At 32.1% G+C, this 144,179-nt stretch overlaps 2 protein-coding genes and 13 non-coding genes across 15 annotated transcripts; 13 read left to right on the top strand and 2 right to left on the bottom strand.

Moving 5' to 3' along the window:
* The first annotated feature begins 38,117 nt into the window (after positions 1–38,117).
* On the top strand, positions 38,118–38,227 carry LOC129973131 (U6atac minor spliceosomal RNA). Its single transcript, XR_008784962.1, has one exon. It is a non-coding gene; the product is annotated as a U6atac minor spliceosomal RNA (small nuclear RNA).
* A 1,409-nt stretch (positions 38,228–39,636) lies between these two features.
* On the top strand, positions 39,637–39,777 carry LOC129973115 (U4 spliceosomal RNA). Its single transcript, XR_008784948.1, has one exon. It is a non-coding gene; the product is annotated as a U4 spliceosomal RNA (small nuclear RNA).
* A 2,763-nt stretch (positions 39,778–42,540) lies between these two features.
* On the top strand, positions 42,541–42,681 carry LOC129973111 (U4 spliceosomal RNA). Its single transcript, XR_008784944.1, has one exon. It is a non-coding gene; the product is annotated as a U4 spliceosomal RNA (small nuclear RNA).
* A 2,763-nt stretch (positions 42,682–45,444) lies between these two features.
* LOC129973110 (U4 spliceosomal RNA) lies at positions 45,445–45,585 on the top strand. Its single transcript, XR_008784943.1, has one exon. It is a non-coding gene; the product is annotated as a U4 spliceosomal RNA (small nuclear RNA).
* A 2,763-nt stretch (positions 45,586–48,348) lies between these two features.
* Positions 48,349–48,489, top strand: LOC129973109 (U4 spliceosomal RNA). The gene has a single exon (XR_008784942.1). It is a non-coding gene; the product is annotated as a U4 spliceosomal RNA (small nuclear RNA).
* A 2,763-nt stretch (positions 48,490–51,252) lies between these two features.
* On the top strand, positions 51,253–51,393 carry LOC129973118 (U4 spliceosomal RNA). Its single transcript, XR_008784951.1, has one exon. It is a non-coding gene; the product is annotated as a U4 spliceosomal RNA (small nuclear RNA).
* Positions 51,394–54,156: 2,763 nt separating this feature from the next.
* On the top strand, positions 54,157–54,297 carry LOC129973117 (U4 spliceosomal RNA). Its single transcript, XR_008784950.1, has one exon. It is a non-coding gene; the product is annotated as a U4 spliceosomal RNA (small nuclear RNA).
* A 2,763-nt stretch (positions 54,298–57,060) lies between these two features.
* On the top strand, positions 57,061–57,201 carry LOC129973116 (U4 spliceosomal RNA). The gene has a single exon (XR_008784949.1). It is a non-coding gene; the product is annotated as a U4 spliceosomal RNA (small nuclear RNA).
* A 2,763-nt stretch (positions 57,202–59,964) lies between these two features.
* On the top strand, positions 59,965–60,105 carry LOC129973108 (U4 spliceosomal RNA). The gene has a single exon (XR_008784941.1). It is a non-coding gene; the product is annotated as a U4 spliceosomal RNA (small nuclear RNA).
* A 2,763-nt stretch (positions 60,106–62,868) lies between these two features.
* LOC129973107 (U4 spliceosomal RNA) lies at positions 62,869–63,009 on the top strand. The gene has a single exon (XR_008784940.1). It is a non-coding gene; the product is annotated as a U4 spliceosomal RNA (small nuclear RNA).
* Positions 63,010–65,772: 2,763 nt separating this feature from the next.
* On the top strand, positions 65,773–65,913 carry LOC129973106 (U4 spliceosomal RNA). The gene has a single exon (XR_008784939.1). It is a non-coding gene; the product is annotated as a U4 spliceosomal RNA (small nuclear RNA).
* Positions 65,914–68,676: 2,763 nt separating this feature from the next.
* On the top strand, positions 68,677–68,817 carry LOC129973105 (U4 spliceosomal RNA). The gene has a single exon (XR_008784938.1). It is a non-coding gene; the product is annotated as a U4 spliceosomal RNA (small nuclear RNA).
* Positions 68,818–71,580: 2,763 nt separating this feature from the next.
* LOC129973104 (U4 spliceosomal RNA) lies at positions 71,581–71,721 on the top strand. The gene has a single exon (XR_008784937.1). It is a non-coding gene; the product is annotated as a U4 spliceosomal RNA (small nuclear RNA).
* A 7,861-nt stretch (positions 71,722–79,582) lies between these two features.
* On the bottom strand, positions 79,583–92,957 carry LOC129973067 (peptidoglycan recognition protein 3-like). Its single transcript, XM_056087429.1, has 5 exons — positions 92,822–92,957; positions 89,891–89,973; positions 86,499–86,675; positions 85,147–85,352; positions 79,583–79,790 (listed from the first exon to the last, which is right to left on the bottom strand). The coding sequence occupies exons 2-5, from the start codon at positions 89,940–89,942 to the stop codon at positions 79,653–79,655; spliced, it is 573 nt and encodes a 190-aa protein (XP_055943404.1). The 5' UTR covers positions 89,943–89,973; positions 92,822–92,957; the 3' UTR covers positions 79,583–79,652.
* Positions 92,958–110,942: 17,985 nt separating this feature from the next.
* On the bottom strand, positions 110,943–129,080 carry LOC129971091 (peptidoglycan recognition protein-like). Its single transcript, XM_056084568.1, has 5 exons — positions 128,946–129,080; positions 121,525–121,598; positions 118,785–118,964; positions 114,686–114,891; positions 110,943–111,270 (listed from the first exon to the last, which is right to left on the bottom strand). The coding sequence occupies exons 2-5, from the start codon at positions 121,577–121,579 to the stop codon at positions 111,130–111,132; spliced, it is 582 nt and encodes a 193-aa protein (XP_055940543.1). The 5' UTR covers positions 121,580–121,598; positions 128,946–129,080; the 3' UTR covers positions 110,943–111,129.
* Between the last annotated feature and the right edge of the window lie 15,099 nt (positions 129,081–144,179).

The following is a 144,179-nucleotide window of genomic DNA, read 5'->3' as shown; positions in this document are numbered from 1 at the left end:
AAAGATCTCTATTCTTACTTTCGTAGAATGATTGATCTTTGAATTCTTCCTTTGGTTGAATTCGCGTTTCTATAGCAGATATTCTGCAAAATCTTTGGGTGTTACAGAAGGGAAAGAATATCCAAAGTATTCAGTCAAAGTGGTGGATGAATAAGAAATACAATAAGGAAAATCAAATCAATTCCAACTTCAGTGCCTGAAAACACTTTAAGAGAAGTGCTAATTTTTGACTTACTACAATAGATTTGGCAATTCATCTTCATATAAAGGATGATAAGAAGATACATAGATTGCTGTTTCCAAGCGCAATATACAGGTTCGTCCATTGGAAATTGATTCGAAGTTTTCCTGTCAATGGACATCTTTTAGAATTTAAGAGACTCTTGTGAAAGAGGAGGAAGCTTTAAGATGATACGCAGTGAAAATGGAAGCAATTTTGTTGGTACAGATTATTTGAAGGATTAGTTTGTTTAAAATGGGCTTGCAAATGAGATTTAAGAATTCAGTAGAAATTTAAGACTTCTTTCAACATATTTTTGGTGGAAGCGCTCAATTTAGATAATGAATAAATTTTTAGGAGAATTTCTAAACAACCCTCTCTTTATACTGAAAAGATGTTTATTATATTTGGAAGCCAACATCGATTTTCTATTTCTGGGTCATTTGTGTGATGTTTCGAACTATCCAAATTAGAAATAAATGTTAAATTTAAATTGCCAAAAAATAAATAAAATTGAATTAAAAGATTAAAATGAAAAATCCCGCCTGAAGACTTTATCAAAGGCCACCCTGTGGCAGGGATTTTCAAACCAGAGATTTTTACTGTGAAGGATCTGACTTTCGTCCAAGTGTTGACACCTCGAGAACTGAAAATACCAAGAAATTGAGGCTTTTGAAGACAAGAGTTAATATCAATAAAGAAACGAAATTAAAATTAGAAAATATTATTCCAAGCAATTATTGGAATAATAATTGCAAGCAAAATGTTATTTTAAAAATCAAATTCATGCAAAATCACAGGAAAATTGAATCAAACCATAAAACATCAATAAGATATAAAAGGAAAGAACATACCAGTTGAATATAAATATACATCAAAAGGTTTTTATTAAGAAAGTTAAACTTATTTTTGCAGATAATTATACTAATCTAAATTCAACTTTCACATGAATTATTTTATTCCACTGACACCGTCAGCATTTATACAAGAGAAACGGACGGTGAGTTTCCAGGATGTCTTTAAAGTACATAAATATCAACAAAAGTCGCAAGGTGACTTCAGAAAAAGACTTAGAAAATAATATTTAAGCATTTTAATCTAACGACCATAGAAAAGTGAGACGAAAAATTAAAATTGTATGATACTGTAGTAATTGGAAGTGATAATAAAAAGTGATTTGACTCTTAGAAAAGGATATCGAATTTATCCTCTGAGCGGTGCAATAAAGTTCTGGTCAAGAATTAGTATTTATACATATTAATCTAGCGACCGCAGGCAGATAAAACGAGACATTAAAATTGGATGATATTGTTATAACTGAAAGTGATACAATAAAAAGTTACCCAGATTATCTTTAGGAAAAGTTATCGAAATTATCCAAGGGAAGGATAGCTAACCAGAACAATAAAGCTGGAAACACCTCATAGAATATTTTCATGTGTACAAATTTGAGATAATATCGATCATATTGTTATGAGGAATGGCAATCAGATTGCTTTTGATAAAGACATTAAAACTCTGTACAGAGTGGGCAAAAAGTCTGTAAAAACTTTAAAAAATTATGAAACTTAGAAAATTAAGCAGAATAAAAGGCGGTTTGCAGGTTTAGCATCGATAAGTCACTGGATGTTTTTAAGGTAAGAAAAAAGTATATATTTCAAAAACAACCGATAGGTAGTGTTTTGTATATAAGTGAAGAAAAGACAGGCAAATAACAAAAGTAATGTTACAAATCATTATAGAATGCGTGTGCCACATTCAGACGATACTTTCACATTTAGATTCTGACACTAATGTTTTCATTTCGGTTGAAACGCTAGCTGAATGTGTCTGCCTTAGACTTGATCGTCCGGATATTACGCGATCCAGTTTCCTCGAATCGCTGAACAAGCCTTATGAGGCCTGCTACTGTTAAAGGCCCTTTTACAGTCTTCACATTTTTTTGAAGTCGAAATTTGCGCAGTGAAAGAGTCGCTGATACCTGGTTCATGTAAAACAGCTTCACCAACAAAACTTTATCTTCCCCACTCAGCATCCTCGTTCACTTGCATGACATGCAACGGGGAACTGGTTCTAGAGGAATTTAACGACTTATGGAGCACCCGCCTATCCGAAGCTATCTCCTTCTTTACATGATGAGATTTGGCGTCGAAGAAATGCCATGATCTGTTGACATCCTGGAGATGAAATGAGAACTTCGCCTGCTTACGTCACGACCTCCGTAATACAAGGCCTCACAACTCCCAACGCGTTCAGCCCGTGACGTCACGAGTTAGGATGAATTTTCAGGAAAATTCTAAAGGCAGCTGGTGTAAAAGAGTGCGGTTAGTCACGGTAGATGTTGGCGTAGCGAAGTGCGGGTAATGTGTTACTGGTTTTATTTAAAACTTTTCTGATCTTTTTTTCATATTAATTTTAATTTATTGTAATAAAGATGCCTAGTGCGTGCTGTGTTCCTAATTGTAAAAGTAATTACACGAAAAATAGCCCCAATATTTCAGTACTTTCGTTTCCAAGAAATGAAAACACTAGAAGAGCATGGATCTCTGCAATAAAGCGGGACAATTTCGTGCCAACTAAATATAGTAAGGTAAGTTTCATTCTTTTTTGTACAATTTTTAGTTAATTAATTCTCTTGAACTGTGAAACATTTAAAATTATGTATAACTTCCATTTCTGTCATTTTGTTTTCTCTACATTTAGTTGCTTATGCTTCCAATTACTTTGGTATTGTTTGCTTGAGCTAAATAAAAAATTTCTTTGTTTTATTGTTACTTCTCATAGTCTTTTTTTTAATTTGTTCTTAATATTTAAAATGTTTTGTTTCTGTATCTTTTTAATTATACTTCATATATATTTTTTTAAAATTTGACTTAAGCCTAATATTTGTTTCATATATGTAGGTCTGTGCTAAACATTTTCCAGAAAATCAGTTTTTAACTGTTAGAGAAGCATTTAATACCAGTACTTATTCAAGTACCAATGGAGTATAAAAGGTAAGTTTTTTTTAGAAATATGTAATAATTATCACCAAAATCTTACAAAGTACTTAAGTGATTTACTGTTATTATACTCTTATAAAAAAAGTTTAAAATCATCTAATGAATAATAAAACTTTATTATTTTTATCTTTATTATTTAAAACTTTATTATTTAGTTTTTTATTATATATATCATGACTATAAATTGTAGCAAATTAAATTTATATTTTGTTCTAAAATATTATGTAAAAAAGTTAGATATAGTTGTAAAACAATATGAATTGCATGCTCATATAGGTTTAGAAAATGGGGGTAAACTTTCTTTCTCGCAAGAACATATTTTAAATGCAGTGCTCTATAATTTTACAGTATTTAAAAAAATATGCGACGAATATGAGTCTGAATTCCTAAAACTTCACGATCAAAGAAAAATAGTTTCTTGCCTTACATATTCTATTCTAGAAGAAAATAAATTCTGTGATAGTGGAGCATGTGATGAAGGTCATCAGTTTAATTCCATTATCTGGAAAGTTTGGTGCTCCACAAATATATTTTTAAATAATTATGTTAAGAAAAAAAATGATAATTTAGCTAAAGCTTTAGTTCAGAAAAAAAACCTAGCTGTAAAGAGAGCAGAAAAAAGAAAGGAAAAAAAATTAAAAATTACTAACTTGAAAAAGAGGAGGGATGATAAAAATATTTAATATTAAATTTTCAAGCATAACAAGTAATATCAGTATAAATTGTTAATTGACTTTTATCACAATTGTTTCTTTTAATATTGTTATTAACTTTTATTTATAAATTTGTATTTTAACTTTATTTAATATTATAATTATTTTCATTTGTCTGTGTGAAATTTATAATAAAGTTAAGAAACAAAATGTATTTTGTTATTGTCTCTGAAAATAAAATGTTATGAATCAAATAGTGTGTGATTTTTTATTTGTGTTATCCTTTACTGTTACTTCAGATTAAGTATAAGTGCATTGAAATGTGAAATCAGATGTAATAAAAGCTAGTTTATTAAATTGTATGAATTACTAATATATTAAATGAAAACAATTCTTAATGTGAAAAAACAAGGTGTGAAAGTAATTCTTTTTTATCAACAGAATTAGTTGGTGTAAAATTTAAATCTGATATTAAATACATTAATGTTTTATTTGAAAGCTTTAAAATCATTAAGCTTTAAAAAGTCTTAATGATTAATTTAATTTCAAGCTTTAAAAAATATTTTCAAGGAAAAAATAAAACAATTTTTAACAGCTTTTAATAAAATAAAAAAAAACTATTAAAACAAGAAAACTAACAATACCTCAATGTATATATCTAAAAAATTCACATCTTCGAAAGTTTGAATGTTATTAAATGGTCACTACGCTATAGAGGACTTTTAAGATTTTCTATCATGCCGTTTCTTTTATTCACACGGGAAAAAATAAATCTTGAATTTTATGCAAGATTCATGTCTTAATATTAGGAATAGTAAGTTATTTTTAAGTGAATTTAAAATATACCTACACATCAAGGAAGAAAGCAGGATTCTGCTCACGGCAGGCAATCATCCTAATTGTGTGACGTCACAAACTAGTTGTGAGGCCTTGTATTACGGAGGTCGTGCTTACGTCCGGCGCTGATACTGGAGACTGGTAGCGGGAGAATGGGAGAGTTCTTTCGATCAATGCGGTGGCTGCATGTCTTTGGAGTAGGTGAGTGTGAGATTATCTGGATTTTCTAGGTTTTAGGAGTCCTGTGGTGGATAATCTATTGTTCTTGAAGGGCGAATTGGGAGCTTGCTTTTGGTTGGTGGGTGGGTGAGTTGGGACTTAGTCTAGAAGGGCATTGAGTAAGATGATTTCCCTCTCTTCTTTGGAACTTGTTTCTCTGAGTTGGGCAGCTGCTTTTAATAATCCAGGGAATTCTTCAATTATTTTCTTTATCTCTTTAAATGCTTCGGCGATTTCTTTCAACTTATTTGCTGTTGGATTTGGTATTTACGGATTTGGCTGCTTAGGTATTTGTTGTTGGATTTGGTGGGTTGTCGCTTGATTTGACTTGTTATCTGGGACTGCTCTGTTGTTTTTCAGGTGGGTTGAGAGTTGCATCAAGCACGAACCTTACTTTGGTGATTTTCTAACACATCAGCATAACTTCTTCTGGGTCTTGCGTTGGAGTTTGTCAATGTATAGGCGGGGCATCCTTTTCCAAGATTTCCTTACAGACTGGTTCCCCAAAATTCTCTTTCTTTTGACATTAGGTCATTGGATGATTGCCATTACATTTGATGCATCGCGGAATGCATCTGCAATTCCGCGTGACGTGAAAGAATCCTGAGCACCTATAACACATCGTTGCTTTTGCAAGCCTTCTGTAAGTTTCTATTCTGATCCTCATATATGACAGGTGGCTTAAGTTGTAAATATTCTGAACGTTTCCTATTTTCATGATTTCCTCCAGGAAAATAGGGTACATAGTCTGCGTTTTGAAGTTTTTAAGCTGTGAAACTTCTCCAATTTTATAGCCCAGTGATTTTCGCAGATTTCTTGTAGAATTAAACTGTAATCTTCTATAAGTTTCAGCTGTATTGGTGGTGCTTCTTTATTTTGTAGAGGGGGGGGGGTCTCTTTTTCTAAGAGTTGGAATTTGTTGGCTGTGGCGATTTCAATGTTTTTATGGAGTTTTTCCATTTGATTGTATGTTTTTTGTCTATTGGTTGGAAGGGCTGCTCTGTCTCCATCTCATCATGATTTTCGGTGTCTGACTGTTTTTCATTTTTGCGTCCCTCGTTCATCATAAGTTCTACCGATCTAAGGTACCAATCTGTTGAATTTCGGGAATTGCTTGTACTCAACACTTCTGCGTTAAAACGCTGGACTTGTTCAGTGTTGGTGTGATATATTGAGGATGCTGTCGAATTTCTACTTGAACGTCCGCTCTCGCTGCTACCGTCCTCTTCCATGGCTGCAGTCGGAATCTGTTTTTCTATCTCTTTCTCCTTATTTTTCTGCTCTACCATTTTCCTGGAATAATATTCAAACACTTCTTCTGGGGACCTGGTATTATTCCTTATGTAGTATAGTATGGGAAACGCATGATTTAATTGACTTCATATTGAAGTCACAGACAGACTCCCACTCGAGCGTCTGCTCTCTTTGCTACCGTCCTCTACCATGGCTGAAGACGGAATGCAAAAATGCCATGAAATACTAAAATGCGATGAGAACTGGTTCTAGATCATGAGTGTAAGCATTTATAATCGCCTGTCACATTTGATACATCCAACTAAGTCGTTCACGCCAGCGCCATCTTTAAGCAAGTGTTTTTTTTTTTTTAATTTTTTTCTTATTTTAAAAAAAAATCCAGTGACCTATCAATGCTAAACTTGCAAACTGTTTTTTATTTTGGTTAACTGTTTTTTGAAGTTTTATGAATTTTTAAAGTTTTTACAGATTTTTTTGCCCACCCTGTATTAAAATTCTGAATGAAATGATTGTAAAAAGAAAAAGAAATTTGGAAAAGAAACAACATAAACTTACTTCATTATTTATTTATTTATTTTTACAAATTTCCTTCATTTTTTTTCTTTTATTCTATTCATATTTTGAAAATAACATATTTTTTCCCTTTATTTGAATATCCGATTATGCATCCTCTTAGTATATAGAGTATTATTACTTAGTAGAAACAAGTGACGAGCGTTCTTGATGTCGAATTGAAGTCATCTTCAGTGTTCACAAAATGAAATCATTCATTTTAAGAATAGTAACATTTTTTAAATATGATGGTAATTATTACCTTTTTTATTAAAAATAAATGGAATAAAATATAGTTGCTTGTAATTTTTGTCTTCTGAAACTACATCATAAAGCTATTTTATTAAGTGGGGAACCGAATGAATGAAATGACATTTTGATACTCTCAACGGTGACCGTCATTATGATGTAATCTTTTAAGTTAATAGGTAATAAAAGTTATCTCCCGCTTTTTATACAATCGTAAAAGAAGAAATTGAAATTTTATGTTTGCGGGAAAAAGGCTACCAAACCGATGAAAGAGTATAAAGGAATTTTATACTTTTTTGTAACTAATGATTTCGATTAAAAGGGGGGAAATGTTACATTAAGAAATGACTTAAAATTATTAGCGTCTAAGTAAAAGTGTTATTTTGCGAAGAAAAGCCTCAAAATGTTTTGTTTATTTTGTTTAGATTAATTATATTGACATTCCCTTTTTATGCAACATGAGGGCTATTATGAAACTGAGCTTGCCATTTTAAATGGCGGCTAGAAGCAGAGGCGTACATATTTAAAATGTCACCAAGGGAAAATACTAAAATAGTGCACCCTCCCTCTTTTTTTTTACTTTGTCGTATACGTAGTTTACAGAAGGCATATTAATTGTCAAAAAATTCGAACTCGAGATTTTGAAGAATTTTCACGTTTTAGTCCTCATCGAGTTCAAAAACCACATAACGCGAAAAGCATAACTCAAACATGCTTTAAGCTAGATAGAAGAAATTTAGTATACGATATTTATACTAGTGTTTGACGGTTTTCAAACCCGGTTTTAAAAAACCGGTTTTTTAAAGTAAATTTGTCACATTCGAAAACCAGTTTTTAAATTAAGAAAACCGGTTTTAAGAATTCATATTATTATGTAAAAATTAATTTTGAACTTATTTGATTTACTATTCATTCTATGCAACGGGCAACAAACACATTTTATTTCAACGTTGCAAGTTGCGTTGGCCAGTGCTTGTGCACTGCATAGTTGCTCCTCGAATTCGTCAATTTATGTTTTCATGAACATCCCTTTTCACTTTTTTTTTCTAGGTGAAACAAAAGTTTGATAAAGTTCATTTCTTGCTTCTCGTCGGATGTTTTGTCAATCGGTATGAAGTCGGTGCTAATAGAAACGTCAGTAATTTGACTGGCTCGTTTCGAAGAACGTATGAAAGGAATTCCCCGTTTTCTGCTTCTTGATCACAGTATTGATACATATTTAATGATATCATATAAAATTTTCTTCGTACCACTCCTGAAAGCTTTTTTACACCACTTGAACTAGCCATATCAATACAAAATATTCAGTTAAAATAAAATGCTGTCAGAAATGACATAACACTCACATAAATGTGATCTAAAGCGAGAAGTCCAAGGTCAAATGTGCTCATCGTTCCGTGTCTCACCCCTTAATGAAATGGTATTGTCGAAATTTGGTCTCAGAATCTGATCCGTCTCGAGTCACGACAGGTTTGCTTAATATTGTGAAGGTGAAAACTGGAAACAAAAATATAAAGTTGTTATATTTGGTAAAAATAACGTAAGTATTAAGTATGTTTAATTTTTATGTTTATATTTTCTATTTTACATTTTAAAATTTAAATTTTATTATATAAATTTCTTCTATCAAAAATTAGTGTAAAATAAGAAGTTCTGGCTTCTGTTTATTGGAATTTTAAATAAAACACAGGATGTTTAAATATTCCATATTTTCTTCCGCAACGTTTTAACATAAATTATGTCTTTAGCAAGCATTTGAATTAGATTAAGAAGTGTTTTTTTTCTCCAAAATTCCTAGAAAATGTGTAGATTAGATTATTTTAAATTGCATTAATATTAATAGTTAAAATAATATAATTGTAAAATAAACTTCAAAAATATTTATTCAATAACTTTAATTTCATTTTTAGATAAGAATGATTAAGTCGGAACTTTGGGATAGTTTCAAAAAGCGCGGGAAAGGCAAGGCAATCTGAAATCATTGTAATAAAATGTTGAGCTGCAAAGGATCATCTACGAGCAATCTACATAATCATTTGAAAGCAGTTCATAAAATAATTGTCGGAAATAATATAATTGTTTAGTTTCTTGAGGGCCCTGAAGAAAAACACAAATCCAAAGACACTGAAAGCTGAATTTTCATTATTTGAACAAACGAATAAAAGAACAACAAAAAACTTAGATTTGTAATTTGATGCCAAACTCAGTAACTAGTGAACGAGTATTTTCAATTTCAAGCAATATTGTGTCCGAAATAAGAACGAGACTCAGCCACCGTTCAGTGGATATTTTATGTTTTTTAAAATCCTACTATCTTAGGAGAAATTAAAATTAGTGAAAATAATATAAATATTATTTGAAATTTTTGTTTGAGTTTTCGTTATTTTGTGTAAGTAATATGCATATGTAATCTTTAATTTTGTTTTTTATATTTTGACTTTGATACTGATTTCGTTTTTTGTTATTTTATATAAATTAAAATAAAATAAGAAAAATAGAACAGGGAAAAATATTTTATTTTGCCCTATTCATTTTTTTTTTGACAAAAATTCGAAAACCGGCTAAAACCGGTTTTTTTGGAAATATCGAATTCGAAAACCAGTTTTTCAAAAAGTCGGTTTTTGTATAAACCCTAATTTATACCAAATTTGTAGACTTTTGTCAAATATTGAGTAAAAACTGGCTGTTGGAATATAAGTTTAACACAATAACTACAAAACGAAGAGAGCTAAATAAATAAGATTCGGCACACAGATTTAACATCTGTAGTGTAGACATTTGTCAAAGTTTGTGATAAAACCAACAATAAGTTTGTTTACGCAATCACTACACACTAAAACTCACTCATCACACGAGCAAGTAGACTGTAACACTGAATTTTATTGACGGAGCATACACAATATAAATGAACAGGCGCGTCATCTATTGGCGACATCAGCAAAAGGAAGGCGGGGCGTTAACAAAGTTGATCTGCTGATCTGTACTTTCAGAAACCCGTAAACGCGATCATTCAAGAACGTACTGATTTAAACATATCAAATTTTATATGGAATTGTACAAGTGCGGATTTGTATCAAATTTTTTTTTCAATCAGTTGAGAAAAATATGTCTAATAGATAAATTGGATTTTTAGATACTATTAACGCATGCCAGGGATTAATCGCCAAATAATTCGTCAAAGATGATGCGATAGATTCTGTAAAAATAGTAAATTTACTCCAAAAGTTATTATTTCGTTATTATTATATGCCAGTGCCATGCAAGTCGCTTTCTGACATGACAAGTTTATGACAGAGTGTGCGAGAAAGCTTTGGGGAGACCACATCCGCTAGTTTTAAACTGCAATCTTAATATTCTTCCCTGCAGTGCCTTTGGGATAGTACAACTAAATTATATAACAAATTAGTTAAACTATCTTTAAGAATAAAATAGTATAGAAAGTATAAAGGCAACCGTTAACCAATATATTGATAAAATGTGTAAGGACATTCAAAATTATGTTTTAAAAAGTGATGATTGTATAAATGATTCTTTCAGAATGGGCCTCCAAGAATAGCAGAATAATTTCAAATTTTCATAGAAACAAGTGTTCAAATTTCTCATTTAAACCTCTTTTTTAAGTGGTTCAAAGAATTAATAAATCAAACATTTCTTGGACAGGTTTTGAAAATATTTTTAAATTTTTGAAACGATTTAAAATTTAAAAACACATTCTTATTATATATAATTATGGTGTCTCTCAGATGAAAGAGCCATCTGTGATGTACATTTAATAATTAATGTACATTACAGATAATATCTTAAAATAAAATAAATAATGTATAACGTACATTATCTTTATTAATTGCTCGGAAAACTGTTTGAATCTATTTTATCAAACTTTATTCAAATATGTTTTGAATGGTGACAATTTGCACGTCAAAGTGATATTTCGAAACTTGAATTAGTTTTAATTAATCAAAAATTAAGTGAAACTTCATTTGGCTTAATGATAATTTCTGAAAATATTATTATACAAAAACACATTGTCACCCCATTTTAAAATTCAAAAAAAAAAAATCATTTTTTCAATGACATTTATAATAGAGCAATTTTTTCCCAATTTTAGCAAATTTTTAAAAATATTTATAGATGTGATTTGAAACTATAATTTTCATTATTCACATTCAAATTAGGCACATTTCATTGTGAAATTAATATAATAAATATAGAAGTGAATTATCTGTGATTTTAAATTTATATATACAATTTGCATTTACAAATATTTTCAAAAGTGCTATAATTATATTAGCTTATTATGCTAAAGGTTTATTTTATACTAGCCGCCTTTGGTGACCAGCCGGTTCGCCAATCTTAATGTTCGTTTAAATTTTAATAATTAAATAGGTTGAACCGGAGTTTAACCCCCTTCTTCGCCAAGTTGCGATAACGCACCAAAGCTGGCAATCTTTATTATGCATTATAATTGAACATCTGCTTCTTTGCTTTTGAACATTTCGCAAGGCCGTTGTTTGCGATTTTTAAAAATTTCACCAAGCAGGGGATAAAACTCCGGTCGTACCATTAAATATTTTACGCAATTCCAACTTTAATAGATTCTTCAGCAAAATATTTTAAAACTTCACATTTTGATAGTCATATAATTCACTCATAATATTATAAAGGCCTTCAGTTATAGCGTGATATGTATCTCTCTAATTTTCTGTTACCCCTCGTAGAAATTATACTTTAAATTAAAGTGTAAATGATTAATCTGCAATTAATATAATAATATTTTTTACTGAAACAAAGCATTTTTTTAATAATATGATTACTGATAATAGAGTCACTGGGCGTTTAAACTTTATGGTCACTAAAGAATATCTTTCTTAATTTATGTAATATCTCCAGAATTTGTCAACAAAAATTTCTCAGATTCATCATGAACAGATCGATTCATTAACAATGTTTAATTTTAAATTCATCAAACACTAAGAAAATAAAATGAATCGTTTAAAATAATCGGTCGAAAACAGGTTTAAAAAAATTACTTAAAAAACGATGCACTTAAAACTATAAGCATATGCAAAAAATATATAACTAACATAAATACAATTTAATTACAAAAGCATGCAACTAACCTAAAAATAATTTAAATCGTCCGTTGGTTGTCATGCCAACAATCAGAACAATGCGCATGCGTGGATTTTCTTCGCCAGTTACGTTAACGCAAATGCGTAAATTTTTCTACGCCAGTTGGGGTAACGCTATGCAGATTAGACATTTTTAATTTCCTTTATTCTGTTTTATTTTAATTCAAAAGTACTTCAGAATGAATCTGAAAGATTGATTCATTAACAATGTTTAATTTTAAATGCATCAAACATTAAGAAAATAAACAGAACCGATTGAAATAATCCGCCGAAAAATTTTAACCCTAGCCTCATTATTGTTGGTAGAAAAAAAAACAGAAGCCTTTCTCGTTTGGCGGTGGGGAAAATGGAAGAATTTTTTGGCGGAAAAGTTGGCGGTGGGGAAAATGGAAGATTTTTTTGGCGGGAAAGTTAGTTTTTAATTAATAATTAAAATTCTAATTAAAATTTCAAAAAAAGGGACCCCAGGTGCACATTCCCGACCTCTAAGGTATACATGTACCAAATTTGATAGCTGTATGTCAAATGACCTGGCCTGTAGAGCGCCAACACACACACACACATTGAGCTTTATTATAAGTATAGATAAATAATGAAGTAGCATAAATCGCTATTCTGTTTTGCAATCTACCTATGCTTGTTTTGCCTGATTTTTTTTAAAAATCAGTATTAAATATTGGAAAAGATAATTGCTGAACTGCATTTCATAAATTATTTACAAATGAAAAACCGAGATTTAATGTCATGACACATTTTTATTGAGTTCTATAAACAGAAATGTATCAATTTAATCCCAAAAATTGAAAATCAAATAAAAGATATATTTGCTATAAACTGAAATTGAGAAAATATTTTTAATAAAACACAATAGATACATCTGAATTTAATTTTTTAAATGGCGCAATATTTGAAAAACTGAAGAATGAAGAAATAGAAAAAGAAATAATTAATGAGTGAGATCATTTATTATAAGAGTACAAAAAAATCGATTTCGATATTGTTCTGCGAGTTTTTTACTAAAATTGCATATCTGCATTAAATAACTCAAACGTTAGCACATTTTGTCTTGCTGTCGATTAGTTTTCACGACAGCGTAATAATTCAAAGATAAGATGAGGTAAACGAACTAAATTCGTATATTAGTCTTATTCCCAAAATATAAATATGTATCAAAATTTTAATTTAAACAGTCATAACAGTCATATATATATATATATATATATATATATATATATATATATATATATATATATATATATATATATATATATATATATATATATATATATATATATATATCTTTTGAGCATAATTTCAGGGGATTTTCGGGTCACGAGGAATCATTATTAGACAATGTCTGTATTTCCTCACAGAAAAAAATCCCTTTCTTTGAATCCCTGCCTGAGGGTGACCCTTGAAAAAGTCTTCAGGCCGGATTCTTTTTTTATATTTTTTATAATTTGTTTGGTTTAATTTTTATTTGATTTTTTGTTTTTCCTATTAACTTGATTCTAATACTTTTGCATATATATATATAATATATATATATATATATATATATACATACAGAGTGATAATCAATTATATCTATAAGCATCATATTATCACCTATGTCCATAAATTAAGGATAATTCAGAGTCACGCGGAAATTGAACTCTAAAATACATATATCATCCGTAAAATGACTACACACATCTTCAAAAATCATATGCAAATTGCAGGAAGCCACCAGATGACACCGATAATATATCACAATGACTAGAGTGTAAGAGAGTGGTCTATAATCAATACAGGCAAAGAAGTAAAATTGTTCGCAAACGCTTTATAACCTTTCAGTGCAATAATCGTATAGTTATGACACAAAGGACACATTTGGAGGATTTTTTAAGCGATAGAATTATCGGTCATTTGGAATGTGGGGGTACCCAGCAGGAAGTATCGAGGAACTTGGAGTTGCCCAGAGTGTCATCTCCAGGCTTTGACAACAATTCCAAGATGATGGTAATGTGAGTAGACGTTACAGCACAGGTCGCCCTCGAGTTACAACGCCGAATGATGACCGGTATTTGACAGTTACTACCAAAAGAAACAGACGGAGCACAGCATCAGACCTGTCTTGTCAGCTCCCTTCAGTCACTGGTACGACAGTTTCAAGGCAGACCGTGTACAGAAGCTTGGGGCAGATTATTCCATATGCTCGTAGGCCTGTCAGATGTGTTCCACTTACTGCAACTCCCTGTCGCCTGCGGTTAGCCTAGAGTAGAGAGCACGCATTGTGGGCACCGCAACAATGGACTTGTGTGATGTTTTCCGACGAGTTCAGGTTTAGCTTGCAGTCAGAATCTCGCCTGACTTTCATATGGAGAGCGCCAGGTACCCGTTATCACCAAGAGAACATCATTGAATGACACCGTTACGGTGGTGCAGGATTGCTTGTTTGGAGAGGAATTATTCAGGGTTCCAGAACTGACCAACATGTTCAAATTTTAACCATGACAGGCCAAATCTATGGGGACGTCATTCTGGAACAACATGTACGTTTGTTTATATGTACATATATCAAGGGCGCAGAATTCGTGTTTATGGATGACATTGTAAACGAATGCCTTCGATCGGAGGATATCACCCGTATGGACTGTCCAGCATTCTCATCGGACTGGAATCCAGTAGAGCATGTGTGGGACATGCTTGACCGAGGAGTTGCAGCCCGTCAAAAACCTCTTACATGTCTACTGGAACTTCGGAGAGCATTGCTTGATGAGTGGTGTAATATTCCCCAAGATCAGATCGATAATTTTATATTCAGATTGTCTAGGCGTTGTACGAACTGTATTGCATCGTCTGGGAGACATATTATGTAATTATGTATTCACCATCATACCAACCATGTAATATTAGTTTTTGCACATAGGTTTTTTTTTTCTCTCCAGCAAAAAAAAAAAATCTCAATTTTTATTAATGATATCAAACATATAGAATCTTTTTTACTCTTTACCTTTTGTTTAATAAATATGCATTACAAATAGGCACGTTTGTTTTGCTTCTGACTCTTTTTTTTCCCGAACTTGCATTATCCTTAATTTATGGATATGAGTGTAGATAAATTAAATATAAATTTTAAAAGAAATAAATTCTATAACTGGAAATAATCATAGACTTCAAATGTGTCTAAATGTTATCATTTTTAATTTTGAAAAATAACAATTATCATACAATTATTTTTGATACTCTATTTTCTACTGGGTTTATTTCTGTGATTATTAAAGCCTTTTTAGAGTGTGATTATAAATTATTTTGATTATAACCATGTTTCTACATTCCTTTAAGCGCTTATATGTTAGGTTTAAGCAAATGTGTACTGAGATATATTAAAGAGGATGCAACTGTTTTCGTTTATATGCATAAAATATCATTAATCCAATGAATAATAATAAATTTAATGTTCCATTTTACAAAAATAACTATCACCGTCATGTGAATGTGGTTCAATATTTAGCAATGATATCTTTTGAAATGGAATGAGAATTTTGCAAGTGATTTTTTGAAGGGGGTTATGGAGGGAATCGAATGAAAACGGTAGAAAGTACGATATATTCGTGTGGAGTGCTGACTAAAAGTGCTAACACTTAATTTGAACATTTCATAACATTTTCCTGCAAAACGAATTCGTCATAGGAAAAGATTATATTTCGAATTAGCCAAAGACGAAGTTATAAAAAAGACTTAAGAATTAAGGTGTTATTTTTTGACACTGTAATTGATACTGTTATTGTACAAATAGAAGAGAGATTTAAAAGTATACCAAATATTACACATCTTTAATTAGAAATCTGTTTTATACATGAAAAAACTTAATATTTTGAAAAATTATAATATAAATAATTTATATACCTTCTTTCTACACTTACCCTTTAAGCTTTATACATGATTTCAGTCTTAAACACTTAGAAACCACAAAGGCACCAGAAAAATTGAAATTTTAAGTGAGAGATTAAGAAATATTGAAGGTGTTTGCGTAGTTGTCATCAGGCTTTGTAACAAGACACAAAATATAAATTAGAGAAATGTTCCAAAAGCTTTGTAAAGTTTTATAACACAGATGTAGATGAAAACCTAATCCAGGAAATTTGTTTGCTACGGTATTTAATTTTGAATGAAAGAGATGTAAATAATGCACAAGATATATTGCAATGCATACTAAATAATAATTATAATGAGTTATTTCTAAATGTATTAACTGTTTTAAAACTTTTCTTTACGTTGCCAGTTACTACAGCAAGTGCTGAGTTCTCTTTCAGCAAATTAAAATTAATAAAAAATTATCTTCGGTCAAGGATGTGTTCAGAACGCTTAAATACACTTGCGGTATTAAGCATCGAAAAAGGAATTCCAAAAAATTGTAATTTTTTTGACGTAATTGATGTATTTGCAAAAAAAAAAAAAAAGAAAAGAAAAGAAAATCACGCACTAAATAAATATGAATTAATAATATATGTTCATAATTTTTTTTTTTTTTTTTTTTTTTTGCTTTACAAAAAAATCACAACCCCAAATGACTTCTTGCACCCAGGCCCCTTTGAAGAAAAAGTCGGCTGTGACCATAAGCCCTTTAATATACTTTGTCATAACCGGCTATAAATATATGGCGAGGAGTTATGTTATGAATTTGTAAACTTTTGTCACTATAATTTTTCAAATTCAAATCATTATAAAATTCCTCCATCAGATTTATGATTGTCACCGCTTGCTGATTTCCTGTATTTATGATTTCTGCAACAATTCTTTGTCAAATACATATTTCAAATTCTTTTTTATTTTTAGGATAAAAAATATATAATTCTTACGTTTATCTAAAAAAACATTACAGTTGTTGCTACCATAAATACACGTTCTGGATGTTCTGCATTTGATGCTTGTAATGAAATTTTGGGGCATTAAAACGCAGAATCAAAGATTAGGTGTGTAGTTTTGTCAAACTAAATAAACAGTTCATTATTTGTTTCATACTTCAGTAGCCACTTAGCCGATGCAGTTCCAAAGAACTGCATCGTTTCCCAGGGAACACCACGTGGTGGTGGGCTACTTTTGTTCCCTGCCCACGCACCCTCCATCGCTGCATCCGAAGACAGTTCTGATTAGGGAGTGCAATACCGGTATACCGGGATACCGAATACCGGTATTTTGAGCCATTTTACAATTTTGTAATACCGGTATTCACAAGTTTAAATACCGGTTTTTCCGTATTTACTAGAAATTTTTTAAATTGTCTCCACTATATGTTCAGGGATCGCCAACATAGCAAAATAGTATACGTTTTTGTTTTTATGTCTCCCTAACGGGCTAAATTAATTAGCTAATTAATGGCTTAATTCATTGCTTAAATCTAAATTAGAGAAACATGGATTATCCATGAAAGAAGATATTGTATCCATAACGACTAATGGAGCAACAGTTATGAAAAAATTTGGAAAGTTGATTGGTGCAAATCCATGGAATTCAATTAGGAGTAATAGATGTATTATACCAAAAAAATAAAGAACAGAAGAATCCAAATATTGTGGATATAGAAACTTTGGATTCCGACATTGGAGAGAGTAAGAGTGAGAATGATATTGACAATGAAGATAATGACAATGTAATTGTGGAAGTTGACATTGCTAATGAGGATGAAATATTAACCCATCAAGAATTGCTTCCTATAATTTATAAAGTTCGAAAAATTGTTAAGAAATTTAAACTTTCCCCTACAAAAATGCCATATTACAAAAATATATACTAACTGAAAATAAAACAGAATATTTGTTAATAATAGATTCTAAGACACGTTGGAAAAGTTTACTCCTAATGATGGAACGGTTTTTGAAACTGAGAAATCCAATCCAAAAAGCAATAATCGACTTAAACCTGCAAATTAATTTTTCAGACAGTAAATTCGACTTAATATCCAGAACTACATCAGCTCTACTTCCAATAAAACTGACTATAGAGGCATTATGTCGCAGAGATTTTAATTTATTAACAGCTAATGCAACAATAAATTTCATGTTGCAGTCACTGAAAGAACAGCACACATCACTATCTGAAGAATTATATATTACATTGAAAAATCGCACAGAAGAAAGGCATACCGAAATAGAAAATGTCTTATGGTTTTACATAATTATAATGATTTTAATAATGAAAATGAAAAAGAAGAAAAGAAAATAATCAATTCAAATCTGATTAAGTTTATAGTAAATTTTCTTACAATTTTTTACCCACAAACCTATCCACATTCATGAGAATTCGGTTCAGTTATCGAAGATTATGATGACACTAATGCCGATAGTGAAAAGGAATTGTCCCTTGAACAAATATTGGAATTAGCGATAAATAAAAAAAAAATTCAACGAACCAAAATCAAATACAGAAATCAGCTATATCCAAAGCCATCCGACGAGAAATTGATTTATTTGAAGATGAGGGATTTAGAGGTAAATACTTGGAAAAAGTATATCGCGTATTGCTAACAGTATCACCAACTAGTGTAGATGCCGAAACAGCGTTTTCGACAGATGGTAATTTTTACACAAAATTATTTTTCAGCTTTAATGACAGTACAATTGATGCATCATGTTTTTTAAGATCACATTTCAAAAATTTGTAATAGTACCACAGACTGAATAGTGATATTTACACTTTTTTTGTGATTTAAATAAATAAGTTGTTCCTTTACTTTTTTGTGATTCTTTATATACTGTTATAATTTATAAGTTCCATATTATTTTTTGTGATATTTACACTCTCTTATAAAATTGGCAAATAAAACAAAGAAACACCTTGTTTTCTTTCTTTTTCTAAAATTTCTAATACCGGTATTAAAACCGGTATCCCGGTATTAAGATCTAAAAAATACCGAATACCGGTATTGAAATTTTGATCCGGTATTGCAATCCCTAGTTCTGATCTAAAAACTGCATCGGGCAGCCGACGACAGTTTTGATGTTAAACTGCGTCCTTCTGCGACCGGTATCTCACGGGAATATCCAAGGCTAAGCAGAACCGGTAGATCGCAAAGGATTCTACAACTGGCACTCCGACAGGAGCCATCCGTGCAGGCAAACCCAGAGCAGATCACAGCTTGTAGACCGTATAGGATTCTACAACAGGGATATCTGACTGGATTGCAGATGGAGCCAGTTTCGCTGGAAGTTCTAATGCCTGGCAAATCCTAAATACCGTGTAGGAGTGAACCACTGGGACGGATTCTACTCTAGTCGCAGGTGGATCAGATGATGTATCGACATCTTGATCCAAATCGGAATCGAAAAACAGATCTCCGATTGAGGGTAAGTGAGGGAACATGTAATATGTCAACAGTTCCCAGATCGTCCATAGGACGATCCATACAACGAGGCCGTAGCCTCATTGAAATGTTCACAAAACGCACCAAACATAGCTCAGCAAAAAAAAGTCACACAACGATCAGTTGCAAAAAGAGAAATGATTCTTAACAGAGAAGCAGAAGGTGGATCCATTGTTTCATTTACTATATTGTTTGAATTTTGAGAGTTTGTTTTATATTAAACAGTAATATTTCTGCTAACAACAATAATAAGAGTGGTTGTTGAAATCGTCTGCATCCAGTAACAACTGAAATATAACCAATGATTACTATTAAGTTAACAATGGAATAAATCTAATAATCAAGCATAGAATACTATAGGGGGGGGGCAAAGAGGGAAGTTAATATTTAATTAAATTATGTGGATTTTAATTTATATATTTTTTCGAATATTATCTAGATTTTTCATGAGGGATTTAAAACGAATATTATCGAGCGAGACTGAAATTGGCTAAAATTTGTAAAAAATGTGTTTTGAAAAATTGAGAACAAATTTCTTTTTTCCTTAATATATTAAGAAATAAGTCTCTTCCTTGTGCTGTATTTGAAGTAAATTGCCATCTAATATTAGTGTAGTAATTAGTTAAAAAAAGAAAGTTGAAGATAAAAGAAAAGTGAAAGAAAAAAAGAAAAAAAAAACGCAAAAATATGCTGAAAGATAAAATTTACGTGAAACTAATGCAGAAAAAAACATTAATTCAAGAAGTACCAATTTTCAAAATCCCTTAAATGAGCATTTAGTGCTTCGTTGAATAATAAAGAAAACCGAATATGCATTTTGAACGCTCATTTGTCAACCAAATGAAGCTAAAAATTCCAAACCAAACTATTTTAATGATAAGATCAATTATTAGATTAAGTCGCTGTTACTACGTTTACACGCTTGTGAACGAGCAGATTGACAGACGCTCAATCCAAATTTAAATACTTTAGATGTTAAATCGCCGGCATGCTGGCCTAGAGGTAGCGCATCTTTCCCGTGATCTCGGCGTCTCCCGGGCTCGAGTACGATTGTTTTTCCCGTTGTGTTCTATTTGTGAGATGTGTGAAAGAGCCCTCCTGTAAAAAGGGGTTGTGCAAGCGAGTGTGTGAGTGTCATCTTCACATGAGCTGGAAGTCAGACTTCTGCCCTCGGGTGTTTAGGGGTCTTTACTCTCAGAAACTACTGGACCCCTCTTTCCGTTATAACGCGGGCACGACATCATCTGATGTTAAATCTGTACATCAAATATTACTCATTTAGCGTTCTTCGTTTTGTTCTATCGTGTTAAATTACTTTCGAACCACCGAAATGATAAATTTCCTCTGAAAGCACTTCGTTCAAAATTTGATAGAAATTTAAAAATCTGAAGTAGAAACGATATACAAAATTTCATCCATCGAGCTGAAAACGCTTTTGAATAATTGTATTCACTCATAGGCGTGATTTTATTTCAAAAAATAAGTTTCTGAGATTCTGGGAAATCTAAAACCTGCTGATTCGTCAAAATATGGAGTTCGATTTTGTAAAAAATTATTATAAGTGCAAACTATAAAACTATACTTAAACTATTATGTATAAACTATATTTTTTAACTATTTCAAGTCCTGGCTAGGCACACCGTCAACCCATTCTTATTTGATTGAATGTTGACGAGTTTTCAGAAATTTGGCACGATTTTCTCATGTTTTGCAAGTAACTGGACGTTAATCTTCAGTCTCACCGAACCTTTAATTACTGTGTCTTACTATAAAAAGTATCCAGATACTGAATTGAAGTTTCAAGTGGCACAAATAATGCTCAAAACCTAGAAAGTGAAATGCAATCATTCATTTTGTTAAAATTTAATAATATGAAATGTATTAAATATAATTAGTATTTTGTAGCTTTTTTTCATTTTCTGTTAAACTGATCTTTAATTAGGAATCTGTTTTATACATGAAAAAAACTTAATACTTTGAAAAATTATGATATAAATAATTTATATACCTTCTTCCGACACTTATCCTTTAAGCTTTATACATGATTTCAGTTTTAAACCCTTAGAAACCACAAAGACGCCAGAAAAATTGAAATTTATTCTAAGTGAGAGATTAAGAACTATCGAAGGTGTTTGCGTAGTTGTCGTCAGGCTTTTTCACAAGACACAAAATATGAATTAGAGAAATGTTCCAAATCCTTTGTATAGTTTTATAACATTTCTACACAGATGTAGATGAAAACCTAATCCAATAAATTTGTTTGCTACGGGATTTAATTTTGAATGAAAGAGATGTAAATAATACACAAGACATATTACAGTACATACTATATAATAATTGTAATGAGTTATTTCTAAATGTATTAATTGCTTTAAAACTGTTCTTTACGTTGCTAGTTACTATAGCAAGTGCTGAGCGCTCTTTCAGGAAATTAAAATTTATAAAGATTTATCTTCGGTCAAGTATGTGTTCAGAAGACTTATATACACTTGCGATATTAAGCATCAAAAAAGAAATTGAATAAAAAAATGTAATTTTTCTGAAGTAATTAATGTATTAGTAAAAACAAAATCACGCATTAAATATACATGCATTAATAATATATGTTCGAGTTTATATATATATATATTGGCTTCACAAAAAATTAGGGACCCAAACGGCTTTTTGCACCCGGGCCCCTTCGTAGAGAAGGCCGGCTCTGGATGCGACTGTAAATAACAATGTTAAGAGGCGTTTTTTGAAGTGACAACTGTAACATTTCCAGCATTTCATATTTAACATTTCTTCGTGTCGAGGATGAAAGCTTGAGAGATTAATGGGCGCATTAAGTTTATTTGCATGTATAAATAAATAATCTTTAAAAGAAAAAGTGGTGTATTTTATTAGTCCCACTTTTGACAAATAAAAAGAGAATTTGAATAAGTCATAATTTTTCTTCCATATGAAGTAGAAGTTTCTGTATCACACCAGGTTCTTTAATTTTTCTAATGATGTTTTTAATTCAGTTTTATGCTTAATAATAGAGAAAGAAATTAAAGTCAAGATATTGTTTTCAATATTTCCAGCTCCACTTGTTCAAGAAATAGTAATAAGTTAATTATTTTTGAAATAAACAAATATAAATAGGTTAATTCTTTAACTTCTTGAAATAAATCGATTTTCTACATTTTTTCAAGTTGTCAATAATATTTTCTTTGTATATAATCTGTAGTAATTTTTACTAATGTAATAGCATTACAATTGCAATCTATCTGCAATTTGTTTGTAATAATATTGACTACGGAATCACCATAGAAACTTTAAAGTTCTGTTTTGTATACGGTATATAAACATCCTTGCCTTTTCTGTTAATTTCTTGTGCTACTTGAAATACACTTTAGTTCATGCATGATACTTAGTCCAGCCAAATTATCAACAAAAATGGCAAAATATGGGTAAAAGCGTAACAACATACTTGTTGACTCAGTTATTGCGATACAATTCATAGTTTGTCTCTCAGTACACAGATATTTTATTAGATAAGGATGTCATAAAAAGTGGTGGGAGTTTTAATACTGGGTTTTCGTTCTTGCATAAAAAGCTATTAAATTGAGAAGGAAAATTTTTGAAAAAACTTGCAGGTTATGCATGAGTTATGGAAATTAGTGATAGCTTTATTGCATCAGGATTATATTTTTAAAAAAAAAGAGTTAATTTGGAAAAATATTTTTTACTTCGTTTTTTCATCTGAGCGAAATTTTTGGAATTTCACTTGGGGATGTATTACTTAGAGGATAGTAACTGATAAAATGTTCAGGCCAAAATCAGCATTATTATATTAAAAATGAAGCAGATTTCTTCTTTAAAAATTGTCAAGGTCTTTGGAAAGTTCCTGTATTTACTTTTCTATCAGCCAGAAGTCGCGAATCAAGAAAGAAAAAATATTCTAAAAATGATATTTATCGACATCAAATTTCTAAAGAGTCTCTAATAAATAACATAGTTATAGTGGTATTCCATTTTTTGTTGGAGTTAATGACGACTGTACAACATCCAACTTAGCGGTTCTATTACTAGACAAAGATGTATTTATAACGAGATCTGACGCACCACAAACCATAGAAAGTAGACTAGCTTTGCTTTCCCCATGTTCTCGTGACAGCAGTCTTGTTCCCATTTGTGGTGAGGAAAATTTTTCTAGTATTACGATATATTTTCCTTCGTAAAATAGCAAAGATACGTTGTTGCTCGAGAACACATGCACTGGTCCAATCTTTCCTGTGAAGTGTTGGTAAATATTTCGACATCAAAGACCATCCAGCTAAGAGATGACGGACTCGGTATGGTCCACCTTCAAAGAAAAAGAGATCTATCGAATAGTTATATATTTTTTTAACTTATATGCTCAGATTTTACAGCATCATTCATAGAAGTTACACTATGCATAATCCGTTGGTCTGAATTTTTGATATGTCTGTTTAACTTAAGTAAATGATATCGAATGTTCAACAGATTCTTTAAAATTGAAATATGCACGTAATTTTATGTTTCTAAAAACAAAATGAAATATTATTTTTAAATTATTATGCATATTATCACATGAAAATGATGCACTTCTTAATGTGATGACACATAATTTTGAGTGTCTGTATGCTTACAATATTGCCACTGGGGCTTTGAAAATTCAATATTTACAACAAAGGCTCATCGTGTTATGAGCTAGAATTAATGAATATTTCTTGGAAAATGTTGTCTTTTTCTACCTCATAAGGTTCTTGGATGCCGTGTCTTATTTTTCTTTATCATTGTCTCTCTTTTTCTTCAGTATGCATGTTCAATTTTTTCGTCATCGTCAGGAGATACTGTGACGAAAACAGAATTGTCAGCATATATTGAAGACTACATTTCTTTTCACTCGTTCTCAAATATTTTTTTATCTCGTAATATTTAATTTTGAATTTAAATCCACACTTCTAAAAACGGCGATATTTTAATATTGTCGGTAATCTGGATGTCACTTATAAGAGATTTACTAAATATAATATACTCTAAATATATGGAGTATGTAAAAAATCGAGGAAATTTCGTCACAGAAAGTTTCAATTTTGTTAGGTTAGAAACAAATTTCAATTTCAGTAAATTTGAACAACCGAATTCCAAATCGCCCGGTAGCATAATGAAGCCCTACTAATGTATGATTTGCAAAGCAGTCAGAGATTCACTGTCTCATTACTTGCATCTGCAACCATTCTGGTCACTGAACAGTTTGATAGACATGACGGAGGAATTTTATTTAAACCAGAATATTTACAGAACTTTTAACCGGAATAAGTATTTACAGAATTTGCAATAATATAAACCAAAAAAATTATTATAAAATGTAATATCTTATTATAATTTTTTTTACTTTATAACAGCATGGAAAATATATCTGTAATAATAATAAATAGAACGATACTTTGAATTTTTACAAAAATCCTTAATTTAGTATTTATTGCACTTGTCATCATAGCATGATAGATAAGAATGCAGATAAAATACTTAAAATAACTTGGTTGATAGTTACAAAGAAAGAAAATGACCATGAAGAAACTGTAGTGTTGTTTTTCTTTGGCCATTAATTCTATTGATTGTATAGCACTTGATGCTCAAAGCTCTGTGGCAAGAAGACATCTCTGGTTTCACTGATAAATTTAAAGTAGGAAGACATCTCTGTTCGCACAGATAATTTTGTAGTAGGAAGACATCTCTGCTCACACTGATTAATTTGTAGCAGGAAGGGACCACTGTTTTCTCTGATAAAGCTATAGTAGGCAGATATATCTGTTTCGATTGATAAATTTAATTAGCCCTGGAGAAGACATTTTTACCCTGGAGAAGACATTGTTGGAGACTGTTTTCAGCCAATTTTGTTTGAAGCTTGGTGCTGATTCCTTCATGCACATGAGACTGTAATGTTGCACACCGCAGAGTTCCAAAACAGTCACAGCAATAAATAAATGCTCTGTTAATGTAGAGTGTGGAAATAAAACCTTTTTTCTGGCTACGCTTTTGTTAATTTTGTTTAATTTTTCTACCAATGTTCATTTCAAAGCATTGCATCGGAAAATATTTTTAAAAAACACCTATTACTCTACCAACAAAATAGTCTTTAAGTGTGACAAAGATAGCTATGAAAATCCACCAGAAATTTCTTGATTTTTATCACATTATTTTCTTATAATCTGAGATAAAGAAATCAAGTCGATTTCATTGCCGATAACCATCAATGCTTATCATAAAAAAAAGTAATATTTTCGCATCATAATGTTTGCATGTATCAGTTGTCATAGATAACAAAAGTTAAAACGGTCTATCAAAAGTGACTGTAAATGGCCTTTATTTATTTAATGCAATTTTTATCGGGAAAAAAATTCCTGCCATTTTCAAACTATTTACCTGGTTTTTATTTCTTAACTATAACTTGTTTCTAATACTTAGCTTTTATTTTAATGGTTGTTTTGTTATAAACTATAAAAATTTTATGACTTTGATATTATTTTTAATCGGAATTCATCACAGATATTGTTTAGTTATTAGCTTATGTTTGGTAGTACTTATTTTACGCTTTTTTTTATATTTATACATTTGAGAAAAAATTAGATTTTGAGATAGATGAAAAAATAGCAATATTGGTAGTACTTATTTTACGCTAATTTTATATTTATACATTTGAGAAAAAATTAGATTTTGAAATAGATGAAAAAATAGCAATATTTTAACTATGTCTGTAGCACACCACTGAAGTTTGTCAAAAATCTGATGTTTATTTTAGCATATTTAGGGCTTCATTTACCGTGTGAAAATAAGTGTGCTCTCGTGCATAGTCTACTCTTCATAGTTACAAAAATTAGATAATTTTCCTATTTTAGTTTGACAAAACAATTGGTTTTTTCTTGAGCATATTAAAATCACCTTTGTTTAAATTTTGAGAAATGTTAACACTTTAGGGTAAAACTAGATGTGGAAATATAAAGAATGGACTCTAGTCTTTAGATAATAAATTCGAGACCCAAAGGTACTAATTACTCGTCAAATTTTTTGAAAATTACTTTCGAATAAGCTTAAATTAATGGTCAATGCCACTGTATCTATCACAAAATATCTCTCATATAATGTAAAAGTGAAATGGCGATATTGTACATGTTTTTCTGCACTTCATAGAATTTCATTCATCTCAAATCAAAACTTTTCCACGAATGCAACTGAAGGCCCCGACCGGTGGCCAATGAACTGCAATAAATCTCTACAACTTTGGATGTACGACCGTCTGGATTTGGATCTATGATCACTAGCTAATGTAGCCAATGACTCTCATAAAATCTAGCCACCAGATAAACAATCTAAAATCAAGAAAATATATCTTAGGGATAATGATCAATGGGAATGTAGAATTAACAATGCAATGGTATTGACTTTTCTTTGTCCTTAATATGCCTGAATGCATCCTTGACATCAGAATTTCTACTTGGGGGTCTTTTTTATTACTACCAGTAGTTGTCATTATATAAATAGAATCTATCTGTACTCACTTTGTAGGAATATTTATTTCAAATTTCCATCTGTGGTAAATTGTTATGTGATGCCCATCGAGGTTAGAGTTTCAAATTATCTATGAGGGCTCATGAATTGAATTTGTGACCATCATATGATCCATCTAGACATTTTACTATAAGAAAGGAGTAAAAAAATGATAAATGAATAATAAAAAAAATGTCCTTGATCGTCTAATCAAGGAGAGAGATTTTCAATAGCAACATTTAATAGCTAGCTCATCTTGCAGAGTTGAGAACTGAGAGCTGTAGAAAATTGTGGGTTGATAAAGGCTACAAATTCCATACCGGACTGCTAAAAAAAAAACTTAGAGGTGAGTGGTCTGAGATTTAAATGACCAGGAATAAAGTTTCTTATTTAGTGAGTATAACATTCTTTTTCTTTTACAATAGAGTTATTAATTGAAAGACTATTTAGATGTTCCTACATTCCATTCTTGCCAAAGAATTTTATCACCATCGTTCACTTTCAAGCTATGAAGAAAAATGTATTTAACTATCAAGGATTGATTAACAATTTTTCCCATCATTTACAACTTATAGCGAAAGAATCCCCTGAGTGTCCCATAAAAGAGGCGACAACAGAAACGATCGTAAGATTTCGTCTGTTAGGAAATCTCTGCCGATATTCCCCACCCTTCTTAAGCATACAAGCCATTGAATGGCCGGATCTGCATGGATAGTTGCATAGATATAATGTTAAGTTAGAAAATAGTCATCACTTGTCCAAATTCCGAGCACTTCTGGACAATGCAATCCTATCGGCTAAGACTGACTAAGGCAGAGGCATATGGTTGTCCCGGGCCCCACATTAGACGGGCCACCAAATCGAATAGAAAGTTTATTTTCTTCTTTAATAAACGTTCTTCATTACTGAAGTAGTGAAGCAGAGGGCGGGCCCCCAAAGAAGTTTTTGGCCCGGACCCCAATTAGGCTATGTCAGGTCCTGCCCATCGTTGGAAATGTGGCCAATACGGCTAAACCCCATCGTTATGCCCCTCATACGTGTGATGTGCCCAGAAGAAATTAACAAATGTTACTGAGAAAAAAAGTTTGCAATATCTTGGTTCTTCTGGATGTACGACGATGGTCAATGACACTATCGCAAATGAGAAGTCACCTCATGCGATTCAGTGCATGACATACTTGTTATGGAGTCCATTTGGCGTATTTCACAGTCCCCATACCATGATGGGGGAAATCACGACCACTTAGATTTTACCTACTTCCAAACGAAAGACGAGTAAGGTAAAGGCAAGTAAGGTTCAATTTATGGTTAAGTTGCATTATCAACAGAGTATCTCAATTCATCAGACCTAGAATTTTTGTAGTAAAAATTATACTTTTTTCTCCTGTACATGCGGACTGGTACAAATATTATAATAATAAAAACTAATTATTTTCTTCTTCCTTTGAATCAAATCTATGAGAAGTATTAATTACCTTGACAATAATTCCTTTCCACAGTCCGATTGCATCTTGTGGTTCACATACATAACGATAAAAATAAACCATATTCTGGAAATTTAAAGTGTCAAGAAAAATACACGAACTAACGAAAAATATTCCAAATAGTAATTCTCGTAATTTTGATTGTTTGAATACTTCTACAGTCAGTATCAAAAATATTAAGTGCCGAAACTTTCAGTTTTAAAATGTTATGGTTAACCAAGTTCGTGGCTATTTCATTTGCACTGTGATTTATAAAAATGAATGGAAATGATCAATTCTCAATACTAAAAATGGGGGGTTTCTGAATTATCCCTGAAAATTATATCACTATTAAATTATATCACCAAGGACAAACTAAAAGAATGTTTTAAAAGATAAGCATTTAAATAATTCGTGACATATATAAGTTCTCAAAATTTTGTATGATAATATATCATTTAAAAGAATGTTTGACACTATTCAAAATGAAGTACAAAACCTTTAATTGCTTGGCGAATTTAAAGAAACTTATGAAAATATTTGTTATATAATTTGCTTTTGAAATGTCTGCTCTCCTAATTTTTAGTATTTAAGTTAAATAATGAAATCCAAACTGATAATTACGAATTTTTTAATTATGTATCTAAACAAGAAAGTAGATAAAATGCTCTATGAATCACGCTTTTGCCTCCATATTAAAAAAGACATGTATAAAATGTTTTTTTTTTCAAGTATTAATAATGGAAATGTAGAAAAAAATTAAGTAATAAAGAAGCAATTACATCAATGGAATTTATGGCCTTAGAAATAAAATATAAACAATGAGATGTGTACGTAGTAAGAAGTTATGTGAATGCCCTCGTAATCTAGCGTTAGTGCAAAGAAAAGTTATTGTTTTGGGGGTTTCTTGTTATCTTTTTTTTTCTCTCCTTAAATAAGTTAGATGTCTAGACTTTACAAGGTCAAAGTTATTTACTCAAGAGAAAGTTTTAAAAAAAATGGAAAACATTTATTTGTTTATGTAACTCTAAAGTAACCAACTTTCTTAAAATAAAAATGAGATCACAAATCGATTGAAGAAAAAATGTAAGGTAAACAAAAGAAACTTTTTATTCATCAAAACAACTATGCAGAATACGCTATACTACAATAAATGCCTAATAAAATCAATTGTAGCATTTTATATTGTAATTATGATTATGAATCAGTTAGTCATTATTTAAATTTTACTTTTCCATTGAATGAATATTTTTGTCCATGCATCTTCTTCTAACAATATATTAAATATATGAACGTGATTTCCTGTAGGATGTGTTCCAAATCACAATACGCGATACGGCAACGTGCTTCACGAATCATCATATGAAATAATAAGTCACATCACACACAACATATCAGCTTATCATCGATCAAATTCGTAGATTTACAGTTTATATTCAAATATCTAAAAGGAGGACACACTTTGATTAAGGCAAAATTTCATTGGCTGTCAAAAGAAATGATTTGTCACCTTAATAAGCCTGATAATACTATTAGAGAAATTGACACATTTAGAAGTGAAGTTTAATCAAACGATTGATAATAGTATAAGATACTTTAATTATGTATCTTAAAAATTGTGATTTTCGAAATAATAGTTGGGAAATCTTCAACTTAATTCAGTATATTGGAGAAATCATAAAGTTGAAGTGTTTAAGTGAAAAAAGCTATTAACTTCCATTAAGTGGAAAGGTTCTAAAGTTATCTTATCTTAATGATAAGATTGAAGCGGTATGTGATGTTCGAGGATAGAACCTGGGACCTCGTGGTTAGCAGTCCAGTAACTAAACCATGATACAAAAGCGTACGCTCGTGTACCGTAGTTATTAATTGGATTATATGCTATTCACCACAGTACTCTCCCTCCAGTGAATCGGACGATACGGCTGTTGAGTGGTGAAGTATTTTATTAACTGTTGTCTAAATGGGCCTGTACCCAATTGAGTAGCGAGTGTGTGTGGGTGAGTGGTTGCTGATGCTGTTGCGCCAAGTGAGTCTGACGACTTTGGTTGCGGGAAGATGGCGCCACAACAGCTGTATGAAGTTCCATTGTCCGAGGTCACCAATTTAGTAAATTGGGATCAACAAGGATAGAACCTTGGACCTTGTGGTTAGCAGTCCAGTAACTAAACCATGATACAAAAGTGTACGCTCGTGTAGCGTACTCGTTAACTGTATTATATGCTATTCACCACAAGATAACTTTCTTTTACTTATATAATATATTTGCACAAGCAAAAGAAAGCCTCAAGAAGATTCACATTCTATTTTACACAGATGAAGCGGAATATTGTTTATAAGAGAGATCCAAAAATTCTTTAATAAGATTTAATTGCAATGAATACTAAAGTAGAGTGGATAATAATTGTAAAATCAGTCATTATAGTTAAGGAGATCTGATTAATTGTGCATTCAACACATAATTGAAATAAAACTAAAATTATCTCAACAAAGTTTGACTTTTTTATAGGTAAAGGGAATTTTTGTCTCAGGTAAACTGACCTTGACCAAAAATCTGAACTGGTAAGTATACAGAACATATCTTCTTGCGTTCGCTGCAATCGATAGATTTAACACATGGACAATGTATGACGAATAGCACTCTTTTGAAATAAATGCTTCTTTCTCAAAGCACATAAAGCAGTTGATTTTTTTTTTTTTTTGGAGACATTAATACAATACAATAAATATGTTTAATTGCCAGAGTTAAGAAAACAAATGGATGTCTATAACTTACTACAGTTTACACATACACACTTTTTTTTTTTTTTTTTTCAAATTCAATGGTGGTTTAGGCAACAAATTTAACGCCACAACATGGGAATACAAGATTGAAATTAGGAAATACAATGAAAGTTTCAAAACAACACTGAAATCAATCACAATATTTGAACTATTGTATCATATAATCTGCTGCATCGATTATCTGTTATCTACTTACAAAAAAGATGTGGCAATTATTGAGCGATAGTGACTTTGAGCAACTGCCAGTTTTGATTGTTGGGTACACAGCAAGTTCATTGGTGGTGGATAATGGAATTGCCCTTAGTGAAAAGAATTAGAAAAAAACTTTCGAACTAACAACTAGTATTAAGTATAAGAAATCTAATAAAAATAATTTTACATTGTTTATTTTATATTATATTATTATTTCCATGATAATCCCCGTTTATATTCATATGCTCATCTACACCATAATTTGTGACAGATATAATCAAGCAACATTTACTTCATCACAAATTTAATATTCAACTATTCAAACCTTAGTATGATTAGTTATACGGCTTGCAATGAATGGACAGACAATTTACACCACAAGTACATTTTCTTATTTCTCTGCTTACTATTAGCACCACACATAAATAAATAAATATATAGTTAAATTAATAAAAAGGGTAATTTCTAATAGATATAGGATTGTTTTACATAATATATATATATATATATATATATATATATATTCGAAAATCACAACACTCTCATTATAGTGTATGCTTTCTATTTTTCAATATATATGTGAGTGTATGACATATTATGTATATGCCATATTATATATATATATATATATATATATAATATGGCATACACGCACATATATATTGAAAAATAGAAAGCATACACTATAATGAGTGTGTTGTGATTTTCGAATGAACTGCCCGGTTTTAAATATAATATTTTTTATCTACACAAACACAGCTACACTACAAAATTTACAAACACGCATAGACAATTAGGTTAAAGAAAACAGTATGGTGGAGGGATTCCACCGGTTCCAGCCGTAAGCAGTCGGCATTAGCGCAAGGGTTGCTCATGGGAAAAAGTCTCAGGATGCAAGTCTCCCGTTCAACTGCTTGTCTGTAAACGCCACAAGGGGCTCCTGTAAAACGCCACAAGGCGGCGCTCTCTGCTCAAGGGGAAAAAGAGGTGCTAAAACACAAAGAAAAACAAAAGTCTTTCTCTCAAAGGCTATAATATAAATTTCTTGAATATGGCAGTCCACATAGACTCTAGCGTCATCCCTCTTTGAAACACAAACTAAAAAGAAACCCTCTGAGAAGCGGAGATGGGACAATCCTTGATTGGCAAGATAACCAATATAAATAAAAATTTTATGTTATAACTTATTTATGAAAGTTATATTTCATTCTGTATTCTGACGAATAATACTGAATTTCAGATAATTATTTAATGTCTTTCTTATTTCAACAATTCAAACCATATAACTGTAAAATTACACATAAAAAATTAATTTATTTGTATATTTGCAGTATAGCAATGATGTAAAATATGTGGATGGAAATTTTAAAAAAAGTAAAGCATATTCAAATTATTGATTCACAAAAATTTCTTTCAGATCACAATTTTTTAATTTGAATCAACAGAAAATCAATTTCAGTTGATCGAGATAATATTATTACTTCTCTTTCACGATATCTTTAAACTTCAACAACAAGTTAATTTTTTTATTCACTTTTTTCAAAACACAAAAAATAAAAATAACTGAAAGAATGTAAATTTTAAAGCTAATTTTTTGAATATTTTCTATCTTCACAACAAATAAAAAACTTATATTTGGATTTGTTGTAATGCATTATAATAATATACTTAAAATAAGACCATGGAATTTCATTGAAAATTCAGAAAAATTCAGAAAACACTAGAATTTCATAAATTTTTTTACCGAAAAATTTATGTATGATGAATTAAATTATTTTATCTACCACATGAAAGTCAATTTTTATTTCCATAGTTCTCTTTGGGTGTTCCTGTTTTGTTAAGTATGATATTAAGTCATAATTTAGAAATGTTAGTCAAATTTAAAATGTGACTAAATGATGATGGCCTGTTATACAAAATAAAAAAAGAAGAAAAAAAGACGGGGTTGTAAAAAAATTCAGAAAAAATTGTACAATATAAACGTAAGAGATTGCAAGAGAACAAAAAATATTTAAGAACTTAATAACACTTTATACATATATATATATATATATATATATATATATATATATATAGTCAAACTGAAACTTCACAAAAATTTACTAATTATAAAGAATCATTAACCGAACTATATGAGTACCAGTTCACAGAGCTCAAAAATAAAAAGGTGGACAAAATTTTTACTAAATTTGTTCAATATCCATTGACTTGCTCTATGGAAACAGCATATTTATTCGAAAAATATGTGTAAACGTATGATAAAAATATGGGCATAGAAAATAATGGTAAAGAACTCTTAGCTATAATTTCAAATATGTTAAAAATACATAATTTTTGTATACTTCGAATTATTGGATCTGAAATCCTTATTCGGACAACATAAAAAAAATGTGCTTGTTTTAGAAATTAAAGTATAACACCCATTCCCACTCAATCACATTTTGAATTTCCAGGTTATATAACTGCAGTGGAAAAGTTATTATCTAAATGATCTTCCATAAATTAATTTCACATTCATATATTTTTTTATGGAATAAGATTATATGTGCGCGAAGTCTAAAATTAATATCACGTAGTTAGTTTAAAACCATCTGGTACATAGTGAAGTTGCAACAATTACATATATCTGAAAGGAAAGTTAATTTGTTATCCATTTAAATCATCCGTATTAAATCAATTTCATTTTATTGAAAATAACACTCCAGTCATCATACAAAATTCTTATTAACGAGATATTTGCCTGATATTAATAATCAGAATTCTTAAAAGTAATTAACAAATTTATTTTTCTGTGTCAAATAGTGTTAATTAAATCATATCAAACTGTTTTGATATCCTTAGCAAAATATTAGCTGATATGCTTATTAAACTTCATTTATTTTATTTATAATGACAATGATAAATATTTCAAATTATATGTATGAAATCTACAAGATTCAAACGCTAAAATTATATAAGAAATAAAAATAAGAAAATTCTGATTGAATCGAAATCAATATAAAGAAGATGCTATATTTACTATATTATTTTTGAAACAATAAAACTAACATAGAACAACAAATAAGTATAGCAATAATCAGAATAAAGATATCCTTAATTAGTTCATTTATTCCCTTTAAGAATAAATGAACTAATACATTACATAAAAATGATTGCTGATTAACATTTTTTATGTCATAAATAGTTAAACATTTTAGCAAGCTTAAAAATTATAGGAAAGCATTATAATCATTGCAAAATTTCTATGTTAATTTAGATTCAAAATAACAATTTCCATATTGTAAAATATCATACCAAACTGACTCCACAAAATCAAAACAAACTGAAAATTATACAAAACGCTTGCGATTCTACCCTAATATTCACAATACATTTATGATGACTTCTTATTTACAACATTTATGTATTAATTTAAAATCATAATGTGGTCTTAATTTTACTTTAAAATACTTTGTGGTGAATTGCATATAATCCAGTTAACAACTACACTATACGAGCATATGCATTTGTTTCCTGGTCGAGTTACTGGACTGCGAATCACAAGGTCCCAGGTTCTATCCTCGCTCATCGCAATTCCACCGAACTTAATTAATTGTGTGCTATGAGTGGTGTTATGTAGGTTCAACAAGTAAAATTCAGAAGATTTATTCAAATTTCTCACGAGACTCCGGCAAATGATTTCTAATAGAAAATGCATTGCATTTTCAATAGGTGTAAGTGATAGATGCCGTAATGGATACGCCGATTCCAAAATTCAGTTTACACCATTACATCAGCAGCTACGCGATCATTACTATTTCTTATAAATGATTTACATATTTGCCATAATATATGCATGGCACTGATTCTTCTTTTCATTGCTCAGTCAAAGATGAATTTATACTTCATGAGCGGTTACCATGCCCTTCTTATTTTTTTTTCAGGCCTTGAATAAACATTAGCATTCAAATACATGAAATGCATAAATGATGCTTCAATAAATTCCAAATAAGCATAAATTTGTTTAAATTTTGCCCACAAAGAATGTTCACAAAGAAAAACAGATTTTCACTCTCATAGGTTCTAATAAAAGTCAGTTTAACATGGCTGTCTACATAGACTGTGGAGCCATCCCTCTTTGAAACACATACTATTAAGAAATACATCAATCTGTTGAAGCGGAAATGGTACAATTCCCTATTTGTAAGACAACCAATTTAAATTTTATATTATAAACTAGTTATTAAAATCATTTTTATGCTGTTTTTTGTCGAATTATACTAAACTTAAGAGTATTTTTTAATGCATTGTTAATTTTAACAATCTAAACCATATAAATGAACCACATAAAAATGTTTGTTAATTAACATTTTTATGTAATAAATGGTTATAAATTATAACTAAGCATTAAACTCATTACAAACTTACAATGTTAATTTATATTCAAAATAATCATAATAATTTTCGTACTGTAAAATCTCATACCAAACTGATTCCACAAAATCAAAATAATCGGAAAATGATATAAAACTGACGATTCTACAAAATCAAAATAATCAGAAAATGATATGAAACTGACGATTCCAGCCTAATATTCGCAATATATTTAAAATTGTTTTTTTATTCCAGCAACATTTATGTATTAATTTAGAATCGTAATGTGATCTTAATTTTACTTTAAAATACTTATTTCTTTGAAAATATTATTACAGTAATAATAATAATAAGTAACTGTAACAATTATGACAATGAAAATAAAACTTTTAACTATAATAGAAAGTTATGCATTGAAATATTTAAAAATCATTTTTGTTATCACATTATATTTCTAAATTGTGAATCTACTAAAAAGGAGAAATACAAAAAAATGTTCAAAAAAAAAAAAGAATGTTATGCCAAATATTTCCATAAATATTTTTACATTTTACAACAAATGAATTATAGCAAAATAAAAATCCACAATTATATATTCCGAAACAAAAATAAGATTTTAAAATTTAAAATAATTATTCCTTTTTATCTTTAGTAATAAAATTTGGAAAGACATTTCCAATTTATCATTTATTGAATACTTGTTTATCAAATTCGACGATTTTCTCTTCAGAAAATCTTTCGTAGAAAATGAAAAGTGTGTGTAAGTTGAGGTTCGAACTCGCAATGTTAGGTGTTCATAGCCGAGTAACAAAGCCACTAGACAAAAGTGTACACTCTCCTCCGGAAGTTGTTAACTGGCTTATAATGTTACCACCACAAGTGTTTAAAAACTAACACGACAGGAACACATCCTCTGAGTAGAAATATATTCTATTAATGTACTCTAAAAGGTATACAAAGGCATCAATATAAGAATTTCTGGTGTATTACATTAAGTTATAAAAATAATTTAGGCACTGAATATCCAGCATAATGGATTTTCGTTTGAAATGGAAGAATTTGAAACTACCGTTCCTGCTTCAATGAGTGTGGCGCTGCGATCGTGCATTAAACTCTTGAGTAAAACTTCTGATTTTTTTTCATTATTTCCCTACTAGTAATTTTCGTAAGTATTTTTTTGGTATTAAAAAATCAGATTTCTTATCGCTTACATCGTTGTGAATAAGATTTTTTTTAATGATTAATTGTTCCTTTTCAATGGTTAAAAAATCCTTCACAAACCCAAAAGGTGATTTGTAATAATCTCCCTTCTATTGAATCATTGAAACTTTTCCAATTATTCATCAAATAAGGTTCCTACATATTCTGAAAATGCATTATGATAGAAATAACAAAAAATTTAAACACAGAATAAAAGGAAAGAAAAATATAGAAATAAGGAAGAAAAATAGAACACTATAAAAGACAGAATCGAAAATTTGAGGAAAATAAATGAAAAGAATTATTTTAGCACTGAATAATGCCAAAGTTTTGCCCTCCATCGAGAGATGACAAAACTTAGGAATTCGCAGACATTCCAAGGCTATATATGTGATCATTCTACAATTAGACAACAAGCAAGTTAAAAACAAATCTAGCGCCCTCTGTCTTCTTGATTTACTGATGGAGCTAGATTGAAAATAAAAAAATTATTATTATTATTGCAATATAAAATACAATTTCTAGAAAATAATTCAGAATAAATTTTATTCCATTTTCCATCTCGAAATGTCATTCTAGTAACGTAACCTACAATGAAAAATTTTCGAATAATCCATTGGAACTATTCCGAATGATCATCTAGTTATGTTGCAATATTATATTGAATTGTATTCTAACTGAAACAATGAAAAGCCAAAATTACAAAATGAAGCAAGAAATGGCATAAAAATAAAAAAAAATCTGAAATTTAAAGACTAGAAATTTAAAAAAAAAAAAAAAAAATTAGGACAGTTTTGAAAAATGCAAAATTTTGCATTACAATAGATGGCGCTACCTCTGCATGGCGCTACCTACCGAATTCTCCCTCTTACCCAAATGAGGGCGAAAGACAAGAAAAATGTTCCAGCTGCGATAAGGGAGACGGGAAAATTACATTTGTTCAGATTAAATCAATTAGAGGCAATTACTAAAAAGAAAACAGTGCCAATAAATATAATAAACAATGTTAAACTATGAATATGCTGCAATTTTCTGAATGATATTTCAATATAACTAGGAAATTATTTTACTTTTTTCACGAAAATATATATATATATATAGTTGTGGTGGTCACGAAACAGTTTTGTTATATGAAAAGAGAGAAGGTAAGTACTACTTTGACATGGACGGAATGGCGTCTGGGCTTAAAATACCTATAAACGGTTAAGGCGCATCGCTTAACAGCATTTTTTTCCCCTTCTTGTTTACTTATTATCTTGATTTTAGACGATAACTAGCAACAAATATTATTTCCACATTTTTGTCTTACAATTGAAATATGCTTACATGCATTCAAATTCTGTAAATACCTTGGTATAAAAATTGAACTCAATCAGTATCAAAGTATATAAAATAGGTAGATAATTTTTCGAGATTAAAATGTAGAATTCAACAAATATATTTAACACTCAAAATAGGAATAACTTCCCAATAAAATCCAAATATTCAGCATGGAATGATGAAAATTTGATATCTTATTATTTAAAGAAATATTACAATGGCTTGAAATATTTTGTAGGAATTGCCACTTCAAATAATGCATTATTATTTTAATTTAGAATAACTAACTACATAGCATACAATTTAGAAATGATATTTTATAGGTATCGGCAGTGAGAAAAATTATAACAAAATTGCAATAAGATAAGTTTGCTGTTCTTTTCCACTAATTCGAAATAACAGCAGACAAAAATGACATCCACCAGAAAAGGACATCTGAGGCGTTCAAATTAATTCAAGCGCAGCGAAGCGGCTCTTTTAAGCATTTATTAAATTAACATGCCTTTGGGAGTTTAAAGAAACTACCAGGAATAATTGAAAATTTAACCAGAGTTCGTTAACACATCAAAACAAGAGAAAAAATGATAGAACCGTAACGTGACACATTTACAATAGAATACTTAAAAACGAAGAAACGTCGCGAAAGTTGAAATATTTTAGTTAAGAAAAATGTCTTATACCTGCAAATTTCAATTTAAAGTTTTTGAAAATTTCATAAAATTAGAATTATATATGTATTTTAAAAATCCTTCTCGTAGTAATGAATTTCAATATTCCAATAATATTATCTTTCTTGTATTCTGCATTGTGTTTGAAATAATTTATGTAATGTAACTGTTATTTATTCATTCAGAATGCTCGATGGTCGAAGAGTATTTACATTAACAGTTTAATCTCTCGTAACTTTGAAAACTGGTGTTTCAGCCCTTCTGAAATTAAAACGTTTCCTCCTTCCTGTTTTGTAATAGAACTGACGGCCTACATTGTCTTAGTAAATAAATAAATAAATTAAAATAAATGCAAAGATCGAATTCTGTGAATCACTTTCAGCGTCGAGAAAAACCAATATTTCTTCAATCTAGATCTCAACATGCTTGCATTCAGTCCCTCATTAATCCGTCCTAAGCATTTCGAGGTAGGATTAATTTTCCAGGAATATTTTCATTAATTTTTTTTAACCTATATCTCAATGCACTTAGTTTTCAATCTTTCAGTGATACACCGAATCAGAATAATCTTCGAAAAATTTCGCACTTAACAATCCTACCACTATTTTTAAATGTCTAGGTTATATATAAACTTTCCGCGATGTAATTAACGTTAGCTTTGCGCAGAGGCAGTGTCATAGCCAATGAGGTTCTACCGAGGCGTGACTATTGCTAGTTGAAAACTTTTCCCAATACCCCGCCCTGTCGACGTGAAATATCGTCGGCTGAGGCAATTTTTGGGGACTCCTTCGGGAGTTCATAATATTAAAAGTAGAACAAAGGGTTGATTTTGCAGCCCTATCGGGAATTCGAATGTGTCTACACGCGATTGCAGCGCCACTATCAGACAACATTTTTCTGCGTTTGTATAAAGATCGTAGCATTCGATGTTGCATTTCTGCATTCATTTTTCACGAATACCGAGTAGCATGCAGGTACTAATTTCTAGAAAAGCAGAATATATCAAAAATTGTCCGGACTGTATTCGTTATAGACCGAGTAATCAAAAGCCAACAGGTCTTCTGAGATCTCCAGTCTATGCACAGAGATTTGAAACTCTCGCTATCGATTTGTTTGGACCTCATCTCGTAAGAAGTGGATTTTTCTCGTAGAAGATACCAGTACAAAATGGGTGGAGTTATTTGCCCTTGAAGAAGCAACATCTGTAAATTGCGCCAAAAATTTAGTCGAAGTCTTCTTAAGATATGAACTCCCACCTACACTCATCAGTGATAATGGTTCACAATTTGTCAGTGCTGTAATGCAGCAAACTTGCAATTTTCATGGCATTAAGCAAGAACTTATTCCTGTGTATCATCCCCAATCTAACCCACCCGAACGTAAAAATAGAGATCTCAAACCCCAACTCGCCATACTAGTCAGAGATGAACACCACACTTGGGATGAAAAACTACCAATGATTCACTTTGCACTAAACACTGCCAAGTGCGAAACCACAAATCACACAGCAGCTTATATGTAATTTGGTAGAGAGTTAAGAACAACAATGATGTCACACACGACTTAAGAGCACTTATTGGCAATGATAACTTCGTAGCTGAGATAACCCATATCTCAAACGGTTTGCTCATTTGGCTGCAGAAATTAAAGTCCACGTCGAGCAAAAGCAAGACAAGCGTAAAGCTTATTATGATCGTCGACGACGACAAGTTTTCTACAAGCAAGGTGATCTAGTATGGGTGACATTACATCCTGTTAGCAAGTCACAAAATAAGAAAAGTCGCAAATTTATGCCCAAGCGGGAAGGACCTTATTTAGTGGTTACTAATCGTTCACCCACTATGTATGACATTGCTGACCCAGCAAAGCCAGATGTAGCCCTTGGGACTTACCACAGCTCAGCCTTACGAGCATATAAACTCCCAGTTGCTAGAGACAGTGGAATTGTAGCACCCCTCCGGAGACGTGGCAGACCAAAGAAATTCCATGCTGACTCTTCGCCGAGACGTTATGCGAGCCAGAGGGGGAGTCTGTAACCGGACAACTTTTCCAGCTTGCCACCTAGCGGCCGGTCGATAAAACTTCAGTCTGTGCTTTGGAGTCAAAGATTAAGCATGATGCTTACGCCCGAGAAATGTACTTTTCCTTAAATGTTTGTCCTATTATTGTTTTTCGTGTGTTATGTTCTTTAATGTTTCATTAAAAAGATTTAAACCATTTCAGCTTCTTTCCTTAAGAGTTTTGTTTTTCCCTAGCAGGAATTGTTTTTGGCGCCCAACGCTAACTAGATTTCTTTACGGTCAAACTCATTATGTATGTATTAAACTATTATTTTATTTTACCCTGACTGAATATATTTAACACTCAAAATAGGAATAACTTCCCAATAAAATCCAAATATTCAGCATGGAATGATGAAAATTTGATATCTTATTATTTAAAGAAATATTACAATGGCTTGAAATATTTTGTAGGAATTGCCACCTCAAATAATGCATTATTATTTTAATTTAGAATAACTAACTACATAGCACACAATTTAGAAATGATATTTTATAGGTATCGGCAGTGAGAAAAATTATAACAAAATTGCAATAAGATAAGTTTGCTGTTCTTTTCCACTAATTCGAAATAACAGCAGACAAAAATGACATCCACCAGAAAAGGACATCTGAGGCGTTCAAATTAATTCAAGCGCAACGAAGCGGCTCTTTTAAGCATTTATTAAATTAACATGCCTTTGGGAGTTTAAAGAAACTACCAGGAATAATTGAAAATTTAACCAGAGTTCGTTAACACATCAAAACAAGAGAAAAAATGATAGAACCGTAACGTGACACATTTACAATAGAATACTTAAAAATGAAGAAACGTCGCGAAAGTTGAAATATTTTAGTTAAGAAAAATGTCTTATACCTGCAAATTTCAATTTAAAGTTTTTGAAAATTTCATAAAATTAGAATTATATATGTATTTTAAAAATCCTTCTCGTAGTAATGAATTTCAATATTCCAATAATATTATCTTTCTTGTATTCTGCATTGTGTTTGAAATAATTTATGTAATGTAACTGTTATTTATTCATTCAAAATGCTCGATGGTCGAAGAGTATTTACATTAACAGTTTAATCTCTCGTAACTTTGAAAACTGGTGTTTCAGCCCTTCTGAAATTAAAACGTTTCCTCCTTCCTGTTTTGTAATAGAACTGACGGCCTACATTGTCTTAGTAAATAAATAAATAAATTAAAATAAATGCAAAGATCGAATTCTGTGAATCACTTTCAGCGTCGAGAAAAACCAATATTTCTTCAATCTAGATCTCAACATGCTTGCATTCAGTCCCTCATTAATCCGTCCTAAGCGTTTCGAGGTAGGATTAATTTTCCAGGAATATTTTCATTAATTTTTTTTAACCTATATCTCAATGCACTTAGTTTTCAATCTTTCAGTGATACACCGAATCAGAATAATCTTCGAAAAATTTCGCACTTAACAATCCTACCACTATTTTTAAATGTCTAGGTTATATATAAACTTTCCGCGATGTAATTAACGTTAGCTTTGCGCAGAGGCAGTGTCATAGCCAATGAGGTTCTACCGAGGCGTGACTATTGCTAGTTGAAAACTTTTCCCAATACCCCGCCCTGTCGACGTGAAATATCGTCGGCTGAGGCAATTTTTGGGAACTCCTTCGGGAGTTCATAATATTAAAAGTAGAACAAAGGGTTGATTTTGCAGCCCTATCGGGAATTCGAATGTGTCTACACGCGATTGCAGCGCCACTATCAGACAACATTTTTCTGCGTTTGTATAAAGATCGTAGCATTCGATGTTGCATTTCTGCATTCATTTTTCACGAATACCGAGTAGCATGCAGGTACTAATTTCTAGAAAAGCAGAATATATCAAAAATTGTCCGGACTGTATTCGTTATAGACCGAGTAATCAAAAGCCAACAGGTCTTCTGAGATCTCCAGTCTATGCACAGAGATTTGAAACTCTCGCTATCGATTTGTTTGGACCTCATCTCGTAAGAAGTGGATTTTTCTCGTAGAAGATACCAGTACAAAATGGGTGGAGTTATTTGCCCTTGAAGAAGCAACATCTGTAAATTGCGCCAAAAATTTAGTCGAAGTCTTCTTAAGATATGAACTCCCACCTACACTCATCAGTGATAATGGTTCACAATTTGTCAGTGCTGTAATGCAGCAAACTTGCAATTTTCATGGCATTAAGCAAGAACTTATTCCTGTGTATCATCCCCAATCTAACCCACCCGAACGTAAAAATAGAGATCTCAAACCCCAACTCGCCATACTAGTCAGAGATGAACACCACACTTGGGATGAAAAACTACCAATGATTCACTTTGCACTAAACACTGCCAAGTGCGAAACCACAAATCACACAGCAGCTTATATGTAATTTGGTAGAGAGTTAAGAACAACAATGATGTCACACACGACTTAAGAGCACTTATTGGCAATGATAACTTCGTAGCTGAGATAACCCATATCTCAAACGGTTTGCTCATTTGGCTGCAGAAATTAAAGTCCACGTCGAGCAAAAGCAAGACAAGCGTAAAGCTTATTATGATCGTCGACGACGACAAGTTTTCTACAAGCAAGGTGATCTAGTATGGGTGACATTACATCCTGTTAGCAAGTCACAAAATAAGAAAAGTCGCAAATTTATGCCCAAGCGGGAAGGACCTTATTTAGTGGTTACTAATCGTTCACCCACTATGTATGACATTGCTGACCCAGCAAAGCCAGATGTAGCCCTTGGGACTTACCACAGCTCAGCCTTACGAGCATATAAACTCCCAGTTGCTAGAGACAGTGGAATTGTAGCACCCCTCCGGAGACGTGGCAGACCAAAGAAATTCCATGCTGACTCTTCGCCGAGACGTTATGCGAGCCAGAGGGGGAGTCTGTAACCGGACAACTTTTCCAGCTTGCCACCTAGCGGCCGGTCGATAAAACTTCAGTCTGTGCTTTGGAGTCAAAGATTAAGCATGATGCTTACGCCCGAGAAATGTACTTTTCCTTAAATGTTTGTCCTATTATTGTTTTTCGTGTGTTATGTTCTTTAATGTTTCATTAAAAAGATTTAAACCATTTCAGCTTCTTTCCTTAAGAGTTTTGTTTTTCCCTAGCAGGAATTGTTTTTGGCGCCCAACGCTAACTAGATTTCTTTACGGTCAAACTCATTATGTATGTATTAAACTATTATTTTATTTTACCCTGACTGAATATATTTAACACTCAAAATAGGAATAACTTCCCAATAAAATCCAAATATTCAGCATGGAATGATGAAAATTTGATATCTTATTATTTAAAGAAATATTACAATGGCTTGAAATATTTTGTAGGAATTGCCACCTCAAATAATGCATTATTATTTTAATTTAGAATAACTAACTACATAGCACACAATTTAGAAATGATATTTTATAGGTATCGGCAGTGAGAAAAATTATAACAAAATTGCAATAAGATAAGTTTGCTGTTCTTTTCCACTAATTCGAAATAACAGCAGACAAAAATGACATCCACCAGAAAAGGACATCTGAGGCGTTCAAATTAATTCAAGCGCAGCGAAGCGGCTCTTTTAAGCATTTATTAAATTAACATGCCTTTGGGAGTTTAAAGAAACTACCAGGAATAATTGAAAATTTAACCAGAGTTCGTTAACACATCAAAACAAGAGAAAAAATGATAGAACCGTAACGTGACACATTTACAATAGAATACTTAAAAATGAAGAAACGTCGCGAAAGTTGAAATATTTTAGTTAAGAAAAATGTCTTATACCTGCAAATTTCAATTTAAAGTTTTTGAAAATTTCATAAAATTAGAATTATATATGTATTTTAAAAATCCTTCTCGTAGTAATGAATTTCAATATTCCAATAATATTATCTTTCTTGTATTCTGCATTGTGTTTGAAATAATTTATGTAATGTAACTGTTATTTATTCATTCAAAATGCTCGATGGTCGAAGAGTATTTACATTAACAGTTTAATCTCTCGTAACTTTGAAAACTGGTGTTTCAGCCCTTCTGAAATTAAAACGTTTCCTCCTTCCTGTTTTGTAATAGAACTGACGGCCTACATTGTCTTAGTAAATAAATAAATAAATTAAAATAAATGCAAAGATCGAATTCTGTGAATCACTTTCAGCGTCGAGAAAAACCAATATTTCTTCAATCTAGATCTCAACATGCTTGCATTCAGTCCCTCATTAATCCGTCCTAAGCGTTTCGAGGTAGGATTAATTTTCCAGGAATATTTTCATTAATTTTTTTTAACCTATATCTCAATGCACTTAGTTTTCAATCTTTCAGTGATACACCGAATCAGAATAATCTTCGAAAAATTTCGCACTTAACAATCCTACCACTATTTTTAAATGTCTAGGTTATATATAAACTTTCCGCGATGTAATTAACGTTAGCTTTGCGCAGAGGCAGTGTCATAGCCAATGAGGTTCTACCGAGGCGTGACTATTGCTAGTTGAAAACTTTTCCCAATACCCCGCCCTGTCGACGTGAAATATCGTCGGCTGAGGCAATTTTTGGGAACTCCTTCGGGAGTTCATAATATTAAAAGTAGAACAAAGGGTTGATTTTGCAGCCCTATCGGGAATTCGAATGTGTCTACACGCGATTGCAGCGCCACTATCAGACAACATTTTTCTGCGTTTGTATAAAGATCGTAGCATTCGATGTTGCATTTCTGCATTCATTTTTCACGAATACCGAGTAGCATGCAGGTACTAATTTCTAGAAAAGCAGAATATATCAAAAATTGTCCGGACTGTATTCGTTATAGACCGAGTAATCAAAAGCCAACAGGTCTTCTGAGATCTCCAGTCTATGCACAGAGATTTGAAACTCTCGCTATCGATTTGTTTGGACCTCATCTCGTAAGAAGTGGATTTTTCTCGTAGAAGATACCAGTACAAAATGGGTGGAGTTATTTGCCCTTGAAGAAGCAACATCTGTAAATTGCGCCAAAAATTTAGTCGAAGTCTTCTTAAGATATGAACTCCCACCTACACTCATCAGTGATAATGGTTCACAATTTGTCAGTGCTGTAATGCAGCAAACTTGCAATTTTCATGGCATTAAGCAAGAACTTATTCCTGTGTATCATCCCCAATCTAACCCACCCGAACGTAAAAATAGAGATCTCAAACCCCAACTCGCCATACTAGTCAGAGATGAACACCACACTTGGGATGAAAAACTACCAATGATTCACTTTGCACTAAACACTGCCAAGTGCGAAACCACAAATCACACAGCAGCTTATATGTAATTTGGTAGAGAGTTAAGAACAACAATGATGTCACACACGACTTAAGAGCACTTATTGGCAATGATAACTTCGTAGCTGAGATAACCCATATCTCAAACGGTTTGCTCATTTGGCTGCAGAAATTAAAGTCCACGTCGAGCAAAAGCAAGACAAGCGTAAAGCTTATTATGATCGTCGACGACGACAAGTTTTCTACAAGCAAGGTGATCTAGTATGGGTGACATTACATCCTGTTAGCAAGTCACAAAATAAGAAAAGTCGCAAATTTATGCCCAAGCGGGAAGGACCTTATTTAGTGGTTACTAATCGTTCACCCACTATGTATGACATTGCTGACCCAGCAAAGCCAGATGTAGCCCTTGGGACTTACCACAGCTCAGCCTTACGAGCATATAAACTCCCAGTTGCTAGAGACAGTGGAATTGTAGCACCCCTCCGGAGACGTGGCAGACCAAAGAAATTCCATGCTGACTCTTCGCCGAGACGTTATGCGAGCCAGAGGGGGAGTCTGTAACCGGACAACTTTTCCAGCTTGCCACCTAGCGGCCGGTCGATAAAACTTCAGTCTGTGCTTTGGAGTCAAAGATTAAGCATGATGCTTACGCCCGAGAAATGTACTTTTCCTTAAATGTTTGTCCTATTATTGTTTTTCGTGTGTTATGTTCTTTAATGTTTCATTAAAAAGATTTAAACCATTTCAGCTTCTTTCCTTAAGAGTTTTGTTTTTCCCTAGCAGGAATTGTTTTTGGCGCCCAACGCTAACTAGATTTCTTTACGGTCAAACTCATTATGTATGTATTAAACTATTATTTTATTTTACCCTGACTGAATATATTTAACACTCAAAATAGGAATAACTTCCCAATAAAATCCAAATATTCAGCATGGAATGATGAAAATTTGATATCTTATTATTTAAAGAAATATTACAATGGCTTGAAATATTTTGTAGGAATTGCCACCTCAAATAATGCATTATTATTTTAATTTAGAATAACTAACTACATAGCACACAATTTAGAAATGATATTTTATAGGTATCGGCAGTGAGAAAAATTATAACAAAATTGCAATAAGATAAGTTTGCTGTTCTTTTCCACTAATTCGAAATAACAGCAGACAAAAATGACATCCACCAGAAAAGGACATCTGAGGCGTTCAAATTAATTCAAGCGCAGCGAAGCGGCTCTTTTAAGCATTTATTAAATTAACATGCCTTTGGGAGTTTAAAGAAACTACCAGGAATAATTGAAAATTTAACCAGAGTTCGTTAACACATCAAAACAAGAGAAAAAATGATAGAACCGTAACGTGACACATTTACAATAGAATACTTAAAAATGAAGAAACGTCGCGAAAGTTGAAATATTTTAGTTAAGAAAAATGTCTTATACCTGCAAATTTCAATTTAAAGTTTTTGAAAATTTCATAAAATTAGAATTATATATGTATTTTAAAAATCCTTCTCGTAGTAATGAATTTCAATATTCCAATAATATTATCTTTCTTGTATTCTGCATTGTGTTTGAAATAATTTATGTAATGTAACTGTTATTTATTCATTCAAAATGCTCGATGGTCGAAGAGTATTTACATTAACAGTTTAATCTCTCGTAACTTTGAAAACTGGTGTTTCAGCCCTTCTGAAATTAAAACGTTTCCTCCTTCCTGTTTTGTAATAGAACTGACGGCCTACATTGTCTTAGTAAATAAATAAATAAATTAAAATAAATGCAAAGATCGAATTCTGTGAATCACTTTCAGCGTCGAGAAAAACCAATATTTCTTCAATCTAGATCTCAACATGCTTGCATTCAGTCCCTCATTAATCCGTCCTAAGCGTTTCGAGGTAGGATTAATTTTCCAGGAATATTTTCATTAATTTTTTTTAACCTATATCTCAATGCACTTAGTTTTCAATCTTTCAGTGATACACCGAATCAGAATAATCTTCGAAAAATTTCGCACTTAACAATCCTACCACTATTTTTAAATGTCTAGGTTATATATAAACTTTCCGCGATGTAATTAACGTTAGCTTTGCGCAGAGGCAGTGTCATAGCCAATGAGGTTCTACCGAGGCGTGACTATTGCTAGTTGAAAACTTTTCCCAATACCCCGCCCTGTCGACGTGAAATATCGTCGGCTGAGGCAATTTTTGGGAACTCCTTCGGGAGTTCATAATATTAAAAGTAGAACAAAGGGTTGATTTTGCAGCCCTATCGGGAATTCGAATGTGTCTACACGCGATTGCAGCGCCACTATCAGACAACATTTTTCTGCGTTTGTATAAAGATCGTAGCATTCGATGTTGCATTTCTGCATTCATTTTTCACGAATACCGAGTAGCATGCAGGTACTAATTTCTAGAAAAGCAGAATATATCAAAAATTGTCCGGACTGTATTCGTTATAGACCGAGTAATCAAAAGCCAACAGGTCTTCTGAGATCTCCAGTCTATGCACAGAGATTTGAAACTCTCGCTATCGATTTGTTTGGACCTCATCTCGTAAGAAGTGGATTTTTCTCGTAGAAGATACCAGTACAAAATGGGTGGAGTTATTTGCCCTTGAAGAAGCAACATCTGTAAATTGCGCCAAAAATTTAGTCGAAGTCTTCTTAAGATATGAACTCCCACCTACACTCATCAGTGATAATGGTTCACAATTTGTCAGTGCTGTAATGCAGCAAACTTGCAATTTTCATGGCATTAAGCAAGAACTTATTCCTGTGTATCATCCCCAATCTAACCCACCCGAACGTAAAAATAGAGATCTCAAACCCCAACTCGCCATACTAGTCAGAGATGAACACCACACTTGGGATGAAAAACTACCAATGATTCACTTTGCACTAAACACTGCCAAGTGCGAAACCACAAATCACACAGCAGCTTATATGTAATTTGGTAGAGAGTTAAGAACAACAATGATGTCACACACGACTTAAGAGCACTTATTGGCAATGATAACTTCGTAGCTGAGATAACCCATATCTCAAACGGTTTGCTCATTTGGCTGCAGAAATTAAAGTCCACGTCGAGCAAAAGCAAGACAAGCGTAAAGCTTATTATGATCGTCGACGACGACAAGTTTTCTACAAGCAAGGTGATCTAGTATGGGTGACATTACATCCTGTTAGCAAGTCACAAAATAAGAAAAGTCGCAAATTTATGCCCAAGCGGGAAGGACCTTATTTAGTGGTTACTAATCGTTCACCCACTATGTATGACATTGCTGACCCAGCAAAGCCAGATGTAGCCCTTGGGACTTACCACAGCTCAGCCTTACGAGCATATAAACTCCCAGTTGCTAGAGACAGTGGAATTGTAGCACCCCTCCGGAGACGTGGCAGACCAAAGAAATTCCATGCTGACTCTTCGCCGAGACGTTATGCGAGCCAGAGGGGGAGTCTGTAACCGGACAACTTTTCCAGCTTGCCACCTAGCGGCCGGTCGATAAAACTTCAGTCTGTGCTTTGGAGTCAAAGATTAAGCATGATGCTTACGCCCGAGAAATGTACTTTTCCTTAAATGTTTGTCCTATTATTGTTTTTCGTGTGTTATGTTCTTTAATGTTTCATTAAAAAGATTTAAACCATTTCAGCTTCTTTCCTTAAGAGTTTTGTTTTTCCCTAGCAGGAATTGTTTTTGGCGCCCAACGCTAACTAGATTTCTTTACGGTCAAACTCATTATGTATGTATTAAACTATTATTTTATTTTACCCTGACTGAATATATTTAACACTCAAAATAGGAATAACTTCCCAATAAAATCCAAATATTCAGCATGGAATGATGAAAATTTGATATCTTATTATTTAAAGAAATATTACAATGGCTTGAAATATTTTGTAGGAATTGCCACCTCAAATAATGCATTATTATTTTAATTTAGAATAACTAACTACATAGCACACAATTTAGAAATGATATTTTATAGGTATCGGCAGTGAGAAAAATTATAACAAAATTGCAATAAGATAAGTTTGCTGTTCTTTTCCACTAATTCGAAATAACAGCAGACAAAAATGACATCCACCAGAAAAGGACATCTGAGGCGTTCAAATTAATTCAAGCGCAACGAAGCGGCTCTTTTAAGCATTTATTAAATTAACATGCCTTTGGGAGTTTAAAGAAACTACCAGGAATAATTGAAAATTTAACCAGAGTTCGTTAACACATCAAAACAAGAGAAAAAATGATAGAACCGTAACGTGACACATTTACAATAGAATACTTAAAAATGAAGAAACGTCGCGAAAGTTGAAATATTTTAGTTAAGAAAAATGTCTTATACCTGCAAATTTCAATTTAAAGTTTTTGAAAATTTCATAAAATTAGAATTATATATGTATTTTAAAAATCCTTCTCGTAGTAATGAATTTCAATATTCCAATAATATTATCTTTCTTGTATTCTGCATTGTGTTTGAAATAATTTATGTAATGTAACTGTTATTTATTCATTCAAAATGCTCGATGGTCGAAGAGTATTTACATTAACAGTTTAATCTCTCGTAACTTTGAAAACTGGTGTTTCAGCCCTTCTGAAATTAAAACGTTTCCTCCTTCCTGTTTTGTAATAGAACTGACGGCCTACATTGTCTTAGTAAATAAATAAATAAATTAAAATAAATGCAAAGATCGAATTCTGTGAATCACTTTCAGCGTCGAGAAAAACCAATATTTCTTCAATCTAGATCTCAACATGCTTGCATTCAGTCCCTCATTAATCCGTCCTAAGCGTTTCGAGGTAGGATTAATTTTCCAGGAATATTTTCATTAATTTTTTTTAACCTATATCTCAATGCACTTAGTTTTCAATCTTTCAGTGATACACCGAATCAGAATAATCTTCGAAAAATTTCGCACTTAACAATCCTACCACTATTTTTAAATGTCTAGGTTATATATAAACTTTCCGCGATGTAATTAACGTTAGCTATGCGCAGAGGCAGTGTCATAGCCGATGAGGTTCTACCGAGGCGTGACTATTGCTAGTTGAAAACTTTTCCCAATACCCCGCCCTGTCGACGTGAAATATCGTCGGCTGAGGCAATTTTTGGGAACTCCTTCGGGAGTTCATAATATTAAAAGTAGAACAAAGGGTTGATTTTGCAGCCCTATCGGGAATTCGAATGTGTCTACACGCGATTGCAGCGCCACTATCAGACAACATTTTTCTGCGTTTGTATAAAGATCGTAGCATTCGATGTTGCATTTCTGCATTCATTTTTCACGAATACCGAGTAGCATGCAGGTACTAATTTCTAGAAAAGCAGAATATATCAAAAATTGTCCGGACTGTATTCGTTATAGACCGAGTAATCAAAAGCCAACAGGTCTTCTGAGATCTCCAGTCTATGCACAGAGATTTGAAACTCTCGCTATCGATTTGTTTGGACCTCATCTCGTAAGAAGTGGATTTTTCTCGTAGAAGATACCAGTACAAAATGGGTGGAGTTATTTGCCCTTGAAGAAGCAACATCTGTAAATTGCGCCAAAAATTTAGTCGAAGTCTTCTTAAGATATGAACTCCCACCTACACTCATCAGTGATAATGGTTCACAATTTGTCAGTGCTGTAATGCAGCAAACTTGCAATTTTCATGGCATTAAGCAAGAACTTATTCCTGTGTATCATCCCCAATCTAACCCACCCGAACGTAAAAATAGAGATCTCAAACCCCAACTCGCCATACTAGTCAGAGATGAACACCACACTTGGGATGAAAAACTACCAATGATTCACTTTGCACTAAACACTGCCAAGTGCGAAACCACAAATCACACAGCAGCTTATATGTAATTTGGTAGAGAGTTAAGAACAACAATGATGTCACACACGACTTAAGAGCACTTATTGGCAATGATAACTTCGTAGCTGAGATAACCCATATCTCAAACGGTTTGCTCATTTGGCTGCAGAAATTAAAGTCCACGTCGAGCAAAAGCAAGACAAGCGTAAAGCTTATTATGATCGTCGACGACGACAAGTTTTCTACAAGCAAGGTGATCTAGTATGGGTGACATTACATCCTGTTAGCAAGTCACAAAATAAGAAAAGTCGCAAATTTATGCCCAAGCGGGAAGGACCTTATTTAGTGGTTACTAATCGTTCACCCACTATGTATGACATTGCTGACCCAGCAAAGCCAGATGTAGCCCTTGGGACTTACCACAGCTCAGCCTTACGAGCATATAAACTCCCAGTTGCTAGAGACAGTGGAATTGTAGCACCCCTCCGGAGACGTGGCAGACCAAAGAAATTCCATGCTGACTCTTCGCCGAGACGTTATGCGAGCCAGAGGGGGAGTCTGTAACCGGACAACTTTTCCAGCTTGCCACCTAGCGGCCGGTCGATAAAACTTCAGTCTGTGCTTTGGAGTCAAAGATTAAGCATGATGCTTACGCCCGAGAAATGTACTTTTCCTTAAATGTTTGTCCTATTATTGTTTTTCGTGTGTTATGTTCTTTAATGTTTCATTAAAAAGATTTAAACCATTTCAGCTTCTTTCCTTAAGAGTTTTGTTTTTCCCTAGCAGGAATTGTTTTTGGCGCCCAACGCTAACTAGATTTCTTTACGGTCAAACTCATTATGTATGTATTAAACTATTATTTTATTTTACCCTGACTGAATATATTTAACACTCAAAATAGGAATAACTTCCCAATAAAATCCAAATATTCAGCATGGAATGATGAAAATTTGATATCTTATTATTTAAAGAAATATTACAATGGCTTGAAATATTTTGTAGGAATTGCCACCTCAAATAATGCATTATTATTTTAATTTAGAATAACTAACTACATAGCACACAATTTAGAAATGATATTTTATAGGTATCGGCAGTGAGAAAAATTATAACAAAATTGCAATAAGATAAGTTTGCTGTTCTTTTCCACTAATTCGAAATAACAGCAGACAAAAATGACATCCACCAGAAAAGGACATCTGAGGCGTTCAAATTAATTCAAGCGCAACGAAGCGGCTCTTTTAAGCATTTATTAAATTAACATGCCTTTGGGAGTTTAAAGAAACTACCAGGAATAATTGAAAATTTAACCAGAGTTCGTTAACACATCAAAACAAGAGAAAAAATGATAGAACCGTAACGTGACACATTTACAATAGAATACTTAAAAATGAAGAAACGTCGCGAAAGTTGAAATATTTTAGTTAAGAAAAATGTCTTATACCTGCAAATTTCAATTTAAAGTTTTTGAAAATTTCATAAAATTAGAATTATATATGTATTTTAAAAATCCTTCTCGTAGTAATGAATTTCAATATTCCAATAATATTATCTTTCTTGTATTCTGCATTGTGTTTGAAATAATTTATGTAATGTAACTGTTATTTATTCATTCAAAATGCTCGATGGTCGAAGAGTATTTACATTAACAGTTTAATCTCTCGTAACTTTGAAAACTGGTGTTTCAGCCCTTCTGAAATTAAAACGTTTCCTCCTTCCTGTTTTGTAATAGAACTGACGGCCTACATTGTCTTAGTAAATAAATAAATAAATTAAAATAAATGCAAAGATCGAATTCTGTGAATCACTTTCAGCGTCGAGAAAAACCAATATTTCTTCAATCTAGATCTCAACATGCTTGCATTCAGTCCCTCATTAATCCGTCCTAAGCGTTTCGAGGTAGGATTAATTTTCCAGGAATATTTTCATTAATTTTTTTTAACCTATATCTCAATGCACTTAGTTTTCAATCTTTCAGTGATACACCGAATCAGAATAATCTTCGAAAAATTTCGCACTTAACAATCCTACCACTATTTTTAAATGTCTAGGTTATATATAAACTTTCCGCGATGTAATTAACGTCAGCTATGCGCAGAGGCAGTGTCATAGCCGATGAGGTTCTACCGAGGCGTGACTATTGCTAGTTGAAAACTTTTCCCAATACCCCGCCCTGTCGACGTGAAATATCGTCGGCTGAGGCAATTTTTGGGAACTCCTTCGGGAGTTCATAATATTAAAAGTAGAACAAAGGGTTGATTTTGCAGCCCTATCGGGAATTCGAATGTGTCTACACGCGATTGCAGCGCCACTATCAGACAACATTTTTCTGCGTTTGTATAAAGATCGTAGCATTCGATGTTGCATTTCTGCATTCATTTTTCACGAATACCGAGTAGCATGCAGGTACTAATTTCTAGAAAAGCAGAATATATCAAAAATTGTCCGGACTGTATTCGTTATAGACCGAGTAATCAAAAGCCAACAGGTCTTCTGAGATCTCCAGTCTATGCACAGAGATTTGAAACTCTCGCTATCGATTTGTTTGGACCTCATCTCGTAAGAAGTGGATTTTTCTCGTAGAAGATACCAGTACAAAATGGGTGGAGTTATTTGCCCTTGAAGAAGCAACATCTGTAAATTGCGCCAAAAATTTAGTCGAAGTCTTCTTAAGATATGAACTCCCACCTACACTCATCAGTGATAATGGTTCACAATTTGTCAGTGCTGTAATGCAGCAAACTTGCAATTTTCATGGCATTAAGCAAGAACTTATTCCTGTGTATCATCCCCAATCTAACCCACCCGAACGTAAAAATAGAGATCTCAAACCCCAACTCGCCATACTAGTCAGAGATGAACACCACACTTGGGATGAAAAACTACCAATGATTCACTTTGCACTAAACACTGCCAAGTGCGAAACCACAAATCACACAGCAGCTTATATGTAATTTGGTAGAGAGTTAAGAACAACAATGATGTCACACACGACTTAAGAGCACTTATTGGCAATGATAACTTCGTAGCTGAGATAACCCATATCTCAAACGGTTTGCTCATTTGGCTGCAGAAATTAAAGTCCACGTCGAGCAAAAGCAAGACAAGCGTAAAGCTTATTATGATCGTCGACGACGACAAGTTTTCTACAAGCAAGGTGATCTAGTATGGGTGACATTACATCCTGTTAGCAAGTCACAAAATAAGAAAAGTCGCAAATTTATGCCCAAGCGGGAAGGACCTTATTTAGTGGTTACTAATCGTTCACCCACTATGTATGACATTGCTGACCCAGCAAAGCCAGATGTAGCCCTTGGGACTTACCACAGCTCAGCCTTACGAGCATATAAACTCCCAGTTGCTAGAGACAGTGGAATTGTAGCACCCCTCCGGAGACGTGGCAGACCAAAGAAATTCCATGCTGACTCTTCGCCGAGACGTTATGCGAGCCAGAGGGGGAGTCTGTAACCGGACAACTTTTCCAGCTTGCCACCTAGCGGCCGGTCGATAAAACTTCAGTCTGTGCTTTGGAGTCAAAGATTAAGCATGATGCTTACGCCCGAGAAATGTACTTTTCCTTAAATGTTTGTCCTATTATTGTTTTTCGTGTGTTATGTTCTTTAATGTTTCATTAAAAAGATTTAAACCATTTCAGCTTCTTTCCTTAAGAGTTTTGTTTTTCCCTAGCAGGAATTGTTTTTGGCGCCCAACGCTAACTAGATTTCTTTACGGTCAAACTCATTATGTATGTATTAAACTATTATTTTATTTTACCCTGACTGAATATATTTAACACTCAAAATAGGAATAACTTCCCAATAAAATCCAAATATTCAGCATGGAATGATGAAAATTTGATATCTTATTATTTAAAGAAATATTACAATGGCTTGAAATATTTTGTAGGAATTGCCACCTCAAATAATGCATTATTATTTTAATTTAGAATAACTAACTACATAGCACACAATTTAGAAATGATATTTTATAGGTATCGGCAGTGAGAAAAATTATAACAAAATTGCAATAAGATAAGTTTGCTGTTCTTTTCCACTAATTCGAAATAACAGCAGACAAAAATGACATCCACCAGAAAAGGACATCTGAGGCGTTCAAATTAATTCAAGCGCAACGAAGCGGCTCTTTTAAGCATTTATTAAATTAACATGCCTTTGGGAGTTTAAAGAAACTACCAGGAATAATTGAAAATTTAACCAGAGTTCGTTAACACATCAAAACAAGAGAAAAAATGATAGAACCGTAACGTGACACATTTACAATAGAATACTTAAAAATGAAGAAACGTCGCGAAAGTTGAAATATTTTAGTTAAGAAAAATGTCTTATACCTGCAAATTTCAATTTAAAGTTTTTGAAAATTTCATAAAATTAGAATTATATATGTATTTTAAAAATCCTTCTCGTAGTAATGAATTTCAATATTCCAATAATATTATCTTTCTTGTATTCTGCATTGTGTTTGAAATAATTTATGTAATGTAACTGTTATTTATTCATTCAAAATGCTCGATGGTCGAAGAGTATTTACATTAACAGTTTAATCTCTCGTAACTTTGAAAACTGGTGTTTCAGCCCTTCTGAAATTAAAACGTTTCCTCCTTCCTGTTTTGTAATAGAACTGACGGCCTACATTGTCTTAGTAAATAAATAAATAAATTAAAATAAATGCAAAGATCGAATTCTGTGAATCACTTTCAGCGTCGAGAAAAACCAATATTTCTTCAATCTAGATCTCAACATGCTTGCATTCAGTCCCTCATTAATCCGTCCTAAGCGTTTCGAGGTAGGATTAATTTTCCAGGAATATTTTCATTAATTTTTTTTAACCTATATCTCAATGCACTTAGTTTTCAATCTTTCAGTGATACACCGAATCAGAATAATCTTCGAAAAATTTCGCACTTAACAATCCTACCACTATTTTTAAATGTCTAGGTTATATATAAACTTTCCGCGATGTAATTAACGTTAGCTATGCGCAGAGGCAGTGTCATAGCCGATGAGGTTCTACCGAGGCGTGACTATTGCTAGTTGAAAACTTTTCCCAATACCCCGCCCTGTCGACGTGAAATATCGTCGGCTGAGGCAATTTTTGGGAACTCCTTCGGGAGTTCATAATATTAAAAGTAGAACAAAGGGTTGATTTTGCAGCCCTATCGGGAATTCGAATGTGTCTACACGCGATTGCAGCGCCACTATCAGACAACATTTTTCTGCGTTTGTATAAAGATCGTAGCATTCGATGTTGCATTTCTGCATTCATTTTTCACGAATACCGAGTAGCATGCAGGTACTAATTTCTAGAAAAGCAGAATATATCAAAAATTGTCCGGACTGTATTCGTTATAGACCGAGTAATCAAAAGCCAACAGGTCTTCTGAGATCTCCAGTCTATGCACAGAGATTTGAAACTCTCGCTATCGATTTGTTTGGACCTCATCTCGTAAGAAGTGGATTTTTCTCGTAGAAGATACCAGTACAAAATGGGTGGAGTTATTTGCCCTTGAAGAAGCAACATCTGTAAATTGCGCCAAAAATTTAGTCGAAGTCTTCTTAAGATATGAACTCCCACCTACACTCATCAGTGATAATGGTTCACAATTTGTCAGTGCTGTAATGCAGCAAACTTGCAATTTTCATGGCATTAAGCAAGAACTTATTCCTGTGTATCATCCCCAATCTAACCCACCCGAACGTAAAAATAGAGATCTCAAACCCCAACTCGCCATACTAGTCAGAGATGAACACCACACTTGGGATGAAAAACTACCAATGATTCACTTTGCACTAAACACTGCCAAGTGCGAAACCACAAATCACACAGCAGCTTATATGTAATTTGGTAGAGAGTTAAGAACAACAATGATGTCACACACGACTTAAGAGCACTTATTGGCAATGATAACTTCGTAGCTGAGATAACCCATATCTCAAACGGTTTGCTCATTTGGCTGCAGAAATTAAAGTCCACGTCGAGCAAAAGCAAGACAAGCGTAAAGCTTATTATGATCGTCGACGACGACAAGTTTTCTACAAGCAAGGTGATCTAGTATGGGTGACATTACATCCTGTTAGCAAGTCACAAAATAAGAAAAGTCGCAAATTTATGCCCAAGCGGGAAGGACCTTATTTAGTGGTTACTAATCGTTCACCCACTATGTATGACATTGCTGACCCAGCAAAGCCAGATGTAGCCCTTGGGACTTACCACAGCTCAGCCTTACGAGCATATAAACTCCCAGTTGCTAGAGACAGTGGAATTGTAGCACCCCTCCGGAGACGTGGCAGACCAAAGAAATTCCATGCTGACTCTTCGCCGAGACGTTATGCGAGCCAGAGGGGGAGTCTGTAACCGGACAACTTTTCCAGCTTGCCACCTAGCGGCCGGTCGATAAAACTTCAGTCTGTGCTTTGGAGTCAAAGATTAAGCATGATGCTTACGCCCGAGAAATGTACTTTTCCTTAAATGTTTGTCCTATTATTGTTTTTCGTGTGTTATGTTCTTTAATGTTTCATTAAAAAGATTTAAACCATTTCAGCTTCTTTCCTTAAGAGTTTTGTTTTTCCCTAGCAGGAATTGTTTTTGGCGCCCAACGCTAACTAGATTTCTTTACGGTCAAACTCATTATGTATGTATTAAACTATTATTTTATTTTACCCTGACTGAATATATTTAACACTCAAAATAGGAATAACTTCCCAATAAAATCCAAATATTCAGCATGGAATGATGAAAATTTGATATCTTATTATTTAAAGAAATATTACAATGGCTTGAAATATTTTGTAGGAATTGCCACCTCAAATAATGCATTATTATTTTAATTTAGAATAACTAACTACATAGCACACAATTTAGAAATGATATTTTATAGGTATCGGCAGTGAGAAAAATTATAACAAAATTGCAATAAGATAAGTTTGCTGTTCTTTTCCACTAATTCGAAATAACAGCAGACAAAAATGACATCCACCAGAAAAGGACATCTGAGGCGTTCAAATTAATTCAAGCGCAACGAAGCGGCTCTTTTAAGCATTTATTAAATTAACATGCCTTTGGGAGTTTAAAGAAACTACCAGGAATAATTGAAAATTTAACCAGAGTTCGTTAACACATCAAAACAAGAGAAAAAATGATAGAACCGTAACGTGACACATTTACAATAGAATACTTAAAAATGAAGAAACGTCGCGAAAGTTGAAATATTTTAGTTAAGAAAAATGTCTTATACCTGCAAATTTCAATTTAAAGTTTTTGAAAATTTCATAAAATTAGAATTATATATGTATTTTAAAAATCCTTCTCGTAGTAATGAATTTCAATATTCCAATAATATTATCTTTCTTGTATTCTGCATTGTGTTTGAAATAATTTATGTAATGTAACTGTTATTTATTCATTCAAAATGCTCGATGGTCGAAGAGTATTTACATTAACAGTTTAATCTCTCGTAACTTTGAAAACTGGTGTTTCAGCCCTTCTGAAATTAAAACGTTTCCTCCTTCCTGTTTTGTAATAGAACTGACGGCCTACATTGTCTTAGTAAATAAATAAATAAATTAAAATAAATGCAAAGATCGAATTCTGTGAATCACTTTCAGCGTCGAGAAAAACCAATATTTCTTCAATCTAGATCTCAACATGCTTGCATTCAGTCCCTCATTAATCCGTCCTAAGCGTTTCGAGGTAGGATTAATTTTCCAGGAATATTTTCATTAATTTTTTTTAACCTATATCTCAATGCACTTAGTTTTCAATCTTTCAGTGATACACCGAATCAGAATAATCTTCGAAAAATTTCGCACTTAACAATCCTACCACTATTTTTAAATGTCTAGGTTATATATAAACTTTCCGCGATGTAATTAACGTTAGCTTTGCGCAGAGGCAGTGTCATAGCCAATGAGGTTCTACCGAGGCGTGACTATTGCTAGTTGAAAACTTTTCCCAATACCCCGCCCTGTCGACGTGAAATATCGTCGGCTGAGGCAATTTTTGGGAACTCCTTCGGGAGTTCATAATATTAAAAGTAGAACAAAGGGTTGATTTTGCAGCCCTATCGGGAATTCGAATGTGTCTACACGCGATTGCAGCGCCACTATCAGACAACATTTTTCTGCGTTTGTATAAAGATCGTAGCATTCGATGTTGCATTTCTGCATTCATTTTTCACGAATACCGAGTAGCATGCAGGTACTAATTTCTAGAAAAGCAGAATATATCAAAAATTGTCCGGACTGTATTCGTTATAGACCGAGTAATCAAAAGCCAACAGGTCTTCTGAGATCTCCAGTCTATGCACAGAGATTTGAAACTCTCGCTATCGATTTGTTTGGACCTCATCTCGTAAGAAGTGGATTTTTCTCGTAGAAGATACCAGTACAAAATGGGTGGAGTTATTTGCCCTTGAAGAAGCAACATCTGTAAATTGCGCCAAAAATTTAGTCGAAGTCTTCTTAAGATATGAACTCCCACCTACACTCATCAGTGATAATGGTTCACAATTTGTCAGTGCTGTAATGCAGCAAACTTGCAATTTTCATGGCATTAAGCAAGAACTTATTCCTGTGTATCATCCCCAATCTAACCCACCCGAACGTAAAAATAGAGATCTCAAACCCCAACTCGCCATACTAGTCAGAGATGAACACCACACTTGGGATGAAAAACTACCAATGATTCACTTTGCACTAAACACTGCCAAGTGCGAAACCACAAATCACACAGCAGCTTATATGTAATTTGGTAGAGAGTTAAGAACAACAATGATGTCACACACGACTTAAGAGCACTTATTGGCAATGATAACTTCGTAGCTGAGATAACCCATATCTCAAACGGTTTGCTCATTTGGCTGCAGAAATTAAAGTCCACGTCGAGCAAAAGCAAGACAAGCGTAAAGCTTATTATGATCGTCGACGACGACAAGTTTTCTACAAGCAAGGTGATCTAGTATGGGTGACATTACATCCTGTTAGCAAGTCACAAAATAAGAAAAGTCGCAAATTTATGCCCAAGCGGGAAGGACCTTATTTAGTGGTTACTAATCGTTCACCCACTATGTATGACATTGCTGACCCAGCAAAGCCAGATGTAGCCCTTGGGACTTACCACAGCTCAGCCTTACGAGCATATAAACTCCCAGTTGCTAGAGACAGTGGAATTGTAGCACCCCTCCGGAGACGTGGCAGACCAAAGAAATTCCATGCTGACTCTTCGCCGAGACGTTATGCGAGCCAGAGGGGGAGTCTGTAACCGGACAACTTTTCCAGCTTGCCACCTAGCGGCCGGTCGATAAAACTTCAGTCTGTGCTTTGGAGTCAAAGATTAAGCATGATGCTTACGCCCGAGAAATGTACTTTTCCTTAAATGTTTGTCCTATTATTGTTTTTCGTGTGTTATGTTCTTTAATGTTTCATTAAAAAGATTTAAACCATTTCAGCTTCTTTCCTTAAGAGTTTTGTTTTTCCCTAGCAGGAATTGTTTTTGGCGCCCAACGCTAACTAGATTTCTTTACGGTCAAACTCATTATGTATGTATTAAACTATTATTTTATTTTACCCTGACTGAATATATTTAACACTCAAAATAGGAATAACTTCCCAATAAAATCCAAATATTCAGCATGGAATGATGAAAATTTGATATCTTATTATTTAAAGAAATATTACAATGGCTTGAAATATTTTGTAGGAATTGCCACCTCAAATAATGCATTATTATTTTAATTTAGAATAACTAACTACATAGCACACAATTTAGAAATGATATTTTATAGGTATCGGCAGTGAGAAAAATTATAACAAAATTGCAATAAGATAAGTTTGCTGTTCTTTTCCACTAATTCGAAATAACAGCAGACAAAAATGACATCCACCAGAAAAGGACATCTGAGGCGTTCAAATTAATTCAAGCGCAACGAAGCGGCTCTTTTAAGCATTTATTAAATTAACATGCCTTTGGGAGTTTAAAGAAACTACCAGGAATAATTGAAAATTTAACCAGAGTTCGTTAACACATCAAAACAAGAGAAAAAATGATAGAACCGTAACGTGACACATTTACAATAGAATACTTAAAAATGAAGAAACGTCGCGAAAGTTGAAATATTTTAGTTAAGAAAAATGTCTTATACCTGCAAATTTCAATTTAAAGTTTTTGAAAATTTCATAAAATTAGAATTATATATGTATTTTAAAAATCCTTCTCGTAGTAATGAATTTCAATATTCCAATAATATTATCTTTCTTGTATTCTGCATTGTGTTTGAAATAATTTATGTAATGTAACTGTTATTTATTCATTCAAAATGCTCGATGGTCGAAGAGTATTTACATTAACAGTTTAATCTCTCGTAACTTTGAAAACTGGTGTTTCAGCCCTTCTGAAATTAAAACGTTTCCTCCTTCCTGTTTTGTAATAGAACTGACGGCCTACATTGTCTTAGTAAATAAATAAATAAATTAAAATAAATGCAAAGATCGAATTCTGTGAATCACTTTCAGCGTCGAGAAAAACCAATATTTCTTCAATCTAGATCTCAACATGCTTGCATTCAGTCCCTCATTAATCCGTCCTAAGCGTTTCGAGGTAGGATTAATTTTCCAGGAATATTTTCATTAATTTTTTTTAACCTATATCTCAATGCACTTAGTTTTCAATCTTTCAGTGATACACCGAATCAGAATAATCTTCGAAAAATTTCGCACTTAACAATCCTACCACTATTTTTAAATGTCTAGGTTATATATAAACTTTCCGCGATGTAATTAACGTTAGCTTTGCGCAGAGGCAGTGTCATAGCCAATGAGGTTCTACCGAGGCGTGACTATTGCTAGTTGAAAACTTTTCCCAATACCCCGCCCTGTCGACGTGAAATATCGTCGGCTGAGGCAATTTTTGGGAACTCCTTCGGGAGTTCATAATATTAAAAGTAGAACAAAGGGTTGATTTTGCAGCCCTATCGGGAATTCGAATGTGTCTACACGCGATTGCAGCGCCACTATCAGACAACATTTTTCTGCGTTTGTATAAAGATCGTAGCATTCGATGTTGCATTTCTGCATTCATTTTTCACGAATACCGAGTAGCATGCAGGTACTAATTTCTAGAAAAGCAGAATATATCAAAAATTGTCCGGACTGTATTCGTTATAGACCGAGTAATCAAAAGCCAACAGGTCTTCTGAGATCTCCAGTCTATGCACAGAGATTTGAAACTCTCGCTATCGATTTGTTTGGACCTCATCTCGTAAGAAGTGGATTTTTCTCGTAGAAGATACCAGTACAAAATGGGTGGAGTTATTTGCCCTTGAAGAAGCAACATCTGTAAATTGCGCCAAAAATTTAGTCGAAGTCTTCTTAAGATATGAACTCCCACCTACACTCATCAGTGATAATGGTTCACAATTTGTCAGTGCTGTAATGCAGCAAACTTGCAATTTTCATGGCATTAAGCAAGAACTTATTCCTGTGTATCATCCCCAATCTAACCCACCCGAACGTAAAAATAGAGATCTCAAACCCCAACTCGCCATACTAGTCAGAGATGAACACCACACTTGGGATGAAAAACTACCAATGATTCACTTTGCACTAAACACTGCCAAGTGCGAAACCACAAATCACACAGCAGCTTATATGTAATTTGGTAGAGAGTTAAGAACAACAATGATGTCACACACGACTTAAGAGCACTTATTGGCAATGATAACTTCGTAGCTGAGATAACCCATATCTCAAACGGTTTGCTCATTTGGCTGCAGAAATTAAAGTCCACGTCGAGCAAAAGCAAGACAAGCGTAAAGCTTATTATGATCGTCGACGACGACAAGTTTTCTACAAGCAAGGTGATCTAGTATGGGTGACATTACATCCTGTTAGCAAGTCACAAAATAAGAAAAGTCGCAAATTTATGCCCAAGCGGGAAGGACCTTATTTAGTGGTTACTAATCGTTCACCCACTATGTATGACATTGCTGACCCAGCAAAGCCAGATGTAGCCCTTGGGACTTACCACAGCTCAGCCTTACGAGCATATAAACTCCCAGTTGCTAGAGACAGTGGAATTGTAGCACCCCTCCGGAGACGTGGCAGACCAAAGAAATTCCATGCTGACTCTTCGCCGAGACGTTATGCGAGCCAGAGGGGGAGTCTGTAACCGGACAACTTTTCCAGCTTGCCACCTAGCGGCCGGTCGATAAAACTTCAGTCTGTGCTTTGGAGTCAAAGATTAAGCATGATGCTTACGCCCGAGAAATGTACTTTTCCTTAAATGTTTGTCCTATTATTGTTTTTCGTGTGTTATGTTCTTTAATGTTTCATTAAAAAGATTTAAACCATTTCAGCTTCTTTCCTTAAGAGTTTTGTTTTTCCCTAGCAGGAATTGTTTTTGGCGCCCAACGCTAACTAGATTTCTTTACGGTCAAACTCATTATGTATGTATTAAACTATTATTTTATTTTACCCTGACTGAATATATTTAACACTCAAAATAGGAATAACTTCCCAATAAAATCCAAATATTCAGCATGGAATGATGAAAATTTGATATCTTATTATTTAAAGAAATATTACAATGGCTTGAAATATTTTGTAGGAATTGCCACCTCAAATAATGCATTATTATTTTAATTTAGAATAACTAACTACATAGCACACAATTTAGAAATGATATTTTATAGGTATCGGCAGTGAGAAAAATTATAACAAAATTGCAATAAGATAAGTTTGCTGTTCTTTTCCACTAATTCGAAATAACAGCAGACAAAAATGACATCCACCAGAAAAGGACATCTGAGGCGTTCAAATTAATTCAAGCGCAACGAAGCGGCTCTTTTAAGCATTTATTAAATTAACATGCCTTTGGGAGTTTAAAGAAACTACCAGGAATAATTGAAAATTTAACCAGAGTTCGTTAACACATCAAAACAAGAGAAAAAATGATAGAACCGTAACGTGACACATTTACAATAGAATACTTAAAAATGAAGAAACGTCGCGAAAGTTGAAATATTTTAGTTAAGAAAAATGTCTTATACCTGCAAATTTCAATTTAAAGTTTTTGAAAATTTCATAAAATTAGAATTATATATGTATTTTAAAAATCCTTCTCGTAGTAATGAATTTCAATATTCCAATAATATTATCTTTCTTGTATTCTGCATTGTGTTTGAAATAATTTATGTAATGTAACTGTTATTTATTCATTCAAAATGCTCGATGGTCGAAGAGTATTTACATTAACAGTTTAATCTCTCGTAACTTTGAAAACTGGTGTTTCAGCCCTTCTGAAATTAAAACGTTTCCTCCTTCCTGTTTTGTAATAGAACTGACGGCCTACATTGTCTTAGTAAATAAATAAATAAATTAAAATAAATGCAAAGATCGAATTCTGTGAATCACTTTCAGCGTCGAGAAAAACCAATATTTCTTCAATCTAGATCTCAACATGCTTGCATTCAGTCCCTCATTAATCCGTCCTAAGCGTTTCGAGGTAGGATTAATTTTCCAGGAATATTTTCATTAATTTTTTTTAACCTATATCTCAATGCACTTAGTTTTCAATCTTTCAGTGATACACCGAATCAGAATAATCTTCGAAAAATTTCGCACTTAACAATCCTACCACTATTTTTAAATGTCTAGGTTATATATAAACTTTCCGCGATGTAATTAACGTTAGCTTTGCGCAGAGGCAGTGTCATAGCCAATGAGGTTCTACCGAGGCGTGACTATTGCTAGTTGAAAACTTTTCCCAATACCCCGCCCTGTCGACGTGAAATATCGTCGGCTGAGGCAATTTTTGGGAACTCCTTCGGGAGTTCATAATATTAAAAGTAGAACAAAGGGTTGATTTTGCAGCCCTATCGGGAATTCGAATGTGTCTACACGCGATTGCAGCGCCACTATCAGACAACATTTTTCTGCGTTTGTATAAAGATCGTAGCATTCGATGTTGCATTTCTGCATTCATTTTTCACGAATACCGAGTAGCATGCAGGTACTAATTTCTAGAAAAGCAGAATATATCAAAAATTGTCCGGACTGTATTCGTTATAGACCGAGTAATCAAAAGCCAACAGGTCTTCTGAGATCTCCAGTCTATGCACAGAGATTTGAAACTCTCGCTATCGATTTGTTTGGACCTCATCTCGTAAGAAGTGGATTTTTCTCGTAGAAGATACCAGTACAAAATGGGTGGAGTTATTTGCCCTTGAAGAAGCAACATCTGTAAATTGCGCCAAAAATTTAGTCGAAGTCTTCTTAAGATATGAACTCCCACCTACACTCATCAGTGATAATGGTTCACAATTTGTCAGTGCTGTAATGCAGCAAACTTGCAATTTTCATGGCATTAAGCAAGAACTTATTCCTGTGTATCATCCCCAATCTAACCCACCCGAACGTAAAAATAGAGATCTCAAACCCCAACTCGCCATACTAGTCAGAGATGAACACCACACTTGGGATGAAAAACTACCAATGATTCACTTTGCACTAAACACTGCCAAGTGCGAAACCACAAATCACACAGCAGCTTATATGTAATTTGGTAGAGAGTTAAGAACAACAATGATGTCACACACGACTTAAGAGCACTTATTGGCAATGATAACTTCGTAGCTGAGATAACCCATATCTCAAACGGTTTGCTCATTTGGCTGCAGAAATTAAAGTCCACGTCGAGCAAAAGCAAGACAAGCGTAAAGCTTATTATGATCGTCGACGACGACAAGTTTTCTACAAGCAAGGTGATCTAGTATGGGTGACATTACATCCTGTTAGCAAGTCACAAAATAAGAAAAGTCGCAAATTTATGCCCAAGCGGGAAGGACCTTATTTAGTGGTTACTAATCGTTCACCCACTATGTATGACATTGCTGACCCAGCAAAGCCAGATGTAGCCCTTGGGACTTACCACAGCTCAGCCTTACGAGCATATAAACTCCCAGTTGCTAGAGACAGTGGAATTGTAGCACCCCTCCTGAGACGTGGCAGACCAAAGAAATTCCATGCTGACTCTTCGCCGAGACGTTATGCGAGCCAGAGGGGGAGTCTGTAACCGGACAACTTTTCCAGCTTGCCACCTAGCGGCCGGTCGATAAAACTTCAGTCTGTGCTTTGGAGTCAAAGACTAAGCATGATGCTTACGCCCGAGAAATGTACTTTTCCTTAAATGTTTGTCCTATTATTGTTTTTCGTGTGTTATGTTCTTTAATGTTTCATTAAAAAGATTTAAACCATTTCAGCTTCTTTCCTTAAGAGTTTTGTTTTTCCCTAGCAGGAATTGTTTTTGGCGCCCAACGCTAACTAGATTTCTTTACGGTCAAACTCATTATGTATGTATTAAACTATTATTTTATTTTACCCTGACTGAATATATTTAACACTCAAAATAGGAATAACTTCCCAATAAAATCCAAATATTCAGCATGGAATGATGAAAATTTGATATCTTATTATTTAAAGAAATATTACAATGGCTTGAAATATTTTGTAGGAATTGCCACCTCAAATAATGCATTATTATTTTAATTTAGAATAACTAACTACATAGCACACAATTTAGAAATGATATTTTATAGGTATCGGCAGTGAGAAAAATTATAACAAAATTGCAATAAGATAAGTTTGCTGTTCTTTTCCACTAATTCGAAATAACAGCAGACAAAAATGACATCCACCAGAAAAGGACATCTGAGGCGTTCAAATTAATTCAAGCGCAACGAAGCGGCTCTTTTAAGCATTTATTAAATTAACATGCCTTTGGGAGTTTAAAGAAACTACCAGGAATAATTGAAAATTTAACCAGAGTTCGTTAACACATCAAAACAAGAGAAAAAATGATAGAACCGTAACGTGACACATTTACAATAGAATACTTAAAAATGAAGAAACGTCGCGAAAGTTGAAATATTTTAGTTAAGAAAAATGTCTTATACCTGCAAATTTCAATTTAAAGTTTTTGAAAATTTCATAAAATTAGAATTATATATGTATTTTAAAAATCCTTCTCGTAGTAATGAATTTCAATATTCCAATAATATTATCTTTCTTGTATTCTGCATTGTGTTTGAAATAATTTATGTAATGTAACTGTTATTTATTCATTCAAAATGCTCGATGGTCGAAGAGTATTTACATTAACAGTTTAATCTCTCGTAACTTTGAAAACTGGTGTTTCAGCCCTTCTGAAATTAAAACGTTTCCTCCTTCCTGTTTTGTAATAGAACTGACGGCCTACATTGTCTTAGTAAATAAATAAATAAATTAAAATAAATGCAAAGATCGAATTCTGTGAATCACTTTCAGCGTCGAGAAAAACCAATATTTCTTCAATCTAGATCTCAACATGCTTGCATTCAGTCCCTCATTAATCCGTCCTAAGCGTTTCGAGGTAGGATTAATTTTCCAGGAATATTTTCATTAATTTTTTTTAACCTATATCTCAATGCACTTAGTTTTCAATCTTTCAGTGATACACCGAATCAGAATAATCTTCGAAAAATTTCGCACTTAACAATCCTACCACTATTTTTAAATGTCTAGGTTATATATAAACTTTCCGCGATGTAATTAACGTTAGCTTTGCGCAGAGGCAGTGTCATAGCCAATGAGGTTCTACCGAGGCGTGACTATTGCTAGTTGAAAACTTTTCCCAATACCCCGCCCTGTCGACGTGAAATATCGTCGGCTGAGGCAATTTTTGGGAACTCCTTCGGGAGTTCATAATATTAAAAGTAGAACAAAGGGTTGATTTTGCAGCCCTATCGGGAATTCGAATGTGTCTACACGCGATTGCAGCGCCACTATCAGACAACATTTTTCTGCGTTTGTATAAAGATCGTAGCATTCGATGTTGCATTTCTGCATTCATTTTTCACGAATACCGAGTAGCATGCAGGTACTAATTTCTAGAAAAGCAGAATATATCAAAAATTGTCCGGACTGTATTCGTTATAGACCGAGTAATCAAAAGCCAACAGGTCTTCAGAGATCTCCAGTCTATGCACAGAGATTTGAAACTCTCGCTATCGATTTGTTTGGACCTCATCTCGTAAGAAGTGGATTTTTCTCGTAGAAGATACCAGTACAAAATTGGTGGAGTTATTTGCCCTTGAAGAAGCAACATCTGTAAATTGCGCCAAAAATTTAGTCGAAGTCTTCTTAAGATATGAACTCCCACCTACACTCATCAGTGATAATGGTTCACAATTTGTCAGTGCTGTAATGCAGCAAACTTGCAATTTTCATGGCATTAAGCAAGAACTTATTCCTGTGTATCATCCCCAATCTAACCCACCCGAACGTAAAAATAGAGATCTCAAACCCCAACTCGCCATACTAGTCAGAGATGAACACCACACTTGGGATGAAAAACTACCAATGATTCACTTTGCACTAAACACTGCCAAGTGCGAAACCACAAATCACACAGCAGCTTATATGTAATTTGGTAGAGAGTTAAGAACAACAATGATGTCACACACGACTTAAGAGCACTTATTGGCAATGATAACTTCGTAGCTGAGATAACCCATATCTCAAACGGTTTGCTCATTTGGCTGCAGAAATTAAAGTCCACGTCGAGCAAAAGCAAGACAAGCGTAAAGCTTATTATGATCGTCGACGACGACAAGTTTTCTACAAGCAAGGTGATCTAGTATGGGTGACATTACATCCTGTTAGCAAGTCACAAAATAAGAAAAGTCGCAAATTTATGCCCAAGCGGGAAGGACCTTATTTAGTGGTTACTAATCGTTCACCCACTATGTATGACATTGCTGACCCAGCAAAGCCAGATGTAGCCCTTGGGACTTACCACAGCTCAGCCTTACGAGCATATAAACTCCCAGTTGCTAGAGACAGTGGAATTGTAGCACCCCTCCTGAGACGTGGCAGACCAAAGAAATTCCATGCTGACTCTTCGCCGAGACGTTATGCGAGCCAGAGGGGGAGTCTGTAACCGGACAACTTTTCCAGCTTGCCACCTAGCGGCCGGTCGATAAAACTTCAGTCTGTGCTTTGGAGTCAAAGACTAAGCATGATGCTTACGCCCGAGAAATGTACTTTTCCTTAAATGTTTGTTCTATTATTGTTTTTCGTGTGTTATGTTCTTTAATGTTTCATTAAAAAGATTTAAACCATTTCAGCTTCTTTCCTTAAGAGTTTTGTTTTTCCCTAGCAGGAATTGTTTTTGGCGCCCAACGCTAACTAGATTTCTTTACGGTCAAACTCATTATGTATGTATTAAACTATTATTTTATTTTACCCTGACTGAATATATTTAACACTCAAAATAGGAATAACTTCCCAATAAAATCCAAATATTCAGCATGGAATGATGAAAATTTGATATCTTATTATTTAAAGAAATATTACAATGGCTTGAAATATTTTGTAGGAATTGCCACCTCAAATAATGCATTATTATTTTAATTTAGAATAACTAACTACATAGCACACAATTTAGAAATGATATTTTATAGGTATCGGCAGTGAGAAAAATTATAACAAAATTGCAATAAGATAAGTTTGCTGTTCTTTTCCACTAATTCGAAATAACAGCAGACAAAAATGACATCCACCAGAAAAGGACATCTGAGGCGTTCAAATTAATTCAAGCGCAACGAAGCGGCTCTTTTAAGCATTTATTAAATTAACATGCCTTTGGGAGTTTAAAGAAACTACCAGGAATAATTGAAAATTTAACCAGAGTTCGTTAACACATCAAAACAAGAGAAAAAATGATAGAACCGTAACGTGACACATTTACAATAGAATACTTAAAAATGAAGAAACGTCGCGAAAGTTGAAATATTTTAGTTAAGAAAAATGTCTTATACCTGCAAATTTCAATTTAAAGTTTTTGAAAATTTCATAAAATTAGAATTATATATGTATTTTAAAAATCCTTCTCGTAGTAATGAATTTCAATATTCCAATAATATTATCTTTCTTGTATTCTGCATTGTGTTTGAAATAATTTATGTAATGTAACTGTTATTTATTCATTCAAAATGCTCGATGGTCGAAGAGTATTTACATTAACAGTTTAATCTCTCGTAACTTTGAAAACTGGTGTTTCAGCCCTTCTGAAATTAAAACGTTTCCTCCTTCCTGTTTTGTAATAGAACTGACGGCCTACATTGTCTTAGTAAATAAATAAATAAATTAAAATAAATGCAAAGATCGAATTCTGTGAATCACTTTCAGCGTCGAGAAAAACCAATATTTCTTCAATCTAGATCTCAACATGCTTGCATTCAGTCCCTCATTAATCCGTCCTAAGCGTTTCGAGGTAGGATTAATTTTCCAGGAATATTTTCATTAATTTTTTTTAACCTATATCTCAATGCACTTAGTTTTCAATCTTTCAGTGATACACCGAATCAGAATAATCTTCGAAAAATTTCGCACTTAACAATCCTACCACTATTTTTAAATGTCTAGGTTATATATAAACTTTCCGCGATGTAATTAACGTTAGCTTTGCGCAGAGGCAGTGTCATAGCCAATGAGGTTCTACCGAGGCGTGACTATTGCTAGTTGAAAACTTTTCCCAATACCCCGCCCTGTCGACGTGAAATATCGTCGGCTGAGGCAATTTTTGGGAACTCCTTCGGGAGTTCATAATATTAAAAGTAGAACAAAGGGTTGATTTTGCAGCCCTATCGGGAATTCGAATGTGTCTACACGCGATTGCAGCGCCACTATCAGACAACATTTTTCTGCGTTTGTATAAAGATCGTAGCATTCGATGTTGCATTTCTGCATTCATTTTTCACGAATACCGAGTAGCATGCAGGTACTAATTTCTAGAAAAGCAGAATATATCAAAAATTGTCCGGACTGTATTCGTTATAGACCGAGTAATCAAAAGCCAACAGGTCTTCTGAGATCTCCAGTCTATGCACAGAGATTTGAAACTCTCGCTATCGATTTGTTTGGACCTCATCTCGTAAGAAGTGGATTTTTCTCGTAGAAGATACCAGTACAAAATTGGTGGAGTTATTTGCCCTTGAAGAAGCAACATCTGTAAATTGCGCCAAAAATTTAGTCGAAGTCTTCTTAAGATATGAACTCCCACCTACACTCATCAGTGATAATGGTTCACAATTTGTCAGTGCTGTAATGCAACAAACTTGCAATTTTCATGGCATTAAGCAAGAACTTATTCCTGTGTATCATCCCCAATCTAACCCACCCGAACGTAAAAATAGAGATCTCAAACCCCAACTCGCCATACTAGTCAGAGATGAACACCACACTTGGGGTGAAAAACTACCAATGATTCACTTTGCACTAAACACTGCCAAGTGCGAAACCACAAATCACACAGCAGCTTATATGTAATTTGGTAGAGAGTTAAGAACAACAATGATGTCACACACGACTTAAGAGCACTTATTGGCAATGATAACTTCGTAGCTGAGATAACCCATATCTCAAACGGTTTGCTCATTTGGCTGCAGAAATTAAAGTCCACGTCGAGCAAAAGCAAGACAAGCGTAAAGCTTATTATGATCGTCGACGACGACAAGTTTTTTCGGCCGTCCGCCGTCGAATGAGGGACGCTATGCCGACGAGTACAGCCGACCAGCAGTCCGAAGTTTGTCGCCCAGCCCATCACGAGGACGATCGCCGACACGCCGCTATAGATCTCCGTCGCCATATAGAAGATCCAGTCAATCTCCTGGCTACAGAAATGAGGAAAACTAAGCGGTGCCACCTTCCTTGGGGGTGAGGCCACTAGTGACAAAAATCCGACGACTGGCGCAAAGATGTCCGGAAACAATATTGAAGTAATCGTCGACAATGAGCCAGTACCTGCCTTTGTGGACTCTGGAGCTTCATTTTCTGTTATCTCGGAGAAGTATTGTCGCCTACTGAAGAAAGTTATGTTTCCAACAACTAACAATGTTCTTTTAAAAGTCGCCGATGGAAATTACGTGAGACCAGTAAGAAAATGTACGCTTCGTCTCGAAATCAATGGCTGACCTCATGCTTTTGAATTTATTGTTTTGCCGCAATGCAGTCACGATATCATCATTGGTTGGGACTTTTGGCGCGCTTCTCAAGCTGTTATAGATTGTCGCCGTTTGGAGCTCTTGTTTCAAGACGTCATTCGAGAATCCCAAACTCCAGACTTCAGCCATTTATTCATGTTGGAAGACTATACAGTACCTGCTCGTTCTATCAGAAAGATTACGGTCTTAGGGCATAAGAAACATCGAGCCATCGACGTAATAGTAGAGAGAAATAGGATACTCCTTTTAAACAAGGAAGTTGCTATTCCGTTTACTATAGTTACGCTCCTTAATGGTAAAGCCGAACTATGGGTTGCTAATGGACAAGGAGAACCTCAGATCATCTCTAATGACATGTGCATCGGGTATGCCCAACCTTTACGCGAAGATTACGTAAATACCATAGACGAGGGATCACTTTATTCCACGACCACTTCAAAGGCAAAGTTGGGTGTCATCGACTGTACCACGATGATATCTCCGGATTTGAGGATCGACTAAAAAGAAAGAATGTTACATCTACTCCAGAGGGTTTTGGAAATTTTCGATCAAGAAAGGAAGTCAACTCAATGTTAAACACCAAATAAACACAGGCGACCACTTACTTATCAGTCAGAGAGCTTACAGAGTGTCCCCATCTGAACGCTGCATTATTAGTGAGGAGGTAACCAAAATGTTAGAAAAAGACATCATTCAACCATCAGAAAGTCCATGGTCATCTCCAGTCGTCTTGATCAGGAAGAAAGATGGAAGCTGGCGTTTTTGTGTTGATTATCGCCGCCTTAACAGAATTACCAAGAAAGACTTGTATCCATTGCCGCGTATTGACGACACCTTGGATTGCCTGAAGGGAGCAAAATATTTTTCGTCTATGGATCTCTTCTCCGGTTACTGGCAAATAGAAGTTGATGAAGCCGATCGTGAGAAAACCGCTTTTATAACACCTGAGGGATTATACGAGTTTAAAGTGATGCCATTTGGCTTATGCAATGCACCTGCAACTTTTGAAAGGATGATGGATAATCTTCTGCGACATTTAAAATGGACAATGTGCCTTTGCTATTTAGATGACATTGTGGTGTTCTCAGAAACATTCGAAGAACATCTTCAGAGGTTGGATACCGTCCTTCACTGTATACAGAACGCAGGCCTTATCCTTAATCCAAAAAAAATGTCGCTTTGGAGCAAATGAGATAAAGATCTTGGGACACCTAGTATCCAGAGATGGTGTACGACCGGACCCAGAAAAAGTAAAGGCCGAGAGTGACTTTCCGTGCCTAGGAATATCCATGACATCAGAAGCTTTCTGTGACTTTGCTCTTACTATCGCCGATTTATAAAGGACTTTTGCCATAAAGCCGAACCTCTACAGTTGTTATTGTAGGAGTACACAAAATTCTGTTGGTGGTCTGAACAATTGGAAGCTTTTGATAATTTAAAGAAAGATCTTATCTCCGATCCTGTCTTAGGCCTTTATGACGAAAATACACCAACGAAACTTCACACTGACGCGAGTGGATACGGAATCGGTGCAGTATTAGTTCAAATACAAGATGGGAAGGAAAAAGTAGTAGCCTATGCCTCGCGTACTCTGACGAAGGCTGAGAGAAACTATTCCACAACTGAAAGAGAATGCATTACGGCCATATGGGCTATAACTAAGTTTCGGCCATATCTCTTTGGAAAGGCTTTCAAGATCGTTTCATGACCATCATTCCCTGTGTTGGCTGACTGGACTGAAGGATCCCTCTGGAAGACTCGCTAGATGGGTGCTGCGACTCCAAGAATACGACGTATCGGTGGTGTACAAAAGTGGAAGGAAACCCAAAGATGCTGATAGTCTGTCCAGAAACCCATTAAAAGTCGATGCTTCATGGTCTGGGGACTCCATAGGTGCCACTTTATTCACTGATCTCTCAGAAGAACAGATGAAAGATCCGATATTGGCAAAAATAATAAGAAACCAACAAATTACCGAAACAAGTAGGCTGGGAAACTTTGAATTAATCGAAGGAGTCCTCTACAAGAAGAATTTTGATCCGTCCGGAAGGAAATTTCTACCAGTGATCCAGAAGCATTTACGGCTCAGTATTCTAGAATCTCTCCATGACGACCCTACCGCCGGACATCTAGGATTCACCAGGACGTATGATAGAATAAGAAAGCGATTTCATTGGCCAGGATTGTACAGAAATGTTCGAAGATATGGGATGCACTGCCGAGAATGTCAAAGGAGAAAATCTATTCCTCAGAAGCCACCAGGTCATCTCGTGCCTATTCCACCAGCCGCCGCTCCTTTACATCGCATCGGAATCGACCTACTAGGACGATTTCCAAAATCTGACGATGGCAACAAATGGATTGTAGTATGCACCGATTATTTGACACGGTACGCAGTCACCAGAGCTTTACCGATGGCGGAAGCTACACAAATAGCCAAATTCCTACTACAGGACATAATCCTGAAGCCTGGATCTCCATGATTTATCATTACAGACCGTGGTCAAGTATTCCAGTCCAAGCTGGTGTCCGATATTAATTGACTGTGCAATATCACTCATCGAATGACAACAGCCTATCATCCGCAAACAAATGGCCTTACAGAGCGATTCAACAAAACGCTAGCAGATATGCTTTCTTTGTATGCTGATGTCGAAAAGAAGAACTGGGACCAGATATTGCCGTTCGTTACATTCGCCTACAACACTGCCAAGCATGACACGACAGGTTTTACGCCCTTCTACTTACTACATGGGCGAGAAGCTGAAACGCCGTTGGATACGATGTTTCCTCTCTGCCCCAACGAGTTCAACCAGGAAGACGATTACGTTAGCCATCTGATCAATAAGGCAGAAGAATCGAGGCAATTAGCTCGTGCCCGAACTCTCGAGGCTCAGCAGAAAGATCGCCGGCATTATGACTCCAAACATCGGATGGTGGCATACGAACCAAGGGATTTGGTGTGTATTTTTATTCCAGTTCGTAAAAAAGGACTTTCCGAGAAGCTCCTCAAGAGATATTTCGGCACTTATCAAGTATTGAGGCGGTTGTCCGACGTCACCTATGAAGTAGCCTATTTCGATCCTAATTCTAGAAGGCAGAAACCGAAGGAAGTTGTCCACGTTCTACGCATGAAGCCATACCATGACCCAGAAGAACAAGACGACCAACATTCTTATGAAATTATGGATGTTCCGGAAAGAGACATTTCTCAAGAGACTACTCACCGTGAAGACACGACAACTTATACTGGCTCTGTGATTCGATCAAGAACTAGAGACACACAATGAAATGTCATAACATCGAGGCGCTGTTCTTCTAAGGAGGGAGCAATGTCGCATTGAAAAAGAGACCGTCGAATCTCCATGGCCGAATGGACATAGCACTGATCTCATTATCAAGGGATTTTGCGTTCGAATCCCACGATTCACAGCTTGTGTAAATATTTAATTAAATGATTTTATGTTTCTCTTTATTTCATGTTCCAGAAGATTCTGGACATTTCTTTAATTTACCAGACAAGTGTTCTGGACTTTTCTTACTGTCTACAGAAAAGTATTCTGGAATTTATTAATAAATTAGTTTAGCTCTACTTCTTGTGTATGTTTGAGTTCCATACTAGACTACATACGTGACAATATATATATGAAATATTTTACAATATATGCAAAAAAATTAGAAGACATTAGAATGAAAAAAAAAAACACTGCTTTAATTTTTAGATTTGAATTTCATGTTTTTAATTTCAATAAGGCAAAATAACATTTCTTAAATGTCTAAATAAAAAAAAAATCTATTTCATATTAAGTATTGAATTATTTGTAAATCTTTCTGTTTTACGATCTCAATATATACAATTGCTTTTATATATGCCTTTTGTTGGAGCCATTAGATTTATTGATCTATTAATTAATGTCTAAGATATCCAATTTTAATTCACATTTCAAAAAACATTACTTAATTTATATAGCTTCTATTTTGTGATATCTTTGCATTGCTTTTATTGGTAATAAATTGGTTTCTATTAACTGGAACTATGATAAATAGTATGAAAGTGAATAAACATTTCGTGTGTTATAAAAGTAATAATAATAAAACGACGAAAGTTCTAACTGTGCATGCTCATTATTCTCAGCTGTTTGTGAGATTTCCAATGTCTAGACACTATGCTAACTTGCGGAAAAAGTAGGAATATTTATGTAAGCAATTGTAGTGCCATAACTAACGCCACCATCGTGTTAAACTTTTCCCTCAGTTCACCGAAAATAACACAATTCCATTTTTTAAATTACAAATTTTTTCCATAAAAAAAAAAGAATTATCATAAAGAATTATTTTTTGAGACAAGGAAAAAAATATTCCTTACATGAAATATAACGCAATCTGACTAAAAACAATTGGAGACATAAAAAAAAAAAATATCTATAGGGCTGTCATAACATATACCCTAATACTGAAACCATGTCAGCTTTATAACTTTTTGTTTTATATTTTATCAGTTTATTCAAACATCAAGTTGGAGTTAATTCTTAGAGTTGCTTTTAGAATACTAATTTAAAAAATGTACACTCAAAGGAATTTTCAAAAACTTTGTCGATATATAAATTCTAAATTTCATATATGTAGTGACGAGCGCCTGTTGGCGAGAGCCATCTGCTGGTTGTTAGACGGAGTTGACGCTGGTTAGACGGAGAGCAGATCAGACGGATCTGGACGAGAGTAAAGACGTGTCAGATCAGACGGATCTGGACGAGAGTGAAGACGTGTCAGATCAGACGGATCTGGACGAGAGTAAAGACGTGTCAGATCAGACGGATCTGGACGAAAGACGAGACGCGACGTATTCGACGAAATCTACTGAATGTTCAATTCTTTTATGTTAATGTATATATATCCTAAATGTCCTAATCGTCCTAAATGTAATTAAATGTGCGTTCTAAAATAGTAGTGATTTCTGAGTCCTACAAATATTCTTGCCCTCATGTCCAGTTACAGAAAGAAAATGAAGCAAAAAAGATATTAATATGAGCATAAATTCTTTAATTATCTTACTAAAAAATGAATCTTAAATCCTTTACTTAAAATTCGTATCTTTATTCTCAATGCATAAAATTAGATAGATAAATAAATTTAATATATAATATGAAATAAAATATATTTCCTTAAAATATTTTTAAAGCAATTGAAAAAAAATTATATTAGTATTTGAAAAATGTTGTTTATTAATGTACAATTTACATTATGAAATTTTCTCTAACAAACATTAATACCAAATATTAAAATTGTCCTTTGCAATTTTAAACTTCTATTCATTTTTAAAGATGACAAGCAGAATTAAATTTTATTGTAAACTTTGTGTGGCAACATGAGGACAAGAGAACATCTAACATTGCAATTTTAAGAGGTAGAAAAGCATAAAAGTATTCAGGAACATTGCTTGAAAACAAGATTCACGCCCTCGCTCATCTCCTTCGTTTGAAGTATTTACTACCGTACTAAGCATTTACTTTTCAGAATAGGTAATAATTTTAAATTTCTGCCTCGTACCAATTGTTTTTGGCAACTGTCGCATTTGCTATTTTCTTTTCCTTTTACAGAATATCCCAAAACTCGATGTTTTTTTCTTGGATATATGATTATAAACATTTACATATATTTCTTAAATAGCTGCATTTTTTTGGTTAAATGCTTCATGCACATCAAAGTATTTTCAGCACATGTTCCTCTATTTCAACATTGATGTCAGTTGCTGACGTCATTTGAAGAGGTTAGAATTTTACTGATTCTCTCTAGTTTAATTATGCTTAAAACCATAATGGAGAAAGAAATTGTTTATTAAATCGATTATTCACTTTTCCCTGCTTTTTATATTACAATTATTTTGAAAAAGAAACATGTTACATTAAAACCTACTTATTTTCTAAAGTTATTTCCATAGATCTACTTTATTTTCAATTTCATCTCAATGATATTTTTCTTCCAGCTAATGCATATTATGATTCTTCATAAAAAAAGTGAAAGTGCATTCAGCGTATCTCAGAATTTCAGTACATGTAATCTTTGGAGGTACACATTGAATGTATATAGCTGAAATTTCACGCAACGCTGTTTCAGTGTTTTTTTTTTTTTTTTTTTTTTTGCAGCATCTGTATATCTGATTTAAAAGTCAGTAGAAAATAAATTTGTATGCCTGATTTAAATTTACATTATGAAAAAGCGATACAGATTTTTAAATGTTTATATTTGACCAGTCATGAAGTGAAACTAAAAGTTAATATCAAAAGATGTAAACGAAATAAAATTAAGTTTTTGGTCATTGGGATAATTCATAATAAAATTCAAACAATTCTGAAAGCGAGCTTTTTATGATATACCATATTTTTGGGTTTTATGTTTGAAAAGAGTAAGAAAGTGATTCTGAAATGAAATTCTACTGCATCGAATATTAAATAACAAAATATCATTAATGGAAATTTTAATACAATATAATATAATCGATGTTCAAATAATCTTCATTGGTAATTCATGTTTTAGCAAACATATCCGGGAAGTTTTCCTCCTTTGAATCCTGGCCACTTCTGGATGATGCTGTAAAGAGCAGCTCCAGGGCAAGCCGTGCACTTGGCATCGCGATGGCCATGTATCTGGCGATTGGCCGTTATAAATTTCTAGAAGGAAAAAAAAATTATGAATATTTGAATCAAGAACATTGTACAAATATTATATATAAATATATATACATATATATTCGTTAAAAAAGCAAAGGGGACACTTCTTATTGTTCATAATTTATAAAGGTTAAATTTAAAGAATATATATCGTTCAAATAGAAAGTATGTTCGGTTTTAAAACTACACAATTGCAATCAAATAAGGAATAACCTAAATATTTACATTTACCCAATCTTCAAATTTTCCAAATACAACCCCCCCCCCACATACACACCTTTGCCTGTTGAATGATTGTGAATAACAAGAAAGTTATAAAATTTATATACAGTTATAAATTTATATTACAGTTATAAAATTTTAGATAAATTGGTTCAAAGTAACCGGATATGTATACAAAAAAAAAAAAAAAAAAAGATTTAAGTTTGTCACTCTATATATAAAAATGCAGCAAAATAACTCAATGTTAATACTTTCCTTCGTTCAAGTTTTAATTACAAGCGTATTTAAAACGCTAACCTTTCTCTGAAAGAGCTGTAATGTTTTTTGAAAGTTTATAGTTAGAGGTGATGAAACAGGCCTAAATAAGATTTCAAAATGCTTACTCTTATTTGCACATTTAGCTATTAACAAATTAATAAATTATATTTTGATAGTGTACTCCATTTATGTCGCTTAATATAATTAGAACTATCAATGTTAATTTGTAATTTTTTAGTATTTGTAAAACGAACATAATTTTTTTTTCTTCAAATAGTGGAAAAATAAAAGATAGATTTCTATTTTTTAAACATTCATTTATAAAGTTTATAGCATAATGTTGTCGATTTGCGTGTTCACGTTTCCTTCAAGAAATATTTTGAAACTCTTTTTATACTTAATCTCTTTTTACCAAAATGGAGTATTAAATAAGAAAAATAATTGATCGAATCTAAGTTTTGTTCGTTTCTAAACTTTGGTTCCACTTAAAAAAAAAGGGTATTTAATAAAAATTTAGCGACGCTGCAATATCTACTCACAAGGAGCATTTATTTTATTCAATCATACATTTCACATTATATAGTATATTTGCACTTAACAGAAAATTTTACCTCCCTCCCCCCCATAAAGCAAAGATAATACCAACCGAATATCTCTCAAACAGAACTTTGCTTGAAATGTTATCAAAGTAGAACATATCAATATCATATATAGATTTTTTCTTTCTTCAACTTCATATTTATTTCAAAAAGAAAAACGATATTTAATCTAAAGCAACATTGAAAAATATGCTTTATAGTGGGTGTGTTGTGGTTTTCTAAGGAACTGCCCTGTTTTAATTACACTATTTTTAATTTTCACAAACACAGCTCCACTGCAAAATTCACAAACACTTATTATACACACATAGAAAATTAGGTTAAAGAACAGTATGGCGGAGGGATTCCACGGTTTCCAGCCGAAAGCATTCGACGTTAGCGCAAGGGTTGCGCATAGGGAAAAAGTCGACCTCAGGGTGCAGGTCTGCCGTTCAACTGACTGTCTTCTGCAAAACGTCACAAGGGGGTGCTCTCTGCTCCAGGGAAAAAAGAGGTGCTACAGCTTTGATTTCCATTAAATTTTATGGATTCTAAAATTTTATTTTTTCCAGGCAATACTGTCGTTTCTTTGAGATGCCTTCGTCTTCATCCCCCTCCCCAAAGAGAAGGAGGGTGGATTCTAGCACAGCCCACCTCTTGGCGTCTTTTTGAATTCTCGCCAAACGAGTGGCGATAACGTCGCCAATGTGGCAACCTAGACTGATTTATTTATTTATTTTTATTTTATTTTTTATTTTATTTTATTTATTTATTTATTTTTATTATTATTTATTTATTACTTTATTTTATTTATTTATTTATTTTTATTATTATTTATTTATTACTTTATTTTATTATTATTTATTTATTTATTATATTTATTTTATTTATTATTATTTCTGGCCTCCAAGTATGGTTTTTTAATTGAAAAATAACAATAATAAAATATTCAATTAGTAGTCAACTTGGCGAGATTTCAAATAAGTCGCCAAGAGGTTGGCCCATCTAGGATTTTACCGAGAAGGAAAATCATGTCTTACAAAAGTTATTGATCTATACTATATACCTTTAAAACTACTTGTCAGAAATGGATAAAATTTGGAACAGTGAGTTTTTTTATGTCTTATTCCTTCGAATGATATGAAAAGTTTTGTGTGTTTGTCTAAATTTTTAACTTACTAATTTAAAAATTAACGAAAAATATGCATTCATATTTTTTTAAATGCATAAATTGTGTCTATTTTATTATTTTAAAGTAAAGTAGAAATTATCGTTAAAAATTCATTATAACTTAGAACATATCGGAAAAACAAGGATTCTTTTAACATTTAAAAAAGAAAATTTCTGTTTTTATAAACCATGAACCGCTTACTCAAAATTACAACATTTTAAGAGCGTTCATGCTGTTTTAATTCTGACGCTACTTGCATGAAAAAAATATTTTTCACTCTTATAGAGAACATATTTCTACTGCAGCAATTATCTATAAATATTGTGCGATAATTAGTTTAATATTAAAAAGTAGTATTTAAATTTTTTTTTTTCGGGGGGGGGGACTGCATATTTGATGTAAGATAAGGTTACAAATATTATCGAGCATGTGTAGCTTCTCGTATTATTTCAAATATGTATAAAAGAAATATCTAAGCCATGCATCTTTGGTTTATATATATTCAACGTTAAATTGTCATTTTCATTAAAGTAGTTAAAAAATGCAAATGCGTGTAGAAAGAAGAAAGCTTGGTGACTGCAGCTTGAGACTCATGATTTCTTTCACTAACCTCTACACAACTTAACCAGCATCTCTGGCGACATAGTTGAACTTTCTTGGAAAACCTGCAACTATGGCGAAAATTTCCCCAAACCCGTTCTCTTATAAACAGTTCGCATTTTGTGTGTAACGTTAATCCCTATGTAGTTTCTATTCCAGTTTGTTAATGTATCTTACTATAAAATGGAAACATGTTTATCTTAGTCTTAAGACTAGCATGAAAATTACCAACCTGAATGTTCAATTCAAGCTAGTCTGATTAGCATAATTTTGCAACTACAAAATTAACTATAAAGATTATGCCACGAAGATTTAATCTCAAATGCTTCTTTTAAAGATAACTTTAAGATCCAGCAAAATTTACAACTGAAGAATAAAATATAGGAGCATTGATACATTTTATATCAAAACTTCATCCAATACTATAAAATAATGGTTAACTGGAATAATTTTGTTAAAAGATTTGGAAAATTGTTTCATATCCGAAACGTTACCAAAGTGACCAACATTTTTCATTTTTAAGAGAGGTATGTTAGACAAATATCATTAGATCTAATCAAAACAGCTATCAATAATTAGGTACGGTCACTTAAAGGGCCCTTTTTTTCCAGTCATATTATGTTAAAATATTTTTAGGCTTGAAATTAGAATAAGAAAAGGTATTCATTAGCTTATTAGATAAATTTAATTTGATTAATTAATTAATTTTGTTAATTAATAATTAAGTAACAAATCAAGACACATCATTTTATCTGAGATAAAGAACTGAAGCATCTAAGTTTCGTATTTACTAAAAAAAAAAATTCAGAACTTTTGCCAACGTACATAATTTCATACAAAGATTGATAAATTTGGTGGGGGTGGGAAGCATACTTCCCACGGGCCTAGAAAGGGTTAAACTCTATCGTCAAGACCCTATGTAAGACAGTTACTTGAATCCGATGTAATTCAGATGTAAAGGCCAACTGAGATAAAAATTGCTGAATGCAACAAGTAATTTGAAAGGGAGGAGGTGTCAAGTTTGTCAATAATATCAACTGTAGATATTTCAGTATTTTTATACCAAAGAGAATTTATAATAGTGGAGGGGAAAAAATAAGATTATCACGTGAGAATTCGTATACCAATTAGATGTAAGTGTATATAAACATTTGTGCACATGCAGTTAGAATACAGTTATGTATAATCACATGCATGCACTTGTATAATTGTGAGGGTAATTATGTACATGTGCATACATAATTATTTTATGTGCATGCATATAAAATTATTCTAAATGAACGTAGGAAAGAATTATATTAAATAATTTGATGATAAATATTTTGATTAATAAAAGATCAGTTGGGAATATCTAAGAGAATTTCAATTTGTTTTTGAGTAATAAATGAATGTCCTTATCACTTGTAACTGAAATAAAGCTATTATAGTTTCATTTTTAATTGCGACATCGGCACTTAAATAAATATTGCTAAATAAGAAAACAGCACTCTTAATAAAAAATAAAGAGTTTAATATTGCGGCGAGTTGGAATGAGCGAGGATAAAACCTGGGACCTTGTGGTTCGCAGTCCAGTAACATGACCACGATACAAAAGCAATTGCTCGGGTAGAGTAGTTTTTAACTGGCTTATAAGCTATTCACTACAGACTATCCCTCTAGTGAGTCGGAGGTGAGACGAACGATATGGCTGTTGAGTGGTGATGTATTTATTGGCTGTTGAGTATAATGCGCCTGTACCCATTAGAATAGCGCCAAGCGTTAGGGCGAGCGAGCGTGTGTGGGTGAGTGGTTGCTATTGCTGCTTCAAGTGAGTCTGACGACTTTGGTTGCTTGGTAGATGGCGCCACAACAGCTGTACGAAGGTTGAAGGTTCATCGTCCGAGGTCACCAATGTATCGGATTGGGATGTGCAAAAGATAGAACCTGGGACCTTGTGGTTCGCGGTCCAGTAACATGACCACGATACAAAAGCAATTGCTCGAGTAGCATAGTTGTTAACTGGCTTATAAGCTATTCACTACAATATTAAGTAATGAAGAGTAAGAATTAAGTAATGAAGTTTAATATCATCGAGATTTAAGCCTACTTGATGAATATTATCCCCATTGGAGTGAAACATTCTCCTATTGTCCATAAAAGGTGGTCATGATGGCTACGGGGTTACGAGTGTCTCAGCATAGTTTGCTCCTGTTTTTCTTGTTTGATGAGACTTTGCTCTCCCAGAGTACAGAAACCTGTAAAGATGTCTGGGATTGTCCCTGATTGTAATAGCCCATATGCTGTGTAAGACTTCTCAGTTGACCGGCTGTCGGGGAGTGTCTCTCCTATCTTTGTCCATATAGGGTAAACATGTTTAATATTTTCTCATTATTTGCACCATTCACTATGAAGGAACCATAATCCGCCATCTGATCAAGTTCAAAATGACCTGATTTAGTCCTTAATTTCCTTCTATGGCTTTAATAAGGATAGTAATCAAACTACCAATGTGCATGAAAACTCTTTCTTTAGAAATTTCTTTACATACCTTCTCCACACCACAGTCGATTAGCTGCCTGGCAGCATCTATCATAGCTGCACTTGGCTGGGCTTTGTCGAAGTTGCCCATGAAGGAAATGCCGATAGCCTTCGAATTGTAACCGTAGGTGTGGGCTCCGACGGCCTTCCAGCCACGGCCCTCGTAGATCCTGCCATCTCCACCTACCAGGAAGCTGTATCCGATGTCAGCCCATTCTGCAATTAAAAATTATAAATTAAAATATGGAGAGGCCGATCATTGCGAGTTGTATCGAGATTTCATCACTAGTTTAACACTCGATTCCAGCGCAGATCCATTATATGCATATGTTTAGTGTGTATAAAATTTTCCATCTTGGAAAGATCTTTACATTCAAGTGACATTGAGAACTGGAGAATTGAATGCCGCTGTAGATTTCTAAAATGTTTTAATTTAACAGATTAGCTAAATCATGAATATATATATCTTTGAAACAATGTATATAAAGATCAAAGAAAGAATATGTATTCGCACATTATTCCAACTCATGAAAAGAAAAAAATATATATTTCTTCCTCTTTATGTGTATGTTTTATTTGGAAAAAACCCAACAATAATAATTATGAATGGCTTTCCTCTATTGCAATTATAAATTTAGGTTACTACTTAGATTCAATTAAAAAATTGTGGTTTTCTCAATATTAATCCTATCTAATATGTTCACAAAGCTCGATTATTGAATATTTGTCTAGTTATTATTAGCAAGGATTAATTGACAATTTTTTCATAAACTATGGTTTCACATCCGTTTGAACCATCGCTCCACAAAACTTTGGAATAAGAAAAAAAAAGTAGAAAATATTTGCATTTTTTTTTTCAGAAAATATCAGCAATTTTTTTTTAGGTCGGAACTGTTATCGATATTTCTAAATAAACAGAAACTAATTATGAAGAAATTGACTTTTTTTTGTCGTATTCAACATACTGCAAAAGACGCAGATTAATCAAGCAACAGATTGTAAGTTGGCTCTCGGCCAATCAAATCCATCTCTCTCCCTGCGCTTTCTTTACTTTTAAATTAATTTTTCTATAGCTTTTCGCAAAAGATAATTATTTTCTTTTCCTCATACAATTTTATTTTGATATTTTTTGTAATGAATTACTTATTGAATTGAAGATAAAAGCGCTTCGTAATATAGAATTATTTTACATGTGGTCCTTAAATTAAGTATTTAATTCTAACAACAAGTAAAAGGCATTTTTTCTTTGAGAAGTACATTTGCCTTCGTCGTTCTGATTACTTTGATTTAGGAAAAGATCCACATTTTTTGTTTTTATACTACTTTCTAGGTTCTGTATTCCCTGCTTATTATAATACTTACTTCTAGTATCGATGTGGTAGTTCTGAGTTTGACGAGCAACCTTCGAACACGCATCCTTGCTGTTGCAGGTGGCGCCAGCTGTGTGATGAATGAATACGTGACTCACAGGAACTTTCATCGCTTGTGGATTAACGTTCCGAGCACCCCAAGCAGCCCGGCTCACGATTTCTGGGCATGCTGAAAAAGGAATAAACTAAATTAATGCATAAGGACAAATGAATAAAATTATATATGTTCGATTAAAGACCAAATTTCTTTCAAATACAATGTTCGTTAATCAAATTGTTCTATGTTTTTTAATTTTTCTGGGATTTTGATTAATTCATTAAAAAAGCTACTATATTTACAATTATGTAATTTCTTACTAATTTTATTAATATTATTATTCAACATATGCTTAGTTATTAGGACGAATGTAGTTTTCGAAATTCATTCTTTCTAGTCAAAATAATGTTAATATTGTTACAAATCTGTAATTTTGCTACTCGGCCATGAATAGTGTCATCGTGAGAAAGACCGTTGTAAGATCTGTGCTGAGCAGCTGCCGCGTAAATGACCTGAGAGCTTGGCGATCATTTGGCGACTTGGCGACGAATTTGGCGAGTTTAGCGACTAAATGGATAATACCGGAAAGTTCGAGAAGTTTCACGATCCATCTAGTAAGACCCGAGGTATAGCCAGGTACGCCCTGATTGGTCTGGAAGAATCTAGCCCCGCCTCCCAGAACTATAAAAGACGAGCACTCGGAAGCTGCGAAGTTGTTGTTGTTGAGTGTATCGTCAGAAGTGGTGTGGATCGTCAGAAGAAGTTGTGTGTGTGAGAGAGTCGGAGTCGCCGACAAGTAAAGAAACTGGAGGATTAGACAGCAAGAAAGCTGCTGAACTACTAGCAATTAAATGTGCTGCGCTATTACAATTGATTAGCAGTATTTGTTATAGAAGAAAAATTTTGTAACAATATTATACTTAAACGAAAAACTTCATACTTTAAAGAAATTCAGTAAACACTTCAAAAACCAGAGATCAGAAATCAATATGCAATATACAAAACATTTATGCGTACTATTCTCCATATTTCATCCAAGCGGTGCGAAAGATGCAAAACTATTCATATTTTTCGCTTTCGATTCTTTGTCTATCTATTGTTCAATTGTTTGGTGTGTTTTTTCCCTCAGATTGTTACAACTCTTTCGTATCCCTCTATTCTTTGTTCATCAGCCTTGTGTCCTGATTGTATGTTCCAATACTACGATATCAAGATATTCATTATTGTTTTGTTTCTGTGTATGTTTGTTATGAAGTGTCTGTCATCAGTCGATAAAAAATTTCAAATAACATTTATTTTCTCTAATCTGTTTATGAATTCTTCCCTCATTTTAATCCAAAATACTGAATTGCGAAAGTTATCCTTTAATTTAAACAAATGGAATTTTATCCGAGTTTTAGAATTATAGGCTCTTATTTTTAAAGCATCGAAAGTATTTGTTTTATTTCTACTAGAATGGCCCTAAAAATCATAATCATTTTATTCAAATTCTAATAAAAAAGTTTTATTTTTTAAACATTTATTTAAATGATACATACAGAGAAATTCAGAATCGGTTGTTCAAGATGAGTGCAAAAACAGGGAATAGCAACAAAACATGATTTCGCATAGGAAAGTAAGTATCTTGTAAATGTATACATGATAATACAGAGGGCGCTGTGCATCCATAGAAATGTCCGATTATTTCACCTGGCCATTGCTCGTTTCGCTGACTTCACAAAACTCATTTTATGAAATAATTGCTAAGCCTAACATATGCCGCAGCAGTCGAAAGTGATTTGATAATTGACCGATTATATGAAAAACGCTACTCCTGTTGTCGAATTCAGAAAGTAAAAGCCAGGTTTATCGTCTAAGCATCGTGAAAAGCTGGTGCAAAAGACTTTTGTTGCTTACGACAGAAACCGAGCAGAACGAAAATTCGTTACTGCCGGCAACATCTATAAAATGCCAGTATTTTACATGAATGTTCAATGGCCTATCAAATAGTGCTATCGATCCTGTATTTGAATGATTGGCGCAACAGCGAAAATTACTTGCAATAGTCTAATTATAAAGACAATATGTTATTTGGCTTATAATGTTTCTTTCCTTTTACATTTCAGGCATACTGATTTTGTTCATCTACATGATCTTTGTTATCATTCTTTCAAATGAGAGATGGTGTCGTTTTATTATTCTCTACACCCCCATCATCATGCAGCGATCCATTCTTATTCACTTTAGATTTTAATAAATCATTCCTTTAAATTATTAATTTTTTCCATGGGAATACGAAAATTTCCAGTTAAAATAAGTCATTTGATCACATGTAAAAAAAAAAATGACATGTTATTGGTTTAATCTTATTAGTTTTTCCATGTCTAGCCCAGTTCATGAATCAAAGATATGATAAAGAAGAATCGTGGTTCCTTGTAACTTTAAAGCACCGATATATAATTTTAGGTAGAAGTCTAAAATAGTCCATCTTAGTTTAGCCCTTTTAGTTTAACTTAGGCTGTCATTCTAATGGACTATCTGGAAAAACTGGTTCACATTTGCGTGTCACTTGATAAATCGTAGAAATCTGAGACGGCCAACGATTACTTGTTAAATCGCATGTCGATGTTCCAGTCTTTGAGTATCTTAAAAGAACAGCCAGAGGATAGAACCTGTAACGAATATTCAAAATGCTTCTGGGAACAATGCTTTTGCGGATATATTTTGTTTTTATATATTTCCATGTGAATAATACGGGTTTCTCTTTTCTTTTTTTTATTTTTCTAAATATTTTTTTTCTAATTATGTCTCAGTATAGTCATCCCCCCCCCTTCTCCTTTCTTTGAATTTTCGAAACTGTGGCATTTTTTTTTTTAATTATTGCTCGATTTTTAGTGGAAACAAAGTAATGAGTTTTCTATTTTTCTGCGCTGTTAACAATTATTTATTTTATAATTTTTCAAGCTTTATGTTCATGCTTTGTTACCAAGTTATCACTGCCATCAACACAGATATTCAAATGTCGTATCGTTATATGTATTTCCTAAGCACTGTAACAATATAAAAAACATTCTTACCAAAGGTTTTGTTTTCATAACCAATGAATGGCTCAGTTCAGTACCATAATCATTAGAGGAACGTAGGTATGATGTTCAATATGATTTTTGTTGATACTATTCGAAAACAGTTTTTTGTATAACACAAAGGAAGAATAAGTTGCAATTACACATTACAAGTTGAATTTTTCTGTCAAAACGTTTGAAAATATCGAAAGGAGAGGACTTTTGTTCTCTGAAATTGAAATCGTTTCGACGGCATAGTCATTCAATTGTTCATGGATTTTATAAGGAGTTCTGAGTTTTTCATACCTGCATCGAGTGCCACAGCCAGGGATAAGAACAGAGAAATATAAAATATCATGCTGAAAATTTTCCAGTAGGACTGTTTTTGCCTAAAGAAAAAGATAAGATACGACTGATATTTGGTAAAAGAGTTATGATTAGCAAACTGTAAAGTAAAAAATATTGATTTTTTTTTGTTTTGTTTAAAAAGAAGTATAAAGTAAAAACCTTCTAATTTAAAAGCTTTATCAAATGATTTCTTAAAAAATCTTGAGATAGCTTAAGAAATATATTACATAATTCCCGAAACTAAAGATAAAATGAAATTTTTTAATCCATTCCTCAAATATAGAGGTTCGATTAATAAATAACAGGATTTTTTTTTTCATTTGAAACATTAAAATAGTAATATAATATTTATAATAAATAGATTGCTTATTTTTCAGTTCATGAATTGAAAAATATATTGAAAAATGATTAGACCACATTTGCACAAAATGGGCATTAGATTATAGCTATAAGTTTTTTCTTCAGAAAATTTTATCAAAATCTATAATTTGAGAAAATAACAATTAAAGATGTAAAATAACTCAATCGTATATCATGCAAATAAAAGAAATCAATGTAATTTCCCAAAGAATGGACTTAGAAGTAAAATTCTAACGGTTTTATGAAGATTATTTAGAAAATAAGAATATTAAATTACAAAAAAACAGTATGACATTTTCTCAATAAAAATCGACTTTTTAATGTAGTCTTAACTTAGATAAAAAAAAAATATACTATCAGCATTCCAGCTTGATATCAGGATTTTTTTTTTGTGGTTATTGCATACATCAGATTTTTCAAATAAAATTTTGATATTTAAATCATAATTTTCAAAATTTTAATCATAGATAATTATCAACCAAAATGAGATGGAATTTATTAAAATTGTGAAAAAGAACGTGAAGTATTAAAATTTAATATGAAATAAAGTTTGGAATTTTTATAGTTATTTATCTAACTTTCAAAAGACAAGCATTCTTACTTTTCTTTGTAAATGAATAATAGATATTTATTCCATGAAAACGGCAATAAGCGCACGAGTTAAAGAGTTCTTTAATTTGAAATTTAGTGAATTTGGAATGCCTAAATTTTATAACTATTTATCTTCTAGATTTGAAAGATTGAATGTTTTTTTAAGCAGAAAACAAAAAGAAATCCAATAATAAATGAATGATAGAGTTAGAAAAATTCATTATATATTATTTTGCTGATAGAAAAATTGCAGAATTCGAGAAAAAAACATTAATTGTTAAGTTTATTTTTGCACATATGCTGTGTGTGCGCAGTGATCCTCGAAATGATGTTAAGTTTCTACAAAAAACAAAACTTTTTACCAATTTTGTTCATTTTATTATAAAGGTTGAAGTGTACATTAAACCCTCCATATCCAAATGATTCTGTTATAAACGTATCTAACTACCACCTTTTTAAGTAAAGAACCTAAAATTAAATCATTCATAATTACATAAAAAAATGATGATTTTTTTATTTAACGCAAAACTTATAAAAATCCCACAACCTAGGAACAAATTTTGTCATTGGCAATCGAAAATGCATTTATCTTACTCTACTACTAAATGGATTTAAACACCACCGATTAAACCTCCATAGCTTTTTCCGAAATTTAAATTGCATCTAATGAACTGCTTCAGTTTTCACCTAAAGCGTATATAAACAATCTTTCTTCTACTCAACTGAGTCACAAATAGTACATTACTTCCGTTTCTCTCTCTGTTACTTCTCTGCTCTTCTTTCTCTTCTGCTCAAATTGAGTAAAAGTTCTAGACATCTGTTGGCACATTTAATCCAAAACAAAAATTATGTTGTATTCGTAATTATTCTAAAAGTTTTTAGGAATTGCTGGTTGAGTGAAATTAAATCAAAAAATGACGTTTAATTATACAAGAGATAACTATGCAGACAGTGTGCTATTGGCCAAGAAGATAAAACCATTGCTAGTCAAAGAGGAGGGGGTCTGCAAGAGTTAGAGCAACTTGTCAATGATTGCCAAAATCCTTAAAGGGGCGGGCTGGTGCAGATAATAAGAGGAAGATACATCAATCAAATTATAAAATGAATGAACCGTTTCTCCATGCTTTTGTTACCCTCAGTAGACTGAGGTCAACAAAGCATTCCACGCTGTAGGGATCCCCAACGTATATCTAGAATACTGATGACAGTAACTTGTTGCGATTATTCTATTATTTCCTTTTCCGAATTCCTTAAGTGCCAGATGTGTTCCAGCCAAGAAGCAAGGGACCCTGAACGTACTGCCACCTGTCTCTCTCGATAAGCAACGGCAGAGACCATCGATAAGATGGACTCATACTGACCAAGTAAACGAAAAGATTAATGCTTAGGTTCTTGACGAAGGTCATGAGCTTCGCAAAATATCTTTTCACTACATCCAGTAAATGAAATGCTCTTGAATCACTTATATAAATTGATGGGTAACAAAAGAATGGTGTGGAGTACTCTTGAATAACCATCTTAAATGGAAAGGCGAAAAAAGGAATGGTCGGTCTATATTCAAGAACAAAAAGAAAACAAAAAGGGGGGGGGGCTTGGTCTGTTTGTGAATAACTGATCTTTTTAGATAGGGAAGAAAGTGGAATAGCGAAGAGTGTCATTCCTCCAATAGTGTGATGTGAAATGATAGTGAATTATCAACTTAAGAATAAAGGGATTCTCAGTCACAATTGTCTAAGAATTTGAAAGCAGAAAAATAGCAGTTGTTTTATTCATTGTTAATATTTGCATTCATTGTTAATAAAATCTGACGCCAATTTGCAAAATTCCAACTCAAACAGTTAAAAATAATATATATTATTGTAAATTTTAAGAATATTTTTCAACATGTTGATTGATTTAATTTAAATAAACTGTTTTAATGTTTATTAAATAACTTACTTGATTATCTTGACAGCAAGGATAGGAGACCAGTCCTGACTGTGGAAAGTATTTCGTTACAGCAGGTATATATCTTCCCAAAACTGATAGCATGTGTAATTACCCAAGATAACCCTTTCCTGCTAAACGGAAAGTTTCTGATAATTTAACGAAGAAGCAGCAGAATCTCCTGATCCGGATAATCGTTGTGGGAAATCGCCATGTGTATGCTATCACAAACTGATAAAAAAAATTGGAAGGAAAATTAGAGTTATGGATCAAAGTCAGTAACAATAGCTTTGGAAAATGAGAAAAAAGTTATGCGAAAATAAAAAATAACGAATTTAAACTATTATATTGAGTCGAATCTTAAATTATTACTCGTTAATTAAATTTAAAATAATTAAATTATTAATGTTAAATCATAAATAAATTTTCATCATAATTTGTTAATATATTCGTCTTTAACACTGTATTTATAAAAATTCAAATGTTTCAAAGGATTTCTGTAAATGCTGCTAATTTAATGAAGAATCACCTAAGACATTTAAGACCTAAGACAATTTTTGATATATTTAAGAAAGATTTTTAAGATTTTTTCGTAAAACATGCGTAAGAGTAATCTGCACCAACGGCTGAACATCAGATTGTAAGTATCAATTTAATTTTGTCGTTAACTGGTTTCAGTTATTGCTTGGTGCACATTCAGATACAACCGAATTTTCTTATTGTTTTAATTCTGTGTATAATAGAAATACATCACCAAGCCATGAACAGGAATGACTGAAAAGAGTCGCCGGCAACTTCCTTTCCAGTCAAAAAATCCACAATATAATCAAATTTATAAGTGGAAATAGAGACCTATTCTTGCCTCCATAGCACTCAACATCAAGGCTCACACCAAAAAAGACTAAGGGAAAAAAACAAGCACTGCAGTCTCCTGTCACACATTTCAATCAAACAGAGATTGTCTTCATTTCCATTTCTCAAATTATTTTCCATCTGATTTTTTTAACTGCATCCTGATCTACTATATCATAAAAAATAAGTGAACACAGATTATATGTATATTTTTATAAATTTTATCTCTCAATCTGCATTATATTTCTAAGTTTATTACTACAAATTATATTTCTAAGTTGAAAAATTATGTAAACGGTCTCATCATAATATAATTTCTTATATAATTGTAAATTCTGTAAATAGTTATTTTTGTTTCGTTTTCCTACTGTAAATATTTTGTTAATTAAATAAAATTCCCGTAACATGCCTACCAAACCGTTCAGTGACCAGAATGGTCACGGATACGGGGGTATGAGACGGCGTTCTGTTCTGTATAACAGAAATATTATACATATTATTTGTTAACTGTTTCGACCTCTTCAGAAATGGCGTATCTAAATTTTGTCGCAAAAATTTAGCAATGACGAGTATACATGTCAAACACAGAGTATGTGTAATATGAAATTATATTGTAATAAAATGACTTTTATTTTTTATTTCAATAATCACATTTATTTATTTACTTAAATAACATACATTTTTAGCATATGAACGAAAAAAACATAAAAAAAATTGGATGACTAATATAATAGAACGATACATTAAAAAATACAATTCATATTATATGCCGGTTTTTAGATAACAATTATTAATAATCTTTTATTTATTCCTTTAATTTCGACTTGGCCACAAAATATTTTAAACACATTGAAATCTACGAATATGTTTGAGTTTTTACTAAAATTTAATTCAAACTGTAAATTTTCACTACTTATTACTCCGGACGAATAAACTCGTAATAACGCAAAATGTACTTTTTCCATTACGAGTATAGTTTGGTTAACAGCATATACAATATGTATTGACAATATTATTAAATTCATCGTATTATTATATACCTCATCTTTTTCTAGATGATTCCTTGTAACATCTCATTCTAAATGGTTTCTGACAAGTTAGATATATTTTCATTTTGATAAGATATAAATTCTTACAATTTATACTCTATTCATTTGGCATGCATACGTTTATACTCATATACATATGTTAATGAAAAGAACATGCATACATTTTATGGTTTAGTAATAAAGTAAGAAATTTTTTTTATTATAATTAATAGAGATATGTTTGATCATTTTACTCTATTAATTTAAATTCTAATTTCTTTAAATCTGACAAAACTATTTTCTCAATAATCAAGCGCGTTATTCCAAATAAATTTATTTCTGTGACGAAAAGTGATACGCAGCTCAGAAGTAGGCTTAAAAAATGAAGAAAGATATTTAAATAAAAAATTAAAATTGCAAGTCAGTTTTTCCAACCACAGACTCCGTTGTAAATTGGCAAAAATGTGATCAGACGATCTGCTACTAAAATCCTTTTCGGTACCATACATGTTACATACATGAAAATCTGTAGCATAATATGCAGTTTAAATAGAATCGTGGCCGAATGTCGTCATTGACCATAATTCATAATAATCTAGATTTTCTCTTTAACAATTTGTTATAGAATTTCAGTAAGCTGTTAGTGTTAAAATTATAGAATCTAAAAAAATTCCCTTAAAGAAAGATTTCTTTTTTATGTAATATTTTTCATGTCATTAAATCTGAAGTTTTGATTCAAATATTATTTGATTTAATAATATGTAGTAGAGTCAGAATGCCGTCCCAACACTGCTTTTTATTAAAAGAAAGAAATTTAAAAAAATATTTCTTATAACAATGCACTTTCGAATTAATGAATAAAAGTAAATAAAAAAAATATACTTTATTTTATGTATACTCTAATGAAAGAAATAAAAATATACTTTCTTAAAATAATGCTCTTTTATTTTTATCATCGTTAACATGCTTTTTTTTTCTAAATTTATAAAAATAATATATCACTTACAAGTGGTAGGACGCGATTAAAAGTATTAACTTTATTTTTATGATTTAAATCCGAAAAGGCATGCAAATTTCTGTACTACTTACGCATGTCATGCTTTTATGCTGAAATTATTTAATTTGAAACATTAAAATTTGTATTAAACTTTGATTAAAAATCTAATTAAAATTTTAAAGGTGTCTTTCTTAGTATCTTCTACCCAAGAAATAACTACGTACCAAATTTGATAGATATAAATCCACAAGTCTGCTTTTATTCTATCAAGCATTTTTAATGAATTTTTCTTTATATCCGTCTCATCTTTCAGCTTATTCGTAGTATTCGACCTAGAAACATTACTATATTAAGAATTAAAAAAGGAGGTTTTTAAAAGCATTGCACCGTTATAGGCATTTCATCTTTGATTTCTGAATTAACATTTAGGAATGATTATGCTTAAGATATAAGTTAAATTCTTTTTACTGGAAAACTGACATAAGCAGATCGTCCAAGATCTAATTGTATAAAATATGAGCATCAAATTAAGAAAAATAGGAAAGGTATCCACTTAATTGGGTTACACATGTAAAGTGATGCCGAGTCATAATTTCTTCTTTCTTTTCTCTAATTTCATTCAATTAATCAATTTAGTTCTTCATTTTAACACAAAAAAATTACAAATTACTAATTTATTTGAAACGCCACTCAATGTCACCATGATTTTATTCCTTTCTTTAAAAAATAACATTAAAAAAAAGAAATTAAGACATATTGTGAATCATCAAAATGGACTGCCGATAACTATTTACGTCAGTTTGGTTATGTTAACGTCCCGTTTTAAAGCAACACTAGGGCTATTTCGGGATGGTCCTCGTAATTTTGAACCGTGTTCAAATGACAAGTATGATGCTTTCCTTGGTCGGCACACCCTCTCCAAGCTTTCGCTCCACATCAGCTGGAGGACGATTGCCTCCGATGGATTTGGCAAGCACCAGATCCGCTTACACGGCGGTTCTTCAATGCAATCGAGCCTTGAACTTGAAGCCCTCTGTCACCAAGCCCTGAAGCCCTCTGTTCCGAAGTCAAGGCCTTACCACCAGGTCAGAAAATTAGGCCCCAGAAAATTATTTACAGGAACTATTTAAACGAAATCTGGTATCGATCTTGACAGCCACCCCAACGACACAACGGATATTGTCTTCGAAGATTATATCACATCTTCGAAAAGTTGTGATACCACAATAGGGACCAGGAATATTTTAAGAGCGGTTATTACGTTACCAATATCAAAAAGTCACAAATACCAGTGATCAATACTTTTCAAAAAGGGGTGTGATTCAAATCCTTGACTTGATCTTACTGGTGATATTTCGGTTAAAGGTCTTGGATCACGATAGAAAGTAACAATCGATGCGATCTATTCAATGAAGCTCTCAAACAAGAATTCAATCATGCATTCTTCGTTATCCCATGAGGATCATTTCTAATTGCCTGTGACATGACTCTCTAATGTCATACATTCCTTTCACTCTGAAGGCGCTATCTATTGGTAGAATATAGAACTAAAGTGAACATTTTAAAGAAATGGCTTTTTTTAATTCAATTTTTCAGAAAATGGTTTACTCCAATAAAAAAAAATTAAATTAATAGTTTTCAAAAAAATTAAAATTAAAATGTAAGCTGAAATAGATAAATTAATTCAATCACACGTTACTTAAAATAGCAAATTAAATATTAATTACAATTAATAAATTTTATATTTAAAGTAAATAATTTTTAATTAATAATATGTTTGAAATAACAGATATTTAGAAAGAATATTTAAAAATAACAATAGCAAAATTATCTGTTATTAAAAAAATCGTGGATTAGGCATCTCTAGACACAGATAAGCTGCGATTAATGATATTTTAATTTGAGATGTGAGGCTTCAACAGTTGGTATGAAGAGTAGTAAGAATGTGATTCTGCATAACGCTGATATGATCCATACATAAGAGTTGTTGAAATTGTATAGTATTTATAAAAATATTAAATGTATTAATTACATTATATTTATAAAAATGTTATATATTAGTATTATAAAAACCTATTTATTTTTTATTTATAAAAATGGTAATCTGATAGGAAGTGTTAATCAAAAGGGTGTGAGTTTACAAAAGACTTTCGTCTGCAAAATTCGGTTCAGAATGAAGTTGGCTTGGTAAAATTGTTTTAAATATTTTAGTCACATAAAAAGAGGGAAGTTCTTCGGGAGCTTGGACTCTTACATTTCCATCTCCTTAATAGCGATACCGTCACTTTTTTCTAATTTTTCAAAGAATATAGTGGGCAGTTTCTTGTGAAAGTCTAAGTGTTGAGAGATTCAGGCTATCATTGTTTGAGACGTACTTCAGCATGTTACTGATTTACTTAATCCTCACATTTTGTAGCTTTTCCAGTGCTGTAACGTCAAAGCTTGCGGCAATCTTCCATTTGGAGGATGAGAAGAAGATTATAAGTTGCAATTTTGTTTTATAGAGTAGAAATATGTTTTTTCTATAGAGATTGGATTCGATGTTTAGAATTGGATACAGTTTTTGTTCTTGTATCAATATTCCTCCGTTCTCCCATCGCTACTCTTTTTGATTCGGCTTTCGTATTAAAATGTTGTACCTTCGTACACCCAGTTCTGTCTAAATACATACTCTGTCAGATATGAATTTGGCAACTGAGGAGATGTTTCAAAATTGTCAGGACAATTATAAAAACAGTAAAGATGAACATTAAGAGCAGTGTGCTTAGTGTAGCAAATTGTTCAAATCACGTCCGGGTCACCAATGTAGTGAATTGTTCTGAGCGTGGATAGAACCTGGGACCTTGTGGTTTGCAGCCGAGTAACAAGACCACAAGACAAAAGTGATCACTCACGTTTCGTAGCTGTTATCTGTCTTATAAACTTTCACCATATTAGCACTGTTACCCTGATTTTTAAAAAAAGCAAAAATTAACTACAAAAAGGCAAAAATTAAAAATCAACAACAAGCATAATTAACAGATTTTGGGCTGATAATTGTACATTTTCTTTTGAAATATTTAAAGAAGGAGCACGATTCATTGTTCCTATTATAAATATTAAATTATCTAGTTCTGATGCCGACATACACTTCCAATACCATGTTTTATTATTCCAACAAAATACCTTCTATTGAGTTCCTTGTTCTTTCTTCTCCACACAATTATACTCCTGTCAGATCCAAAAAATGTAAATTTGTTTTCATCTACAAATAAGACAATATGGCAGCACTTTTAGGGTTTATTTATCATTGCTTTGTGAAGGAAAGTGAAAGGCTTCTATTTTTTGCACTAACGGAAAATTTTCAGCTGGTTCAGTGTTTATATAATCCAGCTAATCTCTTTACCCGAACGAACGGTTTCAGGTGGAATTGAAGCAGAAAGCATTTTAATTAGCTCCGCTTAAATCTTTACGGATTTCAAAACTGTGTTTTTCACAAATCTTTTAACGATAGATGCCTTGCAGGACGTCTTTTTTCTTACTTTGTTTTTGATTCGATTTTCTTCTTTAAAGCGTTTTGTCATGTACTGTATGGTAAAATGGGAAGAATTTACTAACTTAACGATAACCGAGTTGATTTACCACTATTATGATTTAAAAAAAAATCGAATGCTTGTTATTTTCTTTACAAGTACGAAACATTTCAAAATAATAAATAAGGCATGAATTAAGCCACAAAGAAAAATAATCTCATTCTCTGTATATTAAAAGATTAAAGCCAAACGGTTTTTAAAATATAACCCAAAAATTAAAAGAGAAAAAAATGTAACAGATAATAATTTTAGTTACGTACTTATTCGAATCTTTTTCGGCGCACGAACACTTTTGTGACGCGTATTATTTCAAAGTCCTTGCATTTTCATTTTTATCACTGGAATATATATATATATAAAGAATTGTTGATTACATAAAAAAAGACTGGATTTCATATTCAAATTCAGTTCTATATTAAGGCGCATGGAATTGAACTCGTATACTTTTAAAATTAGATTTTAAAAGTATACTTTTAAAATGTAATTTTAAAAGTATACGAATAAAACCTCATATTTCTTTTAAAATTAGATTTTAAAAGTGTTCGAACACTTTTTGGAATTACTTTTAATATATATACAGTGGCTCAAACAATTGAGAGTACACCTTACTTTTACTTAATAAATCCGACTTTTAATATAAATAACACATTACCGAGAAGTGCAAACACGTTTTTATTTCTATTCCATAACAAATGGTTTATTTTAAAGTAAAATAATAATAATAATAATTCTAAACTGAAAAGTTTCAGAAGCATTTAAAAAAAACATACGCAGAATTTTGCCTCAAAAAAATGTACGAATGAAATTTTAATAATATCTCGCATAGAAAGAAAGTGTTATTATTTAGTTGCATTTCTTTTGGCTTTTATAATGGTCTCTAAACGGCGTGGTAACTATTCGACCATTTTTTGATGGTATATGAAGATATTTTACTAGATTCTTCTTGCAACACTTCTTTTAAATAGGTTTTGTTTCTAATTTTGTGTTTTTGGACCCCTGTTTCAAGTGTGGCCCACAGATTTTTGTCGAAGGACTATGGTGGTGTGTGTAACTGCTGTTTACAATGAAAAAGACACTCACATTATGACGTTACGTGCATTCTGCTTCGGGTCGTTGACCTGCTGGAAAATGAAATGTCAATCTAAACCTAAATTTTTTGCCCTTTTCTTTATATTGCTGCGACCGTATGGTTCATCCATTTGCAGCAGAAATTTCTGAAATCATAGACAGAAATGGAAGTGCTGAATCTATGCGAAAGGTAATTAGACAACAACAAGCGTTTGAAGTTCGCAAAAACTCATCAACTAAGGATAACTTTTGGAAGAAAGTTATATTTTAGTGATGAAAAAGAACTCAACATTTTTGGCAATGACAGCCGTCGCACCGTATGGAAAAAGCCCAATAATCCTTTGGATCCAAAAAATTTACATCATACAATTAAATATGTTGGTAACTCCGTCATGATTTGGGGCTGTATGGCTTCATCCGGGGAAGGAAATTTAGTTTTTATAGATGGCATTATGAACCATATGGTTTACTTGGATATATTTCGCAGCATTCTAAAGGAAAGTGCAAAAAAATCGGGTTTAGATGGAAATTTCATTTCCCAGCAGGACAACAACTCTAAACACACATCAAGTAACGTTAAAATGCGGCGTGTTTTTTCATTGTAAAAAGAAGTTACACACACTACCACAGTCCCCGCCATCAATGTATTGAAAATCTGTGGGTTACACTAAAAACAGTTTTCCAAAAACGCAAAATTAGAAACAAAACCCATTTAAAACAAGTTTTGCAAGAAGAAAAGAACAAATTATCTTTAGATACCACCAAAACTGGTCGAATCGGTACCATCATATTTAGAGGTTATTATAAAAAGCCATAAGACATGTAACTAAATATTGACACTTTCTTTCTATGCGAGATATTACAAAAACTTCGTTGGTATATTGTCGATTTTTTGAGGCAAAAATCTGCATATGTTTTTTTAAAATGCTTCTGGAACTTTTTAATTTGGAAGTTTTTCTCTGATTTTTCTTTATTTTTACTTTAAATTAAACTATTTGTTGTCTGTAAAAATAAAAAAAATATATTTGCACTTCTCAGTAATGTGTTATTTATGATGAAAGTCGGATGTATCAAGTAAAAGTAATGTGTGCTCTCAATTGTTTGTGCCACTGTATATATATGGAAAGAAAGAAAAAGCTTCAATAAAATACAGAATTTGAGAAAATCAGTTCTAATTAATTAAATACAAATTCTAAACAAATGTTCTCTTCCGATAGCCATGCGAGCTAAGATGGTTGTATAGAATTAAAACCCTGCAGATATAATGAAACGATGGCGCTGCTGTCGTTAAAGAAATGTAATTTAAAAGAATGAATTACAATTCTGAACTACAGAATATTTTTGTGGATTCAAATAACAACTCTTGAATGAAAAAGTAAGAAAAACCTAATAAAATATAAATGAAAAATTTATAATATTCCATTAAACCTTGAAGATAGGAATTGCTACCAAATGATCGCAACGTCATGCATGAAGGACTATTGAAAAACTCAGATTCGTGTAATACTGTTTTGAAAGCATTTAAGATGTTTTACATAGGTAAGATCTGTTTCCCTTTAGTTAATTCGGAAATATATTTATGGAAATGCAACGCATCTTTTCAATTTGTCATAAATAATACTTAATAGTCTCCCATGGATTTGTAAAGAAGGATTAAGAATGATAACTATAAAATAAGTTTTTTAAAAAGCAGTCTTCTATCTGCAAGTTAAAGCAAGAAAAACAATTCTTATTTTTTTTTATCTTCAAGGAAAATTATTAATTATCATCATATTTTGGTTGATGTTAATTTAATTTATCACTATTTACATATTTTTATTATTATTATTTTTAAAAATTAGGATTGGTAGAGCAAATCTAATCTAACTGACTGTCCATCTTCCTCTAACAGTATCTCTATCACAATACACATTCACCGATTTCGCCACTGTGTATCGACTGATGGGATAAATATTGTGTATGCCACTGCAATTGTGCCCATTTGACAGGATTTCAGAGCAATCACGTGGTCTTTCTTCGTAGCCGGTGCCTACAAATAAGAATAATGGAAAACCATGAAAAATTTGGATCTCCATTTATTCAAAAATTTCTTTAATTGTTTGCTTACAAAATAAAGATTCATCTCAATGGCATTTTCAGATACAAAGTATGAGTTAAAAAGTTCCCGAACTTTTAGAATTTTTCATTTCAGAATAAGAATGTTTCAGGTGGATTTGTACATTTAGTTCAATGCCATTTGTACTATAATTGTGTCATATAGTAGAAAATTCAACTTCTTAAACCTGATGTTTCTAAAAAAATACAAAAATACTCGGAGATGACAAAAAAAAAAAAAAAAAAATCATGTAATATAAATTAAGTATTTTTTGAGTGAAATATTATGAGAGTGTTTTCAATTTAAATTAACGTAACCCCCTTTTTTTGTCATATTAAGTCTGTACATAGGTGACATACTAGTCAATTTTTTTTTTCACTTTCTCATCTTCTTGTTCTATTGTCTAAAATTGTTCTATTGTCATACATCTATTGTCGAAAATTTCTGACTGCGCAATTCGTTCTTTTACTGGAATTAAGTCACTATCAAGAATTCCTAGCATAGATAATTTCAAAAGATTTTTCACGTTCTACGCCAATCTCAGTATTGAGAGACAAATCAGTCACCAGTACTTTCAATTTCACCATACAAATTGTAGGAGATTCAATCCACTGGAATGCCTCGTTATTAAAAGAATACTTGAGAGCTCTTGCATACCCATATTTATTGAGAGAGGTATTTACAGAAGTCGTTGTGCAAATAAGATTGTGAGATTCTTGAAGCAAACGTACAATTGAAAGTGACTACATACAGCGCCACCTACACCTCTGACATTGTAGTTTGTAACACTGTTCTTTTTGTAACTTTATTGTTAATTTTTTTTTTTTAAATTTGAGATTTAGAATAACTATGGCTCTTTGTTATGATTGTTTAGAGCAAATAGAAATTTAGAGCGGCCAAAAGAAAAAAAAAAAATGGTGGTTGAAAGTAGGCAAATGATCACAAAAAATTAATTTCTTCAATGTATTAAAAACATTGCAAAAGCCTTGATATTACATCTATATATCTTCGAATCAAGCATTTTAAAAAGTTGAAATTAGTTTCTTGAAAAAATATAGACTTTAAATATATAAGAAAAAAGAATACAACTCTCTAAACAATAAGATGTGTTTTACATTCAGCTTTGCAGTATATTGAATAGGAATTTGTGTAAATTTGGAGTCTCTTCTCTTTGCCTAATCAATTTTAAATCTGATATATGTCGACAAATTTAATTTCATAATTATAAAACATTCATTTAGTTTCATTTATTTAGCTCACTAAGTCTTAGAATTACTGCGTTCGAATACACAATCCTATAGAATTGATCCAAAATTTCGAGTCTACGATCTCGAAATAAGACCATATACTGAATTTAATCTTTTTAACATATCCGGATATTTTAATAACTCTAGATAAATTAAATCTTTCTGCTTTATCTATTAAATATTATAACGGAAAATTTTACCTTCCAACACGTAATTTTTTAATCTTATATGTTGGCAAATTTTCCTTTGTTTCTTCAATAAGCTTCTTGGTGAATTCTAAATAAGTCAACGATTTAGCTTTCTTTTCACAATCAAACTGATTTGAAGCCTTACTCTTGTCAGCTATAACAAAATGAATTGTATTTATAGTATTCAATTTTGTAAATTTTATAAAGAAGCGTAGATCATAGTAGATATTATCAATGTATTCCGTAACTCTAATAGATAAAAATTCTTTAAACAGATTTTAAGAATAATAGTACTACATTCAAATCTCCATCCCAAAACCACTTGGTTCAGAATGCGATAATCTTAGCATTATCATGGCATTTGTCTATTTTTTAAATGTATTTTTAACCTCATAAATTTGTTATCGTACTTAAAATGTAAGAAAAATGTCTGCTAGTTTCCAGGTGATTCAAATTTTTCAGTTTTCAAGTAAATACGCAGCACTTCCTGATAGTTGAAGAAATTTTATTGCTTTTTTTATATACATATATCACGAATTTTTATTTCAAAAACCTCAAATCTCAGAGCTATATTTATTACAATATTGGAGAAAAGTTATATATAAGACAGAGGAATTAAAATGGCTGTCATTTAAAATGGTCTCAATCGTAAGAAATTTTCCAATATTTTTATAAAGCGAGGCTGCCATAAGTAACTACACTTGATTGAGAAGACTGCGAATCGCTGGATATACCAGCTTACTATTGGTTATCTACCTTGGGTTGAAAAGCAGTTTACACACTTTTTATACGAACTCAAAGAACGAAAATTAATTGATTGGAAGTTCAGAGTAAGCAAAACACTTTTAATCTCTCCTATTAGCACCAAATATTGTTGCGAATCTGTAATATTGCTTTCCTTACCAGTTAGTATCATAATAAGAAAGAGATTTCAGCGTATACGTTAATGAGTGCGAAATGGGTGCCTGGTCAATGTCTGCCCGCTTCCCTGTCCTAGATTTGGCGATAAAAAATAAATAAATAAAAAAACGACTATCATAAGTGCAGGAATTTTGAAGATGTCTTTGTTAGTTGCCAAGATATGTGATCTCTCCAAAAGCTTCCGTAGTTCCCTGTCTTGGAAGGTGTATAAATTGATATTCACTCACAGGAATGAAGTTGAGAGAATTCTCTCTTTGAAATCTTGATGGCAAAGTCAGATCTTATTGTTTTACCTTATAACTTTGGGCTGTGCTGCTTTCACCGATAAATTCAAGGCAAAATCACTGCTTTAGACGATCAACAAAATTTTTCTTTTTAAACAGAAACTAATTGTCATCTTCACCTAAACTTCCTTGACTGCCGTCTTGTCACAAAAACACCATCTTGACAAAAATCAAATCATATAAAATAAATTACTCAGGATAATTTCTAATGCACCATGTTTCCTCCGCAATAACATGCTCCATAAAGATTAGGAAATACTGAAAATGGAGGATCATATAAAAGCTTTTTTTAAATATTCTCCAATCTTCTATACAATAGTCAACTCTGGCATCAAAGTTCAAATCCAATTTTCCTATCTGAACGCTACTATTAAATGAAGTGTTTGGGGGGGCGGCAGCCAAATCACATATCAACAAACTAGAAACAACCCAAACAAAATAGCCAGACAAATAGCCCAAGTACCATGGTACATCAGAAATAAGCAAATCCTCAAAGAACTTCATTTACAAACAATAGCCAATTACTTTAAAAAATTAGCCATAAATTTCTTCCATACAATAGATAATCATAATAACTCTGCAATAGCAAATATACCTACCTACAACCCAAGAAATCCTAAGAAGAAGAGAAGACCCAGAACACTCCTCCTGGAAGAGTAAAAATTAATGATCATCGACCGTACATGCCCTTATCAGGGCTATTAAGGAAAGTCGTGATCATTAACCCTTTGATAACCCTTTGACTACCTAACCGGACAGGACAGGACAGAATCGACGAAGGCGTGCCTACAGCAGGTAATGGATACCTAATTAAAATTAATCAGTTATATATCATAATTAGTAATATAAAAAATTTTATGCATGTTATTTCCTTTTTTTTTTTAATCTTTCTTTATCTTAATAACCATATTCCCTTACAGAGTCCAATAGATACCCAGGCAATTAAATATTCATGTTTAAATCATAGATGCTAGTAAATTATTAAAATTATTATAAGGTTTCGGAGATTAAGGACCTACGAGTCCAGGTGCTCCGTTGAAATACCCATCACGTCGTCGTATTAAATGAAGTGTTTTACTTGGGTCACTTTATAGATCTGTCATTACTTACAGTAATTCATTTTATCCTTCATCTCTTAAATTCTCATCGCATCTACTTACACAATTCTTTTGCAACTTACTGCTTCACCACTACGATTAGCACGAAATGCTTTTGTCCGTTGTTTTATTAACTCAATCTAAAATTAAAAGCATCCGTCTTTGAAGCTCAACGCATCCAGTCTCAGTACAACACTAAATTCTACATTTATACGTACATGCTCAGAACGCTATATATGGTTCAAATATATTGGATTAGAGCATAACCTTCACCATCGAACTTTCGACAAAATTGGTATCTACCTGACAAATGCTTATTTCTAGTTATAGATTTAATATGATATGCGACAGCACGTTTGAAACATGTAAATATACGCAGAATATTATTTAAATAAATGAAAAAAACAAAACATATATTACTTTCCCTTAAATATTTTTTTTCTCACAAAAATTTGATATAGATATACTTACAACATGTGGGGAAGTGAAGCTTCGCTTTAGAAATTAAATCTTCGGCCATATCCAATAAAGCGCGAGACTTTTCATTTTTTCCCACAGTTTTAAGTTTTATTTGATCCATCGCTTCCTGATAAAGATAAAAGAAAGTACGCACCGCACACAAACCAGTATTGCCTACATATTAATAATAAAAAGAAGATTTAATTATTAAATTAATCTTTTATAGCATCATGTGACAGTTTTATTTCAAATCGTATCTATGCCTAAAATATTCTAAATTTCCCTATTTTTATTCTAAATCCTATTCTAATATTCCAAATTCCTTTTTTGGATAACTGTTCTTTGACGTATGTACGTTTTTGAGATATATCAGTTTATTATTATTATTTATTTATATTTTTCTGTCAGAAAATTTCTAGATCCGAAAGTGGTGTGGAAATTGGAATTTTCCACACCACTTTTTTTGTAAAATACATTTTATTATATAAAAATGTAAAGTAATATTTACTTGTTATTTGTAATAAAAATACTAAACTTATCGAAAGTTATCTGAATGGATGACTGGATTTGTAGCAGAGAATAAACTCGAAATGAACAAGTTCCGAGGTATTAGAAGCGGCTAGAGATGTTGCGATGGGAAATTCTTCAGAATAGTAACTTATTACGCATATCTTCAAGAAAAGTATGATTGAGTTCGTTATTTTTTGACAACTGAAAGATTGTTCCGAACTTGTTTCCGATTAATTTTAAATATGATTGTATTAGAAATATTTTGAATACAATTTCGATTATTTACAAGCAGTATGGAAATATGAATGTATATGATTGATTTAAAATCAAGAACGATGAACTAGCATTCGTTATTTTCAATTAATCCTAAATACGCTTAAAGTTTTTTTTTTTCATTGAAAATATTTTGAATGTATTTTCGATTATTTTTAAGATCTAAACTTTGATATACAGTCATTTGACGCCTTGCGAGGTAGGCAATTTTTCGGTGGCGCTTTTGCTACCGTTACTCTGTTGCTGCCATTTGCGCTACATTCGGCCATTTCACTAAAATTTGGCCTTAAACTATTTTTTTTGGCTAAAATGATTGTATATCAAAGCTGTTCCTTTGTAAGCATGCCCGAATTAAAAACTTTCTGGTAGCATCCATTATTTCCCATTAATCTTAAAAAAGATTGTATTTTTTGGAATTATTTTGAATGTACTTTCGATTATTTTTAAGCATGACAGAAATGTGAATGTATATGATTAATTAAAAATGAGTTATTATTGTGTGTTCGTATTTATATTTTGATAATGTATAAAATCCAGCTCCAAAAGCCTTAATGGTTTAATATTAGCTATTTGAAATATTTTCAGTTATTTATAAACGCAATTTGAAAAACTGTTATCTTTCAATCATTTACAAATGTAATTATATTGTGAATTTATATTTAATATGGATGCAAGAATTGCAGGCTGTACACAATTCAAATATTTTGAATATTGTACAGCTCATCACACATTTCTGTCATTTAAGCAGATGGTGCAGGTTTAAAATATTGATTTCTAATGAACTACAACAGATAGAATGCAATCACATACTATATACCATTTCTTGTTCCATTTAAGTAACTTGTACCTAATTATTGAACTCACTATTTTAACTATTATACGATATCTCAATTCTTGAAGAGTAACAGGTACAGTGATACATACATGCTGTCTTTAATGCACCCTCTACAAATAAGGTTAAGGGTGCTAGGACTACTTTCGAAAGAAGTTAGGATACGCGGAACACTTTTTTCTTACATGTCAAGGTGACCAGTTTTTATCCTTCACAGATAATGATGACCATATTTTCTATTGTTTGTCAACGGATTCTAACACCCACCGCGCTTTTGCACGTGCGTTAGAATGGGTTTAATTCGACAAAATAGAGGTGAGGGAAAAGATGAAAGGAACATCTTTTGCATTTAACAATAAAGTAAATTCAGGAAATGCGCTCATCCTTCCCCGTCTCATCCCTTCGTGAGATAGAATCGTCGAAAAGTGGTCATCTCAAGATATTGAAACGAACAGTACGAATATCGCATAGTCAAGAGGCTAAGATCAGCTGTCGTGTTTTCTGGGCTCCCAAGATTAAAGCTTTTTACGCTGTTGAATTACGTCAAAGGTTGGTTAATATAGCATGTAAGTGTTCCGAAATCTTTCATTGCGGTTTCTGATGATGATGTAAAACCAAAGAAATTCATAAAAATTCTAAATTGAACGTTGAGATAGTACTGTATCATCAGCGATAAGCCAATAGACAAATCTATTGAAAATGGTAAAAACCTACTAAAACTTGCACTGTGAATTGACATCAGCAAAAATTCATCGTATCCTTTAAAAGTTCTTCTAATTTATTAAATAAAATAGAAGAACAGTAAATAAGGTCCTAAGACCTTCCTGTTTATCATATTCTGGCCAGTCCCCTAAATGCTCTGGTGATTGTATCTTCGAGGCAAAGTGTGAATTCAAATATATATTTTACGTTAACAAAGTTCAAAGACTGTTCAGCAGACCTTCCTGGAGATATTTGGATAAATGCAGAAATTCGAAAGCGGCTGAATATTTTTGAGCACAGTGTATTTTCAATTGTATTTTTAAATACAAAGGATATTATAAGATTGAAATACTAAAAATTACTTTCTTATAATACTTTTTTTTTACAATATTGCATGACTTTCGATAAAAAATGTTGATTATTTCTTACTAAATAATTGGCATGTTTATTAAAAATGAATTTTTTGTCCAGTAGAAGGCTAAATCTGATTTTCATCAAAGAAGTGGAGAGACTTGAATTGTTTGACGCAATAGCATTTTCTAAGCATTACTGCAAGGATTTGTATCTGTTGATTGCCAGAGAATGTATTATTTTTCATTACGTTACAGAGAGTACACGATGAAACTTACAGCGTTCTCTTGAGCTACAGTAGTAACAACACCAGCAGAAAAAGTTCATTATTAACTTTTAGTAAAAATGTTAAACTGTAATTCTTCATCTTCTTTTTTAATAAAATTACATTTCTTTGTGATGACAAAAATTATTTATAAAATTTTTTTATGTAAACTGATTGCTTCGATACAAAAGACACGTGCAACTACCATTATTATGTTTTGGTTATATAAATATTGACGTAAGGCGAGTTCGCAAATTGTACAGACTAACTCTATGGCAAAAGATACCGACGTGCTCTGATTGGTCGATTTCTTTCGCACAGACTTTCTATGCTGTAGCTGCTGCAACCCTGTTGCATTGTTTAGTTTCTAAGTACTTTTTTGCTTGCCATTTTTCAAAATGGAGAAATTAAATCTCCCAGAGAAATACAATTATAAAATAATTCAGATTGATGAGAATAGCGCTATTTTTCGTATTTCAGATCTTGTAAATAAAGAATTAGCACAGGTAGCAATTTTTCTGTGAAGTATTATTAAAATTAGACTTGAAAATTAAGCTTTTATTTTACGGGAAATGATCGGCCAATTTTTTAATTAAATTTTCACGTTAAAATCATTACCATAAAATATTTATATGCAAACATACTATATTTATTACGATATTTAGATGACATTTAACGGAATAGAAATAATTATAATTCTTATTGAATATTCATGCGAAATAAAATAACACAAGGAGATATTTATTTATTAATTTCGTATTCAAATTATTACCATAAGATGTCTATCTGCAAATGTGCTATATTTGTTAAGATATTTAGATTCATATAGTTATTAACAATCTAATTATTAATCTTGATATTTGTTATTAACTTAATATTTAGATTTATAAATATATAAATAGTTTATACTTTTCCTTTGAATACTTATTTCTTGCATTTCTGTAACACATATTTTAGAAATGGATTCAAGAACATCAACAAAGATCGGAAACAGTTCGGCACAGCTTTGCAAGGTTTGAGCCAAATAAGCGATAACTACACTATTATGAGTGCAAAACATTGCCAAAAAGATGCCAAGGCATAAACCAATCAGAGCACATCGGTATCTTTTGAAATAGAGTTAGTCTGTACAATTTGCGAACTCTCTAACGGAAGTGGTAATTACAAATATAGAATTATTGTTCCTCAATACTGGAAAGGCCCTTATAAAATAATATATAAAATCTATTGAAAATTAAAAAAATACTTCAGCAAGGAACTATTTTACTTGAAAATTCAATAAATACACATATTTGTCATTGCTAAATTTGTATATAATTTCCATGGTTTAATTCTTTATTTGTAATTATGTCAATCTTTGTTAAACAATAACCATGTACTAAGAGTAAAGTCTTTAAAAGAACATTAAACAATTTATTTATAAAAAGAAACAATATGGAATTTTTTATAAACTACATTTTGTTATCATATGTATATAGCAAATACGAATAAAATGCGATGCATCATCAATAGAAGTCAAAGACAAAAGCAAGATAATTATGATGATAGATAAAAATATGAAAATTCAGTTGAAGCCCATTCATTGGCAAATGTACCCGGGTAATTTTCCTCCTACGAATCCAGGCCATTTCTGGATGATATTGTACAGATCTTTTCCCGGGCAATCCGTGCATTTGGCATTCCGGTGACCATGGATTTGACGAGATGTTGTGACGAATTTCTATAAAGAAATAATATCAAAAAGAAATTTAAGAAGAAATAAAACTAAAAACAATTATCGGACAAAATAAATTCTTTTCTGAACTAAACTGCATTTGTCCTGAAGTAAACAAATTTGCGCCAAATTATTTTCATTTGTTATCATTCAAGCCAATAAAATACCTATTAAATGCGCCAAATAGAAACTCTTAGGCTTCAGCTTGAAATAATTATCGCACATTTAGCAGCACAAGTAAACTCATTTACAGGTACTTCGGCTATTATTAAATATTGAAAATTAAATCAATAAATAAAATTTTCAAATTTTAAAAAATATTTTTGGTGTTTGCATATTAGAAAATAAAAAAAAAAATGTGCTTGTAATGATTTACAGAAGTTGTGTTTGAGGATTTCATAACTATTTTTATAGCTCTTTACGAAATGCTCCCCGCCATGAATAATGATATTTAATTTAGAAGTAGCTACTGTCGAATCTCAAACACGGAAATCTTCCGCGCCTTTACGCATGCGGCAGGAAGCGTTTATTTCACCAAAATAGAAGTGAAATGAAAGAAAATGCATCAATAGAACGGAAGTCAAGGGCAACGCCTAATAATGTACGGATACGCTTAAGATGGTAACAATGGTGACATGATGTATCATGTGGAAGCTCGCATATCTTCTAGCGTACCACCGTCCGTTTTGTGGAGTTAAATAATTCGAAAGTGCTAGTCTCGGTGTCCTCAGACTAACAGTGTAATCTTGTTGTTTTTACTTGTTATGTGATTAATCTTATTTATTTTGGCCTTCATAGATGATTTTTGTATAATCTTAATCCACAAATTCAAATTGCTTGCTGCTCGAGCGAGCAATCATTGCAAGGTAATCATGCGATTAATCGCGATTATAGAGATATCTTCAAAAAACTACAATAACTTCGTAGTCAACGCATTTTAAAGCCGTTACTAAAAGATTTTCTGCAATTAAATTAGAAAACCAATTAAGTCAATAATAGGTGAGTCAAATAATAAATCAATTTGGTAAAAGTATACAATTGGGTGCCCCTTGATTTTTTGGCGATTTTTTTGACGCAAAGATCGGCGCCAAGGGGAGTTTTGGTTGGTAACCCAACAGTAACGTCAATGAACATAAAACATTATGAAAACCAGAAGTGATGCTCCATCACTGAAATTTGTTGCCAATCGAAGGGACACCCAAATCTACACTAGAACCGTCAATTATAAATCAACATAATTATTCATGTAGTTTACAGAATAAAATATAGAGCTCAAGCAGTTAAAAGGATAGATGATTTATGCAACTTTGATTTTAGACTACGCTAAAAAAATACAAGCAAAGCGTGTATTTGGCGTGGTCTTTGGCATTATTTGTACTAAATTTTGTTTGTTTCCCCATCACTGTTATTTATCATTCCAGTGTTAAATCTAGGTCAAGCAAGATGTCCCAAACCCCCTTTTTTTCTTTTTGTAATGACTGCACCGATTTAGAGAATCCCACCAGATGTGAAGGCTGTCAAACGCTTTTTATATCGTAACAATTAATGATCGAGCGAATATCCTCAAAAATATAGTCCTCATTTATGGAACACAATAAATTGACAAAATGCAATTAAATTATGCAAAAATTTGTCGTAAAATTGGGCCAAAGCTCATGATAATTACAGAAGAAGTATTTTCTGTGATAGACTTCATCTGTATCTGTAATTATAATAAAGCTCAATATATGTGTGTGTGTGTTGGCGCTCTACAGATCAGACCGTTTGACTTACAGCTACCAAATTTGGTACATGTATACCTTGGAGGCCGGGAATGTGCACCTGGGGTCCCTTTTTTGAATTTTTAATTAGAATATTAATTATTAATTAAAAACTAACTTTCCCGCCAAAAAAATCTTCATTTCCCCACCGCCAAATGAGTAAGGCTTCAGTTTTTCCCACGCTAATGAGGTTAGGCTGAACATTTTTCGACCGATTATTTCAAACGATTCTGTTTATTTTCTTGATGTTGGATGCATTTAAAATTAAACATTGTTAATTAACCAATCTTTCAGATTCATTCTGAAGTACTTTTGAATTAAAAGAAAACAGAATAAAGGAAATTAAAAATTTCTAATCTGCATAGCGTTACCCCAACTGGCGTAGAAAAATTCACGCATTTGCGTTACCATAACTGGCGTTGAAAATTCACGCATGAGCTTTATGTTCTGATTGTTGACAACTATTTTCAACGGATGCGGACTTGATTTAAACTACTTTTAGGTTAGTGGTATGCTTTTGTAATTGAATTGTATTTATGTTAGTTTTATATTTTTTGTATATAGTTATAGTTTTAAGTACATAGTATTTTAAGTAGTTTTTTTTAAACCTGTTTTCGACCGATTATTTTAAACGATTCTGTATATTTCCTTAGTACTTGATACATTTAAAACTAAACATTGTTAATTAATTGATCTGTTCACGATGAATCTGAGAAAATTTTGTTGACAAATTCTTGAGATATTACATAAATTAAGAAAGATATTCTTTAGTGCCCATAAGGTTTAAATGCTCAGTGATTTTGTTTACAAATATCATATTATAAAAAAAATGCTTTGTTTCAGTAAAAAATATTATTATATTAATTGCAGATTAATCATTTCCACTTCCACTTTAATTTAAAGCATACATTCTACGGGAGCTAACAGAAAATTAGAGAGATACATATTACGTTATGACTGAAGGTTTTTATAATATGAGTGAATTGTATGACATTGAAGTTTTAAAATATTTTGATGAAGAAGCTATTAAAGTAGGAATTACATAAAATATTTAATTATTAAAATTTTAACGAGCATTAAGATTGGCGAACTGGCTGGTCGCCAAAGGTGACTAGTAAATAATATAGAATGGAATTCAAGCAAACCAATTCAAGCAGTGTCTCATAATGAGAGAATCAGATGAAGGAATGTTTGAATTGTCAAAACAACTTATATATGAGCATTAAATGTGGTTTCAGGAACTTTTGGCACAGATGGCAGAATCACTATTGAGCCGAAACGCAATGAATCCATGAACAATGTGGATAACTATGCCGAAAATTAAAGTATGTGGCAATAAATAATATGTAGTATATGCCCGGCCAAATAAAATGTAAAATGCTTGGGTAGGCTCAAGATTGATGTACAATGGCTGAAGTTGAATTATTTTGGAATGATTTCTCAACAAATGTAATCATGACAATTTTTTATTGTAACCCAAAAAGGCGTCTGTTACCATTTCTGGTAACCATCTAAAATGGATGAATTTTGGCTGGCTTTGGACGACTGGCTTGAATTCGATCTGCTTGGCGAGAAATCGTCCATTAATCTTAAGTTTTACCAAATGCTCAAGTATGCCATCGACTTGAAATATTATAAAACTATGGTATAATGCTGCTTACCAGCTGAACTCCACAGTCAATGAGTTTTCTTGCTGCATCGATCATCGCAGGACTCGGTTCTATGGTATCGTACTTTCCCATGAAGGAAATGCCGATGGATCTTGCGTTGTAACCTAGAGTGTGAGATCCGACTTTTTCCCAACCACGACCTTCGTAGATTCGACCATCTCCACCCACCAGGAAACTATAGCCTATGTCTCTCCACTCTGCAACAAAAAGAAAATACTTACTGTACAATACTTACAAAATATTAAGATTTCATGATATACACTATTTATTAAACAATATCATATTTGGGAAGAGAAGCAATTCTGAGGGGTAGCGAACGTATGTGGAACAGGACATTTTTTTAATACCCAAATCAACGATTTAGCAAAACTAAACGACATTGCTAATTTTATCCCTTTGTGGCACATCTCCTTAGAAAATGAAAAACTCACTAATATTTCGTCTGCATAGCGCATCCTCAACTGGTGCCCGGGGCACCTATACAACCATTGCCTAAGTTACTGCTCTGAACATATCCCTATCATGATTAACTACACTGAAATACTGAAGTTAAAAGTGGTTTTACATTTGGCCAGTTTAAGACGGCCAGTAGGCAGTGCATGCGTAGAAAAGCTGAAAAATGCTGTTCGATCCATGACAAGTACTTGTCCCGACGGGACAACAGCATGCTGCTGTATTATATTTTTTCTGATTGCGAAGTGCATTTGTAAGATTTGGCTGGGATTTTTCTTTTTTTTTTTTGGCGTGAAAAAATTTATTACTTATCATAGATTAATTCCTAGGTTTAGCTAATTGGGAATCCATTTCGTTCTTAATTTCTTCAGCAAGGATTTTGCTTATAATTAAAATGGACGTTTTAGCCATTTCCACCTAAAAAAAGATTAAAAATTTGAGAATAGTTGGAGGTGCCATCATAAAAAAAAATTAACAATATTTGATCAAAAGGAATCAAAACGCTACGACTATCGCAAATATGAGACAGGTTATAACTGAATTGACCCCCAAATTCGATACGAAGTGAAAAAGAAAAATTCAAGAACTCAAAAATGGCAATTTATAGCCAAGCATGGAATGCCTGAATCTATGAAATTGTGGTAAACATAAATCAGTCCATTTTTTTCACGTGCTGCCTACTGGCAGGCCTTATAACTGGCCGAGTATAAACCCACCATAGCAATAGGCAGAAGATATACGAATAACCTCATATTGCACTGAAATGAATATCTAGACTATATATAATCTTAGTTTTATTTAACATTTTAGTCCTGGCAACATTAACATTTTTTTTTTTGTATAATTTTATCGAATGATCAATAAGGCGATTATCAACTCTTAACTACATCTAATGTATATATATATATATATATTATATATCAGCTAATAATATTATTATTAACTATAATCTGCTTATAAAGTACCGACATTCATCCATCCAAAAATACGGAGCTGGTATATCATATTCGCAACACCTCATCTTCGTTATATTATGTTATCTTGGAACTTCAGTAAAAGTTTCAAGGAATAAGTCTATCAGTTTATACCGGCTTTTAAAAAGAACAAAACTTCATTATACAAATATAGGTATTGGCACTTAAATTCTGTCGAAATACATCAATAACTTCGAAATATCTTCGGATCATTGTCGTAGGGTTTGGCAGGAAAATCATAATCAAAATAATTTTATTATGAAAGCAATCTAAATTATATACTTAAATATATTTTCACTATTTAAATTATATTCTCATGCTTATGGGGTTTTAAAAAATTTAAAAAATTGTAAAAAAAACAAACATATTTTGTAAAAAATAATAAACAAAGTCACGGGGACGATTTTGTTACTAGGTGAACTAGATGACCACTTAGGAACATTGCAAATTTGTTGATCAGGAGACTAAAAAAGAACAGCGTTGGTCCTATAAATTGAATAATAGCAGCAGCATTATTATAAAAATAACAACAGTAAAATTAATCTCTATGAAATTAACCCACCGCCATCAGTGACATCACCCAATACACATAACCAAAAGTGGCGATGGCATGATTGTATAGATTTAATTTATATAGATGATATTCATTAATCCTTTTTTTTTTCTCTCAGTTTCTGATGAACTAAAGTTTTGAAATTTGTATAATGTTTTTGTAATAACAATAAATATTATTATATCTCCAGAATTTAATAATTAATTAATAGATTAATTTTAATTAACATTTGGCTAAATATGTGTAACAACATTTGGCACGAAATTTGAGAAAATTAAGAATCTATAATATTTTGAATCATGAATTACGAAATATATTAAAGACTAAAAAGTAAAAAATAAATAATAATGACAATGAAATTTAAGGGTTCATTATTCTTACTATTAATCAGTAAGAGTGGTCTACCCAAAACTTTCCTGCATACTCTCTGTTAATCTTGTCATGCCAGAGAATGCCTTACATGGCACTGGCGTACATACTTTGGCACGGATTTAATATTTTTACTGAATCTACCATGTCATCTTTGGCGAGTTATTTGGCGATTAATCCTTGGCATGCATTAACAATATCTAAAAATCAAATTTATGTTTTAAGCAGATTTTTTTCAACCCATTGAAACAAAAACTTGACACAAAACTACACTTGAAGCCATAAAATCCCATACAAAATTTGATGTATTTAAATCATTGCATTTTCGCATTATCGCGTTTATAAATTTCTAAAAGTACAGACCGACAGACAGTCAACCCGTAGTTGGATTTGATTAGAAATTTAATAGGTACCTACACTATATCTGTGCGCCGAATTTTATCTAACTAATTTTCTTCGTTTTGTAACTATCGTATTAACTTATATTTGAATAGTTAGATCCTCTAAATACATTTTACTCAAAATTTGATCGAAATCTGTACGTTTAGTGTTAAGACAGTATACCAAATTTCATCCGTCTAGCTCGAAGCACTTATAAGTTATCTTTGTCACAGATGCAGACATTTTCTAAAAATGTGTTTCTCGAACTAAGTGAAGTCTGAAACATGGAGATTCGTTCAAAATCTCGAGTTCATACTTTTTTACGATTATTATACTTTCTCTATACTACATATAAGAGAAAGTAAAAAGGTAAAGAGAATGTCTAAGATAGGGTACTAAAACGTTAAAGGAAAATTTTGATTACAAATTTGGGCTTCAATATTTAATCTCAAAAGCAAGAGGCGCTGAAAGCAATATTTTAAAGAAATTAACCCACAGAGATTATAATAAAAAAGAAAATTACAAAAAAAAAAAAAAAAAAAAAAAATTAATAATAGTTCAAAATGCATTTAAACTTTTCATTTTTGTTGAAAAGACATTTCCATAATTGGTGCTATTAGTAATTTTAGGAATATTTTCAAATCTCGAGAGAAAATGATCACTTTTGCTTTTATTAACAATAATGCTAAAATTGGGAAAGTAAAGAATGCTGATGTATTAATTATTAAAACCAACATTTCTTATTTTCTTAGCAGAACAGCAATTTCAGGACTGGCGAGGAGATTGACTATTTACTCTTTAAATGAGGTCAATGAAAAAGAACTTGTAGTTCTAAAGTTTCTAAAAATTAGGACTCCTAAATAGTTATCCTTTACCACGGCTAAACAAAATAATACGGTATAATTGTCAAACTGTAAGGGAGCGTTCACACGAGACCAACTATTGTGAGTAATAGAAGGTCATGCCTATTTCAGGAATGTCACGTGACTTCAATGGGACAATGGTAAATAGTTGTCTCGATGAGACAACTACTTACCAATGTCCCATTGGGGTCAAGTGATCTTGAGGTAGGCATGCCTTCTATTGCACGTAATAGTTGGCCTCATGTGAACGCTGCTTAACTGTAACTTCGCCAAACTGTTACTTAAAAAAAAACTTACTTTAACTTTTTAATTAGCTAAAGAATACGGTAATCTAACCGTATTTTTTAATTATATTTAACTAATATTCTTCTGTTTGGAGTAATTTGGCAAAAATAAATAAATAATAATAATCTATACGTGCTCTTTATTTTTATCTTATTAATAAATGGACAATAAAAATTATAAGAAAGTTTATGGGAATACCCTTCAGAACTTACTTTTAACATCAATATGATAATTCTGTATTTGACGAGCAACTTTGGAGCATGAATCTTTGCTGTTGCATGTGGCGCCATCTGTATGGTGAATGAACACATGACTTACAGGAACTCTCATTGCAGGGACAGGTCTTCCGGTTCGGGCACCCCATTGAGCTCTGGTGACAATTTCTGGGCATGCTGTAAAGAAAATAAAAATAAATTTGATCGAATGAATCATAGATATTTAGTTTTGTCAATTTAAAATCTGCCTTCTGTAATCAAAATGTTACTTTCTCTTTTAAGTTTTTGTAAATTCAGGATCGATAGATTATTTTACCTTTGGAATGGGCTGGTATATATGATATACTAAAAAGCGTTTAGAATCTTTTTCTTCACTTAGGGCTATTCTGCTAGATTTATAATCAGTCTTTAGATAGCGATTGCGGTTTATCTTTAGTCTCTCTGAACGTAATGCGTAACAACATGCATGACGGATGCTTTTATAATCGACGAAAAATTCAAATCTCGTCTCCTATTGAATCGAAAATAGGAGAAAATAATGCTCGAAAATCCCCATCTTTAAAAGAAAAGTTAAATTTTAACTAGCCCTAATCAATAGGTTAATATTAATTTGTTTAGTCAGGGGACGTATTTTCCTTTCTACTTTCTCGTACACTTACACTTAATGATATATTTTGAGTATAGTCTAATCTATACTTAAATAAAGCTCAATGTGTGTGTGTGTGTATTGGCGCTCTACAGGCCAGACCGTTTTACATACAGCTACCAAATTTGGTACATGTATACCTTGGAGGTCGGGAATGTGCACCTGGGGTCCCTTTTTTGAATTTTTGATTAGAATTTTATTAATTAAAAACTAATTTTCCAGCCAAAAACTCTTTTCATTTTCCCCACCGCCAAATGAGAAAGACTTCAGTTTTTTTTCCCACGCTAATGAGGCTAGGCTTACCATTTTTCAGTCGATTATTTAAAACGATTCTGTTTGTTTATTTTCTTAATGTTTGAAGCATTTAAAATTAAACATTGTTAATTAATTGATCTTTCAGATTCATTCTGAAGAACTTTTGAATTAAAATAAAACAAAATAAAGGAAATTAAAAATTTCTTATCTGCATAGCGTTACCCCAACCATAACTGGCGTTGCAATTCACGCATGCGGACTTGATTTAAATTATTTTTAGATTAGTTGTATGCTTTTGTAATTAAATTTTATTTATATTAGTTATATATTTTTGGTATACGTTTTGTATATATGTACATCGTTTTTAAGTAGTTTTTTTTTAAACCTGTTTTCGACCGATAATTTTAAACGATTTATTTTATTTTCTTAATGTTTGATGCATTTAAAATTAAACATTGTTAATGAATCGATCAGTTCATGATGAATCTGAGAAAATTTTATTAACAAGTTCTTGAGATTTTGCATAAATTAAGAAAGATATTCTTTAGTGCCATTAAAGTTTAAACTCTCAGTGTTTTCAGTAATCATATTACAAAAAAAATGTCTTGTTTCAGTAAAAAAATATTATTATATTAATTGTAAATTAATCTTTTCCACTTTAATTTAAAGCATAAATTCTACGGGAGCTAACAGAAAATTAGAGAGATACATATTGCGTTATGACTGAAGGTCTTTAAAATATTATGAGCGAATTATATGATTATCAAAATTTTAAGTTTTAAAAATTTTTGATGAAGAATCTATTAAAGTAGGAAGTGCATAAAATATTTAATTATTAAAATTTAAACGAACATTAAGATTGGCAAACCGGCTGTTCGACAAAGATGGCTGGTATTAAATAAAATCGAGTATATATTTTACACCTCTTTTGGTGACCGATTGAATTTTAGATTTAATATAGATATACAGTTTTTTTTAGTCAGCTCCTCATACAAAATTTCAGTTATTTAGTTAGGTTATTTACATACACATCGATATACAAATAAACAGACTCCCATTTGGCAGAGTTAGTCCAAAACTAGATAGAGATCTACAGTTTTATAATAAAGATATTTCACCTTTCTACTTTGTTACTTTTACAATAGACAAATTGGCAGACATTTAAAACAACCTTGATGGATTAGATTTGCATATTAATAAATATCAACATTTAATATTTATACAAATTTCACTATTCTAATTCATTGTATCTTCGGGTTTATGGCACAATTCTAAAAATGTTCTATTATTCAGATTCATGGAGATCTAAAACGCGAGGATTCATCGATCGAATTCTTTGAAATAATTACTTCTGGCAAGCAGTCTTGCTGTCCGACAACATAAACATTTTCCCTGCCCAATAAAATAGATTCAGTGTTCATCTCCATATTTCTAACGATGTCAGTCTTCGGGCGGTTTGCTTGTAAAAGACCTTCGGAATCGTGTTCCGTCGATTTTAACTTGGCGACATTATTGATGCCCAAATTTGACAGACAACTCGCACTATTATATAGCTGTGTCCTAGGTTTATAGCATTTGAATTTTGGTTTCTATATACATACTTGTTCGTACATTTGAGTTTGTGACCTTTTACAGTGAATTATATTATTTTGATTCAAGGAATTTTTGTCGCTATTGTGCCTCCTTTCATAAATGGAAAACGGTAAAAAATGTAATGGCGTAAAATTGATTGTAGCAGGTGGTGTAAATTGTAGCAGGTGGTATTGATTTCATAATATGTTCCAATAGAATAAAAAGGGGTGATATTGTTTAGTAAAAGAAAATTCAATAACTTACTTGCAGCTTCGAATCCTATAACCAGTGACAGGAAGATGAAGGTGTAAAATATCATCTTTGGGAACTCTTCTCTTCTGAAAGGACATAACAAGAAATAGTAAACATGCATAAAAAATAGTTAAAATTACAAATTGATAAGCACTTAATTTGCTCCAAATTAACCCTGATTTCAAGGCTTCTATTTAAGCTATACTCCTTATTTTATTGTGTCAGTTTAAACTATATTCCTGATTTTACTTTGTCAGTCTAAGCTATATTTTCAAATCATTCGAAAACATTTGCATAGTTGACAGGAATTATTAAGTTTTGTTTAATTGGCGGGCTGTATTTTAGAACGAAGAAAATTAATTTTCAAAAGAAATAAGTTTGTATTCTTTTAACAACATTGTTCATTGGTTTGACGTTTGGAAAAAAGAGGCATCCGATCGACATAGTTATTTAAACGGTATTATTGTAAACAACAAATGAACGAGAACGAGAACGAGAACAATTATCTCAAACGAGTTGAGTTTTACACAAATTTCGAAAGAAATAGTTTCAAAGTAGGTGTCAGAAATCATTATTATAGAAAAAAAATGAAACCAAACGAGAAAATCTCGCTAAATGCATCAACACTACTGCAATAAAAATTAACTAAAGTTATTCTTTTCGAAGATACTGTAAAAGGCATCAACAATATTAAAACAAACACATAACAACTTATAAGTTACTGAAAAATATTATCTTCTGTATGAAATTACGTGGAACTTTAATAGAGGCAACTATTTATTTACATGGAATATAAAAGTGATTCATGCCACTATGTTTTACAGATATTCAATATAGTCGCCAGCATTATGTACAACCTATTTCCAACGATGTGGAAGTCGCAGAACACCTGTAGCAGGGCCTGTTCTGTTGATAGTTCGAACGTGCCGGTCTACTGCCGCAAGAATCACTGGAACAGTTTTGAAGCGAATGCCACGAAGTGGTTCTTCATCTTAGGAATTAAGTCAAAAGTCAATTAGGAATTAAGTCAAAAGGGCTTTGATCTGGGGAGTATGGTGGATGGTAAAGTATTTTCCAGCCCCATCGATCAAGCAAATCAGCCACAGCTTGCGCTGCATGTGGCCGAGAATTGCCATGCAAAATGATAGGGACGTTCTGCAGAAAGTGTCGCCGTTTTTTTCTCAAAGCTAGCCTGAGATGGTGCTCCAAAAATGAGCAGTAATACTGCGCATTGACAGTCTGCTGTGGGGGAACGATATACGTTAGGATGACACCATCACAGTCATACACAAGTATCAGCATAACTTTCACATTGCTGGGGTTCTGAAGAAATTTCAAACTTCGAGGTGACCCATAATGACGCCATTCGATTGATTGGAGTTTCAGTTTTGGCTGGTACGATCTGGCCAAGTCTCATCCAGCGTAATGATACGGTATAAAAAAATCCTTTCTTTTGCGCTCATAGCGTTCCAGGTGGATTCGACCAGCATCGTATCGTAGCCATTTCTGCATTTCCGTCAAATGATGTGGAACCCATCGTGAAGCAATTTTTCTCATGTCCAGGCGTTCCTTCAGAATGTGCAACATAGTCGTATGCACAAATCTGTCTGTCGGGCCAGCTCACGAATGCCTTGGCATCGATTACTGTTCATTAGTGCGGCAACATCATGCACTTCTGCTTCGCTGACACTAGGACGACCTGGCCGATGCATGTCTGCCACATTTTTGTGTTCTTCATTGAAGGCTTTTACCCATCTTGCAACAGTTCTGTAAGGTAAAGCAGATTTCCCCTTAAGCCTCTTGAAGTCCTACATGACATTATCGTGCTGTACGACCTCTGGCACATTCAATTTTTATCCAATTTCGTTGTTTTTGTTTTGAAAACATCCTGACAACACTTACTTTAAACCGCAAGCTAATACAAGCATCAGTTCTTCGCGTCACTCCGCATGCGCTGACATAGGAAGGACGAGTTTTTTGCTGAGAGGTAAGGTAGGTATGTAGCTAACGTATGGTATACGTGACATTCTTTGGCTTTGTTGCGTGGCATTTTTACAGCAGTGTTGCCACTATTAAAGTTCCAACCCTCGTACAATTTAAATAATGTTATTAAAAATAGTTTTTAAAATACTGTTATTAAAAGGATTGGCAGTAAAGTAGGTTTCTTTTACTTTAATTATTTTATACCTTTTACTCCTTAATCCATAACTCATTATTACAAAGACTTGAAATCATTTCTTTTCCACAAATTCAATACATGTAGTGTCATTTTATAGAAAAGAAACGTCGTTGATATGGCGCGGAAGTTTGAAGAGGTGGTTGCTGGTTCATGTGTTGTCCTCGCCATCTGTAAAAGGTTTACCCCACAGTAGTGTCAGTGTAACATCTAAATTCTAGCTCTGAAACGCTAAAAATTGACAAAACAACATGTGCAGTACGGTATATAATTTCGTGGTCCAAATGCCTATGCACTAAAAGTCTCTTTGGAGCATGATAGCTTTTAATTTGATCATTAATCAATCAGTTATCAAGTTTCCTTTTTTTAAAAATTATATCAATATTTGTAATATTTTATTTTCATTGAGTTGATTAAATCTTATCTTTATCATATCTTGGTTATTTATCATTCAAATTATTTGAAGGTTAATGAAAAGTTCATAGAATCAATTCGCATTGCGTTTTGATATTTTAAATGTTTCAAACAGAAATTATTTATTTGCTTAAAAGTTTCTTCAAAGGGACCATCAATATGTTTGTAAGAATTCATAAATTAATATTCACTGCTCAAAGCGAGTTTATTGTAATGTGTTTATTTACTATATTACTGTTATAAAAATACATTTAACTGAATTTATTAGATTTAGAATCTTTTGCCAAATTCCACTAGAAATGCTTTCGAGCAGCCCTTATAATTTTGAGCCAAGGCCAGATGGCGTGACGAAGTTTGACCGAGTATCCTATTTCCAAAATTCTGTACCACACTTGCTAGCTAGGGAATGCTTAGTCCCAAGGATATGATTTGTACTATTTGGATCCAAGCGAAATCGAACTTCGAAGCCAGGGTATTGTGGTTTTGAAGCTGACACTTCCAAATCTTTATAAAAATGCGGTTCAATTCTTATACTTCGAATAAGAGATATCTACGTAATTTTCAAAATATAAATTTTTTATTCATTTCTACTACAATTTCTTAAATATATTGGCAATGCTCAGGCATAATATAGTGAGTTTTAACTCAAATGGCCATATTTTCTAAACTTTAATTCGGAACACTTGCTAGCCCGGAATCGGGATTGGGGACTGTAATTTAAGGAAGGTGTAGAGGGTATTGTATAAAATTCGAAAATATTGTTATTAATAAATAAAATAATTTTGTTTTAAAAAATTCAGAGACAAACAGGTAGTTATTCAAGAAAAGCATGCTAATATGTAGAGAGTTGCAACATAGAATATATTTTTAAATATAATTTTTCAACAAATAAATTTAGCAATTTTTACCTTCATAAATACGAAGTATATAAAGAGAATATGTTGCAATCGTTGAAAATTTCGAACTCTTGGATTTTGACTATCTTCGCGGTTCTGACACATATGTACTCTGTAAAACACATTTTTGGAATTATGCCTATCTATATGCCTGTCTCTGAACACAATAACTCAAAGCAGTTTAGAGCTCGATGGATGAAATTTGTTATATGTTCATTACTTAATGATTTCGATTATAATTTGAACAACATTTATTAAGAGGAAGCTTGTTTGTCCCGCTGTTCGAATATAAGTTAATACGATACTACAAAATGTAGAGATTTAGGTGAAAAAAGTTTCAAGAACATCTAAAGATTTTTCCAGGGTACGGGCTACTTCTAATTTTTTCAAAGTGTTATGGTACACCCAGCGGCTTAGGTCTACTATATTTATTATAACTTAATAATAAATGCGGAATATGTACTTATTTACATAATTACAAACATAATAATAATAGCAAGATGCAAACATAATAATAATAGCCAGGAACAGAAAAATATCAAATGATGCATTTAATATCAAACAATTCAAAATACATAAAAAATAAATTATTTTCATTTAAAGTTAGTTTTTATAGTTAGTAGAAGACTTAGGCTGCATATTGCCCGCCAGTCTTGAATATCTCGGTATATAATTACAAACTGCTAATCTTGCCCTGGATCCTAAGTGGTCGTCTGTGAGACGGGAACGATGTGTTATCTTAACTATATTCATCATTGAAAACGCAGATTCACACAAATAGGTAGAGCCAAAGAACAAAAATGATACGCAACTTTTTTTTCAATTAGAATATTTTACTTAGTCTATTAGATTCCAAAAGTTATTCTTAGGTTGAACGACGTGATTTTAAAACTATGTCACTTTGAAGGAGAAAAACTTCGTTTTCTTCAAGAGATAAAAATAATATTATATTCAATAAATATGTTTCTTAGTAACGCGTATTAAGTCTTAGTTAAGGCGGTTACCCCAAAATGTCTTGGTGGTCCATCGGTCGATCGCGATCAACTTAGCACCCACTCCTTATATAAAGTGTACATATGTGTCAAATTTCGGATAAATTCAGTGAAAAGATTGACCTCCTGTCAGGTTTTGCAATCACAATCGTGTAAACGTAATAAATCAAAAATCAATGAACTTGTGGTGAATAGCATATAATCCAGTTAACAACTACGCTACACCAAAGCGTACGCTTTTGTATCCTGGTTTAGTTACTGGACTGCTAACCACAAGGTTCCATGTTCTATCTTCGTACATCTCATATCGCTGAAATCGGTGGCCTCGGACGATGAACCTTCAACCTTCGTACAGCTGTTGTGGCGCCTTCTACCCGCAACCAAAGTTGTCAGATTTAGTTGACGCAGCAATTAAAGTCGCCAGACTCACTTGGCGCAGCAGCATCGGCAACCACTCACCTAAACACACTCGCTACTCAAACTGGGTACAGGCCCATTAGACAACAGCTTAATAAATACTTCACCACTCAACAGCCGTATCGTTCGTCTCACCTCCGACTCACTGGAGGGAGATTACTGTGGTGAATAGCATATAATCCAATTAACAACTACGCTACACCAGAGCGTATGCTTTTGTATCCTGTTTTAGTTACTGGACTGCAAACCACAAGGTCCCAGGTTATGTCCTCACTCCTACCCCTATCGCTTCAAACTTAAATATATGAAATTTGGTATGATTTTGTAGCTTCAAATGCAGTTCATTCGATTGGGAAAGAAGGTGTCCAAAATACAAATTCGGTTTTATGGCAGTTGTGTAATAAACATCCCCCTCAAAAAAAATTATGAAAGAACGCATGCTAATGGACTCTTTCCTAATTCCCCTTTAATAATACACAGTTACATTTATTAGAGACCACTCCCGCTGGTTTTAATAAGAAATATATATTGATCAATAACATTCGGAATAAATTCTTGATAAATCTTTCGATATTGGACAAACAATTGGAATTCGTGACTGTCCAGGCTAAACCAGACATCTTAGTTTCGAACTGATGAAACGAATAATATCAGTTTGGCATTGAATTTACTTTCAATTATATAAATAAAATCCTTTATACCACGACTTTCATAAATATCACATAACTGATGTAGTTAATAATTTGTACCCTTTCTCACTCAGGTTAAATTATTAAAACTAATTTATATAAACAGCTGTAGATTGATCAAAAATAAATTATATCTATACTTATAATAAAGAAGAAAATGTATGTCTGCTTGTATATGTTGGAGTTCTGAAAGCCAGATTATTTGACTTAGAGCTATCAAACTTGGTACATACGTACATTGCAGGGTGGGAATGTGTAACTCGAAGTAATTAAAAAAATGTTTTAATTAATGAAAAATTTGGCGCTTTTCGGACATCAGAAAATACTATCACACAAACATGAATTTTACACTATTTCAAAATTTGAAACATCAGTTTTTTTAATGTTATCAATAGTTGTTTGAAGTTTTCCTAAAGTTTGACAATTTTTTAAAAATAATTATTTACCAAATTTTCAATAATGTATTAGTTATATCATTGTATTGAAATTCAAAGCGTTTTCATTGTTACATCAAATATTTAATCTCGTAATTTTCTTCCATTGCTGAAAGCTAAGGAAGAAGGATTAAAAAAAAACCATCTGTGTAGTTAAGACACCAGATAAAACCAGTAGTCTTTTTGGTCTACCACAATTTTTATCATATATTCTCGAATAAAAGTGTTATCCCAAAGAATGCCTTGTATGAGATTACCATACAATAGTTGCTAAATAATAACATTTAGCCTGAATTCAGCATTTTTACTGCATTTTTTGTTTCAGAATTGAAACAAAAATTTAACCCAAAACTACATTTGCAGTATCAAAATGCCACACCAAATATGAATAATTATTTAACCCTTTTCTCAGGCCGTGGGAAACATGCTTCCCACCAAATTGATCAGTCTTTGTATGAAATTATGTAGGTTGGCATAAGTTCTGACAAATTTCATTAGAAAGACAGAAACTTAGATGCTTCAGTTCTTTATCTCACACAAAATGATGTGTCTTGGTTTGTCATTTAATTATTAATTAATTAATAAAATTAAATTTATCTAATAAGCTAAATGAATCGCTTTCCTTATTCTAATTTCAAGCCTAAAAATATTTTAACATAATATGACTAGAAAAAAATGGCCCTTTAAAGGGTTAAATCATTCCGTTTTTGAGCTATTGCATTTTCTGTAAGTACAAACCGACAAACGAATAATCTCTTCTTAAATTTGGCTCAAAATTTTAAAATGCCGTAGATGTAAAATGTGTGTTTTATCTAATTTTATCGTTTTGTAGTTATCGTGTAATATACATTTGAACAGCTGGACAGATTGACCTCCTATGAACGGATTTTTACCCAAAATTTGGTAGAAATATGCAAATTTGGTCACAATATCATATGCCGAATTTCAGTCGTCTAGTTCAAAGTGTTTTTCAGTTATTTTTTGTCATAAACAGACAGATGGACATTTTCCAAAGATGTGTTTTTCGAACTCAGGGAAGGTCTAAAAGGTGAAGATTTTGACGGTTACAATACTTTCCTCTATACTTTGTATACAAAAAAGAAAAAAAAAAAAGATTAAAATATCGTGTCATTTTGAAGACAAATGAAAGAGATATTTACTTTTATAACAGCATTTTGAACTTATGACATTTTCTCCATTAGTAAGATTGTCGGATATGACAAGTAAAACAATTAAAATGACATTATATAAATGTCAATCAGTTTGACGGAATCATGGATATAAAATTATATCTAAACGAATTATCTGAAATCGAATATATAAGTATATAATATTCCTGATTGACCTACTGGTCGCCTGAGACGACTAGTATTTAATAAATTTCAATCTACACAGGAAATTAAAGGCCAACTTACCTGTTAGGTTTTACCAGACACTCGATAAAGAATATCCGTTAAGACTGAAAAGACGGCCGGCGCGCACAACTGATAAATTCCTTGTAAACTGATAACGCACTTGATTTCCCTCGATAAAGTGACAAACCGGAAGCTGATATCTTGGCGGAAAGAAGCGGGAAATTTTATGGCAATCATTCTTTAGCTGGGGATTTCCTCGCATATCTCGAGTGGTGAATGTTAAGCAAGAAAAAATTTCGTTTCACTTTCTATTTGCATTTAGCAAAAGTGCAGATATCCAAAAAGTGTTTTTTTCACTTTAAAAACATTAGCAAGATCAATGAGATTGAGACTGCTCAAAACTTTCGCGCATATTCTCTAATAAAAATGTTATCCTAGAGAACGTCTTGCATAACACTGGCGTACAATAGTTACGAAATAATAACCTTTCACGTGAATTTTGCATTTTTACTGAATCTATCGTAAAATTATTGGCAAGGGTTTTGGCGATTATTCCTTAACATGCAGTTTATAGTAATTGAAAGTCGAATTTGTGTTTTAGACGTGTTTTATCCCTACCGATTGAAACAAAAATTTGATACAAAATTACATTTAAAGTCACAAAATCACGTACCAAATTTAGCATATTTAAGTCATTGTGTTTTTTAAGGTATCATGTTTACATGTTTCTGAAAGTACAGATACACAAACGGTCAACCCCTTTTTGGATATGGCTCAAAATCTGATATGAGTCTACAATATAGATGTTAATCTTGTGTACCAAATTTCATCCATACAGTTCTTCTCGTTTCGTAGTTATCATGTTAACTTATATTTGAACAACTGGACAGACTTCCTCTGAACAAAATTTGATAGAAATCTACAAATTTTGGTATAAAGAAAGTATACCAAATTTCATTCGTCTAGCTCAAAGCGTTTTTGAATTATCTTGGACACTGACAGACATTTTTTTCGAACTTAGGGTGGTCTAAAACGTAAAGATTCGTTAAAATCTCGAATTTGAATTTTTTGGCGGTTACAGTACTTTCTCTGTAATAGTATATGAGGAAGTAAAACTAAACAGAAATTCATATTTGCAACTTTTACTGTCTCGTATACAAAAAGAAAGTATTGCTATCGTCAAAAAACTTTTTGACAATAATAATAATACCAATTTTGGTATTAATTCTTTCTATCTGGGAACATAATTACTCAAAAATGCTACGAGCTAAACGAGTGAAATTTGGTATATGGTCTTAAATCATATTTGCAGATTTTCTATAAAAAAATTTTGCGGAATCCATTTAAAGGAAATTTGTCAGTCTATTCGAATACAGGTGAATATGGGAACTACTAAACACATATTGGATAAAAACAATTTGGCATAACGTTTTAACATCTAAAAAGTGGATTGGCATCAAATTTTAAACCCATTCCGTGAAGTTAACAGTTTGTCAATCTGTGCCTTCTCATGCAATTTAAACTCAACAGCTTAAATAAATGAAATTTGGTAAATGAGTTTCGGTGTGATACTAAAGTTATAGTCTTCTTTAAAAGTAATTCTAATAATTGTTTAAAGTAAAAAACTCTTGATTTAGAAAAGTTATATGAGATATAATAACCTTTGTTGACAAAAGAACAGAAAATAAATTTTCAAATCTTTATAAAGCAAGGAATGACTTAAATTTCAACAAATGAAACTATTGTCATAAATCATACGTGGAAATATTTTTAAAAAGTGTTAAAATTGAAAGGAAATTACATAATTAAACATATTTTTAAAAATTCTAAATTATTTTTTTTTAATTTTAAGGTGATAAATGTTTAATTATTTTTGAGTGACATAAAATTTTTAGAAGTTAACATCAACTATCGGAATTGCATATTATTTTTTTATTAATTAAGGTTTAATTTAAGACTAGAAAAATTGCTTTAAGTGCATATCCCCATCCTCCAAAGTATATTTGTCTGAAGCACTTTGATTCTGATAGCTTGACCAGTAAAGCCACTGCTGACAGAAAGATAAAAGATGAATTTACCAGATTTTAATAGATAAAATTGTTTGATGAACATTAATATTGAAGAAAGCTGCATCTTTAAAAACATCAGAATAATATATCATATAAAATGTAAATTTTTTATAAAAAAATCTTTCCAAAAGATTTTAATAAAATTTTCCTAGCCCTCGTTCAAAAAATATTTGATATATTAATAGCTTAAACCGCTAAAAAAGATTTAAATTAAATACTTGAACAGATATTTGTGTGAAAAATGTAATGCATTTAAATATATATATATATATATATATATATATATATATATATATATATATATATATATATATATATATATATATATAATCAGTATTAATCAGTATGCATTGTGTTGGTCAGGTTCGGAATAGGTTTACTGAGGAAATCTGACTCTGATGTTTTTTTGAGGCCCTCTCTGAAGCAATCAAATATAATATACATTTCGATTTGCCAGTAATTATACTTTAAAATATTTCAAATTGCCTTTACCCGATTTAACGATATTTTTGCTAAAATTTGCCTTTATAATACTGTATTACTTAGTTTTTTAAAATAGTTGCATTAATCTATTTGAATAATTAGGATATATTGACCAGATGATGATCCACATTAGTCCAAAAAGGTTTTATATATAATTACTTAGGTTTAACTTCAACTCTCATACAGTATTGTTACAAAAAATTTTCTACAACAAAATACCGTCGATCAATCATAATAACGTAACGCATTTAATCGCTAGTTCAGCAGCTTCCTTGCTGTCTAATCCTCCAAAATCTGTTACTTGTCGGCGACTTCAACTACTCGCTCACACGACTTCTGACGATACACAAGACTTCTTACACACGACGACTTCGACTTCGACTTCGCTAGAATCTCCCAGACCAATCAGGGCGTCTCTGGGTGTATCTCGGTTCCTACTAGATGGATCGTGAAACTTCTGTAACTTTCCAGTATGATCCATTTAGTCGCCATACTCGCCAAATGATTGCCAAGTTAGTCGCCAAGCTTTGAGGTCATTGACGCGGCACCCGCTCAGCATGCACAGGACAGATCGTACAACGGTCTTTCTCACGATAACACTATTCGTGCCGGGTAGCAAAATTACAGATTTGTAACAGTATAGTATTCTTTTTTTATAGAGGATGGCGTAATACAAAGATATTTATCCTGGACATCATTTTATGTAGTTCGTCTCTGAATATGCAACCCTTTCATTACTAAGATCATGTATACCAGACAGAGACTCTGTGTTTATCATCAGAAATTAGGAGAGTGCTTAAACAGGCTTATAAAAGAAGTATCAAAACAAATATATTTCTCTAACTTTTAAACTCTTCCAGATCACAAGCGTTAATTTTTTTTTTTTTTTTTGTCACTGAAAAAGAAAATACATTAAACTCTCACTTCATTCTATTTTCCTTAAGAAGGTATATTTAAAAAGTTAAACATAGGAATTGTCAGGCAATGTTAGTTTAAATTTTAGAAATTGAAATTGACCGAATTCTTCGTTTTTCAAGATAATTAAAGAATCGAATAATTATTTCTTAAAATTTCATTTATCAAAAAGGCAAATATTGTAAAGACAATACCGAAAAAAAGGAGATATTTGGAAAGATTAAAAATATAAATAGGAAAAAAAAAAAATAATAAAGCTTAAAATGTGAAAAAAAAAGATATTTCGTAGCTTATTCAATGTCTACACGGCATATTCGGTATTCGACATATAACTAGCATTCTTACTTAAACTATTACAAAATTCTCTTCAGAATTCAATCATAATGCAATTTCTGAGCTTTTATTTTTGTAAGTTAAAACAAAAGATATCAAATATTTCTTTTCCCTTTTTCTGTAGCATACTTTCCGAGATTTTATTTATTTATTTTTTGAGTAAGAACGACACTCTAAAATTAGATTTGTCACTTTCACGTTCACTAGGATAGACAATTCGCCTGCCTTTTGATGGATTTGATTTAAAATTCTACCGCTTTACAAATTTGGTGCAATATTGATTTGTATATTAAATTTATTATTTGTTCGCTTAAAAATTGAATAAAAACTGTGGTGCCATCTATTGACCAGACACCAAATTGTTTTAATTTTGAAATTAAAAATCTTTTTTTAAGATAATATAATTATATTTATAATTTTAAATAATTATGCGGACATATATGTACAAAAATGTAAATAGTCAAAAATATGGAAAAGTTACGTCAATCATTAATAACGCCATTCTTTGAGAACGTAGCCGGTTCAAGAATGCTTGGTGCCTCAAGATGAAGATCCATGCCCGAAAGGCAAATAAAATTTTTATGTATCTCTTATCAATGTATATTTATAAATTTGTATACATAGATAAAAAAACATATCTAAATCTAAAAAAACCAATTCGATATAATAAATTCATAAAATTTTTAAATAGCGAAATATATTAATAAAATTCCATAAAAAAGAATTTTAATAATGTTCCATAATTTTCGGTAATATTCACTAACTTTTATTTTAAACATCCATAATTCATTAACATGAATAATTAAACGTTTATAGTTGAAATTAAATGCATATAATACATTTTAGTAATAATGACGAGACACGGAAGTCCGAGGAGCAAACGACAATATCAATTAAAGGGCAAGCGTTTGTTGTGGCACCATTATGCGGTGACATAGACACGACCTTCGTAATAGGTCGTGGCATAGACCACCTACTGACAAAACAAGACGTGTTTGAGATGTTATTCCAGGTTCGGTAACTTCTTTTTTCGTAAAATGCTATTTTTAGAATTATTTTATTAAAATGATATTTCCAAAGCTCGAAGCATGATTTTTGACAATGAAATATTCATTTTTTTTAAAACAAGCGGTCTCGTAATTTTTATTTTTATTAAAATACTTTTGTTGTTAATTTTCTTTAAGGTATTATATTAAAATAAACTTCAATTCATTAATTTATTATCAGTGCTACAGCAATCCTAATCGTAATTATAGGATAGTCAATAAAAAGAGTGATATTTTTTTCGCATTTAATAAGAAATTTGCGGAAAAAAGTTAATTTCTTTTATAAATAATATTTTTTGTTTCATCTTTTTTACTTTAAACAGCATGCTGGGATTTTAAATATTTTATATTAACTTTATTTAGCAAGAATAATAATATTCAAAGTGACAATGATATAGCAAAGCCTTGTGTAACAGAATATTTAAAACCACCACTGTGGGCATTAGAATGACTTAATTTTAAACAGTTTATTAATCATTAAAGTTCTAGAAAACATTGAAAAATTGTTTGCCTCACTTCCATTGAATATTCTGCAATAATTATTTTTTTGTGAAGACTCAGATAGAAAAAAAGTGTTTCTTCAAAACTTTGGTGATAGAAAAGAAAACAGCGGGAATGAAATAACTGGTGTCAGAATTTTAAAATATACCAAGATGTTGTATAATGTTTAGCAAAAGCATATTATTGATTAAAAGTCGTTTGATGAAAAAGAGAACAAATAAACGAACAAACGAATAATAATTTTTCCTTCAATAACGAGAAAAAAAAATGTTTATCAGTTTCCTGGTTCAACACGAAATGTCGTTCCTTTTAATTGATACTTTAATTGTGATGGATTTATTTACCAGACATCGACACTTTTATTTTTTATTTCAATTAAATGAAAAAAGTGATTGCAGCTTATGTATAATTTTTATTTTGTATTAGCTGTCTAGAAATTCCTTTTTACTGACAGAGACACTATATTTACATATAAATTTTAAAAAAAGGGCAGATATATTAGTTTCTCTTTATTGAATCTGCCAGATAAAAGTAAAAAAATTCTTAATAATAAGTCGAATCACCACAAAAAAGAATATCATTATCAATACATTTTAAGAAACTGAGAAAGCAATAAATGAGCCTTTTCACATGTGAACTATTTTCGATTATTATTATTATTTTAAGTAGCGAAAATACTATACACTGGATTTTACCTCTTCGCATACAATAACATGTCTGATATATTCATCGAATTACCAAAATTTTAATATTTAAATCTGCAACTAACTGAAAGTATTAAGTAAAAAAACACCCTCAAAAATAAAAATAATAATATAGGGATTGAGATAACAGTAAATGTCACACACAAAAAAAATCCTCTTGGCTAGTTGGAAGGCAAAGATAGATTCCTTTACATCTAAATTAATTCAGGTAGCATAAATTGTTGAGATTTGAAACAGTCAATATTAGGGCTTGAAAATCACTTTTCAGCTCCCTAACTTCCAAAATATTGCAGTTATCGAAAACTTTTAAATATAAAAGTTCGTCTTTATGAGGCATTAATTTGGCAATGGATTTATTTTTCTATCTTCAATATTAAGAAAGTTATAGGGAAAGAAAATTTCCACCCCCTACCATTTCCTATAGGGATCTACCTAATAGGATATGCCATTGAATTAAGAAATTCAGTAAATTCGTAGGTCATAGGGTTCATTACCTATTCACATTTTTTTTTTAATTAGTCGTTGATTTTAAACGAATAGTTCGCCTCCACGATGCGAAAATAATCGATATGTCCAACACGATGGACATTTAGATTATTTTTGGATCAATATGGCATAATATCAATTCGATTATTGGGATGACATAGATGGAGCAGTATTACACAATATTCCACACCTTTGTATTTTAGAGGAAATGCATCACTTGCGAATGACTGGTTGCGAATGAAAGAATAGTCATCATATTCTATGTCATTAATACACAATAATACATCAATTTATTTTTTAACCTTTCTTTTAATTATTTGCAACAAATATGTCCTTCATGATAACATTTATCTTTTCTGTTTACTTATAAATTTTCAAAGATCGCAGAAGCAGAAAATTGAAATAAAAATAGATATATATTTTGTAAAGCATTAGTCTGCAATCCTTGAGTTCTACCTTCAATATTTCGGATCTTTTATTTCTTTCTTCAAAGTTTACGAATATAAGAAATAATAGAAAAATAGAATACAAAAGGATTCTTTTGCCAAACGGCCTTCGTGTTCTTTTTGTTAATTGCAGACGAACAGCTTTGAAAGGCTCTCCAATGAAAGAAAGAATCCTCAGGAATTGCGAGACTTCCCCCCTCCCCTTTTTTTTTATATCTTGTCGTGATACTAATCCAGTTACCCAGAGCTTAAAGACGGAAGTTACTGAGTAAAGAGGGGACCCAATCCCTCTGCATCAGCAAAACATTTAGATAAAAAAAATTATAACAGGTGCGGTTTGCTGATAACTCTTCTAGCTGAAGTAGCGTACGATGCAGGCGAAGTTGATCGGAATCGGCTTTGCTTCTAAATCCGGATTTTAAAAACTGTTTTAAGAGAATTTAAATGTCTCGCTAAGTTTACTGAACTGAGTTTTATGGTTTCCAGTACCATGATTCCTAGATCAATACCAGATTATCTTAACTTAGTGACTGCGCCGTAAAGGGGAGAAAATTTTTACAGAATCTTTAAGATATTTATAACTATTATAATAGTTCTACACATGAATTTTTATGGTAATACTATCAGATTACTATTACTAAGTTAAAATCTGAAGAAGTTAATAAAAAGTGCAAAATAATGGAGTCGTAAAAGCATGTGATGCACGTGAAATGAGCAGACTGATTAAATTTCGATTTTCTTTGCGCCGTTTCCGGTTGCTATATGATCGTGACGTTACTTGAATTGATTATTGATTGATTGCCCAACTTTATCTCTACTTCTAATACGCACTTAATATGCTTTTTAGCTAAAAATTCTCAGGGTTTCTAATCCAGGTACCACAGTCACATCCATACTGAGTAGAAGTATTTTACACTGGCACTCAACAAAACATCTAAAGTCAGTCAGTACTTCTAATAAAGATAAATGATTATGTATGTTGGCGATCTACAGGCAAGATTGTTTGATCTAAAACTGCCAAATTTAACCCAGATATACTTTGGAGGGCGAGAATATGTACCTTGGAAGGATGTTTTTGAAATTTTAATTAATCATAAATTAAGCAATTATTTTTGCAATATTATCCGAAAATATTGCAATATAAAAATGATTTTTACATCTTCTTAACATTTAAAAAGCTATCTTTTTAATGGTACTATTTTTTAACATATCGATTAAACTTCTATTTTAAATTCGCTTAATTTAAAAAAAATTAAAAAATTAAATTAAATTAAGATTTTTTTTTATTTGAAAAAATAGTTTCAGTGTACTTTCCAACAATTTATTTAACATAAAACAAAAACTAAAATTTAACCTACTCGTATATATGGTTGGTTTACACTCAGCCAGATATACGATTCCTGTAAGTCACGCACACGCGGAAATTAGATTGCGCATGTGCTGAAAGAGAGGACAATAGCAAGTTCTTGTCTTGACGGGACAAATACTTGCTCTTGTACAATTTCTGCGCATGCGTGGCTATACTGGATAGAGAGCTGGCTAAGATTACCCGGGTACTGGAAAAATTAGCTTTAATTAATGTGTTGCTATCACGTTGACAGAAGCTCAAATTAAAAAATTAAGTTAATTCTTGCTGCGAACTAAATCTTTAAAAAATGTAATTTTCAGCACGTGTCTGTAAAAAATGAAATAAACATGAAATTTCCTCTTGAAAGAAAGAGCAAGAAAATGGTGACAGTAAAATTTTAAAGTTCTATATTGATTCATAATTCTATAATATTTAAGGGAAACATGATTAATTTATATTTATAGGACCCATTCTAATCAAATTCCAACTTCTAATGTCTAAACAATTATTATAAGTATATATACACCGAGTAGGAAAAATGGTTTAAATGGAGAAACGAGTACTATTTTATGCAGTTTCAATCAATGAATGTTCTGAGGAATTATGAATTTTGTATCTTTTTATAGATTCTTGAATAGATTATAGAAAATTTCATAGATTATAGAAAATTTCTTGAGACATTAACATTTTATATAGAAAGAAAGGTCCACACTATTGCGACTAAAGCGGAGTGACTTATGAATATTTGAATATTACTATTTTATAAAAAAGTGACAATATTAAACTATTCCATTGACCGTCTCAAAGAAGATAAGCCAATCAGTGCCCAGAATTTCCTCAAAGTTGATTAACCTAAAATTATGCAATTATTGATTGACCTAAAGTAGTGATAGTCAAAACTTCGTAACTCGGTCATATTTGGTTGTAGAGTACAAAAACGTTCTTTTTTTATTTAAGAGTTGGCATGTCAAGAATATTTCACTGAATATGATTCCTACGGACCAAATGATTGCATACAATTTAGATTTCATAATTTTTTTCAAAAGTACATTTATTGACTGAAACAAAATAAATTTTTATGATTTGCATCATTTAATTCCTTTTAGTAGTAAAACTAAAAACTGAATTTTATGATGAATCAGAGAAATTTTTATCAAACAAATTTTTGACATATTGCATAAATTATTTAAAAAATATTCTGTAGTGCACATAAAATTTCAATACTGAACGATTCAGTTTTCTATTTCTATCTATCAATTTCATAATTTTATAAAAACAGGTTTAGTCTCAAATTTTTTTTAAAATTAAATTTAAATTAATTTTTTAATCACTTCTGCTTCAAACACAGTTTAATTTTTACTGGAGTTGACAATTTTTACTGGAGATGCATAATACAATGAACAAAAACGGAGTAAGGCTTCTAAATAGCATGGGTTTGACTAAAAGAAATGGCTCAAAATTTCTAGCTTAAAAATATTTTGCTGAAAATGTTATTAAAAGACCAAGTTTCTAATAATATTTAATTGAAAATTTTAACAATTATTAATCCCATCTAACCAGCTGGTCACCAATTGCTGATAGTTACAATAAATTCAATTGAGTACTTTATCTTATTTCTATTCTTCGAATAATCAAAAAGAAATTTATGTTAGAAAATTCTGTGACGTGTGAACATTTTCTTTATTTGCATCGATTAGCCAATACTCTATTTCTCTATTACCAAGTTAGGATGTAACACCAAAGTAAATATGCACGAAAATAAAATGAATAAAGAATCCTTTATTTGTAAAAGCCTTTTCTCTGACTATTTCACGTATTTCTGAAAACCTAGAAAGAAAATGCTGCTGTGCATATATATAATTTATTTTAATGACATGACAGAATGATGATAAATAATCGAAAGGGAAACGCTGTCATACATTAATAAATAAATATCTGTTATTTCGTTCTGAACAGAACAAAAAAAGACGAATTGATTCGCATCAACTCTCTAACCTAATTTTATTAGTTTCTTCTGAAAACAAGAACGGAAGTGACTTTGAAAAAAAAAAAATTCCCCATTCAAAAAGAATGCTACGGCAGCAAGTAGATTCATTTTCGAACACAAAAAAGTCTCCTGTGAAAGCGGGAAAGGTAGCCGAGAATGTACTTCTACATTTACAGACGATTCGATTGTGATTCGTTCTTTTTAGAAGATATTATTTATTTTCATTCCGATATTTTTTCCTTACTTCGTTTATGGAATCTTTTATTACACTCGACTAGCTTTTTCTTTGTGCTGCATAAGATATATGAGTAAACGTCTGACTTTTTTCATTTAGTTGTTTATTCCTCAACACACAACTACGGCAGCTGAGTGTTTATTTCCTTTTATAAAGGCATTTGTTTGAAGTTTGAATAGCAACTGGACATTAATAATAAATTCCTATGAATTCTAGATTTCTTGGCGATTCTTTCAGAAGTTCAGTAAGGTATTTATGGCGAACATTTGTCCACAAACGATTTCTCGTATTCTTCTTACATTACTGGAATTCGTTTTCTATGCCCTGCGCTTTGACTTTTTGATTTGAGGTCCTTCTAAAATAAAAGTAAAACTTTTCATAATAATTTTTTTAAAGGAAATCTGAAAAGACCAACCCTAGAATCTGAATATCCTATCAATTTCAAAAATTTCTTGCTTTTTTTTGATGGAGAATGGAATAGTGATAAAAAATTTCTATATAAAATTAATCTATTCTTAAATGACTAAAACTCGTTTTCTATCTCGTGCGCTTTGAGTTTTTGGTTTCAGGTAGATCTAAAATAGAAGAAAAACTTTTGATAGTATTTTTTAAGCCATCTGAAACGATCATGTTTTGAATCGGAATACTCTATCAATTAAAAAAATCTTGCAATTCTTTTTTTGTCGGAGAATGAGATAATGATAAAAAAAAATTGTCTATATAAAATTAATCTATTCATGACTAGAACTCGTTTTCTATGCTTTGCGCTTTGAGTTTTTGGTTTCAGGCATATCTAAAATATAAGGAAAACTTTTCATAGTATTTTTAAGGCATCTGAAAAGACCATCTTTTGAATCGGAATATTCTATCAATAAAAAATAAATTTCTTGATATTTTTTTTTGTCGGAGAATGTGATAATGATAAAAAAATTTCTATTTAAAACTAAATAACTTGTTTAAAAAAATGCAAGTACTACACAATAGAAGCAAATCAAACTTGGTTGAAATCCAGTGCAGTTTTCTTCAAAAATATAGAGATTAAATTTATATATTGAAAAAACAGCAGATTGAGATATTATAGATGATTGAGTTTCTTTGCTAAAATAACGATTTTAATTTATTTTATTTTATTTTATTTTTTTAAATTTAATTTAAATAGCTATTAATGACACAAGCCTCTGAATATTTTAGTTTTGTAGTGATTATATTTGAATGAAAAACTGGTACTACATCTAATGTGTCTTTTTTTTTTCAGATTTCCATACCACATTAGTGAGATGAAATCCAGTGAAAGACTGATTTAAATCACTCTTAAATTGGTGACCAAGGCAAGGCTCATATTCGAAACTTCATGTTCTCCAAAGCAGTGCTTTGCCATGGAAATGTTACATGGACATAGTTTACAATACAAAGATGGGATCTTCAATATTGCTAATATGGTATTTGTGTAATTACAGCCCTTGATTTCCGCAGTTTATTGATTCCTTTCAAAATGCTGTATAAAATTAATAGCAATATAAGTTGTTCCAAAAAGTTATATTGCTATTAATAACATAATTGCACAAAAGTTACATAATTGCACAAAAAGTCAATATCACACATCAAAATTTCAAAAGCCACATAAATTCGTTCGAATGCAGAATTTTAAAAGTTATTGAAAATGCTCAAAGTTTTTGTTTATGACCGTCCAAAGACTTAATTATTATCTCCCGGCTTATTTTTAATAATATCCTCTCGACTTAAAGATGAATCATAGGTAGATGAGAAAACAAAAAACAAATGTTAACACTCAAAGTATACTTAAACAAGTCCACAATGAATATTTTAAAGACTAATGGATGCAATCGCTGCTGTAGAATCCTCATAAGGTCGTCCTTCGTTAACGTAGAATCCTCGTTCTTCGATCTTTTGCTTTTTACAGTACCTTCGCAATGTGATAGATTTAGAACACCGGGCTTGGAGAAGTGCAAACCTTTTTTTCTAGATCATCTTTGTTTCAGCAAATTCACTGATCGTGTGAAGATAAGCCGAAACTAGAGAGATAAGTCAAGAAGGGCTTAGGTACTGTGATGAAATAATTAATTTTTTTAATTAAAAGAATCTAAATTACTTCTTAAATGGAAAAACAGAAGTAATTAAGCGCATCAATGGATATTTAAGTGCATGATTGAATTGGATATGCCAGTTTTAGCTGGTTTTGGTATAACTATAATATTTCATGTGTCATCACAAACATATATATGTATATACACATAACAGTGGAGCGAAATTCTATGAGTGTGACGGAAATTCACATCTAACTCTTGCTAATCATCTGATAAAGAAAATTCCAACAGGGCAATTCTTTACGTCAAGATCAGTAATCAACGAATGAAATAATGTAATATGTCTCAAACTTAATTAATAAAACTTTATTGCTAATTCTTTTTTTAATTGTTATTCAAAACATTTGGTGTAACTTTAGGTATGTAATAAATTTAACTAGTAAATATTAAATGTTAATTTTTAAGCTATTAAATGTTAATTTTTAACTTGCTGAGACAGCCCCTTGGGGTGATGAAAGAAGAAACAACTCAGTTCAGATTGGGTTCTCATGTGAGTTGGACTAAGAGATAGATAGATGTTCCTCTGCTAAGCTGGAGACGGAATCCTCTTATTTATTATTGTTCACATTTATCTCCTATTAAGCGAGGTTGTGATCTAATATTGAAATTTTATAATGCTTTCACAATTTAATTAGTATTAATCAAATTATAATTTGATATCTTGTTGAGTTTCACAATAAACTGTTTAAAAAAACCCACAGCCCACTTTATTTTATTGAGATAAAGATAGTTAATCACTGTTAAAATTCTAGATAAGTTCTGAAATAAACATATCTTTATTCACAAGATTATATAAATGGTATACTTTACAAAATAAATATTTTTTTTTTGAAAAATTACTTTTATTCTTTTTTGTTTGTTTGTTTATCAATAACAGTACATCTGTTACTTTCTTCTCCGTTGTAATTCTATATCAGTGCCAATGGCATTTTGTCAATATAGCAATTTATTTCTTTTTCAGTTATCGAAGTATAACAGGACCAGAAAAATATTCAGAAATTGATCTGTAAATAAAAGGGTTTTTTTTTTCTATCCAGTGCCTGCTTATCATTTTCATAGAACTAATTTACATGAACACTTAAGTAACAACTGATTAAAATTTCATAACATACGAAAACTGAAACACAAACAATTTTTCAGCTGCGAAATATTTTGAATTTCTCTTCTGTCTCTTTTAGATTTGTCTGCCTGAGTTAAATTGAAATCTTGCTTTCATTGTATTAATCAGTTGCTAAGTCTAATATGATTAGCTTGCAAACAACATGTTGCAAAAATTATTCAAAAGACAAAAATTTTAGCATAAACTTTGCATCAGATAGATTTCTTCGTTTGAATGACATTGATTTCCGATTCAGCAACTACTTCGGGCCTCTGGGCTAAGAAAGAGGGGATGTTGATAAGTCGATAAAAAAAAAATGCTATTAGTTAACTGCCAAAAAAATTCGCAGCAATTACAAATTCTATAAATTATAAAATATTAAGATTACAATATGTGTTTTGATTGAATTATTATTGAATTGAACCATTATTGAATAAGTAAAAATGAAATTTCCTATTTTTTTAATATACTGGCATGTTAATTATTCATTTATCTCATTATGTTATATGCATCGCTATAATTTCTGTTGAATAATAATTTTTTATGTAGTAATTGTTGGAAATTTTCAATTTCTTTCAAACATAATATTAATAATTAAATATTTTTATTTGTAGTCATTGATTAATAACGATGATCAATGCTTTGAGGATTTCATTACTTAGTCATTTTCCCATACTATCAAAAATAAATAAAAAACATTCTTATTTTACTAAAAATTAAACAAAAAATTAACATAAACTAAATTATTAACATGTTGATTAAGTTAAAAATTGTGAAACTAAATTTATCAGTTATTAAAACCCAGTTGATATATCCAGCTTTATTCAGAGTTCAGATCTTTCATGTGAAATATTTTTAACGTAAAAACTACTTTGGGGGAAAAAATAACTTATAAAATACTATTTATGTAAAACATTTATCGTCTGCTTATATGAAAATATCAACTGAATCAAGAGACTTTTAAAAACAACCGATAGCTATTCTCAGCAATTGACTTTCGTCTTGTTTTAAGCTTTATTAAAGCACGACTTTAAACGACTGAATTTAGATAGTTTGTTGAGTACCAGTGTAAGCGCACTTCTTCTCAGAAGAGAATAACTGTGGAACAAGATTTGTGAAACCTGGGAAAAAGCGATTTAGGATTGCTCATGGGAACGAGTGAGGTGGCCTTAAATGATTGTCAAAAGACGCATTAAAATAAATAAAAATTAAAAATAGTGGTAGAATCGTTTAAAATAAAAGAAAGTCAAAATGTTGGATAATTTGTGCGCATTAAAAATTGACAACGTACTTTCTCATGTCTTATATAATTAAGCGTGCAAAATGTATTTGAATTCGGCACTGTTATGTAGGAAGGTATATGGAACATATATAGTACACATATGGCCACAATGAGTTTATTTATACTAAGATGAAGACCTCATAATGTGCACTGTCTGAAGTCTAACTAGTGAATGACGAAGTTCCTGATGAGTGGAGCTAATTGCCAATACCTAAAAAAACGTCTTAATGATATTTAAAGTATCTTAATGACGTG

The sequence above is a fragment of the Argiope bruennichi genome, chromosome 6 (genome assembly GCF_947563725.1).
Source record: "Argiope bruennichi chromosome 6, qqArgBrue1.1, whole genome shotgun sequence".
Lineage (NCBI taxonomy): Eukaryota > Metazoa > Arthropoda > Arachnida > Araneae > Araneidae > Argiope > Argiope bruennichi.
This window is presented reverse-complemented; position numbering and strand designations above follow the sequence as displayed.

Coding starts and splice junctions, on each gene's coding strand:
- LOC129971091 (XM_056084568.1), bottom strand. CDS start 121,579: ATGATATTTTACACCTTCATCTTCCTGTCACTGGTTATAGGATTCGAA. Junction 114,892..118,784: donor TTATCATATTGATGTTAAAA/GTAAGTTCTGAA, acceptor TTTTTGTTGCAG/AGTGGAGAGACATAGGCTAT. Junction 111,271..114,685: donor TTGACTGTGGAGTTCAGCTG/GTAAGCAGCATT, acceptor ATTTCTTTATAG/AAATTCGTCACAACATCTCG.
- LOC129973067 (XM_056087429.1), bottom strand. CDS start 89,942: ATGATATTTTATATTTCTCTGTTCTTATCCCTGGCTGTGGCACTCGAT. Junction 86,676..89,890: donor GGCTGTGGCACTCGATGCAG/GTATGAAAAACT, acceptor TTCCTTTTTCAG/CATGCCCAGAAATCGTGAGC. Junction 85,353..86,498: donor CTACCACATCGATACTAGAA/GTAAGTATTATA, acceptor TTTTAATTGCAG/AATGGGCTGACATCGGATAC.